We start from the raw sequence: 144,179 nt of genomic DNA, 5'->3' as shown, positions 1-144,179 counted from the left end.
CGCTGACCTGAAAGTTCCCACCATTGGTTACAATGGAGCGCATAGGCGCTACATTGTAACACTGCCGTGTGCCGCCTGTCAGACAGTACAGGAGCACACAGCCGATCAGGAGGGTGCCACAACGTGGCGCTCCCTGATTGGCTGAAGAAACCCACTTAGACATCAGTCAGAGGGGGTTTCTGGCATTCGGGGAAAGGGGTCCCATGTGAAAACATGGGTCCCCTTTCAGTTCGTGGTCGGGTGTCCGTTTTTTTATTTTTTCAAGTACGTGGATTACAAAAGGATTACAAGCAGAGAAGCCTTCAACCATGGATTATGTGAGTATAATTTTTTCTACAGATACACCATGGATTCTACTGGAGAAGAGGACCGACCTGCGTGGGAACATAAGGTAAGTATGTGTATATGGAGGTGTGGATGGATGTATTAAAGTTATACTTTCAAGGTGTGTGTGTGTTGTCTTTATTGGGGTATTTTTTTAGTAGTAGTACTACAGGTACCAGCGGGCCCATTTTCCCGCCGCATGCTGGTACTTGTGGTTCTCCAAGTACCAGCTTGCGGGGGAGGCTTGCTGGGACTTGTAGTACTGCTACTAAAAAACTATATCATTCACTTTGAACAAAGGCTATCAGCCCCCCATCCGCAGCCCATTGGATGGGGGGACAGCCTCGGGCTTCACCCCTGGCCCTTGGGTGGCTGGGGGGGGGACACCCCTTGATTGAAGGGGTCCCCACTCCCCCAGGGTACCCCGGCCAGGGGTGACTAGTTGGATATTTGATGCCACGGCCGCAAGGCACTGTATAAAAGTGACCCCCGGCTGTGGCATTATCTGTCCAGCTAGTGGAGCCCGGTGCTGGTTTCAAAAATACGGGGGACCCCTACGCTTTTTGTCCCCCGTATTTTTGGAACCAGGACCAGGCGCAGAGCCCGATGCTGGTTGTTTAAATATGGGGGAACCCCAGTCCATTTTTCCCCCATATTTCTGCAACCAGGATCGGCTCAAAGAGCCCGAGGCTGGTTTGCCTTAGGAGGGGGGACACCACGCAATTTTTTTTTTACATTTAAACTTTTTTATTTTATTTTACAAGGTGCACAATGAAGCCCAGCATGGATCTCTCAGATCCGGCCGAGATTCATTGTATTAAAGTCGGCAGTGTTTTACAAGTCACTCACGTAAAACACTGCCAAAAAAAAACGAATGACATCGACATCGGAAAACCCGAAAATGCAGAATACGGCAGCTTAGTAAATTAGTCGTAATCAATTCAAAAAGTTGCATATTTACACTTTCGATGTCATTCGTGATTGAACTTTGACCTCAAACGGGAAAATACGAATCTTAGTAAATTTACCCCACTGGGCTCAACAGGTAGTCACAGGATACAAGTAGATGATTGCGTCTTGAAGCAAGACTATTATTATTATTATTATTATTATTATTATTAGCATTTATTTGTATAGTGCCAGCATATTCCGTTGCACTATACAATTGAGAGCACAAGTAATAAAACAAGACTGGACATCAGCGGTGTATCTAGGGGTCCGAGCGCCCCTGGCAAAGTAAGGGGCAGGTGCCCCCACCCCCTACACACATTTGAAATAAGGTGTGAGTACTGGAAATGCGGCATGGTCTTGTGGGGGAAGGGCATGTACACACTAGTACTTCCAATTCAAATTATACCACACAGTAGTGTCCCTTATTCACATTACACCACACAGTAGTGTCTCGTATTCACGTTACGCCATCCCTCCCTCCCCTCTAACCCTAACCCACCTTTCCCACAGCCTGACCCTAACCCCCCAGCCTCTTCAGTAGTGCCTAACCCTAACCCACCAATCCTAATCTCCCTCCCTGAAGCCTAACCCTAACTCTGCCACCCTCGCAGCCTAACCCTAACCCTCCCACACGGCTTGCCAGTGGAGACTTTGGCACCAACTCGATCTGGATTTTGGCTTTCTGCATCGCTATCTATGGGGGTAATTCCAAGTTGATCGCAGCAGGAAATTTTTTAGCAGTTGGGCAAAAACATTTGCAGAGAGAGTTAGATTTGGGTGGGTTATTTTATTTCTGTGCAGGGTAAATACTGGCTGCTTTATTTTTACACTGCAAATTAGATTGCAGATTGAACACACCCCACCCAAATCTAACTCTCTCTGCACATGTTATATCTGCCTCCCCTGCAGTGCGTAGCGTGCCACCGTGCCCGTAGCGTGGCGAGCGCAGCGAGCGCGCAAGGGGCTCATTTGCACTCGCCACACTGTCTGTAAGCCGGCGGTCAGGCTCTCGGCGCCGGTATGCTGGTCGCCGGGAGCCTGTCCGCCGGCATACCATAGTGAACCCATGTGTAATTAGTCAGCAAGTGCTGGCCAGGGCTGGTTCTAGATTCAATATTTGTGCAGTGTCTGATTGGGCATGTGGGGGTGCCCAACATCAGGGTGTGCCTGTGTACACATGCCACCCACCGTGTGCATGCCTATGCCCTCTCCCCCATAGCAGAGCAATTAGCCCCCCTCCTCATGTGTCTCTGCCTCATGCCCTACCCCCTAATAGCAGTGTTATCAGCTGCTCCTACACCCTCATGTCTCCCCCCAATAACAGTTTCCATAGCCCCCACTTTCCATAGTTCTCCCCCTCATAGCAGTGTCATTACCCCCTTCCCCCACTCCCCATAGGTCTCCCACTCCCACATAGAAGTGTCATTACTCCTCTTCCCCCACTCCTTATAGGTTTCCCCCCATAGCAGTGTCATTACCCCCCTTCCCCCACTCCCCATAGGTCTCCCACTCCCACATAGAAGTGTCATTACCCCTCTTCCCCCACTCCTTATAGGTCTCCCCCCCATAGGAGTGTCATTACCCCCCTTCCCCCACCCCTTCCCCCACTCCCCATAGGTCTCCCACTCCCACATAGTGTCATTACCCCCTTTCCCCCACTCCTCATAGGTGACCCCCCCCCATAGCAGTGTTATTAGCCACCTTCCTCTCCCCATAAGTCCCCCGTTACTCTATCCATATCTCACCTTTGTGAGTGCTGGGGCGGGGTCCTGGCTCCGCAGGCTCAGTGCCTGGCTTCCTCTGCAGCTGCCATCTGTGCTCAGCCACAGGACAGGCAGAAAGTGAAAGTAAAGTCCTACCTGTGTGAGCAGAGATCCGGCACTCTGTGTGCTGCTGCTGCTGCTGCGGCCTCCATCCTAAAGGGCCCCATACAGTAGAACGATAATGCCCTATTTCACCCCAATTCGGTGCATTCGGGACGATATATTGGGTTAAATCAGGAATTTTCGTTGTGCTTTACACCTGATCCGATCCGATGCACGTTCCCGTGAGCATCGGATCAGATCACCCTAGATCCGACATATCACGAGTGCTGCACTCGTGATATGTCGGATCCCGCAGGAATGGCTGGGATAGTAAAAGATACATCGTATGTAAAAGGACGGCATACGATGTATCTTTTACTATCATGCTGCCCGGGAAATCCTAGGCGAAATTACGGACCGTCATGTCGTATAAGTGTATGGGGCCCTTAACTCTCCTCTCTCCTCCTGGCTGGCTGCGATAACAGAGCTGGCCCTAGCCTTGGGAACAGATGCCCCTGGGCATTCCATATGCCCTAGACATTTGCCTATAATGCCTATTGGCTAGGACCAGCTCTGAGTGAGAGTGTGTTACTGCCGGTGTCTGTCAGCACGGCACTGCACTAGGGATCAGACTAGCAGCCCTTGCTGTCGGGAGCTCCCAGCAACAAGGGCTGTTGGGAGCTGTAGTTTATTTTGAGTCTGATTACAAGTGCGTTGCTGCCGGACACTAGTCCGATCACTAGTGCAGTGCGGTGCTGACGGACACCGGCTCCGTGCTGGCAGTAACAGACTTTCACCAGGTACAATCTGACAGTACTACTCTTCTACCCTTTGGCCGCGGGTGGCACCTCCAGGCGGCGCCCCCTCCTTGCCTGGCGCCCCTGGCGAGTGCCATCCTGGGCAATCCTGCTGGACATTAACAGACAGAGTTGTAGAGGGCTTTACTCACAAGGTTGCAATCTATAAGTAAATAGGAATTGGATATGTGAGGTTAAGTGCTAGATATTTCATACTGGTTCAGAAAAACTAATTATCTACAGATGGGTTACCATACTGTATTTCTCTGACGTCCTAGTGGATGCTGGGGACTCCGTAAGGACCATGGGGAATAGACGGGCTCCGCAGGAGACTGGGCACTCTAAAAGAAAGATTAGGTACTATCTGGTGTGCACTGGCTCCTCCCTCTATGCCCCTCCTCCAGACCTCAGTTAGAATCTGTTAGAATCTGTGCCCGGCCAGAGCTGGATGCACCTAGTGGGCTCTCCTGAGCCTGCTAGTAAAGAAAGTAATGTTAGGTTTTTTATTTTCAGTGAGATCTGCTGGCAACAGACTCACTGCTACTTGGGACCGAGGGGAGAGAAGCAAACGTACCTGTTCACAGCTAGGTTGCGTTTCTTAGGCTACTGGACACCATTAGCTCCAGAGGGTTCGAACACAGGCAAAGGTCCTCGGTTGTCCGTTCCCGTAGCCGCGCCGCCGTCCCCCTCGCAGAGCCAGAAGATCAGAAGTTGGTGATGAAATCGGCGGCTGAAGACTCCTGTCTTCATTAAGGTAGCGCACAGCACCGCAGCTGTGCGCCATTGCTCCCACTGCACACCACACAATCCGGTCACTGTAGGGTGCAGGGCGCTGGGAGGGGGGGGGGGGGGGGGGGCCTGGGCAGCAATAAGAATACCTTTGGCATAAAAAAGACACATAATACAGTCTGTGACTGTATATGTGTAAAACCCCCGCCATTTTTTAGTCAGAAACAGCGGGACAGAAGCCCGCCGCTGAGGGGGCGGGGCCTTCTTCCTCAGCACACCAGCGCCATTTCTCTTCACAGCTCCGCTGGAAGGACGCTCCCCAGGCTCTCCCCTGCAGTCTCCTGGCACTAAGAGGGTAAAAAGAGAGGGGGGGCACATAAATTTAGGCAAAAGGTGTATTGATACAGCAGCTATTGGGAAAAATTCACTTCTGGTAGTGTGTATCCCTGTGTATATAGCGCTGTGGTGTGTGCTGGCATACTATTTCTCTGTCTCCCCATAGACCTTGTGGGGTCCTGTCCTCAGTCAGAGCATTCCCTGTGTGTGTGCTGTGTGTCGGTACGGCTGTGTCGACATGTTTGATGAGGAGGGTTACGTGGAGGCAGAGCAAGTGCAGATAAATGTGGTGTCGCCCCCGTCGGTGCCGACACCTGATTGGATGGATATGTGGAAGGTCTTAAATGACAATGTAAACTCATTACATAAGAGATTTGATTATGTTGCTGCCGGGGGACAGCCGGGCTCTCAACCCGGGCCTGCCCAGGCGCCTCAGAGGCCGTCAGCATCTCAAAAACGCCCACTATCTCAGTTGGTTGACACAGATGTCGACACGGAGTCTGACTCCAGCGTCGACGAGGATGAGGCACTATTACAGCCCAAAATGACTAAGGCCATCCGATACATGATTATTGCAATGAAAAATGTATTACACATTTCAGAGGCTGACCCTGTCCCTGACAAGAGGGTAAATATGTTTGGGGAGAAAAAGCAGCCAGTGACTTTTCCCCCGTCACATGAATTAAATGAGTTATGTGAAGAAGCGTGGTCTTCCCCTGATAAGAAAGTGGTGATTCCCAAGAGAATACTAATGGCGTACCCTTTCCCGCCAACGGATAGGTTACGCTGGGAATCCTCCCCTAGGGTTGACAAGGCCCTGACGCGCTTATCTAAAAGAGTGGCCCTGCCGTCTCAGGATACGGCCGCCCTAAAGGAACCTGCGGATAGGAAGCAGGAAGGTATCTTGAAGTCTGTGTATACACACTCTGGTACTCTACTGAGACCGGCTATTGCTTCAGCTTGGATGTGCAGTGCTGTTGCAGCATGGACAGATACTCTATCAGAGGGGTTGGATACCCTGGACAGGGATACCGTATTGCTAACACTTAGCCATATTAAAGACGTCGTCTTATATATGCGGGATGCCCAGAGGGACATTTGCCTGCTGGGCTCTCGAATAAATGCAATGTCCATTTCTGCCAGGAGGGTCTTATGGACTCGGCAATGGACAGGGGATGCCGACTCTAAAAAACACATGGAGGTTTTGCCTTATAAGGGTGAGGAATTGTTTGGGGACGGTCTCTCTGACCTCGTATCCACAGCGACAGCTGGAAAGTCGACTTTCTTGCCACAGGTTTCCTCACAGCCTAAGAAAGCACCGTATTACCAAATGCAGTCCTTTCGCTCTCAAAAAAGCAAGAGAGTCAGAGGTGCATCCTTTCTTGCCAGAGGCAGGGGTAGAGGAAAGAAGCTGCACCATGCAGCCAGTTCTCAGGAACAAAAGTCCTCCCCTGCTTCCACTAAGTCCACCGCATGACGCTGGGGCTCCACAGGCGGAGCCAGGAGCGGTGGGGGCGCGTCTCCGAAATTTCTGCAACCAGTGGGTTCGCTCACAAGTGGATCCTTGGGCTATACAAATTGTATCTCAGGGATACAAGCTGGAATTCGAAGTGACGCCCCCTCACCGTTACCTAAAATCCGCCTTGCCAGCTTCTCCCACGGGGAGGGAGATAGTCCTGACGGCTATTCACAAGCTGTACCTCCAGCAAGTGATAATAATGGTACCCCCCCTTCAGCAGAGAAGGGGTTACTATTCCACACTGTTTGTGGTACCGAAACCGGACGGTTCGGTAAGACCCATTCTAAATTTAAAATCCTTGAACATTTACATGAAAAAGTTCAGGTTCAAAAGGGAATCGCTCAGAGAGGTCATTGCCAGCCTGGAAGAGGGGGATTTTATGGTATCTCTGGACATCAAGGATGCGTACTTGCATGTCCCCATTTATCCGCCTCACCAGGAGTACCTCAGGTTTGTGGTACAGGACTGTCATTACCAATTCCAGACGTTGCCGTTTGGTCTATCCACGGCACCAAGAGTCTTTACCAAGGTAATGGCGGAGATGATGGTACTTCTCCGGAAGCAAGGAGTTACAGTTATCCCGTACTTGGACGATCTCCTCATAAAGGCGAGGTCCAGAGAGCAGTTGTTGGTCAGCGTAGCGCACTCTCAGGAAGTGTTGCTACGGCATGGCTGGATTCTGAATATTCCAAAGTCGCAGCTGATTCCTACGACGCGTCTGCCCTTCCTGGGCATGATTCTGGACACAGAACAGAAAAAGGTATTTCTCCCGGAGGAGAAGGCTCAGGAGTTAGTGACCATGGTCAGGGATCTCCTGAAACCAAAGCAGGTGTCGGTGCATCACTGCACGCGAGTCCTGGGAAAGATGGTAGCGTCATACGAAGCCATTCCTTTCGGCAGGTTCCATGCCAGGATCTTTCAGTGGGATCTGTTGGACAAGTGGTCCGGATCGCATCTTCAGATGCATCGGCTGATCGCCCTGTCCCCGAGGGCCATGGTGTCTCTTCTGTGGTGGCTGCAGAGTGCTCATCTTCTCGAGGGCCGCAGGTTCGGCATACAGGACTGAGTCCTGGTGACCACGGATGCAAGCCTCCGCGGATGGGGGGCAGTCACTCTGGGAAGAAACTTCCAGGGGCTGTGGTCAAGTCAGGAGACTCGTCTGCACATAAACATACTGGAATTAAGGGCCATATACAACGACCTGAGTCAAGCGGAGCCCCTGCTTCGAGACCAACCAGTGCTGATTCAGTCAGACAACATCACGGCAGTCGCCCATGTAAACCGACAGGGCGGCACAAGAAGCAGGGTGGCGATGGCGGAAGCCACAAGGATTCTTCGTTGGGCGGAGAATCACGTACAAGCACTGTCAGCAGTGTTCATTCCGGGAGTGGACAACTGGGAAGCAGACTTCCTCAGCAGGCACGACCTCCACCCGGGAGAGTGGGGACTTCATCAAGAAGTCTTCGAGCAGATTGCAAATCGGTGGGAATGGCCACAGGTGGACATGATGGCGTCCCGCCTAAACAAAAAGCTAAAAAAATATTGCGCCAGGTCAAGGGACCCTCAGGCGATAGCTGTGGACGCACTGATAACTCCGTGGGTGTTCCAGTCGGTATATGTACACAAGGTACTGAGAATAGTAAGAAAAAGAGGAGTGAGAACGATACTCATTGTTCCGGATTGGCCAAGAAGGACTTGGTACCCAGAACTTCAAGAGATGGTCACAGAGGACCCATGGCCTCTGCCTCTCAGACAGGACCTGTTGCAGCAGGGGCCCTGTCTGTTCCAAGACTTACCGCGGCTGCGTTTGACGGCATGGCGGTTGAACTCTGGATCCTAGCGGAAAAGGGTATACCGGATGAAGTAATTCCTACGCTGATAAGAGCTAGGAAGGATGTGACAGCAAAGCATTATCACCGCATATGGCGGAAATATGTTGCTTGGTGTGAGGCCAGGAAGGCCCCTACAGAGGACTTCCAGTTGGGTCGTTTTCTGCATTTCCTACAGTCAGGTGTGACTATGGGCCTCAAATTAGGGTCCATAAAGGTTCAGATCTCGGCCCTATCCATTTTCTTTCAAAAAGAACTGGCTTCACTGCCTGAGGTTCAGACGTTTGTAAAGGGAGTGCTGCATATTCAGCCTCCTTTTGTGCCACCAGTGGCACCTTGGGATCTTAACGTTGTGTTGGATTTCCTGAAATCCCACTGGTTTGAGCCACTTAAGACCGTGGAGCTAAAATATCTCACGTGGAAAGTGGTCATGCTATTGGCCTTAGCTTCGGCTAGGCGTGTGTCAGAATTGGCGGTTTTGTCATGTAAAAGCCCCTATCTGATCTTCCATATGGACAGGGCAGAATTGAGGACTCGTACCCAATTTCTCCCTAAGGTGGTATCATCGTTTCATTTGAACCAACCTATCGTGGTGCCTGCGGCTACTAGGGACTTGGAGGATTCCAAGTTGCTGGACGTAGTCCGGGCTTTGAAAATTTATGTTTCCAGAACGGCGGGAGTCAGAAAGTCTGACTCGCTGTTTATTCTGTATGCAGCAAACAAGGTTGGCGCTCCTGCTTCGAAGCAGACTATTGCTCGCTGGATCTGTAGCACGATTCAGCTGGCTCACTCTGCGGCTGGATTGCCGCATCCAAAATCAGTAAAAGCCCATTCCACAAGGAAGGTGGGCTCTTCTTGGGCGGCTGCCCGAGGGGTCTCGGCTTTACAGCTTTGCCGAGCTGCTACTTGGTCGGGTTCAAACACATTTGCTAAGTTCTACAAGTTTGATACCCTGGCTGAGGAGGACCTTGAGTTTGCTCATTCGGTGCTACAGAGTCGTCCGCACTATCGGTGCTGCAGAGTCGTCCGCACTATCCCGCCCGTTTGGGAGCTTTGGTATAATCCCCATGGTCCTTACGGAGTCCCCAGCATCCACTAGGACGTCAGAGAAAATAAGAATTTACTCACCGGTAATTCTATTTCTCGTAGTCCGTAGTGGATGCTGGGCGCCCGTCCCAAGTGCGGACTTCTTCTGCAATACGTGTATGTAGTTATTGCTTACTAAAGGGTTATTGTTATGAGCCATCTGTTGATTGAGGCTCAGTTGTTGTTCATACTGTTAACTGGGTATGGTATAACGAGTTATACGGTGTGATTGGTGTGGCTGGTATGAGTCTTACCCTGGATTCCAAATCCTTTCCTTGTAGTGTCAGCTCTTCCGGGCACAGTTTCCCTAACTGAGGTCTGGAGGAGGGGCATAGAGGGAGGAGCCAGTGCACACCAGCTAGTACCTAATCTTTCTTTTAGAGTGCCCAGTCTCCTGCGGAGCCCGTCTATTCCCCATGGTCCTTACGGAGTCCCCAGCATCCACTACGGACTACGAGAAATAGAATTACCGGTGAGTAAATTCTTATTTATGCCTGCACATTGAACGCTTAGTGGGGAATTCAATTGCAAAAAGTACTCATGACCACGAGCCGCACTCTATAGCAGATTGAACCTGCACAATTTTGTGCATGGACTTCCGCATTGTGATCAATTTGATTGACAGCGACAGGTATCGTGGGAGCAGCAGTGCAGCATTAGGGGGGAGTGGTCCGTCCGTACGACGCAGGTGTGTCAGGACAGTATTAGGGTTAGCTGTGACGTGAAACATGGCAGCGGTCTACACTGCCATGCTGCGTATGCAGGGGATCAACCTTAGGCTTCCATCCTGTGCAATTGAATTTCGATCACATCGCTGGCGGTGATTAGCATGCTGGGAAGCCTTGCCTTGTGCTGGGCGGACCCCAGCATGCGATAGCAAGCAGTAACAGATTCTACTATTTAGCAGAATCTGCATAGGGTCCTAAATGTTGACCTTTTTATTTTTTCTCTATATATACCATTTTTGACCCTGCCGCGCCTCATGGATTTGTTATATTATTATAATATTGTCTGACTTATTTCTTGTTTTGTTATTTCATTTTATATACATTGTTTCACATGTTTTTCTATATTGTTTAGTAGTTTTTGTATTTTCTCTGATGATCATATCTTTTTTTGATTGTTGTTTTATTTGATACGCTACAATAAACATGTGGCTGGAATTACAGTATTTCTTTGTGCTGTTTGTTATTTACAATTGCTTTTAGTGCATGCTCTTAAAATTGTGGTGAAAAAAAGCCTCACTTTTTTTCTCCATTTTGATTACATTTTATTTAACATTTTTGGGGTGATTCAGACCTGATCAATGGGCCTGCGATCAGATAGTCGCCTCCCAAGGGAGTCTATATTCGCCGTGCATGTGTGCGATCACGTGTACAGCGAGCAGCTAAAAAATCCCTCAGTCGGCGGACAGCTGCAAATCTGTCCACATATCACTCACCAGTGACTGTTTTTTTACCAGTGTGTGCAGTCTCTGCAGCCCAGGACTTACTCCTACAGTGCGATCAGAACGGGCTGATCATCACCGGAGCTGACCTCACACACCCTCCCTGTAAACGATTGGGAACGCCTGCGTTTTCCCTGACACTCCCAGAAAACGGTCAGTTACCACCCACAAACGGCCTCCTCCTGTCAATCAGCACGTAAATGGCTGTGCGAATGACATTTTTGCACCATCCTGTTGCTGTTCGGCGATGCCTGTTGTTTGGCGACGTGCGTGCGCATTGCGGTGCATATGCATGCGCAGTTAATTGCTAATCGCCTGCTGTGCGAAAACAGGCAGCAGCGATCTCTAAATCAGGCTCTTTAGCAGGACCAAAAAGACTAATGGGTTGAATTGTTTTCTGAAAGAACAAGGTCAAATTTGTGTGAGCACTCATTAATAACATTAGTGATAAAGATGTTGTACAGTAACGAGTGCAAAAGTAAAAAAATGGGCTCAGCACAGTGCTGAGAAAACCATCAACAGTAAAGTGGTAAAAGATGGTCAAATGTAGGAAAATCATTTATCTGTACCTTAAATGGGACGACATGTATGATATATTGTGTTGTTAGTATCTTATTCCAGTTGTTCTCAGCTTCATTTTCCCAAATATATAATCTAGGTGTTGAAGAAGGGACTATTGAATTAATTGTATTCCACATATAATGGGATCGTACTATACAGGTTGAGTATCCCATATCCAAATATTCCGAAATACGGAATATTCCGAAATACAGACTTTTTTTGAGTGAGAGTGAAATAGTGAAACCTTTGTTTTTTGATGGCTCAATGTACACAAACTTTGTTTAATACACAAAGTTATTAAAAATATTGTATTAAATGACCTTCAGGCTGTGTGTATAAGGTGTATATGAAACATAAATGAATTGTGTGAATGTACACACACTTTGTTTAATGCACAAAGTTATAAAAAATATTGGCTAAAATGACCTTCAGGCTGTGTGTATAAGGTGTATATGACACATAAATGCATTCTGTGCTTAGATTTAGGTCCCATCACCATGATATCTCATTATGGTATGCAATTATTCCAAAATACGGAAAAATCTGATATCCAAAATACCTCTGGTCCCAAGCATTTTGGATAAGGAATACTCAACCTGTAGTTATATGTTTTTGGTCAGTTGTGGGCATGTGTCCTCAAGTATATTAAATAAACCATGTCCAGGATTTCCTCTGACTTACTTCTGAGGCTGGGCTGTCCACCTAAAAAAAATACTGCAAATAAGAAAAAGTGACTTATCAATCATATGGCAGCAGTGAGCACGATGTGTTAAGATCCTCAAATAGAGGTATTCATTACCGCCATTGTCAACCGATCATCTTGAACCACTATTGAATGTTTGGAGAACAGAGAACTTCACTGCTAGTTTAAAACTGCGATGTCAAAATTAAGTACTGTCTGGGGCCACTTTAGGGACCAGGTTTAGGTGGCCACAGCCAACCATTTTTCAGTTGATCTGTACTCTAATACAATACACTAATTAGAAAATGCCATCAATACCCCTTACATGCTGTTAGCCCCTCTACATGCCATCAATACCACTCACATGCCATTAAAGCCCTCCCTACAAGCCACCAGACCACCTGCATGCCCAACAGACCCGCATCCCACACTTTCAGAAACCAGGAGTAGCGAGTCCTTTGCTTGTTTTTGGGCTCCACTGTGCAGAATATAAATTATGCCTTCTATATAAACATACTTGAGTGGGCATCAGATAACGGATTCCCCCCTTCAAGAGCTGTGTGGAACTGGTGATGAGGTGGATAACTCCTTCGGCAGGAGAACCTATTGGAGGGGCCTGGGTTAGCAAATATTCCCCTTTGCAGTGCATAGTGCCGATTTGCTGTAGCACGCATAATAGTGTCACCCGTGCCCCTGCAGATATTTCAACGCCCTTGATGGATATCTGTTCCTGAGGAAAGCTGTGATCCCTTCGTTCACCATGTTCTAGTCATACATAGTGAGGTGGACCACACTCGAGAGTGTACCGTGTTGCATGTTTGCCATTTATGTTGCAGGGTGTATGGATGTGATATGAACTCTAGGACTCATTTTTAAACTGGTGGAATTCTACGTGACTTGTTGAAACTGATGTGTCACATTTTATTTTTCAAAAACTGCCACAAACATTAGATCCAAGGAGTGAATTCAGTTCAATGTAACGACCATGAAATGCTTTCAGAATGGTCGGCCGAAGGTACTCGTACCCTTACAACTTCACTAAAGTTCTCCCGTTGTCTCTGCTGGACTACACACTGGCCCTCATTCCGAGTTGATCGCTCGCTAGCTGCTTTTAGCAGCATGCAAACGCTAGGCCACCGCCCTCTTGGACTGTATCTTAGCTTAGCAGAATTGCGACTGAAAGGTTAGCAGAATAGTGCTGAATTTTTTTCGAGCAGGTTCTGAGTAGCTCCAGACCAACTCCTTCCTTGTGTCACGATCCGGGTATCTGGATGCCATTACTTGCCTTTCAGATGTCTCCGGAGGCTGGCTCAGCGTTCCAAGGCCGGATCTCATCTGTGTCCACATTCTGCATATCCCTCCTGTCACGCTGAGACGCTGTCACAGCGGCGCCATGTTTGAATCCTGCATGGCGTCTCCTGTCCTCTGCGGCCGGCGCCGCCATTACTGTTATGTTCCACATGGTTTCCAAACCAGCTTTCCCTCCAAGTTCTAACATGGGCGCAGCCATGTTGGATCCAATCACATGTCTCAGTTCCACCAATCCACTGCCTCTGGAAATCTGCATAATTGCCCAGCCAATGCCTGCATTGCTGCAGGTATAAGTATCCTGTGCCTGGGCCAGGAAATCGTCAGTGCTTTGTTTGTCATACCTTGTTCCAGTCTCTCTCTCCTGTGGTTGTTTTTCCAGGTTCCAGCTCCTGTCTCCAGCATCCACTAAGAGACCCGCACCTGCCTACCATCCTGTGGTGCAGCCTGACTCTGCAGTCCTCCGTGGCTGATCCAGCTTCCAGCTATTAACCCATCTGCTTCCAGCAGATTCCAGTATCCTTAAAGTGCCGGTGTTGTTCCAGCGGATTCCTACTTATCAGCAGTATCCACTACCACCGGTAACCATCCTTCAACTCCTCTGTTTCCACGCTCCCTAGCATCTTACAGTTTCCACTCCGTGTATCATCACCTGGCTGGTTCCATCCAGCATTTACTCAGTGACTTTATCACCTGGCTGATCCCACTCAGTATCTACTCCGTGTCTTACTACCTGGCTGGTTCTATCCAGCAAACACAACAGCTGATTCAAGTTACCAGCTTCATCTATTCCATCTACTGGCATGTTCCTTAGTTATCTGCACTACTACAGCCAGGCCTGGTAAGGTTTTTCCATCAAGGACTTTAACAGCTGTTCTTAACCTACCAGTGCTCTGTTACACCTTCCATGGTTAAAGTGTTCCAGGAATATTATTTATTGCCACTGTCATCATTTGCTGTCTGTTGTTACATGGAGTTTGTCAATAAACTTTTAATTTACTTTTACCTGGTTGTCATGGTCACACCTTCGGGTTTCCTTTTAACACTTACATGTCCAGGGGTCTGATTAAACCTCCCCGGTTTAAGTTCCTCTCAGCCCCTACAACTGAGGCTTCCTCCTGTCAGCTAAAACCCTCAGTTGTGACAGTAAGAACTGACCATATGAATCCAGCCGGAGACCAGGATCAAGCGGTTGGGCCGATGCAAGAACTGGCAGCCCGACTTGAACATCAGGAGGCTGCACAAGGCCGTATCATCTGCTGTCTCCAGGATCTCTCTACGCGGCTGGATGGGATTCAAACGACCCTCCGTGAACCTGACACGTCCGGTGCGTCCACCACAGTGACACCAGCTGTAACCCCACCCACCTTGCCCATTTCCATTCCACGTCTTCATCTTCCAACGCCAGCAAAATTTGACGGATCTCCAAGGTTCTGCAGGGGATTTCTCAACCAATGTGAAATCCATTTTGAGCTTCAACCTGGCAATTTCCCCAGTGACCGTACTAAAATTGCCTATATCATCTCCCTTCTCAGCGGCTCAGTCCTTGACTGGGCATCACCTTTATGGTAGAAGTCTGATCCCCTGCTGTCCTCCTATACTGACTTTGTGGCAACATTCAGGCGCATCTTCGACGAGCCAGGCCGGGTAACCTCTGCTTCATCTGAGATTCTCCGTTTACGCCAGGGAACACGTACTGTGGGACAGTATCTAATACAGTTCCAAATCCTGGCATCCGAACTGGCATGGAACGACGAGGCCCTGTATGCTGCATTCTGGCATGGCTTATCTGAGCGCATCAAGGATGAGTTAGCTACCAGAGACTTGCCCTCTAAGTTGGATGAGCTAATTTCATTATGCACGAAGGTTGATCTACGGTTCAGCGAAAGAGCAATTGAGCGGGGAAGGTCATCCACTCCAAAATCCTCTGCTCCTCCTCCTCGTCAACCGTCTCCGTCCGAAGATGAGCCCATGCAAATTGGTCGTTCCCGTCTATCCCCTGCTGAGCGCCGAAGAAGTCTTTCCGAGTTCCTCTGTCTCTACTGTGCAGCTCCGTCTCACGCAATCAATGCCTGTCCCAAACGTCCGGGTCTTCAAGTCCTAGCTCGCCAAGGAGAGGGCCGGCTAGGAGTAATGCTCCTCTCCATCTCCTCATGATTGTAATCTCCCAGTCTCGCTTCAAATTGCTCAACGTTACAGGAACGTCATTGCCCTCCTTGATTCCGGAGCAGCTGGGAATTTCATAACCGAAGCTTATGTTAAACGGTGGTCCCTACCCACCGAGAGACTTTCCTCGTCCATCTCCTTGACTGCCGTGAATGGCAGCAAGATATTTGACGCAGTTATTTCTCTAAGGACTCTACCAGTTCGTCTGAGAGTGGGAGTTCTTCATGCAGAATTTATTTTCTTCCTAGTGATTCCAAGAGCCACACATCCAGTGGTTTTGGGCCTTCCATGGCTCCGCCTCCACAATCCATCGATTGACTGGACGACTACGCAGATACTAGCATGGGGTCCCTCCTGTGCTGAGACCTGTTTGTCCAAATTGCTTCCTGTTTGTTCTTCTTTCCCCAGGTCGTCTGATGTTCCACCTCCTCCATATCAAGACTACACGGACGTGTTCAGTAAAGCTTCTGCTGATATCCTTCCTCCTCATAGAGAATGGGACTGCCCAATTGATCTCATTTCAGGGAAGGTTCCACCTCGAGGCCGAACTTATCCGTTGTCTCTGCCTGAGACGCACTCCATGGAGGAGTACATCAAAGAGAACCTGGCGAAAGGTTTTATCCGACCTTCTTCTTCTCCAGCTGGCGCAGGCTTCTTCTTCGTTAAGAAGAAGGACGGTGGTCTGCGACCGTGCAACGATTACAGAGGTCTGAACGACATTACCGTGAAGAACCGGTATCCTTTACCTTTGATTACAGAGCTCTTCGATAGAGTCAGCGGAGCAACCATCTTTACAAAGTTGGATTTGAGGGGTGCCTACAATCTCATCCAGATCCGTGACGGTGACGAGTGGAAGACCGCCTTTAACACCCGTGATGGACATTATGAGTACCTCGTCATGCCCTTCGGATTGAGCAATGCTCCAGCTGTCTTCCAGCATTTCGTCAATGAGATCTTCAGAGACATCTTATACCGCCATGTCGTGGTATATCTAGATGATATCCTCATCTTTGCCAATAATCTAGAGGAACATTGTTTTTGGGTAAAGGAGGTTCTGTCCCGTCTCCGTGTCAATCATCTCTATTGCAAATTGGAGAAAAGTGTTTTTGAAGTTAAATCCATTCCGTTTCTAGGTTACATTGTGTCCGGTTCCGGACTAGAGATGGATCCTGAGAAACTACAAGCAATCCAGAATTGGCCGATACCCTTAACCCTCAAAGGGGTCCAGAGGTTCTTAGGGTTCGCCAATTATTACAGAAAGTTTAATCGAGACATTTCCACCATTGTGGCGCCTATCACTGCATTAACCAAGAAGGGTGCTAACCCGTCCAAGTGGTCTGAAGAAGCTACGCAAGCTTTTCATCTCCTAAAGCAACGTTTCATCTTGCGGTGTTATCCCAGAGGGCTAAAGATGGCCATCTACATCCTTGCAGTTTCTTCTCCCGGAAGTTCTCCCCAGCTGAGCGCAACTATGCCATTGGCGACCAGGAGTTGCTAGCCATCAAGCTCGCTCTAGAGGAGTGGAGATATCTGTTGGAGGGAGCTTCTCATTCAATTACTATACTTACCGACCACAAGAATCTTTTATATCTGAAAAGCGCACAATGTCTTAACCCTCGTCAGGCCAGATGGGCACTTTTCTTTTCCAGGTTCGACTTTAAACTCCAGTTCTGTCCGGGTTCTCAGAATCGCAAGGCCGATGCCCTTTCCCGCTCATGGGAGCAAGAAAATGAGTCGAAGTCTGCGGACAAGCATCCTATTATTAATCCGTTGGCATTCTCCACGGTAGGGATGGACTCTACCCCTCCACCAGGGATAAGTTTTGTGAAGCCGGTGTTAAGGAAGAAGCTCATGCATTGGGCCCATGCTTCCCGTTTTGCCGGACATACAGGCATTCAGAAAACCCTTGAATTTATTTCTAGGTCCTACTGGTGGCCAACTCTGAAGAAGGACGTCATGGAGTTTATTGCTTCTTGCCCGAAGTGTGCCCAACACAAAGTCTCCCGCCAGTCGCCTGCAGGGCAACTGGTTCCATTATCTGTTCCCCGTCGACCGTGGACCCATTTGTCGATGGACTTTGTTACAGACCTGCCTATGTGCAACAAGTTTAATACCATCTGGGTGGTAGTTGACCGGTTCACCAAGATGGCACATTTCATACCCCTCACCGGGCTTCCGTCAGCTTCCAAGTTGGCTCAAGTGTTTATCCAAGAGATCTTCCGACTTCACGGTCTTCCTGAAGAGATCATCTCCGATCGTGGAGTACAATTCGTAGCCAAATTTTGGCGAAGTTTGTGTCAAGCCCTCCAAGTCAAGTTAAAGTTTTCTACAGCTTACCATCCTCAGACCAATGGTCAGACCGAGAGGGTGAATCAGGACTTGGAGGCCTTCCTCCGCATTTATGTGTCTTCCTCCCAAGATGACTGGGTTTAACTACTTCCTTGGGCCGAGTTTAGCCACAACAATCAATACCATTCCTCATCTTCTTCAACACCATTCTTCATCAACTATGGATTCCACCCTAAAGTTCCAGAATTCCAACCGCTTCCAGCAACTTCTGTTCCAGCAGTGGATGTCACCTTGCGTCAGTTTTCAAATAACTGGAAGAATGTCCGCGCGGTCCTGCTTAAAGCCTCATTCAGGTACAAGAAGTTTGCCGATAGGAAGCGTAGAGCGGTTCCTGCTCTCAAGGTGGGTGAGTGTATGGTTGTCCACGAAGAATTTGAGGTTGAGAGTTCCCAGCATGAAATTTGCACCTCGTTTCATCGGTCCTTTTAAAATTGAACAAGTCATCAATCCCATTGCTTACAGACTCCAGTTACCTCCTATTGAAGTGTGGAATCTTATATAATATATATTTATTATATCATATATTGATTTATGCTTTATGTATCTTACATCTGCAAATATATTATAATAGGCTTACAAATTAGGTTGGCTCATAGCTAAAGGGGCAGAGATTAGCACTAGTCCAATCACACAGCAATGTACATTATATGAACATTCCTATACATATGCATGTGATTGGCTCATTTGGGTTTAGGAATTATATATCTACTTGTCCAAGAGATATGTCAAGGTAAAGTGTAATTATACTTTACAGAGATATATAATCCTGGCTCATTGACTATGTGGGTATGAATATAGCTACTGAAAACAATTACTGTCCAAGCAATACATCTGTGCACATGGTAAATATACTTTATGCAGGGATGTATCCTTCTGGCTCATTTGATATATCAATGCTCTATACCTTAGGGGTATAAATATATTGTCCAACTTTGCAGAGCCTTATATAATATATGCAGATTTGTATGATTTAGAGATTCCAAAAAATGAGTTTGAACCATGGAATAATAGCTCTATTTCAATAACACTTTATTCTAGGTATACAAAATACAAGATATGAAAAACACAATGATAATAAATCCTATAATTATTATTAACTGCAGTACATATTAAACAAACACAAACAATATTACAAACTTAAACAATTAACACACATACTGTACACTTGCAAGAATTATTGAGGGTTAAATGCATAGCTACCTTCTTCTGATGTCTTAGGATCCTTCCTTGTCTCTTTCCCTCTGCACTAACTAAAGACTGCTCCAAACCCTGTCTTATATCCCAACTTTAACAATCCCAATTTACATATTCAAAGGTGTTGTAAAACATATCAGATAATTTGTTCAACAGTGACGAGCAGGGGGTGAATTCTGGAGTCATAGCGTCTGATATTTGTTTGTCTATCAAGGTTTTCCTTTGGTTATTTTGGAGTGTAAATACTGCTAGTGTTCATCAACATTTGAGACTTCGTTAATTCAATTGATCCTAGGAGTCATTGTCTCAAAGCAGAAGGCCGAATAACATACATTGCTCAGGATATGCAGATTCCTGATTGTAGTCTTAGGCACTTCCTTGCGCATGCCATTACCTGTGTGCCTTTGAAGTGACTAAATTGTCTAAACATTCAACTGATATATACTAGCCTATTTTATCTATTCCCTTACTACAAAATATATGTACAATCCTAATCATGGTTGAATATCACACTTATTATATTCGTTAGAATTTTGATCCAAATCTAGTACCGATTAAATGATGTTTTTCAGATTTGATTACATATGTGGTAACACTCCCTTCTTGAAAATACCCAGGACATTCCATGTTTCCCTGCTGAAACCGCTGATACTGAATCGGTTTCATTCTGCACTTCCTCCAGCTCCTAAAGTTCAGACTCAACGGGGAGTCGAGTATGAGGTGGCCAAGATTCTGGACTTACGTTTCCGTTACGGTCAGTTGCAGTATCTTATTGACTGGAAGGGCTATGGTCCTGAAGAACGCTCTTGGACCAATGCCTCAGATGTCCATGCTCCTGTCTTGGTCTGGAATTTCCACTCGAAGTTTCCTCTAAAGCCTAAGAAGTGTCCTGGGGCCACTCCTAAAGGGGGGGGCGGGTGCTGTCACGATCCGGGTATCTGGACGCCATTACTTGCCTTTCAGATGTCTCTTGAGGCTGGCTCAGCGTTCCAAGGCCGGATCTCATCTGTGTCCACATTCTGCATATCCCTCCTGTCACGCTGAGACGCTGTCACAGCGGTGCCATGTTTGAATCCTGCATGGCGTCTCCTGTCCTCTGCGGCCGGCGCCGCCATTTCTGTTATGTTCCACATGGTTTCCAAACCAGCTTTCTCTCCAAGTTCTAACATGGGCGCAGCCATGTTGGATCCAATCACATGTCTCAGTTCCACCAATCCACTGCCTCTGGAAATCTGCATAATTGCCCAGCCAATGCCTGCATTGCTGCAGGTATAAGTATCCTGTGCCTGGGCCAGGAAATCGTCAGTGCTTTGTTTGTCATACCTTGTTCCAGTCTCTCTCTCCTGTGGTTGTTTTTCCAGGTTCCAGCTCCTGTCTCCAGCATCCACTAAGAGACCCGCACCTGCCTACCATCCTGCGGTGCAGCCTGACTCTGCAGTCCTCCGTGGCTGATCCAGCTTCCAGCTATTAACCCATCTGCTTCCAGCAGATTCCAGTATCCTTAAAGTGCCGGTGTTGTTCCAGCGGATTCCTACTTATCAGCAGTATCCACTACCACCGGTAACCATCCTTCAACTCCTCTGTTTCCACGCTCCCTAGTATCTTACAGTTTCCACTCCGTGTATCATCACCTGGCTGGTTCCATCCAGCATTTACTCAGTGACTTTATCACCTGGCTGATCCCACTCAGCATCCACTCCGTGTCTTACCACCTGGCTGGTTCTATCCAGCAAACACAACAGCTGATTCAAGTTACCAGCTTCATCTATTCCATCTACTGGCATGTTCCTTGGTTATCTGCACTACTACAGCCAGGCCTGGTAAGGTTTTTCCATCAAGGACTTTAACAGCTGTTCTTAACCTACCAGTGCTCTGTTACACCTTCCATGGTTAAAGTGTTCCAGGAATATTATTTATTGCCACTGTCATCATTTGCTGTCTGTTGTTACACGGAGTTTGTCAATAAACTTTTAATTTACTTTTACCTGGTTGTTATGGTCACACCTTCGGGTTTCCTTTTAACACATGTCCAGGGGTCTGATTAAACCTCCCCGGTTTAAGTTCCTCTCAGCCCCTACAACTGAGGCTTCCTCCTGTCAGCTAAAACCCTCAGTTGTGACACCTTGCAATCACTTCAGAATGTTTGGTTCCTGGTTTGACGTCACAAACACGCCATGCATTCGGCCATCCACTCCCCCGTTTCCACAGGCACGTCTGCGTTTTTACCTGACACGCCTGCGTTTTTTAGCACACTCCCGGAAAACGGGCAGTTACCACCCAGAAACACCCACTTCCTGTCAGTCACTCACCGATCAGCAGAGCGACTGAAAAGCGTTGCTCGCCCTTGTGTAAAACTGCATAGATTTGTGTGAAAGTACTTTGCGCGTGCGTACTGCGGCCCATACGCATGCGCAGAAATGACGATTTTTAGCCTGATCGCTGTGCTGCGAACAACGGCAGCTAGCGACCAACTCGGAATGAGGGCCACTACTCACAATTTCTGCGTGTATGCAAATGTTATATAAACTATGAACATTTTCTACCTGTTTATTATGATACTGTACAACAATCATGTACCCTAGTCTGCAATGTAGACACACCCAACATTAGCATTAACCATGTCTGCTACATTCTCACGCATGATAATAGCGTTCCGTAGACTCACTATGGACCTGATTCAGAGTGAGGAGTAAATAATAATAATAAAAAGAGCAAATGAGAAGCAATTTGCTCCTGGAACAAACCATGTTGCAATACAAGGGGTGCAAATGCTTTTACTTGCATGCAGTGAAAATACAGGCTGCGTTTGAATATAGTGAAAGGATACATACCGGACAGCTTTGTAGTCACACTGAAAATGACAATTAAGCTAGGAGTCGGACACATTTTTTCCCAACTGTAAACCTCTGCACAATCGAAATCTGATCCGCTTGCAGTGCAACGTGGTTTTGCCATTATGCAAACTTCTTGTATGAATCAGGCCCTATGTGTAGCCATCTAACTTTTTTTTTTTTTTAACGTTAGAGTTTTTATTGAGAGTGGTCAGTAATCACAAGGTTAACAAGAACAGACTTGTGCAGGTTAGGGCATAGAACATGAAAACAGCCATTTCACACATCGAGTTAGAAATATAAAAACAATTCTATGAAATCATAGACCAACTGATAATATTGATAATATGCTCCCTGCTAATTTCTAAGCGCGTACTTGACCTGTCTCGTTTTATTTTATAGATATAATATAAATTTTATATTAAAACTGAGAGTAAATCTGTGAAGAGTGAAAGTAAAAGAGAAAAAGAAAGGGCAGGGAGAAAGGACGCTAGAGTATATAGCTTAATTGAGGGAACTCCTTGGGTAAATTACCTATAGGGAGGCCAGAAGGTGGGAACAATTCCCCGTATCAATAGGAGAGGGGGGGATAACATAGGTGATAGAGGTATTAGCGGAGTTAGCAGTATTAGCAGCATCAACACAGTCCGGGCATCAATAAAGACCGAGCGAGGTACCAAGGAGACCAGATGTTGTGGAACTGGGCCACCGTGTTATTTCTTAGGCTTGTAATATATTCCATACTGGCTATATAATTGATCTTGGATATCAGTAATGTCTTGGAGGGAGGTTGATGGTCTTTCCAGCATTTAGCTATCAGAGATTTTGCTGCCATGCAAAGTATCATGGCAAGCTTGTCCTGGGTTTTGGGTAACATTGGTATGGGGGCTTGAAGTAGAGCAGTTTCAGGGGAGAGGTCTAAATTATGTCCGCATGTTTGAGCAACAAGTGCTCCTACCATTTTCCAAAATGGGCGGATCGAGGGGCACGTCCACCATATGTGGTAAAAGGTGCCCTCCTCTCCACAGAGTCTCCAACACATATTTGATGTCGTGGGGTAAATGGAATGTAATCTGGAGGGAACCAAGTACCACCTGGTGTAGACCTTATAGCCCGTTTCCCTGAGTGCCACACTAATAGACGCTTTAGCTATGCGTATTCTGATTTCTTCCCATAAATCATCTTCCAACGGATGGGAGAGATCTGATTCCCAGGCTAGTTCATGGGGTTCGCGGTCAGGGGGGTCTGGGGTCAGGATAGAGTTGTATATTGTTGAGATGTTCCCCTTTTTGCCAATTGAAAGTAAGCACATATGTTCAAAGGAGGTGGGTGGTTTCAAAGGTGTATTTTTAAGCTGTGATTTGAGAAAGCTGAGAATTTGAATGTAATGGTAATGACACGAGGATGGCACACCAAGGCGCTCCTGAAAATCTCCAAACGATGTCGGTGCTGAGTGGCCTTTAACATGGATGAATCTCGTGATGCCCTGAGATTGCCATGGGGCCGCTATTTTTCGCTCGCAGCCAGGGGGGAAGGCAGGGTGTCCCCAGATAGGTGTTAAGGGTGAGGGGTGTGAGGATAGATTGTAGGTACTGCGGAGTTTGTCCCATAGTCCCAGGGTGAATTTAATCGTAGGGATTGAATAGGCCGAGGCTGGTCTGCAGGGCCTGGGGAGCCATAGAAGAGAGTCGAGGGGGACTCCCTGATATATTGAGTTCTCAATATCGACCCATTTTCTGTTCCCTTGTGGGGAATGCCAAGACACCATGTGGTTAAGGTGACAGGCATTAAAATAAGCCTGAAGGTTAGGGTACCCCAATCCGCCTGAAGTAGCACTTTTAGTCAACAGAGTTCGTCTTAATCGAGATTTACGGTGAGCCCAGATAAATTTGTTGCACAATGATTGCAATGAAGCCAGAGTCACTCGGGGCACCATTATCGGAATGGTCTGAAATAGGTAAAGAATGCGGGGAAGGAGATTCATTTTCAGGGCATTGATTCGTCCAATCCATGAAATGAATAATCTGTCCCATTTGTCCAGGTCTTGGGCGAGAGTTTTAATCATAGGGACATAATTAGCCTGGTATAGGTTGGTATAGGATTTAGTGATGAATATGCCGAGGTATTTGATAGCCGAAGGTCTCCAAAGAAAAGGGAAAGATGAGGTTAGAATCAAATGGGTTTGGGATGGGATATTAAATTCGAGGGCCTCGGATTTGGTATGATTTACTTTATAACCAGAGAGGGTTCCATATAGGAGTAATTCTTTTTGTAGATTAGGAAGAGAAATCAAAGGGTTGGACAATGTCAAGAGCACGTCGTCTGCAAATAATGATATTTTGTATGATTTCTGCCCCACTGTAATCCACCCGATGTCTGCATTAAGTCTAATACGGGCCGCGAGAGGTTCGATGCAGAGAGCAAAAAGTAGGGGCGAGAGAGGGCAGCCTTGACGAGTGCCATTCTTCAAACCAAATCGAGGTGAACTCAGTCCATTGGTCAGGACCATAGATGTAGGGTTGGAATAGAGGGCCTCTATTGCAGTGATGAAATGTCCATGGAGGCCAAACCTTGATAAGGTAGAAAACAAAAAAGGCCAGGAAATGCGATCAAATGCTTTTTCGGCGTCTAGCGCCAAGGCAATCGCTGGTGTTTTTGTCGAGTTTATTTGGTGAATCAGATTAATGGTGCGTCTGGTGTTATCTGAGGCCTGACGGCCAGGGATAAATCCCACTTGATCAGGGTCTATTAATGATGGTAACACAACGTTCATACGGGTTGCTAATATTTTGGCAAAAAGTTTGAGGTCGGTGTTTATCAAAGATATGGGTCTGTAATTTGTTCAGTGCAAGGGATCTTTTCCGGGCTTCGGAATTACAATAATGCGGGATGTCGTAGAGTCGGTATGAAAGGGCGCGCCTCGTAATATTTTATTAAATAGGAAGGCCATATGAGGGACGAGTTGAGGGGCGAAGGTCTTGTAATACACCATCGGATAGCCATCCGGGCCAGGTGCTTTGGAGGGTTTCTGGGTTTTCAGTGCCGCTTCTACTTCCTCAACAGAAATATCAGCATTGAGAGTAGAGTTAGTTGCTTCGTCTATACGAGGAAGAGCGCATGAATCTAAATACTGTTGTGTCTGGTCGGCTTATGCTAGGGGGTCGGACGGGGGATCAAGGTTATAGAGTGTCCTGTAATAGTCAAAAAAGATATTATTAATTTTTTTGGGGTCGTAAGTAATGTTGCCTGAAGGTTGTCTGATAGTATGGATGCATTGGTTAGCCTTTTTGGCTCGTATTTGGTTAGCTAATAAAGTATGTGCCTTGTTACTTTTCTCGTAAAACGATTGATTAGCCCACCGAAGCGAGCGCTCAATATTCTCCGCCAAGAGAGATTGTAGGTCATCGCGTGCTTTAGAGAGTTCGGCTAGAGTTTTTTTAGAAAATGTGCGTTTGTGTTCCTGGTCCAACGTTGCAATCTTATCGGTTAATAGGGCGATTTGGTTTTCTCGGTTTCTCTTGCGGTGGGATGCATATTGGATAATGGATCCCCTGATAACCGCCTTATGGGCTTCCCATATAGTGGCTATACTGCAGTCACCCTCTACGTTAATCGTGAAATATTCTTTAAGCTCTGTTTTAATCAAGTCCTGAAATTTAGGGATCTTCAATAGGGTCTCGTTTAGTCTCCATGTCGGTCTGCCGTCAAATGTTGCGGTTAAAGCCGAATGGTCAGTCCAGGTAAGTGGCACTATCGAGGAAAAGCGAGCGGTGCGGGAGAGAGGTGCACAACTCAGGAACAAATCAATACGGGAATACACATCGTGCGGATTGGAGTAGAAAGTATAGTCCCTGGTGGTCGGGTTGAGAAATCGCCAGACGTCGAACAAACCAGCCCCGGCCATGCCCCTGTGTAATGCGGAGGAATTTGGGGTTTGACTACTGCGTATAGGTCCGGACCTGTCCATGCCCGTGAGAGCCATATTGAAATCTCCACCAACAAGTACTTTGCCTCGTCGATATGAGTAGAGGTCATTGAAAAACTTGCGAAAGAATTTGGATTGGGCAGTGTTTGGAGAGTACAGATTAGCCAAGGTAACCTCCTCGTGTCCGATTTTTCCCCTCACCATTACGTATCGACCTTCATTGTCGTGTTTACAGTCTATGAGTTGGAAAGGAATGGACCCCCTTATTAAGATAGCCACCCCATGTTTTTTTGCTGTATGATTAGAATACCAGGCCATAGGAAATTGTTTAGATGTCAGGGAGGGATGGGAACCCGATTTCAAGTGTGTCTCCTGCAAGAAAATCACGTCACCCTTTAATGCTCTGAGAGATCAGTGGAGATGAGAGCGTTTCTGGGGAGTGTTCAGCCCTTTAACGTTAATGGACAGGCATTTTAGCGGCATGTTTGAAACTGAAGAGGGAGTAATTCGCTGGAAATCCCTAGGGACCCGGACTGTGCGTACTGCAATCGGGGTCTAAGAGAGAGGAGGGGGACAGAAGAAAGAGAAACAAAAAAGAATAAAGCAGACGTAGTATCCAGCAGGCAGGATACTCGGCTGCCAAGTTTGAGCTCTCAAAGAAAAGAGAGATGAGAGCCCACTGGTGGGATACAAATGCAATATAACAGACGAGGGTGTTGACCCTCTACGCTTGTAAATAACTTTAATCCCTAAAATTCGGGGGAGGAGGTATCAAGAGAGCACTGACGCCCCCCACCCGAAACCACTAATATACGGAATGGGCGGACCGTCTTGTAGCAAACTAGGTTCTCTCTATACCTCAGGGACAGGATATTCCCTAATATAGAGCACTATAACATGACTAGTCATATAACAAATAGTATCAAATTAGTGATAACAGTAGAACAAGTGGTAAGATCGCCTGCCAGGCCGTCGGCCCGAGACACCCCACACGATATCGGGAAAGGATTCAATCCAATATTCTCTCTATATGGCAATGTCTCCAAGCCGCCGACCCGCCCAGCGAGATAGCAACATAGCTGTACATGAGGTGTAAATGTCCGCCAGCAAGAACCTTTAAAAAAAAAAAAAATGGACATTAGCGCATGGAGCGGGACCTACAACAAAGCTTACTTAGCATTTGAGCAAAAATTAGAATAACATCGAGTATATTAAACGTTACTAAAACATTGAGATTACACTAAAATAACTTCTTGTCTATGAGGTAGCAGCTGGAGACAGCTGTAACTTTCGAAGCAATTTGTCTCCGTCATCAGGAGAGCGGATGGTGTGAATTTTGCCATCAATCTCCACAATGAGGCGGAAAGGGAATCCCCAACGATATTTATATCCATTGTCACGTAATGTGGAGGTAACAGCGCGTAAATCGCGTCGTTTAGCAATGGTCACCGGTGACAGGTCTTGATAGATCTGAAGCCTGGAGTCTTCGAACAAGATTGAGGTTGAATTTCTGCATGCCAGCGTGATATTATTCTTAATCTTGAAGGACAGAAATCGGAGGATAACATCGCGGGGAGGCTCCGAGTCTTTCGGTTTAGGTCTCAGGGCGCGATGAGCTCTTTCTATCGCTATGGCGGAATTTGAAAGCGACGGGACCAGGTGTATAAACAAGCGTTGGAGGTATGGTTCCAGTTCGGAGGCTGTGATAGATTCAGGGACATTGCGGATACGCAAATTATTCCGTCTTTCGCGATTTTCACTGTCCTAAACTTTATCCTTAAGAAGTTCCAATTCGCTGGATAGGTAACTCAGGTCTTCACCTGTTTGTTTATGAAAATTTTGTTGGTGATCCATCCGTGCTTCCAGTGCGGTAGTGCGAGAGTCTAGTGTCGCCATATCAGATTTTAATTCTCCAATCGCTGTCTGGAGAGCCGTCGTAAATGAATTCTTAAGGTCTAGTATCATGTTCTGGAGGGATTGAATGTCCGCCTTAGTTGAGGGTGCGTCCGTCTGGTCCATGGTGGGTGTAGGGATCGGTGAGGGTGGAGATGAAGCTTCTGACGGTTTTTCCCGGCGTGAGAAGTGTTGTGAGATATCTTGTGTAGCTCCTGATTTTTTTGCTCTGGTGTTCGCTCTGCTCATAATATCTGGTGAACGGAGAACGTCCTGTTAAGGAGTGATAACAAGGATGGTCCACCTGGATGTTACGTATTCAACAATTGGTCCGGGTGGGGGGGAAGTCAGGCATTCGTGAGATTACATCAATTATAGGACATTAAGTCCTATCAATCTGTGAAAGCAGTGAGAGGAGTTCACGGGAGAGCGTCCTGATTCACCATACACTTTTCCGTGGTTGTATGGGACGTAGTGTAGGAGATATGAAACAGCAGCAGCGGAGGTGAGGTTTTAATTTAATTCCTTGTTAAAATAGGAAGATCATTTCCACACAGCTCCTGTAGGGGCAGCATAGGGCATATAAGGTAAGATGGGCCTGTTCTGCCACCTCCAAGATGGCCGCCGTCAAAAGTGAGTGGAGTGCCCTTCTATGGACTTTCTTTGCTATGCCCCCAGGTGTTTATTTAATGTTGGGCATCCCCAGGCCCCTCAACGACCTCCGCTCGCCCCCCCCCCCCGTCCACCTCCGCGGTCCGCGGGTGTTGTGCTGTGGTGTAGCGCCTGAGTTCCGTCAGGCGCCACATCCAATATGGCCGCCGCCACCGGAGCTCCTGGAGGCCGTTCGGCTCCGGCCCCGCTCGTTCAGGGACACTTATCTGTGTCTCTGCAGTGTTGTCCAGGCCTCCTAGGTAAGGGGTATGTGGTGTGGAAGCGGGGAAGGCCGGGGAGCAGCGCTTTGACGGCCGGGCGGCGGGTGATACCGGGCGGGGATGGGAGCAAATTTAGGCCCCGGCTTCACCTCTCTGGGAAGGCCACAACCCGCAAGCACTGGGCAAGCCCGTGCTCCGGCTCTGCAGCTCACTCCCTAAGTGCCCTAGTCCACAGGGGCAATTGTGGGGTGGTGTGGGGGAGAGGCAGGTGGGGAAAAGTTATATTTATGGGTTATTTGATTTTAAACCCGCAGGAGCTCTCTGAGTGCACTACCTCCCAGTCAGGCCTCAAGCCACGCCCCCGCCATCTAACTTTTTTAAGGTGTGTTTGTCTAGGCTTATGTACCTTCTCATTATCATTCTTCATCTCCTCCCAGTCCATTCTGTCCCCAGTTTGAAATGGGCAGGACAGACAGGGCCGGAGCTTCCACTAGGCAGCTTTAGGCAGCTGCCTAGGGGCTCCAGGACCTGAGGGGGCGGCCTGCTACAGCTGCCTAAAAAATGTAGCATAGTCCTTCCTTTCACAGCCACTGCAATCCCCCAGAATGCGTATCTTACAGTAGCCGTGACTGCTAAGCTCCCGTATTGCAGCCACCAGCTCCACCTCCACCCGGCACAGGCAGTAACTTTGACAGCTCCTGGAGTCCTGGCTGGGGGAGACATGCAGCACTGCTCTTCATTCCAGGCTCTTTCACAGACTACTCAGTTCCAGCTCTGCACTGCAGCCTGCAGGTAAGGAGGCTGCACAGTGCATTCTCTGCATTGATAAGGAAAGAGGGCGAGAGCAGCAGTGTGGTGAGGGGGTGGGGGGGAGGAGATAAGGAGCAGGCATGCACACAGTCTGGGGGAATGAGCAGCAGCATGCACACAGATTTTTGGGGGGATAGAACAGCAGACATTTAACAGAGTAGGGGGGTGGGGGTGAGAGCAGCATGCCTTTCACCTGAAGGGTGGGTAGGGGGAAGGGGCAGAAGGCAGAAGTTTTGCCTAGGGTGCCGAGAAACCTTGCACCGGCCCTGAGGACAGAACAACCTCTATCCAATCAGATGATCAGAATGTACACAGTGACACAGAGTATTTCTGGCAATGAGTGTTCTGACCTTACAGAAGGCGTGCTATGCATTTGAATAACTGTGGTGACTGGGTGGCAGGTAAGGGGTAGTGTCATAATGTCTGATAGAGACAAGAAGGAAGCCACACGCTTGATTAAATAATGGAATGAGCAGTAATGATGGGAGCCTGAGGTGTGTCTATAAAAAGTAATTATAAGACAGCTGCCTTTGGCAGCAGGTTATGGGCTAAAATAAACGTTCTGCAATAAAAAAAGAAAATATTCTTTCTGCAAAGGTCTAAACATGATTACTTAATAGCAGTGGCTGCCAGACTATGGTGGTAATTCAGAGTTGATTGTAGATGTGTTTAATTTAGCACATCTACGATCACTTTCACAGACATGCGGGGGACGCCCAGCACAGGGCTAGTCTGCCCCGCATGTCTGGCTCTGCCCTGCTGCACAGGTACAAAAGCATCGCACAGCAGCAATGCTTTTGTACCTGACGAGTAGCTCCTTACCAGCGCAGCTCCTGCACGCTGGCAGGGAGCTTCTCGCCACATCCTGGGTCGCAGCGGCCGTGTGTGACATCACACAGCCGGCGCGGCCCACCCCCCCAATGGTCCAGACATGCCTCTGTTGTCTGGACTGCACCCCACCAATTCCGTTGTAACGCCGTTGGCACACCCCCTCCCGGCCTGTGACTGACTTTACCTGTCAATCAGGCAGAGGCGATCGTAGCCCAGAGATGCTGATAGCATCTTACTGGGCTCCCGAATTGTGCACGCGCAGTGCGGCTGCTGTACGTGCGCACTCCACAAAAAGATTCAGACTGCGATCACTGCCGCTGCAGCCTGAATCACCCCTACGGCCAGAGGGCCAAATGCAGCCTGCTACTGCTGAAGTCCGGCCCCCGTCTGCTTCCAGATTCCTCAGGAGATGGTGGCACTTAGGGGGTCATTAAGACCCTGCTGCTAATGAGGTTTGCAACCCAGTTTTTAACCTTAGATTAGATTTCAGAGCATCGGGAGGCAGACTCTCACATGCCGGGCGGCCTTGCCCTGCGCTGGACGGCCCCCAGCATGTTCAGAGATGAATGCAGATCTGGCTGCGTATGCAGCGATCTGTGTTCATCTCTGAATAACCCCCTTAGTGTGGCCCGGTGACTGTACTGCTGGGCCGGCCTTTTCTACTCCTCCACCCCCAGTCTGCCACGCTGGTGTGGCTGGTGTGATAAGGCTGCAAACAGACTCATTGGAGCCAGGCAGAGATATTGACGGCCGATTGGTAGTTGAAGAGGAGTACTTAAATGGTGGGGGTAAGACATGGTCATGAGGGGGGTCCTGGGCTGGCAAATAAAGGTCATGAGGGGGGCTCTGGACTGTCATATAAGGTAATGGGGGGGGCTGAGGTTGGCATTTAAAAGAGGATGACTGAGGAGGCTCTGAGGAAGACTCTACTGAGTAAGAGAAACCATACCATCTCCAATGACCTAATATGTTTATGGCAGCTCCTAATATAGCACTGTTTTTTACAAGTGGAGACCCGGCGCTATTGTTTGTGTACGGTACAATTAATACGAGTCCATAAAATACAATATGACACTGCTACACATATTTCATTTCTTTCCAGCAATAACTTACTGGACTTATTACAGATATATTACACAGAAATGGTAAGAGTTGTGTAAGAATGATTTATTAAGCTATTTGTTTGCTACGTGACATCATTATTTATAAGTAAAGAATAAAGATGAAACCCGGCATGAATGGATGTTCCGCCCATGCAGGCAAGGCACACTTCAATCCTCCCAAGGAGACAGGCAGCAAATATTAGAGGGGGATTGTTCTGTGTACCATGGGTCACTGTATCTGTGAAAACAATGACTTGACAAAACAAAAAAATACTGATCAAGTTGAAGCAACACCCCCCCCCCCCCCCCTGTGCTCGTTCCAAATATGACAGTATTGCTTGGCGCCAATCCTATCTGAAGCATAACACTAACTGTCATAATCTACTTCATGTATTCTCTCATTCTATTCTTAAAATATTTACAACTATTACTGCCAGCAAAGGGTTAAATTCTTAAGACACAGCCCTGTGTGCTTTATGGCTATTAACACATCTGCAATAAAACTATAGACGCAATATTATAATCTTGTTTATCACTAAGCCAGGTTTGGCTTTTATGTGAGGGCTGTCTCATGAAACGGGGGAGTGATTTATTTAAAGACAAGATAAACATCTCATTATATACAGTATTTACATCCCCCAGGCTTCTATATGTCTGGAATAAGTGACAGAATTTTGGATCATTATGTCTGTAATAAATGGTCCCCATTTTCCTTTATTGATTTCTCTTTACTCCCAATGCATATAAGATCCAGCTAGGGAGAACGTGATTTTGGCGCATCCAATCTCCTGGTCTCCGTGGCTCAGGACAACAGTTACGCGGTAATCACCACTGGAAAACCATGATGGTATAGCCATGCTTGGGACTTCAAAGCTGGAAACAGGCAAATAGTAAATTCCCTTCGAGAGAAAATACACATAAAAACATTAGCTATCACAACAGTATTAGGGCACAGATTCTTAGACTGTATGAAGGTCTTGCAACACAATATGGTAAATCAAATAATAAGATTTTACTCACCGGTAAATCTATTTCTCGTAGTCCGTAGTGGATGCTGGGACTCCGTAAGGACCATGGGGATTAGCGGCTCCGCAGGAGACTGGGCACAACTAAAGAAAGCTTTAGGACTACCTGGTGTGCACTGGCTCCTCCCTCTATGACCCTCCTCCAGACCTCAGTTAGGATACTGTGCCCGGAAGAGCTGACACAATAAGGAAGGATTTTGAATCCCGGGTAAGACTCATACCAGCCACACCAATCACACCGTATAACTCGTGATACTATACCCAGTTAACAGTATGAAATATAACTGAGCCTCTCAACAGATGGCTCAACAATAACCCTTTAGTTAGGCAATAACTATATACAAGTATTGCAGACAATCCGCACTTGGGATGGGCGCCCAGCATCCACTACGGACTACGAGAAATAGATTTACCGGTGAGTAAAATCTTATTTTCTCTAACGTCCTAAGTGGATGCTGGGACTCCGTAAGGACCATGGGGATTATACCAAAGCTCCCAAACGGGCGGGAGAGTGCGGATGACTCTGCAGCACCGAATGAGCAAACTCTAGGTCCTCCTCAGCCAGGGTATCAAACTTGTAGACTCTTGCAAGAGTGTTTTAACCCGACCAAGTAACAGCTCGGCAAATTTGTAAAGCCGAGACCCCTCGGGCAGCCGCCCAAGAAGAGCCCACTTTCCTCGTGGAATGGGCTTTCACAGATTTAGGGTGCGGCATTCCAGCCGCAGAATGTGCAAGTTGAATCGTGCTACAGATCCAGCGAGCAATAGTCTGCTTAGAAGCAGGAGCACCCAGCTTGTTGGGTGCATACAGGATAAATAGCGAGTCAGTTTTCCTGACTCCAGCCGACCTGGAAACATATACTTTTCAGGGCCCTGACTACGTCCAGAAAACTTGGAATCCTCCAAGTCCCAAGTAGCCGCAGGCACCACAATAGGTTGGTTCACATGAAAAACTGATACCACCTTAGGAAGGAATTGGGAACGAGTCCTCAATTCCGCCTTATCCATATAGAATACAGATAAGGGCATTTGTATGACAAAGCCGCCAATTCTGATACACGCCTGGCCGACGCCACGGCCCACAGCATGACCACTTTCCACGTGAGGTATTGTAGCTCCACGGATTTAAGTGGCTCAACTCAATGCGACTTCAGGAAATCCAACACTACGTTGAGATCCCACGGTGGCACTGGAGGCACAAACGGGGGCTGACTATGCAGCACTCCCTTAACAAAAGTCTGAACTTCAGGCAGTGAAGCCAGTTCTATTTTGGAAGAAAATCGATAGAGCCGAAATCTGGACCTTAATGGAACCCAATTTTAGGCCCATAGTCACCTCTGACTTGTAGGAAGTGCAGAAAACGACCTAGCTGAAATTCCTCCTTTTGGGCCTTACTGGCCTCACAGCACGCAACATATTACCGCCATATGCGGTGATAATGGTTTGCGTTCACTTCCTTCCTAGCTTTAAATAGCGTAGGGATAACTTCCTCCGGAATGCCCTTTTCCTTCAGGATCCGGCGTTCAACCGCCATGCCGTCAAACGCAGCCGCGGTACGTCTTGGAACAGACAGGCCCCCTGCTGCAGCAGGTCCTGTCTGAGGGGCAGAGGCCATGGGTCCTCTGAGATCATTTCTTGGAGTTCTGGGTACCAAGCTCTTCTTGGCCACCCGGACCAATGAGTATAGTTCTTACTCCTCTCCTTCTTATTATTCTCATTACCCTGGGTATGAGAGGCAGAGAAGGGAACACATACACCGACTGGTACACCCACGGTGTTACCAGAGCGTCTACAGCTATCGCCTGAAGGTCCCTTGACCTGGCGCAATATCTTTGTAGCTTTTTGTTGAGGCGGGACGCCATCCTGTCCACCTGTGGCCTTACCCCACGGTGTACAATCATTTGGAAGACTTCTGGATGAAGTCCCTACTCTCTCGGGTGGAGGTCGTGTCTGCTGAGAAAGTTCTCAGTTGTCCACTCCGGGAATGAACACTGCTGACAGTGCTAACACATGATTTTCCGCCCATCAGAGAATCCTTGTGGCTTCTGCCATCGCCATCCTGCTTCTTGTGCCGCCCTGTCGGTTTACATGAGCGACCGCCGTGATGTTGTCTGACTGGATCAGCACCGGCCGGTGTTGAAGCAGGGGTCTAGCCTGACTTAGGGCATTGCAAATGGCCCAAAGTTCCAGAACATTTATGTGTAGGGAAGTCTCCTGACTTTTCCATAGGCCTTGGAAGTTTCTTCCCTGTGTGACTGCCCCCCAGCCTTGAAGGCTGGCATCCGTGGTCACCAGGACCCAGTCCTGTATGCCGAATCTGCGGCCCCCTAGAAGATGTGCAGTCATTACCACAGCGACACCCTGGCCCTTGGAGACAGGGTTATCCGCCGATGCATCTGAGAATGCGACCCGGACCACTTGTCCAACAGATCCCACTGGAAGATCCTTGCATGGGACTTGGCGAATGGAATTCTTCGTAAGAAGCTACCATGTTTCCCAAGGCTCGCGTGCATAGATGCACCGATACCTGTATTTGTATTAGGAGGTCTCCGTCTAGAGACGCCAACTCCTTGGACTTCTCCTCCGGGAGAAACCCTTTTTATCCTGTTCTGTGTCCAGAACCATACCCAGGAACAGTAGACGCGTCGTAGGAACCAGCAGTGACTTTGGAATATTCAGAATCCAGCCGTGCTGTTGTAGCACTTCCCGAGATAGTGCTACTCCGACGAACAACTGCTCCCTGGACCTCGCCTTTATAAGGAGATCGTCCAGGAACGGGATAAGTACTTCGGCCATTACCTTGGTAAATACCCTCGGTGCCGGGGACAGACCAACGGCAACGTCTGGAATTGGTAATGACAATCCTGTACCACAATTTTGAGGTACACCTGGTGACGAGGGTAAATAGGGACATGCAGGTAAGTATCCTTGATGTCCAGTGATACCCTGAAATTTTCCAGGCTTGCAATAATCGCCCTGAGCGATTCCATTTTGAACTTGAACCTTCGTATATAAGTGTTCAAGGATTTCAATTTTAGAATGGGTCTCACCGAACCGTCTGGTTTCGGTACCACAACATTTTGGAATAGTAACCCCGGCCTTGTTGAAAGAGGGGTACCTTGATTTCACCTGCTGGAAGTACAGCTTGTGAATTGCCGCCAGTACTACCTTTCTCCGAGGGCAGCAGGCAAGGCTGATGTGAGGCAACGGCGAGGGGGAGTCGTCTCGAACTCCAGCCTGTATCCCTGTGATACTACTTGCAGAACCTAGGGATCCCCCTGTGGGCAAGCCCACTGATCCCTGCAGTTCCCGAGACGCGCCAGCACCGCACCTGTCTCCACCTGTGGAGCCCCAGCGTCATGCGGTGGACTCAGAGGAAGCGAGGGAAGATATTTGATCCTGGAACTGGCTGACTGGTGCAGCTTTTTCCTTCTTCCCTTGTCTCTGTGCAGAAAGGAAGCGCCTTTGACCCGCTTGCTTTTCTGAAGCCGAAAGGACTGTACCTGAAAATACGGTGCTTTCTTTAGGCTTTTGTGAGGAAACCTGAGGTAAAAATTTTTCTTCCCAGCTGTTGCTGTGGATACGAGGTCCCAGAGACCATCCCCAAACAATTCCTCACCCTTATAAGGCAGAATCTCCATGTGCCTTTTAAATGCAGCATCACCTGTCCACTGCCGGGTTTCTACTACCCTCCTGGCAGAATGGACATTGCATTAATTCTGGATGCCAGCCGGCAAATATCCCTCTGTGCATCCTTTATATATAAGACAACGTCTTAAATATGCTCAATGTTAGCAAATATTATTATCCCTGTCTTAGCGTATTAATATTATCTGACAGGGTGTCAGACCACGCTGCAGCAGCACTATTTATGCTGAGGCAATTGCAGGTTTCAGTATATAACCTGAGTGTGTAAATACAGACTTCAGGATCGCCTCCTGCTTTTTATCAGCAGGTTCCTTCAAGGTGGCCGTATGCTAAGACGGCAGTGCCACCTTTTGACAAACGTGTGAGCGCCTTATCCACCCTAAGGGATATCTCCCAACGTGACCTATCCTCTGGCGGGAAACTTTTTAGAAATAACCAGTTTCTTATCGGGGGAAACCACGCTTCTTTACACACTTCATTCATTCATCTGATGGGGGAACAAAACAGTGGCTGTTTTTTCTCCCCAAAAATAAAACCCCTTTTATGTGGTACTTGGGTTTATGTCAGAAAATGCGTAACACATTTTTTATTGCCGAGATCATGTAACGGATGTTCCTAGTGGATTGTGTATATGTCTCAACCTCGTCGACACTGGAGTCAGACTCCGTGTCGACATCTGTGTCTGCCATCTGAGGTAACGGGCGTTGTTTTGAGCCCCTGATGGCCTTTGAGACGCCTGGGCAGACGCGGGCTGAGAAGCCGGCTGTCCCACAGCTGTTACGTCATCCAGCCTTTTATGTAAGGAGTTGACACTGTCGGTTAATACCTTCCACCTATCCATCCACTCTGGTGTCGGCCCCACAGGGGGCGACATCCCATTTATCGGCCTCTGCTCCGCCTCCACGTAACCTTCCTCATCCAACATGTCGACACAGCCGTACCGACACACCGCACACACACAGGGAATGCTCTGACTGAGGACAGGACCCCACAAAGTCCTTTGGGGAGACCGAGAGAGAGTATGCCAGCACACACCAGAGCGCTATATAATGCAGGGATTAACACTATAACTGAGTGATTTTTCCCCCAATAGCTGCTTGTATACATATATTGCGCCTAAATTTAGTGCCCCCCCTCTCTTTTTAACCCTTTGAGCCTGAAAACTACAGGGGAGAGCCTGGGGAGCTGTCTTCCAGCTGCACTGTGAAGAGAAAATGGCGCCAGTGTGCTGAGGGAGAATCCCCGCCCCCTTTTCGGCGGACTTTCTCCCGCTTTTTCTGTGATACTGGCAGGGGTAATTTTACATCTATATAGCCTCTGGGACTATATATGATGTATATTTTGCCAGCCAAGGTGTTATTTATTGCCCTCAGGGCGCCCCCCCCCCCAGCGCCCTGCACCCATCAGTGACCGAAGTGTGAGGTGTACATGAGGAGCAATGGCGCACAGCTGCAGTGCTGTGCGCTACCTTGGTGAAGACCAAAGTCTTCTGCCGCCGATTTTCCGGACCTTCTTCGTGCTTCTGGCTCTGTAAGGGGGACGGCGGCGTGGCTCCGGGAACGAACACCAAGGTCGGGTCCTGCGGTCGATCCCTCTGGAGCTAATGGTGTCCAGTAGCCTAAGAAGCCCAAACTACCACCTGTTAGGTAGGTTCGCTTCTTCTCCCCTTAGTCCCTCGCTGCAGTGAGTCTGTTGCCAGTAGATCTCACTGAAAATAAAAAACCTAAATATACTTTCTTTCTAGGTGCTCAGGAGAGCCCCTAGTGTGCATCCAGCTCAGCCGGGCACAGAAATCTAACTGAGGTCTGGAGGAGGGTCTTAGTGGGAGGAGCCAGTGCACACCAGGTAGTCCTAAAGCTTTCTTTAGTTGTGCCCAGTCTCCTGCGGAGCCGCTAATCCCCATGGTCCTTACGGAGTCCCAGCATCCACTTAGGACGTTAGAGAAAATTGTGTTATTACACACTGTGGTCATAACGAAGACTGGGAAGATAAACATGGCAACGATATATGTAGCCTAACTCTGGGGTCTATTCATGCAGCAGTGAAGAGTGGAGAAGTGAGCCAGTAGAGAAGTTGCCCATGGCAACCAATCAGTGTTAAGGTAGCATTTATAAAGTACATTCTATATAATTATAAGTAGCAACTGATTGGTTGCCATGGGCAACTTCTCCACTAGCTCACTTCTCCACACTTTTCACTGCTTCATGAATAGACCCCTCTGGAAGTCAGTGAAAGAGAAGACAGAGATGTGATGGTAGAGGTTGAGTGCAGGGTAGGGAGCTAGGTCCGGGCCGCTGGCTGCCTCAGCATTAGATAGGCAGTGTAGAGGTGCACAGCATCTGTGTGTCCTCAGCCTCTCCTCCACTTGTGCTTCTCTACAAGCCAGTAAGTAGCATGGGCACCATGGGCCTAATTCCGAGTTGATCGCAGCAGCAAGTTTGTTAGCAATTGGGCAAAACCATGTGCACTGCAGGGGAGGCAGTGCACATGTGCAGAGAAAGTTAGATTTGGGTGGGTTATTTTGTTTCTGTGCAGGGTAAATACTGGGTGCTTTATTTTTACACTGCAATTTAGATTTTAGTTTGAATACACCCCACCCAAATCTAACTCTCTCTGCATATGTTATATCTGCCCCCCCCCCCCTCCCTGCAGTGCACATGGTTTTGCCCAACTGCTAACAAATTTGCTGCTGCGATCAACTCAGAATTAGGCCCCATGTGCTAAAGAGTTTTATCGCAGGAAGTAAGGAGATCTCAGACTCCAGGAGAAAAAGACTATGGGCCAAATGTAATAGAGTGAGAGTTTCAGAAAGTGAGCGATTTGGTAAGGTTTTTCAGTATTTTTTTTAAAAGTGGCAATCATTTACACAGCAAAACCAGGCTGATCTTGCTGTGTAACTGATTGCCACTTTAAAAATAAAATAAAAAAAAAAGCAAAACCTTACCAAATCTCTCACTTTTTGAAACTCTATTACATTTGGCCCAAGGGGTCTTCCTGGAGCTGAGAAAAGCCATATTTTGCGATTAGCAAGGCTTTTCCCTGCTTTGTGCTATTCATAGAGCGGGTTACCGCAGAGAAGTTCCTGACTTCTCCAGCAGTACCCCCTCTCCGTGGCTGAATCACATCACCATACTTTAGACAGGGGTCTGATAGATAAGTGGGCGGGCAAAGAAAGAGAAATTACCCTAGGGTAATAGACTCCTGGTGCTAGGTGGGGAGGTTCAGCACAGCAGCTAAACAAATAATGGTTATTCAAACCCAGAAATAGATATGTAAACAATAGAGCATATAGCGCTTAGGTCACAGATGAGATGAGTAGGTCACAACAATACACATATTTAATTGAATAAAATTCAGAGCAAATTTCAATAGCACAATTGTTTTACACTTCCCCAGCGGATGCTATTGTCAGCAGCCACTGGGGAAGGGGGGATCCTGCCGTGCTGACCGATCAGCAATGTGGGGAGGGTGCAGGGAGGCAGAGGGACCTTCCCTTCCCTGCCGCTGCTAGCACTGTTTGTCTGACTGCTCGCATCCTGTGCGACCAGGTCAGATAAAACACTACATTGTGTGGTCGTATCTGATGCAACCATGCCAGGCAAGTGGTGAAACCAAAGTTACATTGTGGGCATCATCTTGAATTGAAGGAGTCATTGCCGCAAGATGTCCGTAGGCCCATAATAGAAAGAAGCCACATTTCTCTAACGTCCTAGTGGATGCTGGGGACTCCGAAAGGACCATGGGGAATAGCGGCTCCGCAGGAGACTGGGCACAAAAGTAAAAAGCTTTAGGACTACCTGGTGTGCACTGGCTCCTCCCCCTATGACCCTCCTCCAAGCCTCAGTTAGATTTTTGTGCCCGAACGAGACGGGTGCAGGCTAAGGGGCTCTCCTGAGCTGCTTAGTGTAAAAGTTTAAAGTAGGTTTTTTATTTTCAGTGAGACCTGCTGGCAACAGGCTCACTGCACCGAGGGACTAAGGGGAGAAGAAGCGAACTCACCTGCGTGCAGAGTGGATTGGGCTTCTTAGGCTACTGGACATTAGCTCCAGAGGGACGATCACAGGCCCAGCCATGGATGGGTCCCAGAGCCGCGCCGCCGTCCCCCTTACAGAGCCAGAAGACGGAAGAGGTCCGGAAAATCGGCGGCAGAAGACGTCCTGTCTTCAATAAGGTAGCGCACAGCACTGCAGCTGTGCGCCATTGCTCTCAGCACACTTCACACTCCGGTCACTGAGGGTGCAGGGCGCTGGGGGGGGGCGCCCTGAGACGCAATAAAATCACCTTTTTTGGCAAAAAATACATCACATATAGCTCCTGGGCTATATGGATGTATTTAACCCTGCCTATTTTTACATAAAAAAGCGGGAGAAAGGCCGCCGAAAAAGGGGCGGAGCCTATCTCCTCAGCACACTGGCGCCATTTTTTCCTCACAGCTCCGTTGGAGGAAGGCTCCCTGACTCTCCCCTGCAGTCCTGCACTACAGAAACAGGGTAAAACAAGAGAGGGGGGGCACTAAATTGGCATATAAATATATACAGCAGCTATATTAGGGAAAAACACTTATATAAGGTTATCCCTATATATATATAGCGCTCTGGTGTGTGCTGGCAAACTCTCCCTCTGTCTCCCCAAAGGGCTAGTGGGGTCCTGTCCTCTATCAGAGCATTCCCTGTGTGTGTGCTGTGTGTCGGTACGTTGTGTCGACATGTATGAGGAGGAAAATGGTGTGGAGGCGGAGCAATTGCCTGTGTTAGTGATGTCACCCCCTAGGGAGTCGACACCTGACTGGATGGTCTTATGGAAAGAATTACGTGATAGTGTCAGCACTTTACAAATGGGGGCCCGTCTCAAGAATTTCAGCGCGCAGTGGGCTCACTCGCAAGTGGACTCCTGGATCCTGCAGGTAGTATCTCAGGGGTACAAATTGGAATTCGAGACGTCTCCCCCTCGCCGGTTCCTGAAGTCTGCTTTACCAACGTCTCCCCCCGACAGGGAGGCGGTATTGGAAGCCATTCACAAGCTGTATTCCCAGCAGGTGATAATCAAGGTACCCCTCCTACAACAGGGAAAGGGGTATTATTCCACGCTGTTTGTGGTACCGAAGCCGGACGGCTCGGTGAGACCCATTTTAAATCTGAAATCCTTGAACACTTACATAAAAAGGTTCAAGTTCAAGATGGAGTCACTCAGAGCAGTGATAGCGAACCTGGAAGAAGGGGACTATATGGTGTCTCTGGACATCAAGGATGCTTACCTCCATGTCCCAATTTGCCCTTCTCACCAAGGGTACCTCAGGTTTGTGGTACAGAACTGTCACTATCAGTTTCAGACGCTGCCGTTTGGATTGTCCACGGCACCCCGGGTCTTTACCAAGGTAATGGCCGAAATGATGATTCTTCTTCAAAGAAAAGGCGTCTTAATTATCCCTTACTTGGACGATCTCCTGATAAGGGCAAGGTCCAGAGAACAGTTAGAGGTCGGAGTAGCACTATCTCAAGTAGTACTACGACAGCACGGATGGATTCTAAATATTCCAAAATCGCAGCTGATTCCGACGACACGTCTGCTGTTCCTAGGGATGATTCTGGACACAGTACAGAAAAAGGTGTTTCTCCCGGAGGAGAAAGCCAAGGAGTTATCCGACCTAGTCAGGAACCTCCTAAGACCAGGCCAAGTGTCAGTACATCAATGCACAAGGGTCCTGGGAAAGATGGTGGCTTCTTACGAAGCGATTCCATTCGGCAGATTCCACGCAAGAACTTTTCAGTGGGATCTGCTGGACAAATGGTCCGGATCGCATCTTCAAATGCATCAGCGGATAACCCTGTCTCCAAGGACAAGGGTGTCTCTCCTGTGGTGGTTACAGAGTGCTCATCTCCTAGAGGGCCGCAGATTCGGCATTCAGGATTGGGTCCTGGTGACCACGGATGCCAGCCTGAGAGGCTGGGGAGCAGTCACACAGGGAAGAAATTTTCAGGGCTTGTGGTCAAGCATGTAAACGTCACTTCACATAAATATCCTGGAACTAAGGGCCATTTACAATGCCCTAAGTCAGGCAAGACCTCTGCTTCAGGGTCAGCCGGTGTTGATCCAGTCGGACAACATCACAGCAGTCGCCCACGTAAACAGACAGGGCGGCACAAGAAGCAGGAGGGCAATGATGGAAGTGGCAAGGATTCTTCGCTGGGCGGAGAATCATGTGATAGCACTGTCAGCAGTGTTCATTCCGGGAGTGGACAACTGGGAAGCAGACTTCCTCAGCAGACACGATCTTCACCCGGGGGAGTGGGGACTTCACCCAGAAGTCTTCCACATGATTGTGAACTGTTGGGAAAAACCAAAGGTGGAAAAAAAAAAATGATGGCGTCCCGCCTCAACAAAAAACTGGACAGATATTGCGCCAGGTCAAGGGACCCTCAGGCAATAGCTGTGGACGCTCTGGTAACACCGTGGGTGTACCAGTCAGTGTATGTGTTCCCTCCTCTTCCTCTCATACCAAAAGTACTGAGAATCATAAGAAGGAGAGGAGTAAAGACTATACTCGTGGCTCCGGATTGGCCAAGAAGGACTTGGTACCCGGAAATTCAAGAGATGCTCACGGAAGACCCGTGGCCTCTACCTCTAAGAAAGGACCTGCTCCAGCAGGGACCATGTCTGTTCCAAGACTTACCGCGGCTGCGTTTGACGGCATGGCGGTTGAACGCCGGATCCTGAAGGAAAAAGGCATTCCGGATGAAGTCATCCCTACCCTGATCAAAGCCAGGAAGGATGTAACCGTACAACATTATCACCGTATTTGGCGTAAATATGTTGCGTGGTGCGAGGCCAGGAAGGCCCCTACAGAGGAATTTCAACTGGGTCGTTTCCTGCATTTCCTGCAAACAGGACTGTCTATGGGCCTCAAATTAGGGTCCATTAAGGTTCAAATTTCGGCCCTGTCAATATTCTTCCAAAAAGAACTGGCTTCTGTTCCTGAAGTTCAGACGTTTGTCAAGGGAGTACTGCATATACAGCCTCCTTTTGTGCCTCCAGTGGCACCTTGGGATCTCAATGTAGTTTTGGGATTCCTAAAATCACATTGGTTTGAACCACTCACCACTGTGGACTTAAAATATCTCACATGGAAAGTGGTAATGCTGTTAGCCCTGGCTTCAGCCAGGCGTGTCTCAGAATTGGCGGCTTTATCCTATAAAAGCCCTTACCTAATTTTTCATACGGACAGGGCAGAATTGAGGACTCGTCCTCAATTTCTCCCTAAGGTGGTTTCAGCTTTTCACTTAAACCAGCCTATTGTGGTGCCTGCGGCTACTAGGGACTTGAAGGATTCCAAGTTGCTGGACGTAGTCAGGGCCCTGAAAATATATGTTTCCAGGACGGCTGGAGTCAGAAAATCTGATTCGCTGTTTATCCTGTATGCACCCAACAAGCTGGGTGCTCCTGCTTCTAACTCGTTGGATTTGTAGTACAATTCAGCTTGCACATTCTGTGGCAGGCCTGCCACAGCCAAAATCTGTAAAAGCCCATTCCACACGGAAAGTGGGCTCATCTTGGGCGGCTGCCCGAGGGGTCTCGGCTTTACAACTTTGCCGAGCAGCTACTTGGTCAGGGGCAAACACGTTTGCTAAATTCTACAAATTTGATACCCTGGCTGAGGAGGACCTGGAGTTCTCTCATTCGGTGCTGCAGAGTCATCCGCACTCTCCCGCCCGTTTGGGAGCTTTGGTATAATCCCCATGGTCCTTTCGGAGTCCCCAGCATCCACTAGGACGTTAGAGAAAATAAGAATTTACTTACCGATAATTCTATTTCTCATAGTCCGTAGTGGATGCTGGGCACCCATCCCAAGTGCGGATTGTCTGCATTACTTGTACATAGTTATTGTTACAAAAATCGGGTTATTGTTGTTGTGAGCCATCTTTTCAGAGGCTCCTTCTGTTATCATGCTGTTAACTGGGTTCAGATCACAAGTTGTACGGTGTGATTGGTGTGGCTGGTATGAGTCTTACCCGGGATTCAAAATCCTTCCTTATTGTGTACGCTCATCCGGGCACAGTATCCTAACTGAGGCTTGGAGGAGGGTCATAGGGGGAGGAGCCAGTGCACACCAGGTAGTCCTAAAGCTTTTTACTTTTGTGCCCAGTCTCCTGCGGAGCCGCTATTCCCCATGGTCCTTTCGGAGTCCCCAGCATCCACTACGGACTATGAGAAATAGAATTATCGGTAAGTAAATTCTTATTATTAGATTCCTCAGTGGCTCATTTACATAAGGGTAGAACTTACTTCTTTAAAGGGGCAGTGGCAGGGTAATTCATAGGAATGCAGAGGTTCTGGACAGTCCTGTCCTGGCTGAATTAACTGATCTAGAATGTCACAAAAATTTTCATAGGTGCAGCTTCCAACGTTATCCAAGCAGGGGATCTTCAGCCATTCGCCCATGATCTTTTTATATGCCGAAACGTTGATCTGGGAAAGGCATGTAAAGAAAAATCAATGTTTTGTTACAGAGAATAGACACCAGCAATAACAGATAATTACGTAAATGTAATCTCCCTTTATTTGATGAAGTCTATGAAACAATTCTTGTGCTGCCATTGGCACCTTAAAGCGATGCGATTGGTTCAGCACAACGTGACAACAAACTGATGGCTCAATGGATGTGTGTTGTAATGTTTGTGCACTTTAAGCTTCCACTTATTTCATCAAGTGTTTAAGCCCTGCGTATGATAAGGCTGACATTCCTGCAAGTGAAATGATCTTAAGTGGCTAAAGAGCAAACAAGGGAAGTTTCAATTATGGTAAATACCATGAAAACCATATTGAATGCCATATTGTTAGGAAAAACACAATATAACACAATAGTATGGTAACCTGTTGCTCTGGCATAAAGTACAGGTAAAATGAGAACTCCTGATTTTCACAATGGTTTGCATACTACGCTGATGGTGGGTGGACAGGACACATTCAGCGCATGTACAGAAAGCGTCCTGTGTGGTTGCTTGCACTGCCCCCAGGCCGCAGCATGATTGACACATGCTGCAGCCACTTGGGGGGTAGAGTAAGGCCAACAAGGGGACCGTTCTACAAAGCTGGGTGAATCAGGTGTATGATTCAGAGTAGTATGCAAAGCTATTTCACAGCAACGAGGAAGCCCTAAATGGGAATTACGCTGTAGCTATGTCAGTAGTACATAACCATTGGCTCTATTCCAGATAGATTTAGCCAGAGGCTGACACTGTAACAAGAATGATGACAACTTTACACCTTTTATTTTTATTCTTATACTGGCCATACATTAGTATGACTCACACTAAGGGGGTAATTCCGATCTGATCGTAGATAAGCGAAATAATGCACATCCACGATCATTTTCTCTGACATGTGGGGGGATGCCCAGCACAGGGCAAGTCCACCCCGCATGCCGGGTCCTGAACCCCCCCCACCACCGCAGACATGTCAAAGCATCGCACAGCGGCGATGCTTTTGCGTGGTTCAAGTAGCCCTCAGCCTATACAGCCTAGCTGCGAAGGCAGATGGCTACCCGCCATGTTTTGGGTCGCAGCGGCTGCGTGTGTTGTCACGCTGCTGCCGTGACCCACCCCAGCAACGGCACGCCCCTTAAACGGAGCGTCGACGCCCACAAAATGCTGCATCAACGCCCCATTCCCACCCCCACTCCAGGTCTTAATTGTGTTCTGAGAACACATTTTAGGACCTTGCACATGTGCAAAAATCGCTTCATAGCAATTTTTTAATACTTGCGACAGGGTCTGAATTAGCCCCTAGGTGCGAGTCGTACTACGATCCCCCCCGCCGGGATTGCAATACATTGTACGGTGCTTTAGCAGCGTATGATCTATCGTACCTCCGCAATTGACAGCGGCTGGGATCGACTGATCATATGTGCAGGACATATGATAAGTTGATGCGATGTACAACTCACGGACTCGCGCATTGCATCATATTCGCACTCAAAACATACACAATGTGCATGCGATGGGTCGAATGATGGATCAATATTGTGTATTTATACACAATATCGACCTAGTGTACAGCCAGCATAAGTCAGACACAACTAGTATCTGTCTTTCCGTGAAATAGGGTGTTTGGATGGAAACTGGGCAGTTGCAAAGCAATGGCATGGAACCACTTTAACTTGTGGGCATGTTGTGGGTGTGTCTTTAAAGTTCTGTGTGGTTCTGAGGTGTGCGTACGGGGGGAAGGGCAGCCTACTTGAACTTATCTCTTGCACCCAGACCTAATGATGAGGATTGCGGTGGCTAGGGTAAGATCAATGGTTGCACATACAAACAGTCCCCCCATTAGTTGAATGGATACTTGCATTTGTATGAAGTATGAAATCAGGCTTCCGCGGTTGCCCGCAGCTGCTTGGCTTGTTACTCAAAATCAGCCCCTTAGTGGTTCTATGTACTAAGCTTGGAGAGAGATAAAGTGGAGAGGGATAAAGTACCAGCCAACCTGCTCGCAAGTTTACTATGGTCGACAGTGACTAGGCTGACACCTGAAATAGGTTGACACCGTCATTATGTTGACATGGAAAAAGGTCGACATGAGTTTGTTTGTTTTTAAATTGTATTGTGTTCTTCGTAAAGTGACCTGGAACCCCAATTAGTGTACTGTGACACCTCGCATGGCTCGATTCACATGCCATGTTTCGGACAAGGTGCCTCACTCTGTTGCCGCTGCACAGGTTACTATTCCCAATCGTAGTCCACGTGGATCGTAAAGTATGAAAAATAAATTTATTTTTTACATTTTCATGTGTCGACCTTTGCCATGTCGGTATAGTGACAATGTCGACCAATAGTGGTCGACCCAATGAGTGTGGACCTAAGTGTTGGAGACCTAAATACCGGATACCCATGTTAGAAGGGGACATTTGATCTAAACTAACATTCTTTCATGAACTGATACTTTGTACTAATTATGCTAACCAGATTCAGCAAAAGAGTGGTGATTATAATCTAGTCATAGCACTGTTAAACAACTGAAACATAGAATTTGTCGGCAGATAAGAACCACTTGGCCCATCTAGTCTGCCCCTTTTTTTTTTTTTTACATTATTTTTATCTCTAACCTTATTTGATCCTTATTTCTTTGTAAGGATATCCTTATGTCTATCCCATGCATGTTTAAATTGCTCTACTGTCTTAGCCTCTACCACCTCTGATGGGAGGCTATTCCACTTGTCCACTAACCTTTCTGTGAAATAATTTTTCCGCAAATTTCCCCTGAACCTCCCCCTCTCCAGCCTCAGTGCATGTCCTCGTGTTCTATTGCTTCTCTTCATTTGGAGAATGTTTCCCTCCTGGACTTTGTTAAAACCCTTGATATATTTGAAAGTTTCTATCATGTCCCCCCTTTCCCTTCTCTGCTCCAAACTATACATATTGAGATTTCTTAGTCTTTCTGGGTAAGTTTTGTGATGTAGGCCATGCACCATTTTAGTTGCCCTCCTTTGTACAGTTTCTAATGTATTAATATCCTTTTGAAGATATGGCCTCCAGAACTGAACACAGTATTCTAGATGAGGCCGTACCAATGACCTATACAGTGGCATTATTACTTCTTTCTTTCTGCTGCTGATTCCTCTCCCAATGCAGCCAAGCATCTGACTAGCCTTCCTCATTGCCTTGTTACATTACTTACCTGCCTTTAAGTCATCTGAAATAGTGACTCCTAGATCCCTTTCCTCCTCAGTAGTTTCCAGTATAGTGCCATACTGGTATGAATAAGGAGAGTTATGGTAGCCTTACCATGGTTAATTCTTTCTGCGAGGTACATTGGGTTCCACAGGGAAACATCGGGCTGTAGAGTGGATCCTGATCCAGAGGCACCAACAGGCTAAAGCAGAGGTTCGCAAACTGTGTGCCGTGGCTCCCTGGGGTGCCTCGGGACACTTGCAGGGGGCCCTGGGTTGGTGGTCCAGGACCAGTTCAAATTATTCATGGTCAATATAATAGGCAAAACCAGTGCTGGTGGCTGCCAGTCATAAAATATGTGGCCAAACAGAAGCAAATCTCGTCCCTCACCACACAACTGACCCTAAGGATGACATATAATTATAAACGCGATCTACTTAATGTAATATTTCTGTCTAAATTTCTCAATAAGAAATTTTTGGCCTAGGGGTGCCGTGAAAAAAATTCTGATATTCTAGGGCGCCGTGATTCAAAAAAGTTTGGAAACCACTGTGCTAAAGCTTTAGGCTGTCCCAGGATGCATTGGGGCCTCCTCTATAAACCCCACCTCCAGGCACTGAAGCTCAGTTTCGTTAACCAGTCAAATGCAGGAGCAGGCAAGAGAGAAGGCAGATGTTTGTCACATAGAACCACATAATGCCATACTAACCCATAGAAGCTAGGTGCGTCAGGGTTGGCGCCCTGTGGAACCCAATGTACCTTGCAGAAAGAGAGGTAAGTCTACCATAACGCTCCTTTTCCGCAGCAGGGTACATTGTGTTCCACAGGGTAACATTGGGGATGTCCTAAAGCAGTTTCTCAAGGGAGGGGACGCGCCTTAGCGGGTATGAGAACCCGGCGTCCAAAGGAAGCATCCTGGGAGGCGGAAGAATCAAAGACATAGAACCTAATGAACGTGTTCACTGAGGACCACGTAGCCGCAGATGCCGGTTTGCAGGCTTTTAACATAGTTTGGATGACCACTTCAGAGAATCTTTTGGCCCTCAGGAATGATGTTTCAAGTGCCACACCTTCAAAGCCAGTCTGGCCAGGTCCGGATAAAGACAAGCGCCCTGTAATAGGATGTCTAGGTGCTGAGGAAGTAGAAGGGGACGCCCTGTCAATAGATAAGTCTGAGAACCTGAGAACCAATGCTGTCTGGGCCATGCTGGAGCAACTAGAAGTAGTATTCCTACTAGTTTGAACTTCCACAGGACCTTGGGCTGGAGTGACACTGGAGGGAAGACGTAGGACAGCCAAAATTTCTATGGAATTGCTAGTGCATCCACGAATACTGCTTGAGGATCCCTGGTCCTTGATTCAAAGACCGGAACCTTGTGATTGTGTCGAGACGCCATCAGGTCTACATCTGGTAGGCTACACTTGACCATTAGGCGTTGAAAGACTTCCAGATGAAGACTCCACTCTCCAGCGTGCATGTCCTGGTGACTGAGGAAGTCCATTTCCCAGTTTAGGATGCACAGAATGAACACTGCCAATATTGCTGGCAGATGGCGTTCCGCCCAACGAAGGATTTTTGACACTTCCATCATAGCCATGCGGCTTCGAGTGCCACCTTGATGGTTTATGTATGCCACCGTGGTAGTATTGTCTGACCGTACTTGAACCGGCCTGTTCTGTGCCAGAGGCAGGGCGAGAGTCAATGCATTGAACACCGCCCGCAACTCCAGAATGTTTATTGGGAGGAGTGATTCCTCCTTGGTCCATCGACCCTGATAAGAGTGTTGCTCCAACACTGCACCCCATCCCCTCAGACTGGCGTCCGTTGTCAGCAGGACTCAGTCGCGGATCCAGAAGGGATGGCCCCTGCTCAACTGCTGGTCCTGTAGCCGCCAGTTCAGCGACAGACGAACCTCCGGAGTCAAAGTGATCATGTGTGATCTGATCCGATGAAGTAGGACATCCCACTTGGAAAGAATTAACCTCTGGAGAGGGCGGGAGTGAAATGCAGCGTACTCTACCATGTCGAATGCTGACACAATCAGGCCAAGTACTTGCATCGCCGAGTGTATCGACACTCTGGGGCGAGAAAGGAAGCATCTTATCCTGTCCTGAAGCTTCGGGACCTTTTCTGGAGACAGAAACACTCGTTGACTGTGTGTGTCCAGGAGTGCCACCAGGTGCACCATGATCTGAGCTGGGACCAGGAAGGATTTCTTCCAATTGATGAGCCACCCGTGGGCTTGTAGGAAGCTTACCGTCAGTTGTAGATGACTGAGGAGGACATCGTGGGAGTTTGCCAGAATCAGCAAGTTGTCCAGATACGGCAGGATCCTGACTCCCTGGCAACGGAGATGGGCCGTCATTACGGCCATGACCTTGGTGAAGATCCAAGAAGTCGTAGCCAGTCCAAATGGCAGAGCCTGGAACGGATAGTGGAGGTCGCCAATAGCAAACCGCAGATACGGCTGATGCGACATGGCAATAGGTATATGCAAGTTTGCATCCTGTATATCCAGGGATACCATATAGTCTCCGGGTTCCATAGCCAGTACAATTGAGAACAGTGTTTCCATATGGAACTTGGACACTCTCACAAACTTGTTCAGTGATTTGAGGTTGAGTATAGTCCGGAAAGACCCATTGGGTTTCCGAACTAGAAACAGGGTCGAGTAGTAACCTCTGCCTCTGTGGGACAGAGATACCGGCACTACCACTCCTGTAGTGTATTCAGGAGGGAACTCACAACCTTTTGCAGAGCTTGCGCCTTTAACGGATCCGAAGGGATAAACGTGGTGCAAAACTGGCGAGTGGGACATCTCTTGAATGAGACTGCGTACCGGTGAGAGACAACTTCCCGCACCCATGCGTCTGAAGTGGTCTTTAAGACCTGGGTGAACTGCAGAAGTTGGCCTCCCACCCTGGGGTCACCCAGGGAGAGGCCCGTCCCGTCATGCGGCAGGCTTGTCTTGTTTAGAAGCAGGTTGGCGGGCCGCCCAGGATTGTTTAGCCTTGGGCTTTGTGGTTTTGGGACACAAGACTGTCTCGGGTATGCCTGTACTTTTGCATTCCCTTGAGTCTGAAAGGAACAAAAAGTGGTACCTTTTGCCTTCTGTGCAGAAGGATTAGTATTTGGGAGAAAAGCAGTCTTAGCAGCTGCTAACTCAGACACAATTTAATTTAGGTCTTCCCCAAACAAAATGTCCCCCTTAAAGGGGAGAACCTCCAAGGGCTTTTTGGAGTCCAGGACCACCTTCCATGACCTCAACATCAGAATATGGTGAGCCAGGACAGACATAGTCGACACCTTGGCGATCAACACATCCGCCTCAGAGGACGCCTCCTGAATGTAATAGGCAGCGGTGGTAATGTGAGACAGGTATTGTCTGGCATTGTCAGATATATCCTCGGGCAGCTCTTCCTCTAATGCCTGAACCCATGCTTCAATACCTTTTGCAGCCCAAGAGGCTGCAATAGTGGGTCTATGTACAGCACCTGTAAGGGAGTAAATAGATTTCAGGCATCCCTCCACACGCTTATCTGTCGGTTCCTTTAGTGAAGTGACAGTGGTGAAAGGCAGAGTGGATGACACCACTAGGCGGGTGACATGAGAATCCACTGGCGGTGGATTTTCCCACTTGTTATTAACTCTGCAGAGAGAGGATAGCGAGCCAAGTCCCGTTTATACAGAGGAAATTTCTTCCCTGGATTAGACCAGGGTTCCTGCCTGATGTCCACCAAATGGTCAGAATGGGGTAATAGATTTTTAACCACCTTCTGCTGTTTAAACATACCAGTTTTCTTAGCCTCTTAGCCACAGTAGTGGAATTCTCATCATCAGTCATTTGTAGGATCTGCTTAATAGCAACCACTAGGGCAGGGGCATCAATTTGCAATGGAGAATCCTCATCAGAAACACCTGATTCAGTGTCTGACAGGACAGTATGCTCCCCCTCCTCTTCAGATGAAACATCTGAGAGATTTGTGGATTGTGAGGAGGAAGCAGCCCTCCTGACTCCCTGGCAACGGAGATGGGCCGTCATTACGGCCATGACCTTGGTGAAGATCCAAGAAGTCGTAGCCAGTCCAAATGGCAGAGCCTGGAACGGATAGTGGAGGTCGCCAATAGCAAACCGCAGATACGGCTGATGCGACATGGCAATAGGTATATGCAAGTTTGCATCCTGTATATCCAGGGATACCATATAGTCTCCGGGTTCCATAGCCAGTACAATTGAGAACAGTGTTTCCATATGGAACTTGGACACTCTCACAAACTTGTTCAGTGATTTGAGGTTGAGTATAGTCCGGAAAGACCCATTGGGTTTCCGAACTAGAAACAGGGTCGAGTAGTAACCTCTGCCTCTGTGGGACAGAGATACCGGCACTACCACTCCTGTAGTGTATTCAGGAGGGAACTCACAACCTTTTGCAGAGCTTGCGCCTTTAACGGATCCGAAGGGATAAACGTGGTGCAAAACTGGCGAGTGGGACATCTCTTGAATGAGACTGCGTACCGGTGAGAGACAACTTCCCGCACCCATGCGTCTGAAGTGGTCTTTAAGACCTGGGTGAACTGCAGAAGTTGGCCTCCCACCCTGGGGTCACCCAGGGAGAGGCCCGTCCCGTCATGCGGCAGGCTTGTCTTGTTTAGAAGCAGGTTGGCGGGCCGCCCAGGATTGTTTAGCCTTGGGCTTTGTGGTTTTGGGACACAAGACTGTCTCGGGTATGCCTGTACTTTTGCATTCCCTTGAGTCTGAAAGGAACAAAAAGTGGTACCTTTTGCCTTCTGTGCAGAAGGATTAGTATTTGGGAGAAAAGCAGTCTTAGCAGCTGCTAACTCAGACACAATTTAATTTAGGTCTTCCCCAAACAAAATGTCCCCCTTAAAGGGGAGAACCTCCAAGGGCTTTTTGGAGTCCAGGACCACCTTCCATGACCTCAACATCAGAATATGGTGAGCCAGGACAGACATAGTCGACACCTTGGCGATCAACACATCCGCCTCAGAGGACGCCTCCTGAATGTAATAGGCAGCGGTGGTAATGTGAGACAGGTATTGTCTGGCATTGTCAGATATATCCTCGGGCAGCTCTTCCTCTAATGCCTGAACCCATGCTTCAATACCTTTTGCAGCCCAAGAGGCTGCAATAGTGGGTCTATGTACAGCACCTGTAAGGGAGTAAATAGATTTCAGGCATCCCTCCACACGCTTATCTGTCGGTTCCTTTAGTGAAGTGACAGTGGTGAAAGGCAGAGTGGATGACACCACTAGGCGGGTGACATGAGAATCCACTGGCGGTGGATTTTCCCACTTGTTATTAACTCTGCAGAGAGAGGATAGCGAGCCAAGTCCCGTTTATACAGAGGAAATTTCTTCCCTGGATTAGACCAGGGTTCCTGCCTGATGTCCACCAAATGGTCAGAATGGGGTAATAGATTTTTAACCACCTTCTGCTGTTTAAACATACCAGTTTTCTTAGCCTCTTAGCCACAGTAGTGGAATTCTCATCATCAGTCATTTGTAGGATCTGCTTAATAGCAACCACTAGGGCAGGGGCATCAATTTGCAATGGAGAATCCTCATCAGAAACACCTGATTCAGTGTCTGACAGGACAGTATGCTCCCCCTCCTCTTCAGATGAAACATCTGAGAGATTTGTGGATTGTGAGGAGGAAGCAGCCCGCCTAGATGACCCAGAGACATGGGAGTGACCTGGAGTACATTTTTGTCTGACCAAGGATTGATTTTATTGCTGCAACTGGTTTTCCGCCCAAGGCGGATTAACCATAGGAACAATTTGGGGCTGTAGTTGCACAGGTGGTCCCATAGGGGGCGTAAGACGTTCCATCAGAGTTCCTAGTAGGTTTGTGAACGCAGCCCTGGGTGGCACCTGATTGGTTACAGGAGCTGCGGACTGACTGGGAGATGTATGACACACAGTACACAGACCATCATACAAAACTTCCTCCTCTAGTAAATCCTTGGCGCATGCTCTGCATGATGCAGGAGCGTCCACAGACTTACTGCCCTTCTTGTTAGACATTGTACACAAATGCAACAACAAAGCGACTTAGTACGATAAAGCCAGACAGAGTACAATACCTGCGAATAAATCCGGTATTATGTGACTGAGTACACAGTAGAATACACGTAATGGGTAAATACTGTGACGCACTATATATATGACCCAGACGCACCTTGTCCCTTAGGGTACAGAATATAGTGATAGATATAGCTAGGAAACACTGAAAGTGAAACCACACAGCAGATACAGGCACACACAGTCACAGGAAAAGCAGATAATTATTATGACAATAAAACTGCACTGGACTAGTATATGTACAGACGTCACAGCGTCTACGTCACTCAGCCACGCCCAACGCGTTTCGTACGTCAGGTACTTCGTCAGGGGGCGTGGCTGAGTGACGTAGACGCTGTGACGTCATCCTCCGGAATCAGAGCCGGTGGTGGGACAAGCCGTGGTTCAGGAGACGTTATCGGCTAAGTCGCGGTGGAAACACCTTGCTGTTGAATTTTAACTTTAATGTATGTAATCAAATGCTACAAGTAAAAGTTGTTACTTTCCATATAATCAAGAGTGCGCTCTCCATTTTTTGACAGTCTTTACCATTACTCCAGTGGCTTGGAGGGGATTTGAAGCTGCACTCAATTTGGAATTAAAACTCTGATTAACAACAGATCCTGTTGCGCTATACTGAACACTCTGGAGGATATATATATATATATATATCTATAGAACACAGCGCGGTCCCGGAGGTATATATCAGAATACTCATACAATATATCCTGTAATAGGTACACTCTTTCTTAACTAATGCTGTCTGTATAAAGACATGTAGAATACTCGTGTTTGTAAAGTCACAGCGCTGTATACAGGTAGGTGGCTTTACAAGGGAGACTTTGCCCTGCAGTACCGGAGACCAGCCGCAGCTATGCTTAGAAGATGGCGCCCAGTGTCTCAGTCAGGGAGTGAGGGAGAGTGTGAGGCAGCTCCAGGGCGGGAAAAACTGCAGTAGATGGCGCCTTGGGCCAGGGGAGGGGCTACAGGTTAAGCCCTGGCTTCCCTATGCTGGTCCTCACCGCTGGTGCTATGGAGTCTTATTAAAATGGGTGTACGGTCTAGTGGGGTCCCTGCTCGGTGATAGTGTCCATGCCAGCGTCGTGGTCCGTCTCCCTAGACAGCGACAGGAATGCGATTTAATGGCGGGTCCCGTCTGGGGGACCCTCTTACCTCCACCCTGTAGCAGCCACCCAAACTAGGAGAGTGTCTGCAACCGTGTGCCTAAAGCTGGAGCGTCTCCACCACAAGTGCCCGGGAACAGGCCGCGGGAATATGCAACGCCGCTTTGATGGAGCCGCAGCACAGAATGTCACACTGACATATCAGCGCTGCGGCCCTTGAAGTCTTCTTAGAAAGCTTTTCAGGGCTGCCCAGTGCAGCCCCCCTGTTAAGTGACCTGCTGCTGCAGGCACCAACTCAAAACTGAGCTCTAGTGCCTGGAGGCTGGGTTTATAGAGGAGGCCCCAATGCATCCTGGGACAGCCTAAAGCTTTAGCCTGTTGGTGCCTCTGGATCAAGATCCACTCTACACCCCGATGTTTCCCTGTGCAGAAATGAACCCTGCTGCAGAAATTTGACTATATCTCAACAGCCTTAGAATAAAGTTTGAAAGGAATTGTAATCAAACAGATATATCAATAGATCAATTTTTGGCGGTGATTGTATGGTAGATTGGATCAGGGCCGGTTCTAGACCTTCTTGTGGCGCCCAGGGCGAAAGTTTCCTGTGGCGCCCCCCCCTCCCCCAGGTAAAATATAGTTGGTGCGCGCACCCCAAAACAGGGGCATGGCTTCTATATAGGGAAGGGGCGTGGCTTCTTCATAGGGAAGGGGCATGCGCACAGTTATCTCCCTGTACTTGTGCCCCCCTGTAGCTGTGCCCCCAGTAGTTGTGCCCCCAGTAGCTGTACCCCCAGTTAATTTCCCCCCAGTAGCTGTTCCCCCTGTAGCAGTGCCCCCTTTGGTAGAGCCCCCTGTAGTTGTGCCACTTGTAGCTGTGTCCCCAGTAGCAGTGCCCCTTGTAGCTGCCCCCAGTTGATTTGCACCCATTAGCAGTGCCCCTGTAGTAGTGCCCCCAGTAGTTGTGCCCCCTGTAGATTTGCCCCCAGTAGTTGTGCCCCCAGTTAATTTTCCCCCAGTAGCTGTCCCCCCTGTAGCAGTGCCCCCTGTAGTTGTGCCACTAGTAGTTGTGCCCTCTGTAGCTGTGCCCCCTGTAGCTGTGCCCCTTGTAGCTGTGCCCCCAGTTGATTTGCCCCCAGTATGTGCCCCTGTAGTTGTGCCCCCTGTAGATTTGCCCCCAGTAGATGTGCCCCCTGTAGTAGTGCCCCCTGTAGTAGTGCCCCCAGTATGTGCCCCCTGTAGCTCTGCCCCCAGTATGTGCCCCCTGTAGCTCTGCCCCCAGAATGTGCCCCCTGTAGCTCTGCCCCCAGTATGTGCCCCCTGTAGCTCTGCCCCCAGTATGTGCCCCTGTAGTAGCTCCTGCATTGGCCGGACCGCTCCCCCTAAACGGCGGCTTAACGCCTCAGAGGTGATCACTAGGCATGCACAGTTCCGGCCGGATCACTGTGCCCCCAAACTACCAGCCAATTGGCTCCTAACTGTCATTTTTCAAACACAGCCTGCGACATGGCAGTTAAGAGCGGATTGGCTGCGACTTTATCTCTGGCGACTTTATCTCCATCCAAGGCTTAGTAAATAGACCCCTTAGTCCGTCAATCAGGTTCCTCTAGAAAGAGAACACACACACATTTTATACATATATATATATATATATATACAGGTTGAGTATCCCATATCCAAATATTCCGAAATACGGAATATTCCGAAATACAGAGTTTTTTGAGTGAGATTGAGATAGTGAAACCTTTGTTTTCTGATGGCTCAATGTACACAAACTTTGTTTAATACACAAAGTTAATAAAAATATTGTATTAAATGACCTTCAGGCTGTGTGTATAAGGTGTATATGAAACATAAATGAATTGTGTGAATGTATACACACTTTGTTTAATGCACAAAGTTATAAAAAATATTGGCTAAAATGTCCTTCAGGCTGTGTGTATAAGGTGTATATGTAACATAAATGCATTCTGTGCTTAGATTTAGGTCCCATCACCATGATATCTCATTATGGTATGCAATTATTCCAAAATACGAAAAAATCCCATATCCAAAATACCTCTGGTCCCAAGCATTTTGGATAAGGGAGACTCAACCTGTATATATATATATATATATATATATATATATATATATATATATATATATATATATATATATAAAATATAGTTCTCTTACGCATTAGAGGATGCTGGGGTCCACATTAGTACCATGGAGTACAGACGGGTCCACTAGGAACCACTGGCACTTTAAGAGTTTGAGAGTGTGGGCTGGCTCCTCCCCCTATGCCCCTCCTACCAGACTCAGTTTAGAAAATGTGCCGGAGGAGCCGGTCACAGCTAAGGGAGCTCCTAGAGCTTCTTTAGTTTTATTATTTTTCTAAGAGTTAAGTTAGGCACAGGGAGGCTGCTGGCAACAGCCTCCCTGATTTGTGGGACTTAGGGGGGGGGGGGGGGAGTAGTTTCCGCCCTGAGGGGTTTTGAGCCACTATCTCCACTGACAGGACATTAGCTCCTGAGGGTGATGATCGTTAGCCGCCCCAGGCGACCGCTCACTCCCGCAGCATGCCGCTACCCCCTAACAGAGCCAGAAGATTCCGGTGGCGAGTGAGTCACCGGCAGGGCCGGCGCTACCACTAGGCAGCTGCCTAGGGCGGCGACCACTGGAGGGCGGCACCGCAAAGTGAAAGAACACACACACTCCTCCCGCTCCTATTCTTTAAGAGGAGCAGCTCGTTGGCGCCTGGCCCACCACGTCTGACTGTCTGCAGTGCAGTGCCACTGCCTTCAAACGTGAGTGTGCCGCCCTAGCTACTTCAGTTTATGAAGGAGAGTCCTGCTGTCACCCGCTGCCCTGGTCGCTGGTCCGCTCCGCTGCTGCATCAGGCGCCGCCTCTCCGGGAGATCGAGAAAATTGTTATCCGCGCCCCCCCCCCATGCAATCCCGGTGCGTCCCACATTATGACCTGACACTCAGTCACAGTCCTGACTACCCGCCGCTCCGGCGCTCCCCGGGCCCCACGCGATGGTCTCCGTCTCCCGCGGCAGGCGTCCCCCCCCCCCCTTCACCCCTGCTTTTCGGCACAGTGACTGACTGTGACAGTGACACAGGTCAGACTCAGGGCAGCACATGAAGGAGTCACCCGCTGCCCTGGTCCGCTCCGCTGCCGCATCGGGCGCCGCCTCTCCGGGAGATCAAGCAAATTGTTATCCGTCCCCCCCTTCCCCCCCCGCAATCCCGCGGCCGCATCTCATCAGTACCTACCTGCAGTACTGGAGGCAGTGCCGGGGTATGGTCCATGGAGGGGGCAAGGATAGATAGAAGTTTGGGCAATACTGGGGGGTAAAGGAGGGGGTTTGGGGCAGGCAATACTAGGTGCAGTGATAGGGGTAGGGAGGGGGGTAAAGGTGAATAGCAGTTGGGATGGTGTTATTGGCACTGTGTGGCCACCACTGAGGTCTGGCCACAAGCAGTAGTAGCGGGTGCACCACAGGTAGCAGCAGTGCCTGCACAATAGCTTCATGTTGTATTCTCATAGATCCTTAGCTTGGTCTAGTTGTGAGTGGCACTGGGAATATCAGGGCAGCGCCACACTCACAACTAGACCAAGCTAAGGCTCTATGAGAATACAACATGAAGCTATAACGGTGTGCTCTACCTGGTGCAATGTGTATAATGGTGTGCTCTACCTGGTGCAATGTGTATAACGGTGTGCTCTACCTGGTGCTATGTGTATAACGGTGTGCTCTACCTGGTGCTATGTGTATAACTGTGTGCTCTACCTGGTGCTATGTGTATAACGGTGTGCTCTACCTGGTGCTATGTGTATAACGGTGTGCTCTACCTGGTGCTATTTGTATAACGGTGTGCTCTACCTGGTGCTATGTGTATAACGGTGTGCTCTACCTGGTGCTATGTGTATAACGGTGTGCTCTACCTGGTGCAATGTGTATAATGACGTGCTCTACCTGGTGCAATGTGTATAATGGTGTGCTCTACCTGGTGCAATGTGTATAATGGTGTGCTCTACCTGGTGCTATGTGTATAACGGTGTGCTCTACCTGGTGCTATGTGTATAACGGTGTGCTCTACCTGGTGCTATGTGTATAACGGTGTGCTCTACCTGGTGCTATGTGTATAACGGTGTGCTCTACCTGGTGCTATGTGTATAACGGTGTGCTCTACCTGGTGCAATGTGTATAATGGTGTGCTCTACCTGGTGCTATGTGTATAACGGTGTGCTCTACCTGGTGCTATGTGTATAACGGTGTGCTCTACCTGGTGCTATGTGTATAACGGTGTGCTCTACCTTGTGCTATGTGTATAATGGTGTGCTCTACCTGGTGCAATGTGTATAATGGTGTGCTCTACCTGGTGCAATGTGTATAATGGTGTGCTCTACCTGGTGAAATGTGTATAATGGTGTGCTCTATCTGGTGCAATGTGTATAACGGTGTGCTCTACCTGGTGCTATGTGTATAACGGTGTGCTCTACCTGGTGCTATGTGTATAACGGTGTGCTCTACCTGGGGCTGGTTCACTATGGTATGCCGGCGGTTGGGCTCCCTGCGACCAGCATACCGGCGCCGGGAGCCCGACGGCCGGCTTACCGACAGTGTGGCAAACGCTAATGAGCCCCTTGCGGGCTCGCTACGCTCGCCGCGCTACGTGCACGGTGGTGCGCTACGCGAGACACGCTATTTTATTCTCCCTCCAGGGGGTTGTGGACCCCCACGAGGGAGAATAAGTGTCGGTATGCTGGCTGTCGGGATCCTGGCGCCGGTATACTGTGCGCCGGGATCCCGTCAGTCGGCATACTGAAACCCACCCCCTGGTGCAATGTGTATAACGGTGTGCTCTACCTGGTGCAATGTGTATAACGGTGTGCTCTACCTGGTGCAATGTGTATAACGGTGTGCTCTACCTGGTGCAATGTGTATAACGGTGTGCTCTACCTGGTGCAATGTGTATAACGGTGTGCTCTACCTGGTGCAATGTGTATAACGGTGTGCTCTACCTGGTGCAATGTGTATAACGGTGTGCTCTACCTGGTGCAATGTGTATAACAGTGTGCTCTACCTGGTGTGTGCTCTACCTGGTTTCAATGTGTATGATGGGCTGGAGAATGGGTACTGGTGTGTGCTTTTGGTCGCTGGGGGGTTTACGAGCAGGCTGAAGTTTTGCCTAGGGTGACGAGAAACCTTGCACCGGCCCTGGTCACCGGCCCTCTCAGCAAGCGGGGAGCCGATGTGAAGATGGCGGCAACAGGGTGGGACCGCAGTATTGACTGCGCTCCGGAGGCTCAGCGATACATAGTGCAGCGCTGTGAGGGGTGCCCTGAGTCAGCGCCGATGCCCTATACTGGTCAGCAAGCCTGTCGGGGACCTCGGTTACACTGCCAGCAGAAATCCTCAGGCCAGTATAAAGAAATGAAGAACGGGATGTAGCGCCATGTTCAGGGGGCGGAGCTTCTCCTCAGAGCAGACCCAGCAGCGTTCAGTGCCATTTTCCTGCCTGCAGATCCTGTACAGAGACGCTGACAGGGAGAGCTGTCCCTCCAAGCATCTCCAGCTATCCTGTGCAGTACCAGGGGGTTGTAGAAGGGGGGGGGGGGCTGTGTAAATACTGTGTAGTCTATTAAGGTACACAGTAAGCACTAGGTAGTTGTATTATATCTTCCTCAGTAAGCGTTGTGTGTGGGTTGGCTCCAATCTCTGTGTCTCTCTGTGGCATACTTGGGGGGGGGGGCTGTGTCTGACATTTCCCTGTGTGTGTGTGTGGGTGTTTGTTGTCTCACATAGCCATATCTAGGGACTCTGTGTCATATGCTGCAGAGGATGTTTCCTCTCAGGAGGAATCCATTCCATGTACACAGGAATGTAATGTCTTGTCTCAGATCCCTATTAATGAGCCTGAGTGGTTGACCTCTATTAAGGGAATGATCTCTCAGATCTCTACCACGGTAGCTCATACTGAGACTGAAACTCAGGTGTTAAAGAACTCTATGGAAGTTTGGTCAGGTTTTGTTCCTATTCCTGCGAAATCCCCTAGTATGATCCCACAGAAACGTGCACTTGCCCAGATTATGCAAGATGACACGGATACCAACTCTGATACAGCAGATGGTGACGGGGACGTGCTGAGGGGGGCGGCATCCCTTGCAAAGGGGGTGCAGCTCATGATTGAGGCCATTAGAGATGTGTTAAACATTAATGGCTCGCCACCTGAGCAGGTTGAGGAGGCTTACTTCACTGACAATAAGAAAGCCTCGCTAACCTTCCCTATGTCTAAAGAATTAAACGCTATATTTGAAAAATCCTGGGAAAACCCGGAGAAAAAATTCCAGATCCCAAAAAGGGTTCTGGTTGCTTTTCCCTTCCCTGAGGAGGATAGGGAAAATGGGAGAACCCACCCATAGTTGATGCATCTGTCTTCAGACTGTCTAAAAAGGTGGTTTTACCTGTCCCTGGATCTACCGCGTTAAAAGAACCAGCTGATCGTAAGATTGACACTACGCTCAAATCCATATACACTACTTCAGGAGTGGTGTTAAGGCCCACTATTGCCTGTGAATGGATTTCTGAAGCCATAGTAAAGTGGTCAGGCACATTACTAGAGGATTTGAATACAATGGATAGAAGTGACATTGAATTGTTTTTACGTAACATACAGGATTCTGCGGGATTCATGGTGGAATCCATGAAGGACCTGGGTACGCTGACTACACGGATATCTTCCATGTTGGTCTCAGCTAGCACGGGACTCTGGCTACGCCAATGGTCTGCAGACGCGGAATCCAGGAGAAGTGTGGAGAACCTACCCTACACAGGTCAGGCTCTATTTGGGGAAGCGTTGGATACGTGGATTTCCACGGCAACCGCGGGTAAGTCACCTTTCCTTCCCTCTGCTACACCTTCTAGGAAGAAACCATTTTCTTCAGCTGTGTCGCAGTCCTTTCGGACCGCTAAGGCAAAAAAGTCCAAGCCTCCTACCACTTTCTTTAGAGGTGGTCGGGCAAAATCCAAAAAGCCCGCAGACTCCCAAGACCAGAAACCTGCGCCTGGTACCTCAAAATCCTCAGCATGACGGTGGACCGCACAGCCTGGAGGACGGGCTGGTGGGAGCGAAACTCAGATTTCAGACACGTCTGGGTGTCGTCCAGCCTGGATTCCTGGGTACAGGATATTGTGTCCCAGGGGTACAGACTGGAGTTTCAAGAACTCCCGCCTCACCAATTCTTCAAATGAGGCTTGCCAGCTTTGCTTATAGACAGGGCTATCCTACAGGAAGCCATCCTAAAATTGGAAAAGTCAGGGGTCATTGTCCCAGTTCCACCTCATATGCAAAACAAGGGTTATTATTCAAACCTTTTCGTGGTACCAAAACCAGATGGTACGGTCAGACCAATTTTGAACTTGAAATCGTTGAACCCTTATCTGAGGGTGTTCAAATTCAAAATGCAGTCTCTCAGAGCAGTGATCTCAGGTCTGGAGGAGGAAGAGTTTCTGGTATCCCTGGATATCAAGGATGCGTACCTCCACATTCCGATCTGGCCACCGCACCAGGCTTATCTCAGATTTGCACTGTTAGACAGTCACTATCAATTTCAGGCACTGCCATTCGGCCTCTCCATAGCACCGAGGGTGTTCACCAAGATGATGGCGGAGATGATGGTTCTCCTCCGCAGACAGGGGGTGAACATAATCCCATACCTGGACGATCTGCTGATAAAGGCATCCATTGTCCCGGGAGATGTTGTTGCAGTCCATTGTTCTCACGATTCATCTGCTCAGGGAACACGGTTGGATCCTGAACCTTCCAAAGTCACATTTGGAACTGACAAGGAGATTGTCTTTGCTGGGGATGATCCTCGACACGGAAGTGCAGAGGGTGTTTCTGCTGGAGGAGAAAGCGTTGGTGATTCAAATAATGGTCCAGGATGTCCTGAAGCCAACCCGGGTATCGGTTCATCAGTGCACTGGCCTTCTGGGGAACATGGTTGCCTCCTACGAGGCTCTACAGTACGGAAGATTTCATGCTCAGTCCTTCCAACTGGATCTCCTAGACAAGTGGTCGGGATCTCACCTGCACATGCACCAGAGGATACGTCTGTCGCCGAAAGCAAGGATTTCACTCCTCTGGTGGCTACAAATGCCTCACCTTCTGGATGGCCGCGGGTTCGGGATTCAGGACTGGGTTCTTCTTACCACGGATGCAAGTCTCCGGTGCTGGGGCGCAGTCACTCAGGGGTAAACCTTTCCAAGGAAGGTGGTCAAGCCTGGAATCCAGTCTTCCAATAAACATTATGGAACTAAGAGCCGTCTACAACGGTCTTCTCCAAGCAGCTCGTCTTCTGCGAGATCGAGCCATTCAAGTGCAGTCGGACAATGTAACGATGGTGGCCTACATAAACCGACAGGGCGGAACAAAGTGCAGAGCTGCAATGTCAGAGGTAACAAGAATCATCCTCTGGGCAGAAAAGCATGCAGTGGCACTGTCAGCAATCTTCATTCTGGGAGTAGAAAACTGGGAAGCGGACTTCCTCAGCAGACACGATCTCCATCCAGGAGAGTGGGGACTCCATCCGGAGGTGTTCACAGAGGTGACATCTTTGTGGTGTACCTCAAATAGACATGATGGCCTCCTGTCTCAACAAGAAGCTTCGGAGGTATTGTTTCAGGTCAAGGGACCCGCAAGCCGTGGCGGTGGAAGCCCTGGTGACTCCGTGGGTGTTCCAGTCGGTGTACGTGTTTCCTCCACTTCCACTCATTCCAAGAGTTCTAAAACTCATAAGGAGAACAAGAGTTCAGGCAATCCTCATTGCTCCGGACTGGCCAAGAAGGGCTTGGTACGCAGATCTTCTGGGTCTTCTGCTGGAAGATCCGAGGTCTCTTCCTCTTCGGGAGGACCTACTGCAACAGGGGCCGTTCGCTTATCAAGACTTACCATGGCTACGTTTGACGGCATGGAAGTTGAATGCCAGATATTAGCTCGGAAGGGCATTCCGAGCAAGGTTATTCCTACACTGTTACAGGCTAGGAAAGGAGTTACGTCTAAACATTACCATCGCATTTGGAAAAAGTATGCTCTTGGTGTGAATCCAAGAAGTTTCTATGGTGGAGTTTCAACTGGGATGGTTTCTCCTCTTCTTGCAAGCAGGTGTGGATATGGGCCTGAGGTTGGGATCCGTGAAGGTCCAGATTTCGGCCCTATCCATTTTCTTCCACAAACAACTGGCTTCCCTGAGGTTCAGACTTTCTTGAAAGGAGTTCTGCGCATCGAGCCTCTACCGGAGGTTGAGGTCAAGTTTCTCACGTGGAAGGCTGTCACTTTGTTGGCCTTAGCTTCTGCTCGGCGTGTGTCAGAGTTGGGGGCTTTGTCTTGTAAGAGCCCCTACTTGATCTTCCATGAAGATAGGGCTGAGCTCTGGACACGTCAGCAGTTCCTTTCGAAGGTTGTGTCGGCATTTCACATCAATCAACCTACTGTGGTGCCAGTGGCTACTGACTCCTCAATTTCATCAAAGTCCTTGGATGATGTAAGGGCTCTGAAAATTAGATTTTACTTACCGGTAAATCTATTTCTCGTAGTCCGTAGAGGATGCTGGGGACTCCGTAAGGACCATGGGGAGAGACTGGCTCCGCAGGAGACATGGGCACTTTAAGAAAGAATTTAGTTCCTGGTGTGCACTGGCTCCTCCCTCTCTGCCCCTCCTCCAGACCTCAGTTAGAGAACTGTGCCCAGAGGAGATGGAATGTACGAGGAAAGGATTTTTGTTAATCCAAGGGCAAGATTCATACCAATCACACCGTATAACTTGTGATAACAATCCAGTAAACAGTATGACAATAACATAGCATCAGTTCACGCCCGATGCAACAATAACGTAACCCTTATTGAAGCAATAACTATATACAAGTATTGCAGAAGAAGTCCGCACTTGGGACGGGCGCCCAGCATCCTCTACGGACTACGAGAAATAGATTTACCGGTAAGTAAAATCTTATTTTCTCTAACGTCCTAGAGGATGCTGGGGACTCCGTAAGGACCATGGGGATTATACCAAAGCTCCCAAACGGGCGGGAGAGTGCGGATGACTCTGCAGCACCGATTGAGCAAACATGAGGTCCCCCTCAGCCAGGGTATCAAACTTATAGAATTTTGCAAAGGTGTTTGTACCCGACCAAGTAGCAGCTCGACACAGCTGTAGTGCCGAGACCCCTCGGGCAGCCGCCCAAGAAGAGACCACTTTCCTAGTGGAATGGGCCTTGATCGGATTAGGTAACGGCAATCCTGCCGTAGAATGCGCCTGCTGAATCGTGATACAGATCCAGCGAGCAAGAGTCTGCTTTGAAGCAGGGCCGCCAAGCTTGTTGGCTGCATACAGAACAAATAGTGCTTCTGTTTTTCGGACTCTAGCCGTCCTGGCTACATAAATTTTCAAAGCCCTGACCACATCAAGGGACTCGGAATCCTCTAAGTCCCGTGTAGCCACAGGCACCACAATAGGTTGGTTCATATGAAAGGATGAAACCACTTTTGGCAGGAACTGAGGACGTGTCCGCAATTCCGCTCTATCCATATGGAAAACCAGATAGGGGCTTTTATGTGATAAAGCCGCTAATTCTGACACTCGCCTAGCCGAAGCCAGGGCTAATAACATGACCACCTTCCAAGTGAGATATTTCAACTCCACCGTTTTCAGTGGTTCAAACCAGTGTGACTTTAGGAAGTCCAAGACCACATTAAGGTCCCAAGGCGCCACCGGAGGCACAAACGGAGGCTGAATATGCAGTACTCCCTTAACAAAAGTCTGAACTTCTGGGAGAGAAGCCAATTCTTTTTGAAAGAAAATGAATAGGGCCGAAATCTGGACCTTAATGGAGCCTAATTTAAGGCCCAAATCCACTCCAGTTTGTAGGAAGTGAAGGAAACGGCCCAGATGGAATTCTTCCGTAGGAGCATACCTGGCCTCACACCAAGAAACATATCTTCGCCATATACAGTGATAATGTTTTGCTGTTACTTCCTTCCTAGCCTTTATCAGCGTAGGGATAACCTCAACCGGAATACCTTTTTCCGCTAGGATCCGGCGTTCAACCGCCATGCCGTCAAACTCAGCCGCGGTAAGTCTTGGAACAGACAGGGTCCCTGTTGCAACAGGTCCTGCCTTAGAGGAAGAGGCCACGGATCTTCCGTGAGCATTTCCTGCAGATCTGGATACCAGGTCCGTCGTGCCCAATCTGGAACAACGAGGATTGTTCTCACTCCCTTTCTTCTTACTATTCTCAACACCTTGGGTATGAGAGGAAGAGGAGGAAATACATAGACGGACCGGAACACCCACGGTGTCACGAGGGCGTCTACCGCTACTGCCTGAGGGTCTCTGGACCTGGTGCAATACCTCTGTAGCTTTTTGTTGAGGCGGGACGCCATCATGTCTATCTGTGGCAGTTCCCATCGACTCACAATCTGTGCGAAGACTTCTGGATGAAGTCCCCACTCTCCCGGGTGTAGGTCGTGTCTGCTGAGGAAGTCTGCTTCCCAGTTGTCCACTCCCGGAATGAACACTGCTGACAGTGCGCTAACATGATTCTCCGCCCAGCGAAGAATCCTGGTAGCTTCCGCCATTGCCGCTCTGCTCCTTGTGCCGCCTTGGCGATTTACATGAGCCACTGTGGTGATGTTGTCTGACTGGATCAGAACTGGTTGGTCGCGAAGTAAGGCCTCCGCTTGACGTAGGGCGTTGTATATGGACCTTAGTTCCAGGATGTTGATGTGCAGACAAGTCTCTTGACTTGACCAAAGACCCTGGAAATTTCTTCCCTGTGTGACTGCTCCCAAACCTCGGAGGCTTGCGTCCGTGGTCACCAGGATCCAATCCTGAATGCTGAATCTGCGGCCCTCGAGAAGGTGAGCACTCTGCAGCCACTACAGGAGCGACGCCCTGGCCCTGGGGGACAGGGTGATCAACCGATGCATCTGTAGATGTGATCCGGACCACTTGTCCAACAGATCCCATTGGAAAGTCCTCGCATGGAACCTGCCAAAGGGAATGGCCTCGTATGAGGCCACCATCTTTCCCAGGACTCGAGTGCAATGATGTACGGACACCTGTCTTGATTTCAAAAGGTTCCTGACCAGAGTCATAAGTTCCTGGGCTTTTTTTATCGGAAGATAAACCCTTTTCTAGGTCGTGTCCAGAATCATGCCCAAGAAAGGCAGACGAGTCGTAGTAACCAACTGCGACTTTGGGATATTGAGAATCCAGCCGTGTTGTTGTAACACTTTCAGTGAAAGAGATACGCTGTTCAGCAACTGCTCTCTTGATCTCGCTTTTATGAGGAGATCGTCCAAGTACGGGATAATTGTGACACCCTGCTTGCGCAGGAGCACCATCATTTCCGCCATTACCTTGGTGAAAATCCTCGGAGCCGTTGAGAGACCAAACGGCAATATCTGAAATTGGTAATGACAGTCCTGCACCGCAAATCTTAGGTACGCCTGATGAGGTGGATAAATGGGGACACGAAGGTACGCATCCTTTATGTCCAGTGACACCATAAAATCCCCCCCTTTCAGGCTGGCGATGACCGCTCTTAGAGATTCCATCTTGAACTTGAACCTCTTCAAGTATAGGTTCAGAGATTTTAAATTCAATATGGGTCTGACCGAACCGTCCGGTTTCGGAACCACAAACATGGTTGAATAATAACCCATTCCCTGTTGAAGGAGGGGACCTCGACCACCACCTGCTGAAGATACAATTTTTGTATTGCATTTAACACTATCTCCCTCTCTAGGGGGGAAGACGTAAGGGCCGATTTGAAAAACCGGCGAGGAGGCACCTCTTCGAATTCCAGCTTGTAACCCTGAGACACAATTTCTATTGCCCAGGGATCCACCTGGGAGTGAACCCACATGTGGCTGAAATTCCGAAGACGCGCCCCCACTGGCCCCGACTCCGCCAGTGGAGCCCCAGCGTCATGCGGTGGATTTTGCAGAGGCCGGGGAGGACTTCTGTTCCTGGGAACTAGCTGTACTGTGCAGCTTCTTTCCTCTGCCCCTCCCTCTGGCAAGAAAGGACGCACCTCGGACTTTCTTGTTTCTTTGTGAACGAAAGGACTGCATTTGATAATGCGGTGCTCTCTAAGGCTGTGAGGGAACATAAGGCAAAAAATTTGACTTTCCAGCCGTAGCTGTGGAGACCAGGTCCGAGAGACCTTCACCGAACAATTCCTCACCCCTGTAAGGTAAAACCTCCATATGCCGTTTTGAGTCGGCATCACCTGTCCATTGCCGAGTCCACAGGACCCTTCTGGCAGAAATCGACATAGCGTTTATTCTAGAACCCAGCAGACTAATGTCTCTTTGAGCATCTCTCATATAAAGGACAGTGTCTTTAATATGCCCCAGGGTCAATAAAACAGTATCTCTATCTAGGATATCAAACTCTTCTGATAAGGTATCAGTCCATGCCGCTACTGCACTACAGACCCAGGCCGACGCGATAGCCGGTCTGAGCAAGGTACCTGAATGTGTATAAATGGACTTCAGGGTACCCTCCTGTTTGCGATCAGCAGCATCCTTGAGGGTAGCCGTATCCTGGGACGGCAGGGCTACCTTTCTGGATAAGCGTGTTAAAGCTTTGTCCACCCTAGAGGAGGATTCCCATCGTAACCTGTCCGTTGGCGGGAAAGGATACGCCATAAGAATCCGTTTGGAAATCTGCAGTTTTTTATCTGGAGATTCCCAAGCTTTATCACATAACTCATTCAGTTCGTGTGAGGGGGGAAAAGTTACCTCAGGTTTCTTTCCCTTATACATATAAACCCTTGTGTCAGGGACAGGGGTTTCCTCTGTGATGTGCAAAACATCCTTAATTGCTATAATCATATATCGGAGTGATTTAGCCAACTTTGGCTGTAACTTTGCATCATCGTAATCGATACTGGAGTCAGAATCCATGTCGGTATCTGTGTCAACAATTTGGGATAGTGGGCGCTTATGAGACCCCGACGGTCCCTGCGACATAGGATCAGGCACGGGTTGAGACCCTGACTGTCCCAATGCATCAACCTTGTCTAATCTTTTATGCAAGGAATTTACATTATCATTTAAAACCTTCCACATATCCATCCAAACAGGTGTCGGCGCCGTCGGCGGAGACACCACATTCATTTGCTCCCGCTCCTCTCCCACATAGCCTTCCACATCAGACATGTCGACACAAGCGTACCGACACACCACGCACACAGGGAATGTCCTTTCTGAAGACAGTTCCCCCACGAGGCCCTTTGGAGAGACAGAGAGAGAGTATGCCAGCACACACCCCAGCGCTATATAACCCAGGAATAACACAGTAACTTAATGTTAACCCAGTAGCTGCTGTTTATATACTTTTTTGCGCTTAATTATGTGCCCCCCCTCTCTTTTCAACCCTCTTCTACCGTTTATCAGCAGGGGAGAGCCTGGGGAGCTTCCTCTCAGCGTGCTGTGGAGAAAAAATGGCGCTGGTGAGTGCTGAGGGAGAAGCCCCGCCCCCTCGGCAGCGGGCTTCTGTCCCGCTTAAATTTTATTTCTTTGGTGGGGGCTCCTACATATATACAGTGCCCTGCTGTATATATATGTTCATTTGCCAGAATGAGGTCCCAAATGCTGCCCAGGGTGCCCCCCCCTGCGCCCTGCACCCTAACAGTGACCGGAGTATGTGTAGGCGTGTGGAGCAATGGCGCACAGCTGCAGTGCTGTGCGTTACCTCCAGTGAAGATCACAAAGTCTTCTGCCGCCTGTGAAGTCTTCTTGCTTCTCATACTCACCCGACTTCAGTCTTCCGGCTCTGCGATGGGGACGGCGGCGCGGCTCTGGGACGGACGGCGAGGGTGAGATCCTGCGTACCGATCCCTCTGGAGCTAATGGTGTCCAGTAGCCTAAGAAGCAGGACCTAGCTTCAGAGAGTAGGGCTGCTTCTCTCCCCTCAGTCCCACGATGCAGGGAGTCTGTTGCCAGCAGAGCTCCCTGAAAATAAAAAACCTAACAAAAAACTTTCTATCAGCAAACTCAGGAGAGCTCACTGAAAAGCACCTAGCTCCTCTGGGCACAGAATCAAACTGAGGTCTGGAGGAGGGGCAGAGAGGGAGGAGCCAGTGCACACCAGGAACTAAATTCTTTCTTAAAGTGCCCATGTCTCCTGCGGAGCCCGTCTCTCCCCATGGTCCTTACGGAGTCCCCAGCATCCTCTAGGACGTTAGAGAAAATATATGTGAAGAGGACTGCTCGTCACAGAAAATCGGACTTTCTGTTTGTCCTGTATGATCCCAAGAAAATTGGGTGTCCTGCTTCTAAGCAGACTATATCTCGCTGGATCAGGTTCACTATCCAGCATGCGTATTCTACGTCTGTTAAGGCCCACCCTACTTGTAAGGTGGGTTCTTCCTGGGCGGTTGCCCGGGGTGTCTCGGCTTTACAGCTTTGCCGAGCGGCTACTTGGTCTGGGTCGAACACGTTTGCTAAGTTTTACAAGTTCGATACTTTGAACAAGTGGATGTACTTGACACCCAAATCCCAGGCGCAAAATTCTATAATTAATTATTTCACTTGTATTAGGTAGACACTAGCTGCACAAACTATGGCTTTGCAAGAGCTGAGAACGCAAGGAGTGGCCAGAGACACAGTCACACATGCAGCGGTTGAAAACGGGTGATGACTGTCTTGAGGAGGTCCCGAGAATAAACGGGACGAAACGCGTTGACGTCATCACCCGTTTTCAACCGCTGCATGTGTGACTGTGTCTCTGGCCACTCCTTGCGTTCTCAGCTGTGCCGGTCTTTTGCCGCTAATCTCTGCCGCATCCATCTGTGCCATTCGGCTGCCGCTCACGGTGTGTGCTATACACCGAGGACATTTACATCTACGGCTCATTACTACTGTGGCTCTTTGGACGCTGCTCGCTGCAGCACCGACGGCCTGCTAAAGTCTCCAATGCCTCTGATTGTGTGCTTACAAACGCTGCCCGTCAGCCTGGAACTCCCTAAGGTATTTACCTGAAAAATTAATCCCTGCACTTGTGCTATAGTGCTGTAGTGGAGGACATTTCCAGGAAAGGGTAATTATTAACCCCGTTTGATCGGGCAAAACACATTATGAAGGACTAATCCTGCACTGGGACGCCAGTGACAGGTTAAGCGGAGACATTTATTCAATCATTTATATATTTACAAACTGGCATTTAGTAATGAGAATTATGTGGCATTAACGGCAAATGAAATAATTGATTAATGTTTCTTATTAATTGGATATCTCTAAGAAATATTGGTTTAATTAATTATAAGTCAAAGTGGCTTTTTATTATAACATTTCACTAAACAAGGAATGCATTCTGGTTGAAATATAATAGCAATTGAGCTGATACATTTTATTGTGTATTTTAATAAGTGTATTTATTTAAAGTGTACCATTATTTGTTTCTAGTAAAAGAATATATTATAACAAGTCTCTTGGTTTTTTAGTAAAGGCAAACATTCACTTTATTACCACTGTATTTGGAGTCACTGAAGCGCACAGACACCTCCGATTGTATTCTAGTTCGATACTTTGGCCTCTGAGGACCTGAAGTTTGGTCAATCAGTTCTGCAGGAGCCTCCACGCTCTCCCTCCCATGGTACTAATGTGGACCCCAGCATCCTCTAGGACGTAAGAGAAAATCGGATCTTAATTACCTACAGTAAATCCTTTTCTCGTAGTCCGTAGAGGATGCTGAGCGCCAGCCCAGTGCTTTGTGATCCTGCAGTGGTTGTTTAACTCAGTACTGCTTCGTTCTTGGTTAAGTACTGTTGTGTTACTTGGTTAAGTAATATTGTTCAGTCGTTGCTGATTTTTCAAGCTGGTTAGCTTGGTTTGCCTTGTGTGTGAGCTGGTGTGAATCTGGCCACTATCTGTGTAAAATCCTTCTCTCGAAGTTGTCCGTCTCCTCGGGCACAGTTTTTAGACTGAGTGTGGTAGGAGGGGCATAGAGGGTGGAGCCAGACCACACTCTCAAAGTCCTAAAATACCAGTGGCTCCTAGTGGACCCGTCTATGCCCCATGGTACTAATGTGGACCCCAGCATCCTCTACGGACTACGAGAAAATGATTTACTGTAGGTAATTAAAATCCTATTATATGCAACGGTACTGCATACACACCTATACAATCATCGCCCCGTTCACCCGATATCAGGTGATCGGGCCATAGGTTGTATAGGTGTGCACCCAGCGTAAGGCATACATACCTACTTTTCTTCTGTCACCTCCAAGAGAGTTCCCTGTGGGGAGATGCAGGTGGCCATTGTGGGAATCAGGGCAAATGGAGTCAGTATGGCGTACCCCTACAATGCAATGCTGCAAATCATTGCATCACACAGTGAGGGCAATGCCATGATGATTTGCTGAGAATCGCAGCCCCATCCTGTCCATTTCACTAGGTAGTGGGTGGGAAGCGGGAAACATGCTCTTCTGGGAGTTCAGGGAGAATAGGTGAGTAAGGAGACTTGCTAGTGGTAAGATTGCTGTCTGGATAAGGAAAATTAATAGTAAACATCACAATTTACAAGCTTCCTAATCTGTCCAGTCTTTCCTTTACCTTCCAGCGATTTCATCCTTGTGTAGAATGGTGCTCATGTTCCCCTATGAGAATGTGCACAACCTAGACAAGCACAACCTGACCTTAAGGTGTATATTCAATTAAAGTCGGATCCATTCCGACATGTATTTGTCGGAATGGATCCGACAACCCCTATTCAATCCCATCTTAATTCGACTTTTTCAAGTCGAATTGAGATGGGACGCAGAGGAGGAGAAGGGGGACGAGCCGTGGGGAAACCAGCGGGGGGACAGTCGGCGGACATACAGGGAAGATCAGCGCTAGAGTAGCGCTGCAGCTGGATGTCACTCAGCCGCCCGACCTCACGGCAGCTTCCACCCGGCTCCAGCACGCTGCTGGAGCCGGGTGGAAGCTGCCGTGAGGTCGGGCGGTTGAGTGACATCCTGCTGCAGCGCTACTGTAGCGTTGATCTTCCCTGTATGCCCGCCGGCTGTCCCCCCATCTCCCTGCGGCTCCCCCCCCCCTCTCCTCCTCTGGGTCCGCATCTCAGTTCGACATCTTTTTGATGTCTGACTGAGATGGTCGAAAAGGGGGCCAAAACCTGTCGGATTTGGCCCCGTTTTCGACACAAGCACGTGGATCGGCAGCTATTCCGCCGATCCACGTGCTTTTCGACAAGTTGAATTTATCGACTTGTCGAATAATTTAGGGATATATTGAATAGGTCGAATCAGGATTCGACCTTAAAAAGTCGAAAACTGCCGTCTTTTCGACAGCGGCAGTTTTTAACTTCACTTGAATATACCACCAAGACTGCAGAGGATGAGTCAAACTTGTCACCCAGAGCGACAGGGGGTGGGGGATGACACACTCTTGCTTGAAGGAGTCTAGGTGTCCTTTCACGCCCCATAGTTCCCCCTCAAAATGATGTGGCCCCCTTTTTGCTATTGTATTGTGATCACCTGTGACCACTAAGCAATATTACCTTGTGCTACAGAAAAAACATGTTTCCGTATCTGGGCGGGAGAGCACTATGTGCCCTATTACACTTGTAATTTATGCCTGTAAATAGGGGAGGGGGCGGAGTAGATATGATAGAGGAGATTCCTCTCTTTCAATTTATGTATCCTGTTAGTCGCTATTGTCTGGTGAACACCTATGTAGTGTTATGTGTCTGAGATATTTTACACTTTTTCTTTCAATTTACATAAAATGCTTAGGGCCGGATACTTTTCTCCGCTCCAGGAGTAGCCCAGGGGGCATGCAGGGCCAACGGAACACAACGCTAGCGAGGACCATGCTGGCGAATGCAAACACACCAGCACAAAAACACGCTGCCGTTAGGGTCCAATGCCTGATCCCAACCGGGTGGGATCCGGCATTGGCGATGTGAAATGGGTATACTTGTACTATGTTATAGTGTAACTGGTGACCACTGCCTGTACTGACTTGTGTGGTTATGTTCTCTCCGGAATACATATTAATTACCTGCCGGTAGGAAGCCGGCTGTCAAGATCCCAACAGCGGAATCCCGCCCGCCAGGATGCCGGCAGCAGGGCGAGCGCTAAGAGTCCCCTTGCAGGCTCGCTACGCTCGCCACAGGTTCTATCCTACTAGTACTGCCTTAGTCGACAGGACTGCAAAGTAGAAAGATTTTCATTTCATTTTCAGAGAGCTGAGCCCTGTGCGCTTCCTTCTCTCATCCGTGCATTGCACTATGCCATATTTACTTCAAAAGCCCCATGTCTCATCTGTGTAAAACAACATCAGCAATTAGAATTATAGTTGAGCATGGCTTCATGTGTTTCTCAACACTACGCTCCCCAGCCCCCAGGGGATGTATGTAACAGAAGTAAGAAAGAACATTTTACATAAGCTGCTGAGTGGCTAATAACACAGTGGGAAGTTAAGAAAAGAAGATGTAAGTAGATGAAACAAGGTGCACGCTGCAGAACTCTGCAATTCTGAGGACACAGACAGTTTTCCATGCCACTCGGTAAACACATTATTAGTCAGAGGTTGTCGCATAGACAGGGCTTGTGCAATGTGCAGTTCTATAGTCTCTCTCTCAACACAAGGGTCATGCTCTAAGTGTATCTATAATGGATGCAGGGCACATAGGTCCTAGGGTCACAGGGGATCCACACTGCACCCATTGATACATACCTTTCCAACACCACTGCAATCTGGCACCATTTTCCAAAGATATGCCAAGTACATTAAAGAAATCACCATGAAAATGGCTCTGAGGCCCTTAGGCAGAACAGTGCTGATTTGTGTGGGCTGTCCCAACACCCTGACAATGAGGACTTTTGTCCTGACTGACAGTAATGTTGGGAGGTATGTCCCCCTCACCACTACAAGATGGTGCTGTGCACAACTGCCACAGGAATGTGGGGTGTTTTCAGAGGAGAGAGGTTGCGGTAAGCACTCTCTTAGGAGATCTGTCACACAGTCACACATGACTCATCTGTGCCCTCTTTTCAGGTCTGAATTTCCAGACAATGTTGAAAGGAATGTGCCAGTATGTTTTTGAAATGTTTATAAACCAGAGGAAAGCGATATAAACTCTACACAGCTGGTCATATTATGAACTAACAACATCACTGAGACATGTATCTTGTATCACATATTGGGCCAGATGTAATGACGCCCGAGTTTGGGGGCCGTGCAGGATGCCGTACTCGGACGTTTTTTTAAAGGGGTAATCATTTACAATGCAACACCATGCCTTGAAAGTGACGGCCGCCAAACTCGGGCGTCATTACATCTGGCCCATTGTATACAATACATTCTGTCTCTTATGGCATGCATGGCGGTGTTTATCGGACAACTTTTCCGAGCATTTTCAGGACTTCAAAGGGTTAATGACCTAAGAAACAAATTGTGCATGCATGGCCATTGGCCTGCATATGTTCAAGCCATGGGGGACACAGAGAGAGAGAGATCTTTTGGATTGCTCTCTGTGTATTTGTTCGTAAAGAAGTTCATAGTCTTCTACAGTCAATGCCATCTATTTCTTAATTTGCAAAACTTATTGGACCCACTTCAGTCAGGCTTTCATTCCCTACACTCCACAGAGACAGCACTAAGGTAGTGAATGATCTGGTCACTGCTAAGTCTAAAGGCCATTACTCACTACTTATTCTTCTACATCTCTCTGCTGCTTTTGACACTGTTGACCACTCTCTTTTCATACAAACCTAGGTCTTCAGGCCACAGTCCTTTATTGGTTCACATACATAATCTAATCGCTCTTTCAGTGTCCACTTCTCTGAATCCACCTCCTCGTCACTACCTCTATCAGTTGGAGTACCGCTAGGCTCAGTATTAGATCCTCTGCTTTTCTCAATCCATACCACATCTCTTGGTCAACTAATCAGCTCTTTCAGATTTCAGTAGCACCAGTCCACAGATGATACTCAAATCTACCTATCCTCCCCAGATTTGTCACCATCTGCACTGGTCCGCATCACTAAATGCCTTTCTGTGGTATCATCTTGGATATCATCTCGCTACCGCAAACTTAATATTTCCAAAACAGAATTAATTATATTTACACCAGTCAATAGTAGTTACCTACCTAATATCGCTATCACTGCTGATAACTGGACAATCAACCCCACCCCATAAGCTCGCTGCCTTGGTGTCATCCTTGACTGAACTGTCCTTTGGTGGTCATTCCGAGTTGTTCGCTCGTTGCCGATTTTCTCTTTATTGCGATTAGTCGCTTACTGCGCATGCGCAAGGTTCGCAGAGCGCATGCGCTTAGTTATATTACACAAAAGTAAGGTATTTTACTCACGGCATAACGAGGATTTTTCATCGTTCTGGTGATCGGAGTGTGATTGACAGGAAGTGGGTGTTTCTGGGCGGAAACTGGCCGTTTTCTGGGCGTGTGCGAAAAAACGCTGGCGTTTCAGGGAAAAACGCGGGAGTGTCTGAAGAAACGGGGGAGTGTCTGGGCGAACGCTGGGTGTGTTTGTGACGTCAAACCAGGAACGAAACTGACTGAACTGATCGCAGTGGCAGAGTAAGTCCCGAGCTACTCAGAAACTGCAAAGAAATTTCTATTCGCAATTATGCGAATATTTCGTTCGCAATTCTGCAAAGCTAAGATTCACTCCCAGTAGGCGGCGGCTTAGCGTGTGCAATGCTGCTAAAAGCAGCTAGCGAGCGAACAACTCGGAATGAGGGCCATTGTTCACCTTTAAAATACAGTAAAGTTGTGAGATATACAAACACAAGTGCACATCTATAGCCACACTAAAGGGTCAATCCAGTTAGGTGCACCTTGTAAGTTTATTTCATGAAACTCACAGACTTCGTACAAATGTGTGCCCCCAAGAATTCTCCAATCCAATCAAAAATGCCTATTCGCAGTACTCGTAGCAACCTTTTTCATGTACTTTCATGCAAAAAAAAAAAGTAGTGAAAAAATATGCTTTTGGAGTACTTTGAGGTGACTTTAAAAACTATAAAAAAAAATTATAACAAATCAAGTATTTAAAAACACAAATACAGGTTGAGTATTCCTTATCCAAAATGCTTGGGACCAGAAGTATTTTGGATATTGGATTTTTCCGTATTTTGGAATAATTGCATACCATAATGAGATATCATGGCGATGGGACCTAAGTCTAGGCACAGAATGCATTCATGTTTCATATACACCTTATACACACAGCCTGAAGGTCATTTAAAAAAATATTTTTAAAAACGTTGTGCATTAAACAAAGTGTGTGTACAGTCACACAATTCATTTATGTTTAATATACACCTTGGGGGTAATTCCAAATTGATCGCAGCAGGAATTTTTTTAGCAGTTGGGCAAAACCATGTGCACTGCAGGGGAGGCAGATATAACATGTACAGAGAGAATTAGATTTGGGTGTGGTGTGTTCAATCTGCAATCTAAATTGCAGTGTAAAAATAAAGCAGCCAGTATTTACCCTGCACAGAAACAAAATAACCCACCCAAATCTAACTCTTTCTGCACATATTATATCTGCTTCCCCTGCAGTGCACATGGTTTTGCCCAATTGCTAAAAAAATTCCTGCTGCGATCAACTTGGAATTACCCCCCTTATACGCACAGCCTGAAGGTCATTTAATACAATACAAAGGTTTCACTATCTCACTCTAACTCAAAACATTCCGTATTTCGGAATATTTGGATATGGGATACTCAACCCGTACTCTAATTAAATTTGGGGGATATAAAGCAACAAAAAAGTTGATTTTAGGGTTATTTCAGGCCATTTTTTTTAACCCTCAAAAATGACATGTAATTATTGGTCTAATTAAGCTAACTGGAATCTTCCAATTGGCTAATTAGTCATTAGTTTTTTTTTCAAGGGGTTCTGCACAATGGGGGTAATTCCAAGTTGATCGCAGCAGGACATTTTTTAGCAGTTGGGCAAAACCATGTGCACTGCAGGGGGGGCAGATATAACATGTGCAGAGAGAGATAGATTTGGGTGTGGTGAGTTCAATCTGCAATCTAAATTGCAGTGTAAAAATAAAGCTGCCAGTATTTACCCTGCACAGAAACAGTTTAACCCACCCAAATCTAACTCTCTCTGCACATGTTATATCTGCCCCCCCTGTAGTGCACATGGTTTTGCCCAACTGCTAAAAAATTTCCTGCTGCGATCAACTTGGAATTACCCCCAATGTACCGACATTTTAACCTTCAAAATGCGAACGGAAAAATGCAAGTTTACTCTCTTTGGTTTAATGCGAGTTTCTAACTCGATTGCACATTAATTCACAATACGAATTCACAGAGAAAATCACAACTGGCACCTAATTGGATTGCCCCTAAGAATTACTGCAAACTCCCATTAAAATTATTTATCAATGCATCTGGTGTTCATAGTGTTATATGTAATGCAACCTTTTGTAAACATTTTGTTTTATGTTTACTGGTATTCAGCTACAAGTAATATGTTTAAATAATATAACTGATACCTGTTTTTAGGCTATTTTGAGAAGGCTCTTTAACAAAAACCTGGACTGTTTTCAGGTAAACAAAGCAAACTATACTCAGCCAGTTCTTCCAGTATCCAGCATATGGTATTCAGATGGGCAGGGGTAAAACAAAACGCCCACCTTTCATAACCACAGAACAGTGGTCAAATTGCATATTTAACTCAATCTCTACATGAAAAAGGTTACAGCACCTGCCATGTACAAAGTTAAATGTTACTTTTTTTTTTTAAATGAACAATTACTGTTTTGGTGGGGGAGGGTTTCTGAAATGATAAATAAAAAGGAATGTAGCATGGGAAAATGTTTGGGCACCATTCAAGTTAATTCATACTTGGGGCTCATGTCGAGGGTCCAGCCTGTGGTGTGAACGGGGTCTGACCTGGCATTTTGGTTGGAAAGGGGTATTGCTGATCAGGGCCGCCATCAGGAGGGTGCTGGGGGCACAGCTGCCCCGGGCCTGGCCTCTCTGACAGAGATGGGAGCAGTGGCAAACGCAGGATTTATGGAAGGGAGTTTCAAAATCCAGTCCACAATCTCCTACTCTACAGAACATTGTAGCAAGTGCGGGAGTCTGGGGGAACGGTAGAAGAACCCAGTAACAACCCTGGACATTAATGTAAACAATGTTTTTTTAATATGCTGGATACTGTATGGAATACAGTATTAATATTTAACAGTATAGTTTATCTATAATATAGGCTGTATCAAATATATTTAAATAATATAAATAAGTGGTCGGGAAAAGGTTAAACATACCATAATAAATAAATACACAAACATTATTGAACCAGTACTGAACTTTCTAAGCACACATTCTCCCACCTCATGGTAAGGCTCCTGTCTCCTCTTCTTGGTAGCTACTCTCTGGTCCAGTGCACTGATTGAGACCTCATATCCACACATACAGCAAATGTGGCAGAAGAAGCTGCTATCACTGGACATGTGCAGCAGCTCTGCTCTGTCTCTTAAACTACATGATGTGGCTGCAGTTCTAGTAATCATATTATATAGACCCCCCCCTGCATTTGCCTATGGGGAGGGCCCAGGATGTTCATACAGCCGCCTGCCCGCTGCCATCCCGCTGTCCTCCCCGCTGTTCTGCCGCTGTCCTCCGACCCTCCAGCAGCTCTGTATTGAAAATGTCCCTCCAAAAATGGCCACTGCCACAGAGGAGACAGTTATTCAAGATACTAGAGGAGCCCTCTAGTATCTTTAATAACTTTTTTTCTGGGGAAGGGGGGGGGGGGGGGGGGGGGGGGGTAGAGCCTGCCTATTTTGTCAGTCCCAGGCACCACAATTTTTGATGGCAGCCCTGCTGCTGATAATGAATAAAGTCACAGGAAACATGTACAACAAAATCAGAAAAGAAACACCACAAATACAAAATGACAGACCAGGCGGGGGCAGACTGATGACACGGCATATGCCAAGTCCCGTTGCTAGTTACTATACCAGCAACATAAATGGGAGGTAATTAGATGCATTCAGCCAATCAGATGTGGATGCTGGTTGTCATGATAAATGTCAGTTTGTATTTTGCACCAGGGGTTATGCTCCCACAAGTGATCTGCCTCCAAACAGGTGCACATGCGTATGTATAGTGGTGAGCATGGGATGTATTCTGCGTGCCCAGACCTTTACTGTCCTTTTGCCGCAACTACACTGACCTTCTGGACCACTGCGCACAGGAAGATGTGAGCGTGAAATGCATTTCCTTTGGCTATAGAAGAGTATACATTTTTTGTGCGCAGTAGAAAGAGGTGCAAGTCGTAGCTAAAAAATGCAGAAAATGTGTTTGCTATCAACTGTACATGAGGTACAGACTGTAAGCTTGTGAGCAGGGCCTTCCTAACTCTATGGCTGTCTGTTATTACCCAGTTTTGTTTTATCATTGTTATTTCCAACTGTAAGGGGCAACGGAATTTGCTAAGCTACATAAAACTGGGTACATATTAGACAATTTGTGTTAACGATGTGGCCGATTCCGTTAAAATCGTCCAGTGTGTATACACTATGTCGCTGACGATGCATGCTCCCGCACGTCTTCAGCGACACTGCCCGTCAGCCCTGCATGCAGCTCAATTTGGCAACGTCATCCCCCGCCGCCGCTCCTTCACTGCCAGCATCGGCAAGTGTATATGAGTCCCGTCATTGCCGATGTCGTGCTGAGTACACAATAAACTATAAATAACTGTCTACTCTCAACAAATATCATGTCTCCAAATCAGCTGATTTAGACTCACAAACAATTTCCACAAAGGAGAATCTTTAAGAAATGGAAGGTAAGGGTAAGTTATGTAGTCACGGCACGATCTGGGAAATCCCCCAAACAATCTCTCCTAGAGCCGCTTGTAAACTGATATTGGGCTTTATTCAGGTTTGTTAGCAAACCAAAAAAAGCACACTAAAGGGAAAAACCATGTGCACTGCAGGTGGGGCAGATGTAACATGTGCAGAGAGAGTTAGATTTGGGTGGGGTGTGTTCAACCTGAAATCTAAGCAGACAGGTTTAGCTGACACAGGATTAGTAGCCCACAGTACATTAAACACAGAACTGATTAGCAGGGAAGAATTGTTAAAAGGAACCTTCTCCTGCAATCTCATCACAAAGTAGAGGCGTAACTGTGGGAGGCAACGGAGTCGGCTGTCGCCGGGCCCCTACTCTGTAGAGGGGGCACCTCTCCTCCTGTTCTGTGTGTTCAATTACACCATCCTGTTCCGTGTGTTCAGTGACAACATTCAATTAAGTTAATTGATAGCCCCCACTATCTCTTTCTCCCTGCACCTTACAAGTCACACATTTTACAAGTATCACACCCAGGATTAGAACCCACAACCTATTACACTGGAAGCATGCACCTTACTGATGAAGCTGTTTGCTCCTGTATAGGAAGCATGATAATTCTAACTATATGAAGTTATTTATCTGACAATTACAGGTAACTTTATGTAGTTAGAATAGCTCCATCAGTAAGGTGCCTGTTTCCAGTGTAATAGGTTGTGGGTTTGAATCCTGTGTATGACACTTGTAAAATAATTGACAGAGAGATAATCAGCATTGTAAAGGCAGATCTAATGAGAGATGTGTGCTGAGCGAACCGCTCAGCACACATCTCCCCCCCCCCACTTAGCACAGCACGAATCCAGCACTAGCGATAGCGATGTGCGGGGCTATCGCTGCTCCGTGAGTACCCCCCTTTAGTGACTGAGCAGATCTATGTAGTGTGTGGCTGCACACTAAATAGATCTGCCCAGTTGCAATGGTTTTGAACTGACAATTAGCTGTATAGTTAGAATCTGCAGGCTTGCTATGCAGGAGCATATGGCTCTATCAGTAAAGTGTCTGCCTTCAGTGTAACATAATCCTGGGTATGACTGTGAATTAAAATAAATGCAAATGAAATGTGTGTGTGTGTGTGTGTATATATATATATATATATATATATATTTATTTTCTCTAAGAACAAAAGAAGAATGCGCTCATAGTGCAGATAAGTTTGATTTTTTATTTTCACATAGGTAGGTCAAAGCTGCTCACAATAATTAAAAAGACTCGTACCCTGTATTCCCACTCTGTGGGCTGATTACCACATGGTATAGTAAAGAACCCAGGCAACAACCTGCACACCGCCGTCCAAGGACCAGGACCTGAAACCCGCGCCGCTGGCTGAAGATCTCGGCCGTGACTCGTCCGGACACCACGTCAATGGAACAGTCGGAGATGCAGTGCACACTGGTGAGTCGAGCGTCTGGTAGGCCACGCCCCAACGCGTTTCGTAAGGTACTTCGTAAGGTAAGGGGGGTGTCACCGATATTTATCTTGATCCTGGGCAACTGGGACGAACTTACGCCACTGTTACAAAGGTTACCATCTGAAGTATGCAAAATGATGCTTAGAGAAGTTTGAAATGATAAGGAAAAAGCACTGAGGACTGCTAAAACAAAAAGTTAACTCTGGCCACAACCCCACCAAACAAAAAGCATTTACTTAAAAATGCCTACTCTCCTGCAATATCCGGGTGACTCCCTAATTTCAGGAAACTGTCCTGAACCCCTGGGAGAGCAGGTCACCCATCCAGAACCTTCTTGTGATGTGGGCAGAGCCGTGATGACGCGAATTGTATCACCGCCGCCTCTGCATTTGCTGCATGGAGAGCCGGGCTGTAACTATTAATAGCCAGTGATCACTCCTTGATGTCCATTAGGAATGAATGGAGCGACTGCCAGCTGCAAAGTCACAGCCCAGCTCTCTATGCACATCGCAGCAAAGATGAGCATGGCTACATCTGGGACCAAAAAGTAGGCACTATGGAGAATCATTTGAAGATAAGCACACCTTGGAGCAGTGAGATACATGGGAAAAACTGTGTAGGGCATATAATGTGACCGAGCAGCATAAACTCAATGCATCACCTTGGCTTGGAAGGGGTTAATGTTTTGTGGTGGGAGGAACGTAGGGAAAAGTTCAGGATCTTGATTGGCTGGATCGTGGATAGGGGCTGGTCTGTCATACATATAGGCTGCTGACCTAGGACTTCCTGCCTCTTTCCAGTTTTCTCGTGAGGACTGCTAAGTACTACAGATTTATCATACCTGTTTCATTTCCATACTCCTTTCATTTCCTAGCTCTTTATCTCTCTTGTTCTTTCCCTATTCTTCCTTCTAGCTCTCCCCCTGTTGTCCCTTCTTTCTGCTACCTTTTTCTGATCCTTTACACTGTCCCTGTATTATTATGGCCGCCAGACCCAGGCGCAGCGCGGGCCTCCCCACCCGGCTCATGGACTCCGTTGAGGTCCGGCCAGCCTGGGGTAGACCTGCTGCAGCTGCAGTGCGGGAGACACAGGGAATGGGCGGCCGGGCTCGGCCGCCCGCCTATGCTCCCCTACGTCCGCGTTCTCCGCCTCCGTCCCCGCCGCTGACTGCGGCTGTGGACAGCGCCGGGGGTCCGGGCACGGCTGAGGCGGCCTGCCAGGGACGGTGTCCTGCCGTCCCTGAACCCGTCGCTCGGGGCGTCTGGCGGCCGCGCAAGTCACGTGGGTCCGGGACAGCGCTCCCGCCCTGCGGCTCAGCTCTCTCCAGGGGTGCCCATCGCCAGGGGGGGCAGCCCCCTTTATACACCGGGTCCCACACGCTCCAGTGGGCGGGGGGTCGCGCGGCTGCCGGACGCGAGGGGTCCGGGCGGCGCGCGCGTGCCGGCATTCATACAGTCACAAGGGGGGCCCATATGAGGCCTACTCCCGCTTGTGCTGATCCCTATGTGTTTCAGGTCCAGGTAGCGCCCTCCCGCGACAGGACGCACCCGCACTGCAGCTGCGGATGGGCTGTTGCCGCCAGTGGACCTCCCGTGGGGCGCGCGACTTGCGGGTCGGGTCTGATCTTAGAGCGCCTTCCACGGCGGCTGCACCCTTGGTGGACGCCACCGTCTTGTCCGCCATTTGTGCCGCTGTCATGTCGGTGGTGGCTACCTTGTTATCCTCCGTACCCGAGAGACTGGCGCGGCCCACTGCTTCTTTGGCGGATAGCATTGCACAAACTCTTATGCCGCTCCTGTCCTCTGGTGCAACGGTCGCTCCGCCAGCCCCGCTCCCGGCGGCTGCGGGACCGGTGGGGGAGCAGGGGAACAATGTCTCTTTTGTCTCCCCAGCCGTGGACGTCGGGTCAGGAATGGAGTCGGTTGGTGCATCCACAAGTCGTCTGGAGGCTGCTGGGACGGACGGAGTTCCCTCTCCTGACTGGTCCAAGGGGAGCGCGGTTACCCCCGTAGCGGCTTGGGATCAAGTACTCAGTCCTGCTCCTCTAGCGGGGGCAGCAGTACGCGTAGGGTTTCCAGCAAGCGCAGTAGACACAGGCGCAGGCGTCGGGGCACGGACTCTTCCCTTGCCTCCACGTCCTCGGAGGGTGTGTCCTCCTCCTCCGGCGGTTTGCACAGGGTCAAGCGTCGCAAACAGCACGAGCGCCGGTATTCAACCTCTTCCACCTCGCAAGTGTCGGTGGAGTCGGACACCGTTTACTGCGCCAACACGGCAGTGCAACGTGGTCTTAGGCCCCGGGTCCGGGACCGGATCCGTAAGGGCCAATACGTCAATATTTTTGCTCTTACTAGCGATGATCGTAAAGCCTTTCTTTCAGCTAAGAAAAAGGGACAGGGTAGCGAGGACGCATTGCGCTCCTACCCGAACTGGGTTAGATGCATGTTGATCTTCGCGGCGTGTTACTTAGAGACGCGCCCGGACGAACACATGAACATTGTGCGCTATCAGTTCCTTATACACGTGCTGTACCATAAGTACAAAGGGTCGGCTTGGCGACGTTACGATGAGGACTTCCGGCGCAAACAGCACGGGCGGCAGATCTATAGCTTTGGTAAAAAGGATGTGGAACTGTGCACGGAGCTGACGCAGGGTTCAGCCGGCACTGAGGAGGGTGGTACAGCGAGACGATGGGCAAAACGACCTGCCTCTCGTTCTGCCGGCTTTCGAGGGGGTTCATTGTGCGTGGGGCATGGAAAATGCTTCGCTTTCAATAATGCCCAATGTGACTTGGGGGGGGGGGGGGGTGATGTCGTTTTCGTCACTCCTGCATCAGATGTGGAGGAGGCCACGAGATCAAGGACTGCCCCAGACCAGGGTCCGGGAGTAATTCCGGCCCGCAGACCAGCGCTCCCGTGGCCTTCGGCGCTGGCCACAGCCCCCGCCCTAATGAGACTTTGGACGCTCATTCCCTGGCTGCGACGGTACCCGCGGCCGGTGGACGCCCAATTCTTACACTCTGGTTTCGCGTCTGGCTTCCCCTTGCCGATACATGGACTGGTGGGTCCCAGGGCTGGTACGAACCTGCGTTCGGCTCGGGAGTTTCCGGATGTGCTTCGTCAGAAGGTTGAGGCTGAGGTGTCATTGGGCAGAATGATAGGCCCTTTTCGGGACCCCCCCCCCCCCCTTACCAGATTTGGTCTTGTCCCCCGTAGGCATAGTGCACAAAAAGACCGCGGGCAAATTTCGGCTCATCCAACATCTTTCCTGTCCTCTCGGGTCATCGGTTAATGATGCTATCCCTTATGACCAGTGTAGGGTTGTTTACCTATCTTTTGATTCGGCCATAGACACCATCCGGTCTTTTGGTCCGGGGGCAGTGATGTGTAAATTGGACATCCAGTCAGCGTTTCGTCTCCTCCCGCTGCACCCTTCCGCCTTTCGATTTATGGGTTTTAAACTGGACGATGGCTATTACATCGATCGATGCCTCCCTATGGGTTGTTCTATCTCTTGCGCATACTTCGAAAGATTCAGTTCCTTCCTCCACTGGTGCCTGGAGCAGGAGACGGGCGAGCGGGGAATTTCGCACTACTTGGACGATTTTCTTTTGATCGGCCCACCGGACTCAGATTGCTGTGTCAACTTGCTGCAGAGGGCATTGGCCCTCTTCGCACACTTCGGGGTTCCGGTTGCACCAGAAAAGACGGAGGGTCCCTCCGCCTCCTTGGTTTACCTCGGGATTCAGATTGATACGGTCGGTGGTCTCTGTAGGCTCCCTGTGGACAAGGTGTTGCGTCTTCACAATGGTATCCTCTATGGGCTCGCGGCGGGCAAGCTTACTCTAAAGCAGGCTCAATCCTTATTGGGCCTGTTTAACTTTGCTTGCAAGGTTATCCCCATGGGTAGGGTTTTCTGTAGAAAATTGGAACGAGCGACAGTTGGGATTAGACGCCCGCATCATTTTCTTAGATTATCACTCGAAATCCGGAGGGATTTACGTATTTGGGACGAATTTCTAGTTCGTTTCAACGGCGTCTGTATTTGGCAAGAGGCGGTCGTGTCTAGCTCATCCCTGGAGCTTTTCACGGACGTCTCTGGTGCTTTCGGGTTCGGAGCTTATTTCGCTGGCCGATGGTGCGCGTCTCCTTGGCTGCGTGCCTGGCTTCGCGAGCGCCTCACGACAAACATGCTGTTGCTGGAAATTTTTCCCATTCTGGTCGCATTGGAATTGTGGTGCGATGCCCTGCGTAACAAACAGGTTATCTTCTGGCGCGACAATTTGGGCGTGGTTTTTGCCATAAACCGGCAGAAATCCACGTCTTTGCCTGTCCTGCGGGTCCTTGCGCAGATAGTCTTGCTATGCTTGGTGAATAACATTACGTTGCAAGCCAAGCATGTCCTGGACGTGCGTAACGAAATTGCTGATGCCCTTTGTCGTGGCGACTGGCAGCGGTTTAGGCGCTTGGCTCCTGCAGCTCTAATCCAAGGGGAACCATGTCCTGCTTATGTGTGGCAGGTTATCCACCCGGATTGGAGGATTTAGCCCACAGGTCGTTAGCCCCTGCAACTTTTGCGGCTTATCTGGCCACCTGGGAGCGGTGGAGTCGCTACATTCTGGAGAGAGGCCATAGTGGTAAGACCTCTCACGAATTACTTTTAGATTACATCTGGGTTTTGTACACCGACGGGATTTCGCGGGCGTATGTCAGTAGGGTTCTGGCGGGTATATCTTACTTTGTACAGCTTCGGGGGGAGGGGGCCTTTACTAAGTCCTTTTTCCTTCAGAGGGTGTTGAAAGGATGGGCTCGGGCAATCCCGCCCCGGCTGGACAATCGCCAGCCGATCACTGGGTCTTTGCTGAGACAAATTTTTGGGATCCCTACGGAATATTTGCTCTTCGGGGTATGAGGTTCACCTCTTCATGGCGGCCTTTACAATGGCCTTCCACGGTGCGTTCAGGGTGGGTGAGCTGGTGTCCGTTTCTCGGACTTCTGCCTCGCCCATGCTGGCCCACGTCGCCATACGCCCCGGCGGTTTGTGGTGTAGGATTCAGCGCTCCAAGATTGACGTAGTCGGCAGGGGGCAGTGGGTTCGAATGGGTCGGGCTCGTGTGCGGGGCATTTGTCCAGTTATCGCGGCCCGGTCTTATTCGCCCATACGGCCTCCAACGCCTACCGGGTGGCTCGTCCATAGTGACGGTTCCCCGTTGACCAGATATCAATTCCGGTCGGTTTTGGGGCGTTGTATTTTATACCTGGGTCTATCTCCGGCTGACTATGGGACTCACTCTTTCCGCATTGGCGCTGCTTCAGCAGCCGCTGCGGCGGGTTGGTCCGAAGTCGAAGTCCGGGCACTGGGTAGGTGGAGGTCTGGTGCAGTCAGGCGCTATATCAGGCCTTTTCTCTCCTAGTTCGCCCATTTGAGGATTAGCTGCTCGTCGAAGTTGCACTTTGCAATTGCGGGGGCCTTGAGGAATTTTTGTTTTATCGTTGGTTTTAATTACGGCTTTTGCCGGCTGACGAAGTTTTGCGTTTTTGCCTCAAGTCAAATTGGGCGACCCTTCCCCCCGTTAGGGACGCAGATTAGGCTACCCATTTTCTCATACTACCTATATTTCGTTTATTAACTTCGTCACACCCTTCTTTTGAAGGACCGTGGTTAGATCCGCACTTTATATGGTTTGTCGGCCATTCCTACGTATACTGGCTGTCAGTGTCGACTCTGGCTTGTGACACGATCCGGTTTCCGGAGCTGCAGGCTGTGCGCTGGTTGGGGCTTAGAGGCCTCCGCTGGGACGGCCTGCGGGATTGGCTGAGGTCGGCAGTCGGCCGAATCGGGTATCCGCTTTTTCTGGTCTTGCATCTGGGTGGCAATGATCTGGTATGCCGCACTGGGCTCAACATTCGCCTCGAGATCAGACGTCAACTATTGGAGCTTATGGCAGACTGGCCATTTTGCCTGATCCTCTGGTCAGACATCGTCCCTCGGAGGTCTTGGTGCGGAGCCTTTAACCCCGGAGCGATTGACCTGGTTCGGAGGCGGGTCAATTCGGTGGTCAGTCGTGCTGTCCTCCAGCATAGCGGGCTGGTCGTGACGCACGGTAGAATTTCCTTCCGTGATCCGACGCAGTACTGGTCTGACGGGGTGCATTTGTCGCCGGCGGGTATGCTGATCTTCTTGGAGGACATTATTCGGGTCCTTCGTTCTCTTTAAATAGGTTTCTGCTTTGTTTAGTCGAGTTGGGTTAGGTCTCTTTAGATAGTGTTCTGCTTTGTTTAGTTGAGTTGGGTTTAGGTCTCTTTAGATAGAATTCTGCTTTGTTTAGTTGAGTTGGGTTTTTGAGTTCGGTGGCGGTGGCAGGTTGGTAACCTGGCAGTTGGCCGGTTTCTGAATGGTTATTTTAGTTTAAATTAGGAGTTCAATGTTAGTAAGTTCGGGTGTACTTTTAGGAAAATTTTATAGTTTTATAATTAATTTACGGGCATCACTGTACCAGGTGGGTCCATATGATAGATATAAACATATGTGGATGTCGGGGCCGGTGGCCCAATTTTTACCCCGTAGGGGCGGAGTGTACCTCCGTCCCTACAACTGTTGGTGGGCAGGGGTAGTGGCAGAAGGTCGACCCCTGTCCTTGGAGATTTGATTTCCGATGTCTGGGATGGAGGCAGGAGGCCGATCCCGGAACATCTGGGGCAGAAGGCTCCCTCACACATATGTTTTTTATTGCTTGTTTTTCTGTATTATAATGTTGATCACCCATGTTACGTTTTTATCATGTTTAACCGTTCTTCTCCCCGCCACCTTAGTTACAGAGGGAAGTCTGCATTTTAGTTTTAGTATTAATAGGCCTTCCTCTTAGTCAGAAAATAAAAGCTGACCCCTTTCACGCCAATTACAGTTGTTGTGTCTTTAATTAATAATATAAGTGTGCTTGAGTGGCGCGCGGATGCATCTGACGTGTGAAGTTTATGCCGGCCAGGAGGAAGCAGGAAATAATTCAATGAAATAGCAAATCTTATAATGTACTATCCCAGAAATGACTGTGAGCCCAGACTTTTTAAATATTGAGTAGTTGTAATTGCTTGATTTATTACTTTAAGAAAAATATAATTAAGCCCCCTGCTATATGAATTACAAGTCACAGGGCTATAGCATGTTCTATTTAGCATTTTTTGTAGGGCAACAAAAATATTGCAGCACTATAAAGGTGGTAAAAGGCACTAGGTCCCCAGGTTGGGCAAGTCACAGAATAATAAGGAGACCCAAAGCATGGGCTCCCCCTATCATACCCAGCACAAAGAGGGAGTACCTAGACCATTCTCCCTCAGACCATTTCATCCTCACCAGACAGACTCGCCAAGTGCTCTTCTTGGCACTGCAGGGCAGTAGGGTGCCAGGGTACGATTTACAATACAAAAAAAGATATTATTCGCGAACTACAAATAACAGCAGAACTTACAAGTATCTGAGTGCCTGGGCATTCAGACAGTTGTGGAACTACAAGCACCAGCAAGCCATGGATACCAAGGCACGTGGGAACATGTAGAACCACCTCAGTGGCATAACTACAATGGTAGCAGCATGTGTGTAGTACATGGGCCCCTATACCAATGACAGACTCTGCACTATTTCCATGCCACACCACCCTTTTTACTTGATGCCGGTGGCGCCAACATGAGTTTGTAAAAATGGCGCTGGCACAGAAGATAGCAAAGACTCTGGCCTGGGCATGTGCTAACACTGCTATCACTGTAAATAAGGCGACATGGGCAACAAGTATGGAGGGGGGGTATCTACGGGGGGGGGGGAGCTGTACGCAAAACAAAAAAAACACATTAACACCGGTATTCAGTTAGCCCCAATATTTTTTCTCCCCCCCCCCCCCAAAAAAAAAATGGTCTGACCGATGGTCATTATCCAGCTATTCAATTAAAGCACATTTTTGGGGGGAGCAAAATGTCCGTTTTCGTGCGATAACACATGGGATTCGGGATAAGTGGCTAGACCCATGTGTTATCACCAGCTCTGAGGCCTGCTTATCGGGGATTATGCTTCGCATGCCTGAGACAACTGATGCATAATCCCCTATAGGCGCCGGGCATCGTGGCTAAATTAATAATTATTAATTAGATGCAGTAAATTACCACAGTTAATTGAATACCCCACTAATTCATAATAAAAACAAATCTTTTAAATATAAGTACATCTTTACGTCCTTTTACTTCACGTAGTAGTCCACATGCAAACAAAAAAACAAACCATAATAAATATATGCAACTTGTCCCTAACAAGCTGCAATGAGAATGTATGAACTCTGTTGACTTGGAAGGGTCTATGGTCCTGATTCTTGGGGGTAATTCCAAGTTGATCGCAGCAGGATTTTTGATAGCAATTGGGCAAAACCATGTGCACTGCAGGGGAGGCAGATATAACATGTGCAGAGAGAGTTAGATTTGGGTGGGGTGTGTTCAATCTGCAATCTAATTTGCAGTGTAAAAATAAAGCAGCCAATATTTACCCTGCACAGAAATAAAATAACCCACCCAAATCTAAAAAAAAACTATTTCTGCACATGTTATATCTGCCTCCCCTGCAGTGCACATGGTTTTGCCCAATTGCTATCAAAAATCCTGCTGCGATCAACTTGGAATTACCCCCCTTGTTGGTAAGTAAAGCAATAAAAGCAAGTAACTTTGCGTCTGGAATAAATCATGTTGCCATAGAAGAGAAGCAAATACATTTATATTGTTTCTGTGCAGGGTAAATACTGGCTGCTTTTGCATGTAGCCCACAAATGTTAGACAGCTTTATTTTTACAATGCAATTTAGATTTTAGTTTGAACACATCCCACCCATAAGGTGGCTCATTTATCATTGGATATTTGCGGCTTAACTGCAAATATTAAGTCTCCCTTGCATGTACTATGACATAGTGACTGCAGCAGGTATCTGCGCATTCCCGCCGGCAGCTGCATCCCCTGTAGTTTTCTATGGGGGATGTGATGCTGCCAGATTTACCAAGGAATGCCAAGCTTTCCCATACTTAGCCCCTGCAACGGGTGGTATTCATGTGACCGGCGGTCTGCTGACCACGACACCCATAGAGTGGGACACGACACCCATAGAGTGGGAATAGAACCCGTGGCGACCGCAGGTCGCCACCGAGCCCGCAGCGTGGCGAGCGCAGCGAGCCCGCAAGGGGCTTGCTGCACTCGCCCCTCCCCGCCGGGATCCCGGCGTCGGTGTGCTGCCGGGATCCCGGCGTCGGTAAGCTGACCGGCGGTCAGGAGACTGCCGGTCAGCCATACTACACCCCCTGCAACTACTGCCATCGCCGCTGTAGTTCCAGAGGGTTCCCTGTGAAACCCTTGGCCACATATGGGCTCTCTGCATGTGCATTTAGCAGGATTGCATTCTGCAATGTGATCCTAGGCGCTATTATTGCAAATGCAATCTTTGAGAAATGGGCCCCTAAATCTCTCTGCACATTACATCTGCAGTGCAACATGGTTTTGCCTAGTTTCTTGCTTTTTTGCTTAACTTACAAACATGAATCAGGCTCAATATATGCTTAGCCAATGAGATTGGACTGCTCTTGCATCAGCCAATCAGAAGTTAGGCACGTAGATTGGCTGAGTGTGCAGTGTGAAAAATAGGATTTTAATAACCTACCGGTAAATCCTTTTCTCGTAGTCCGTAGAGGATGCTGGGGTCCATTTTGGTACCATGGGGTATAGACGGTTCCGCAGGAGCCTTCGGCACTTTAAGACTTTTCAGTGTGAACTGGCTCCTCCCTCTATGCCACTCCTCCAGACCTCAGTATAGGAACTGTGCCCGAGGAGACGGACAACTTCGAGAGAAGGAATTAAGATTAAGCTAGTGGCGAAATTCACACCAGCTCACACCATACAAACCATGCCGCACAACATGGCATTCAACATAAACCGTGTCAACGAGCATGAATAACGTAACAGCAACTGCTGTATAACCTCATAACACATGAGAACTTGTGTAAAAAGACAAAAACATAATGCAGGAAAACGAAGCGCTGGGCGGGCGCCCAGCATCCTCTGCGGACTACGAGAAAACTATTTACCGGTAGGTAATTAAGATCCTATTTTCTCTTACGTCCTAGAGGATGCTGGGGTCCATTTTAGTACCATGGGGATGTACCAAAGCTCCCAGTACGGGCGGGAAAGTGCTAATGTTCCTGCAGAACTGAATGATCAAATTGAAGGTCGTCAGCAGCCAAGGTGTCAAACTTGTAAAACTTAGCAAACGTGTTTGCACCTGACCAAGTAGCAGCTCGGCAAATCTGCAAAGCCGAGACACCCCGGGTAGCCGCCCAGGAAGAACCCACTTTCCTTGTAGAGTGGGCCATTACCGAAGTCGGTATCGGCAATCCTGCCGTGGAATGAGCGTGCTGAATCGTACCCCTGATCCAGCTTTCAATAGTCTGCTTAGAAGCAGGACATCCAATCTTGTTGGGGTCATAGAGGACAAACAACGCTTCTGTTTTCCTTATCCGAGCCGTTCTTGTAAGATAAGTCCTCAAAGCTCTGACTACATCCAAGGACTTTGAAACGGCTGAGGTGTCAGAAGCTACTGGCATCACCACAGGTTGGTTGATATGGAAAGAAGACATAACCTTTGGAAGAAATTGTTGACGTGTTCTAAGTTCAGCCCTATCTTCATGAATAATCAAGTAAGGACTCTTGTGAGACAGAGCTCCTAACTCAGACACTCGTCTTCCTGATGCCAAAGCCAACAGCATGACCACTTTCCAAGTGAGAAACTTCAACTCCACCTCTTGCAGAGCCTCAAACCAGTCCGATTTAAGGAACTGCAACACCACATTAAGATCCCATGGAGCCGCAGGGGGCACAAAGGGAGGTTGGATGAGCAGAACTCCCTTCACGAACGTCTGAACCTCAGGAAGAGAAGCCAACTGTTTCTGAAAGAAAATGGATAAGGCCGAAATTTGGACTCTGATAGACCCTAATCGTAAGCCTGCCTCCACACCAGCCTGTAGAAATAGGAGAAGACGCCCTAATTGAAACTCCACCGCAGGAGACTTCTTGGATTCACACCAAGACACATACTTTCTCCAAATACGATGGTAATATTTGGACGTTACTCCCTTCCTGGCCTGAATAAGTGTGGGAATGACTTCATCGGGAATACCCTTCCTGGCTAGGATCTGGCGCTCAACAGCCATGCCATCAAATGTAGCCGGGGTAAGTCTTGATAAACCAACGGCCCCTGCTGAAGCAGGTCCTCGCGAGGAGGAAGAGGCAGAGGATCTTCTATCAGTAACTCCTGAAGATCTGGATACCAAGCCCTCCTTGGCCAGTCTGGGGCGATGAGAATTGCCCGAACCCTTGTTCTTCGTATGATCTTGAGAATTTTTGGAATTAGTGGAAGTGGAGGGAACACATACACTGACTGGAAAACCCATGGTGTTACCAGTGCATCCACTGCTATTGCTTGTGGGTCTCTCGACCTGGAACAATATGTCTGAAGCTTTTTGTTGAGACACGATGCCATTATGTCTACTTGAGGAACGCCCCAACAACTTGCTACCTCCGCAAAAAGTCTTGGTGGAGGCCCCATTCTCCTGGATGGAGATCGTGTCTGCTCAGGAAGTCTGCTTCCCAGTTGTCCACTCCCGGAATGAAGATTGCTGACAGAGATCTTGCATGCCTTTCTGCCAAGAGGAGTATTTTTGTCATCTCTGCCATCGCCGCTCTGCTTTTCGTTCCTCCCTGACGGTTGTCTGACTGGATCTGTATGGGACGATCTTGAAGAAAATGCGCCGCTTGTTGAAGGCCGTTGTAAACGGCTCTCAACTCCAGAATGTTTATGTGAAGAAGTGTTTCTTGACTTCACCATCTTCCTTGGAAGCTTTCCCCTTGCGCGACTGCTCCCCAACCTCGGAGACTTGCATTTGTGGTCACCAGGATCCAGGCATGAATCCCGAACCTGCGTCCCTCCAGGAGGTAAGAACTTTGTAGCCACCACAGGAGCGAAATTCTGGCTTTCGTTGACAGGATTATTCTTTGATGCATGTGCAGATGCAATCCGGGCCACTTGTCCAGTAGGTCCCACTGGAACACCCTGGCATGGAATTGGCCTTATTGTAGAGCCTCGTAAGCTGCTACCATTTTCCCCAGCAGGCGAATGCACTGATGAATCGACACTCGTGCTGGTTTCAAAAGGTGTTTGACCATGCTCTGGATCTCCAGAGCCTTTTCCACCGGTAGAAATACTTTCTGTACCTCGGTGTCCAGTATCATTCCCAGAAATGACAACCTCATCGTCGGTTCCAATTGTGATTTTGGAAGGTTTATGATCCAACCGTGCTGTTGCAGCACCATCAGGGAAAGTGCGATGTCCTGCACTAACTTCTCCCTGGATCTCGCTTTTATCAGGAAATCGTCCAGGTACGGAATTATGTTGACTCCTTTCTTGCGAAGGAGAACCATCATCTCCGCCATTACCTTGGTGAAAATTCTCGGAGCCGTGGAGAGTCCGAAAGGCAACGTTTGGAACTGGTAGTGGCAGTCCTGAACCGCAAACCTCAGGTATACTTGATGCAGAGGGTAAATGGGAATATGCAAATAAGCATCCTTGATGTCCACTGACACCAGAAATTATTTTTCTTCCAAGCTGGAGATCACCGCTCTCAGGGAATCCCTTTTTTTATTTGAATCTTTTTAAATAAAGGTTCAGCGATTTTAGGTTTAAAAATCGGTCTGACCGAGCCATCCGGCTTCGGAACCACAAACAGGCTTGAATAAAAACCTTTCTCCCGTTGTGCTGCAGGAACTAAGGAAATTACCTTGTCCAGACATAATTTTTGTATCGCGTCCAGCACCTTTTTTCTGTCTTCAACAGAAACTGGTAAGGCTGATCTGAAAAATCGTCATGGGGGAGATCTTGAAACGCTAACTTGTAACCCTATTTTTAGTATCCAAGGATCCAGATCTGAGTGGAACCAGACCTGACTGAAGAACTGTAGACATGCCCCCACCCGATCATACTCCCATAGGGGAGCCCTAGCATCATGCTGTGGTTTTAGCAGAAGCAGTAGCTAACGGTGTTGCAGGTCGCCTACCTTGTCCCCGCCCTCTTCCTGCGAAGAAAGGGGTACTCTTTGCTTTCTTGTGCTTGTTGGGCCAAAAGGACTGCATAGTATGAGAATGATACCCTTTCCTAGCCAGTACAGCTGCCGACGGCAGAAATGCTGATTTGCCAGATGTAGTAGTTGATATCATGGCATCCAGCCTGTCTCCAAAGAGGGCCTCACCATTGTAGGGGAGCACCCTCAATATTTCTCTTGGATTCTGCATCAGCATTCCATTGGCGGATCCAGAGTGCACTGCGGGCTGAAATTGCCATAGCGGAGGATCTTGAACCCAGTAAACCAACATCCTTCATAGCCTCAACTAAGTAACCTGAAGAATCTTTGATATGACCTATAATTAGAAGCATATCATCTTTATCGACAGTGTCTATATTAACAATCAAGTTGTCTGCCCATTTTTCAACTGCGTTACCCACCCACGCAGAAGCAATTGTGGGCCTGAGTAACGTAACAGTAGCTATATAGATGGACTTTAAAGTCGTCTCCAACTTACGGTCAGCAGGTTCTTTTAATGAAGCTGACCCTGGGGCAGGCAAAATGATTTTCTTCGACAGCCTAGAGACTGAGGTGTCTACCATTGGGGGTGACTCCCACTTGCGCCTGTCTTCCTCAGGGAAAGGGTACACTACATGTATCCTTCTAGGAATAGTAAACTTCTTTTCTGGGTTAGACCAGGATTCTTCAAAGAATGCATTCAAGTCCTTAGAGTGACGGAGGAAAGGTCACCACCTTTACAATAATCTTTTTTCTCGGGTGCAGGTGTTGTGTCGGTAAACTCTAACACCTCTTTTATAGCGTGTCAGTGGCCCTTTGCATAATCTGCACCACAGACCTTTTCTGGGAACTGGAAGGGTCCCGAGTGGATGACATGGAGGGATCAGCAAACAGTGCATCCTCCACAGACTGTCTCCAATACTTTGTCTGTTGTTCAGACTCAGAGAATTTCTTTGCAAGCTTAGACATATTACTCTGCAACCTTCTTACCCACACAGGCTCATTACTCTCTTGTGCATCTAAAATGGGTTCCTCTGGGGAAGAGCTTTCTCCTGACATGGGGGGTAATTCTGAGTTGATCGCAGCAGCAAGTTTGTTAGCAATTGGGCAAAACCATGTGCACTGCAGGGGGGGCAGATATAACATTTGCAGAGAGAGTTAGATTTGGGTGGGTTATTTTGTTTCTGTGCAGGGTAAATACTGGCTGCTTTATTTTTACACTGCAATTTAGATTTCAGTTTGAATACACCACACCCAAATTTAACTCTCTCTGCACATGTTATATCTGCCCCTCCTGCAGTGCACATGATTTTGCCCAATTGCTAACAAAATGCTGCTGCGATCAACTCAGAATTAGGCCCATGGTACACACTTGTACACACACACCACTCTCACACAGGGGAGCTATTGGGGACAGACTCACACTAATGTCTGTCAGAGGGACACAGAGGGATTTGCCAGTCCACACCCCGCGCCCTATATGTAATTGTATAAAATATACACAACAACAGCACTTTTTCCAATATTAAGTCCGCAGACCTAATGTAATATGCACTCCCCTCCCCCTCTATAACACCCTTGTACTTGTATCAACAATGTAGGAGGAGAAGCAGTGTTCAGGATCAGCACTGCGATTCTGCAGGAGAAAATGGCGCCCAGTGAGTGTTTTGGCAAGTCTGAGGAGAATCCCCGCCCCCCTGTAATGGCGCGATTCTACCTCAGTGAGTGAATTATTTATACTGGCAGGGGTATGTACATCAGCGGCTACCATGTATGTACTGCTATGCCAGTGAGAGTAAGGATTTTATCATGTCCCACAGAGCGCGCCCCCCCCCCCCCATAACCCCCGTGCGCTCTGCACCCTTGTGCTTATAGACATGCTGCGCTGGTACCTCTATGCCGCCACGAAGACCGGAGGACCCCTCTCTGCAGGCCTCCGGTAAATACTCACCAGCCTTCTGGCCTTCTGGCTCTGTTAGGGGGTGGCGGCAGTGCTGTGGGAATGAGCTGCAGCCAGGCAAGGAAAGGGGCGTGGCATAACAAAAAGTGGGCGTGGTATAACAAAAAGTGGGCGTGGTATAACAAAAAAAAGGGACGTAGCCTTGCTGCACAGAGTGTAATGACTGCCTCACACGAAATAACACATTGGCCCCCACAGGTAAAAACCTCAAACACATATGCTCCCACAGTGCCAGATACACACATGCCCCCACAGTGCCATGTGCCCACAGAGCCAGATATGCCCCCAGTGACAGATTATAGATATGCCCCCACAGTGCCATGTGCCCACAGTGCCAGATATGCCCCCACAGTGCCAGATATGACCCCACAGTGCCAGATACAGATATGCCCCCACAGTGCCATGTGCCCACAGTGCTAGATATGCCCCCACAGTGCCAGATTACAGATATGCCCCCACAGTGCCGTGTGCCCACAGTGCCAGATATGCCCCCACAGTGCCAGATTACAGATATGCCCCCACAGTGCCATGTGCCCACAGTGCCAGATATGACCCCACAGTGCCAGATACAGATATGCCCCCACAGTGCCATGTGCCCACAGTGCTAGATATGCCCCCACAGTGCCAGATTACAGATATGCCCCACAGTGCCATGTGCCCACAGTGCCAGATATGCCCCCACAGTGCCAGATTACAGATATGCCCCCACAGTGCCATGTGCCCATAATGCCAGATATGACCCCACAGTGCCAGATACAGATATGCCCCCACAGTACCAGATATGACCCCACAGTGCCAGATACAGATATGCCCCCACAGTGCCATGTGCCCACAGTGCTAGATATGCCCCCACAGTGCCAGATTATAGATATGCCCCCACAGTGCCATGTGCCCACAGTGCCAGATATGACCCCACAGTGCCAGATATGACCCCACAGTGCCAGATTATAGATATGCCCCCACAGTGCCATGTTCCCACAGTGCCAGATATGCCCCCACAGTGCCATGTGCCCGCAGAGCCAGATATGCCCCCACAGTGCCACATATGACCCACATTGACAGATATGCCCCCACTGAGCCATGTGCCCACAATGCCAGATATGCCCCCATAGTAGAGCTCACCGTTACTGTGTGGTGAGCGCAGCGCGCGCTTCTCCTGCCTGACGCCCTGCTTTTCAGTCTGATCTCCGGCGGTGACGGCAGCCAGCGTGTATGTCTCAAATCAGGCGCCGGTCCGCGAGCTCTCATTGGCTAACGAACCGGCACCTGATTTGAGCCATACACTCCGCCGTCACTGCCGGAGACCAGACAGAGGGGCAGGGCGGCAGGCAGGAGAGGCGCGGCTTTGGGTGGCTGGGCGGAGGATCGCGATCGACTGGTTGCATGTCCGCGATCGACCAGTCGATCGCGATCGACTGTTTGGCCACCCCTGCTCTAGGACGTAAGAGAAACATAATTTTTATGCCATGCAAATATCATTTGTACTGTGTGTAAAAACTCACAGGAATAAAGCCAAAATGAATACCAAACTAAACTTGTCATCTGAGGTACACAACCATCTGGCAACAAAATGGTTATGATCATGAGACAGCTGTCTAACAATTCACTAGGAAGCAACCCCATTGGTTCCTAGTGACGGACAGGCTGCATTTACAAACAGACTACCTCAAACACGTGCATCATAAATGTAAGACCTTTTACAGGTTGAGTATCCCTTTGGATAAGGGATACTCAACCCTGTATTTGTTTCTGAAGATTGAAAAGTAATGCTGAAAGTTTTCGTGAAGCCTGTGGAATTGTGAAATTTATCTTGTGAGCAATAACACTTCTGAGCCCACTGAGATGACCATGGCCCTCATTCAGATGTGGTTGGAGTTGCAATCGCTGCTGGTTACATGGAAGCAGCAGCGGTAGCACTTATATGGTAAAGCAGCAGGAGGTGTCACACTGGTACTTTGTGGCATCGGTACTCCATCCACATCTGAATGACCCCCTGTGTGCAGTGTTCCGTGACTGGCCGGCTTACCGTGACTGGGGAAATCAGTGGTACGCTAGTATTCAGGACTGTAGACACGGTCATTTCTCCTGGGATCAGTAGCGGGTCTGGAAGAATGGTGAGAGTCTTTATTTTTCCAGGCAGAGTTTCAGCATCGCAGTTAGCCCAGGAGAAGCCATTAACCTGTAAGGGAAAAAAGCAGACAGACTGAGGCAGCGACGGACTGGGGCTCAAAAACGGCCCAGGCATTTGTGAGCGTGCGCTCGGCACAGGGGCGCACCTCCACGATGTACGAGGCGTGCCGCGAGTCATGAAGGCGTGGACTCATGGCACCCCCCCATTACCATGGCGACGCTTGCTGGGGGAGGGGGCGTGCTGTGAGTCCTGGGGCATGGACTCTCAGCATGCCCCTATTTCCATGGAGACCAGTGGGGGCGGCTGAACCAGAGATCCGGAGGCTGCGCTGCGTGCGGCTTTCTCAGCTATCTGAGGGACCGGATCGGCCCACCTGCCCATCGACCCTCATGTGCCAGAAGTGCCAGATGGCCAGTCCGGCCCTGGACTGAGGGTAGCGATATTGTACACTTTCTGTTTCAGCAGGAAACCAATTGGATGTATTTTATAATACGGGATGCGGTCAGGATTCTGACAGTCAAAATACCAACTGTGGATTCCCGACCGAGGTTGGAAATTCCAGCATCCCGACTGGAATCACTATCCCAGCGCTGCCATCCCGACACCCGGGATCGAGAACGAGACACTGCTGGGCCGCAAGAGAGGAAAGCCGCGGGGAAGATGGGGGTTATGCTTAGGCTGCAGGGGTGGGGGGTGTGGAGAGTTAGGTTTAGGCTGCGGGGAGGGAGGGTTAGGGTGCCATTGGGAGAAGGTACTGTCAGGATGCAGCGTTAGGTATTCTGACTGCCGGAATTCCGAACCTGACCCTGTAATACAGAGGTCATATCACTACGCAGTGCTGTTTGGGCACTCTCGTTCTTCCGTTATCTAACACCCAGTCCCAGGCTTTCCACATGCGCTCATTCCCCTATTCACATAATGATACTGCCCCTATCACATCAAGCCCTAGCCTCTCTAACACATACCTCCCATCTGTCCCACTTTCTCTAGACAATCCTGATTTATGAGAACTATCCCTAGATCAGGACGTCCTTCCCGATTTGAGGGATGTTTGAGGTTTTCTGGCTTTTGGGAGCAAATGGTTGATTGTCATTTGCTTCCATATATTAACAGATTTTTGCTCCAACCAGAAAGATTGTAAAGATAATCTTATAGTGTGCATCCAGCTTAAGGCTGACTGACAGGAAGACTCAGAGACTGACAGGGCGAGAAAAGATAAATATTACCCAGGGAGCTACATGGTTCATATGAGAACATTTCAGTTGGCAGTTACTGGCCCTTCACACATGCAGGCGTACACACACACACACACACACACACACACACACACACACACACACACACACACGCACGCACGCACGCACGCACGCACGCACGCGCGCGCGCACACACACACACGCAGGCGCACACGCGCACACACACATATTAAAATCTTTAGCAGATTCTATACTACTGCAACAGTTATGGAATCTATTAGTGCTTCAGGTAATCAGCACATTAATTAGGCTAATACATTATGCTCTTGTGACAAAGGGTTACATTAAAGTTTCACTGAGCACAACATAAAGTTTTAGTAAAAGTGTGTATTATCATCTTACCGCTGTCATCCTCCATGGTATTCGGTTCACCAGGAATCCTGTGGTTGTCACCAGTTTAAATTGCCCTAAGGCGATACAGGCAACAAAAAAATAAAAATATATCTTTCCCATTATGGTTAGAGGCTTCAGCTATGCACTGCAACTGCAGGGAGGCTGCAGATTAATCTATCAGCAGTCTTGGTGCTTCCTGTTCTTCCTGGAAGTATATTCACAGACATACATACAGGAAACAGCGCAGGATTATTATACGCAGATACAGTACTGGCAGGAAGACACAGCACTGTAAAGAGGAAATAAAACACTGGTGCACTCACTTCTACAGTAATGAATGTTTCCCTTCCCAGATGCTGACAGTCACATGACATTCCTCTTGCTCAATAGGCTGTGTTGTAATGTAATGTACTGGATGACAAGGAGGATTATGGGACTGGCCCAATATGCATTACAGACAATCTGCTGCCCTCTGCTGTTAGAAATACAAGATAGAAATAACATGTTTGTAAAATTAGCACAATAGAAAGCAAATATGTAAAGAGCGTATAGTCTCTCTATGCTGGGTTATTAATAAATGTACACTAGTTATAGCCAATCAGTGGTTCCGTATCTATCTTTTGGATCGCCGCACAATCGCCATGTCTGCATTTAATACAGATGATAGGGCAAATAGTATTGAGACGACTGATATTATTTTGCTGCATGCCCCGTTAGTTGTTTGATAAACACAAAAGATGACAGCTGACACATGAACAGTGTAGCGGGCGATACCGGGAATACCAGGGTATGTATATCACTGCTGCAGCATCAGGATGTTTGGATATTGGAGGTCATTCCGAGTCGTTCGCTCGGAAAATTTCTTCGCATCGCAGCGTTTTTCCGCTTAGCGCGCATGCGCAATGTCCGCACTGCGACTGCGCCAAGTAAATTTGCTATGAAGTTTGGATTTTTACTCACGGCTTTTTCTTCGCTCAGGCGATCGTAGTGTGATTGACAGGAAATGGGTGTTACTGGGCGGAAACAGGCCGTTTTATGGGCGTGTGGGAAAAAACGCTACCGTTTCCGTAAAAAACGCGGGAGTGGCTGGAGAAACGGAGGAGTGTCTGGGCGAACGCTGGGTGTGTTTGTGATGTCAAACCAGGAACGACAAGCATTGAACTGATCCTAGATGCCGAGTAAGTCTGAAGCTACTCTGAAACTGCTAAGAAGTTTGTAATCGCAATATTGCGAATACGTCGTTCGCAATTTTAAGAAGCTAAGATTCACTCCCAGTAGGCGGCGGCTTAGCGTGAGCAACTCTGCTAAAATCGCCTTGCGAGCGAACAACTCGGAATGACCTCCATTGTTACAGAGTAGTTTGCAGTAAGGCAAGTACTAGTATCCTTGAGAATGAACATCAGACAAGGGAGGTCATTCCGAGTCGTTCGCTCGGAAAATTTCTTCGCATCGCAGCGTTTTTCCGCTTAGTGCGCATGCGCAATGTCCGCACTGCGACTGCGCCAAGTAAATTTGCTATGAAGTTTGGATTTTTACTCACGGCTTTTTCTTCGCTCAGGCGATCGTAGTGTGATTGACAGGAAATGGGTGTTACTGGGCGGAAACAGGCCGTTTTATGGGCGTGTGGGGAAAAACGCTACCGTTTCCGGAAAAAACGCGGGAGTGGCTGGAGAAACGGAGGAGTGTCTGGGCGAACGCTGGGTGTGTTTGTGACGTCAAATCAGGAACGATAAGCACTGAACTGATCGCAGATGCCGAGTAAGTCTGAAGCTACTCTGAAACTGCTACGAGATGTGTAATCGCAATATTGCGAATCTTTCGTTCGCAATTTTAAGAAGCTAAGATTCACTCCCAGTAGGCGGCGGCTTAGCGTGTGCAATACTGCTAAAATCGCCTTGCGAGCGAACAACTCGGAATGAGGGCCAATGTCAAAAGATTTGATAAGGTAGCACAATTTGTTGCAGTGCTCCTCTGCACTCTTGGCAGGCGAGAAAATAAGATGGGTGTATATGAGAGAGGCATTGGTTAACCAAATGTCAATATCAGACATGCGAGTTACTTTGTTGGCGATATTTTGAGATAATAGACGGTTATAGGTATTGGTTTTGTTACTTTGGCAGAAAGTATACGATAAGGAATTAGTGTTAGACTTGGTCTGAGCGTTGTACAATGGTTGGCAAGTAGTTTTAAACTTGCACCTACAGTATATGTCTGATTGGTTGATTTTTTTTTTATAGGATGTATAGTGACCTTTTGATCAATATTTTAGTAATTTTATCCCAAGTTGTTATTTACATCCTTCAGGGTTTATTTGGGAGATTTATCAAACAATCTAAAGAAGACGTGGAGAAGTTGCCCACAGTGCCAGATTAGGGTCCACATGGGCCTGGAGCTGAAATTTTTGAAGGGCCTATTGTGTGCCGCCAGAGGGGGTAGGGGAGAGTACATATAGACTCTTTTTCTACTTTGCATTGGATGTTGCTGGCTGCTTATTTCTATCTGAAATCAACATTGTATGAGCCTGGCACTCCGCTCATTGGAATATTAAATGTGTGTGGCTTGCCTCATGCAGGATATAATAAGAATTTACTTACCGATAATTCTATTTCTCGGAGTCCGTAGTGGATGCTGGGGTTCCTGAAAGGACCATGGGGAATAGCGGCTCCGCAGGAGACAGGGCACAAAAAGTAAAGCTTTAGGATCAGGTGGTGTGCACTGGCTCCTCCCCCTATGACCCTCCTCCAAGCCTCAGTTAGGATACTGTGCCCGGACGAGCGTACACAATAAGGAAGGATTTTGAATCCCGGGTAAGACTCATACCAGCCACACCAATCACACTGTACAACCTGTGATCTGAACCCAGTTAACAGTATGATAACAGCGGAGCCTCTGAAAAGATGGCTCACAACAATAATAACCCGATTTTTGTAACTATGTACAAGTATTGCAGATAATCCGCACTTGGGATGGGCGCCCAGCATCCACTACGGACTCCGAGAAATAGAATTATCGGTAAGTAAATTCTTATTTTCTCTATCGTCCTAGTGGATGCTGGGGTTCCTGAAAGGACCATGGGGATTATACCAAAGCTCCCAAACGGGCGGGAGAGTGCGGATGACTCTGCAGCACCGAATGAGAGAACTCCAGGTCCTCCTTAGCCAGGGTATCAAATTTGTAGGATTTTACAAACGTGTTTGCCCCTGACTAAGTAGCCGCTCGGCAAAGTTGTAAAGCCGAGACCCCTCGGGCAGCCGCCCAAGATGAGCCCACCTTCCTTGTGGAATGGGCATTTACATATTTTGGCTGTGGCAGGCCTGCCACAGAATGTGCAAGCTGAATTGTATTACACATCCAACTAGCAATAGTCTGCTTAGAAGCAAGAGCACCCAGTTTGTTGGGTGCATACAGGATAACAGCAAGTCAGTTTTCCTGACTCCAGCCGTCCTGGAACCTATATTTTCAGGGCCCTGACAACATCTAGCAACTTGGAGTCCTCCAAGTCCTTAGTAGGCGCAAGGCACCACAATAAGCTGGTTCAGGTGAAACACTGACACCACCTTAGGGAGAGAACTGGGGACGAGTCCGCAGCTCTGCCCTGTCCGAATGGACAAACAGATATGGGCTTTTTTGAGAAAAAAACCACCAATTTGACACTCGCCTGGCCCAGGCCAGGGCCAAGAGCATGGTCACTTTTCATGTGAGATGCTTCAAATCCACAGATTTGACTGGTTTTAAACCAATGTGATTTGAGGAATCCCAGAACTACGTTGAGATCCCACAGTGCCACTGGAGGCACAAAAGGGGGTTGTATATGCAATACTCCCTTGACAAACTTCTGGACTTCAGGAACTGAAGCCAATTCTTTTTGGAAGAAAATCGACAGGGCCGAAATTTGAACCTTAATGGACCCCAATTTGAGGCCCATAGACACTCCTGTTTGCAGGAAATGCAGGAATCGACCGAGTTGAAATTTCTTCGTGGGGCCTTCCTGGCCTCAAAACCACGCAACATATTTTCGCCCCATGTGGTGATAATGTTGTGCGGTCACCTCCTTCCTGGCTTTGACCAGGGTAGGAATGACCTCTTCCGGAATGCCTTTTTCCCTTAGGATCCGGCGTTCCACCGCCATGCCGTCAAACGCAGCTGCGGTAAGTCTTGGAACAGACATGGTACTTGCTGAAGCAAGTCCCTTCTTAGCGGCAGAGGCCATAAGTCCTCTGTGAGCATCTCTTGAAGTTCCGGGTACCAAGTCCTTCTTGGCCAATCCGGAGCCATGAGTATAGTTCTTACTCCTCTACGTCTTATAATTCTCAGTACCTTAGGTATGAGAAGCAGAGGAGGGAACACATACACCGACTGGTACACCCACGGTGTTACCAGAACGTCCACAGCTATTGCCTGAGGGTCTTTTGACCTGGCGCAATACCTGTCCCGTTTTTTTGTTCAGACGGGACGCCATCATGTCCACCTTTGGTATTTCCCAACGGTTCACAATCATGTTGTCAAAGTCAGAAAAATATCCCTATACACGCTGCCATATTTGCACCTCACGCTGGTCCGCGCTGCGCATGCGTGCGCTTTCCCGTGATAGCGCATACCCGCTGATGCGTGCACCCGCTCGCATCGGTATGCGTATTTACGGTAAAGAGTATGTAGTCGTAGCGTGCGACCCAATCGTTACATATTTCCACAATTAATGTAGTTTGTAGATCATGGTCCCTTTGATAGATTCTGAAAGTTTGGTTAATATAGAATGTCCCTGAATGGAGGAATCCCTCTTTGTATTGTGCGAAGGGTCTAACAGGAATCATACAGCAGTGTTTGGTACCCATCGGAAGAGTATTTAATTAGCAATATTCCGGTGTTGGTTTGGAGCGTATTAATCGCTCGTGCGAATAGTTATGGACATAAGAAGTTTATGTCCATTACTATTATTTACTCATACTCAGGTATGCGGCGGGAAACCTAGTTTCCCACCCACCTGAGCTGTTTGAAATCGTCACAGCCCACCTGTATGAATCACCCTATGACCTTTTGTTATAGTGCGAAGCCGAATTCCTGCGTCCAATGGACAATGAGGTTGTAGGGACCATTAGATTGCATTGTGTGAGTAGCATAAAAGACAGGCCTGTGGCATCCAGCTTTCACTTCTCATCAAACGGTTCTCATTGCTGATAATCGGGAAGCTGGCTGTCCAGAAGCGCTTGCGATCGTTACCCTTGTGCGTAAGTTTCTCTCCGTAATCATTGTCTTTCTGTGAGCCATTTCTCTCATATATCTCTCTCTCTCTCTCTCTCTCTCTCTCTCCCTTCTCTTTTCTCTCGTATTTTCCCTTGATTAGTATTGTATTGTATTGTATTTCTTGTATAGTTATTTGGTTAGGAAGTCTCTGTTATATTGTAGTGTATCATTTGTACTGTGATTCTTTTTGCAAGTATAATAGTCATAATACAGATAATAGGCTTTGGACCCTAAACAAGTATCTGTGTATTTTCTCATAGTGTTAAGTGTTCACTTGAGCGTCGGTGACGCTCAAGCAGCTTTGTAGTTAGTCAGGTTACACAAGGTTGCACTTACACCCTGTATTCACATTAAGGTATTCTGTGTATTTCATTGATAATAGGTTTAGACATAAAGGTATAGCGTTGTGAGCGTCTGCGCCGCTGGTGATCTCCTCGTGGTCTCGAGCGTCCGCTACGCCATAGCGAATCATTACTCTAGTCATCACCAATAACGTGCTGTCCTGTGATCACTGGGCCGTGAGCGAACGTGACGCTTGAGCGTCTCGCCTACGGCTAAGCGATCGTTACGCAACTAGTGTACCCTTACGGTACTTCTTAAGTAAACAGCGTACAGTGTTCTTAGACTTCATTAAGGGTTGTTTATACGACAAAGGAATTTAACATTGTCAATTGGGGGACTCGTCCTGTCCTTCTCATATCTGCACTAGGTAGATCAGCAGACATTATCCCCCAGCAAAGGGTGGGAGGTTGTCTCGCAGTGCTGACGGGATAAGCGTCTGCTTCACTTAGATAAAGAGTGCTGAAGGAATCCGGGAACCGGAAGTAAGAACAAAACGCTTGTGTTTTTTTAAAAACTGTTTATTTTTCTTCTGTCTTGCGTATATACGCACGCATACATATATATATCTGCATTTCTTTTCCATCTGTGTATTTCATTTTTCGTATATCACTATCCTGTTTGCCAGTTTTATAGTTGAAAGAAAAGTGCTAAAAGAGACTTGCTGTTATTTCATAGTTTAAGAATAGAGGTAATAGTTAAAAGTGTAAGACAAACACACAGGTTTGCCTGGGAGATAAGGCAAAGCCAGTGGGGTACGCGGTAGATGATCAGGGATCGTTTACATTGATAAAAGTATATTGTGTTACGGTGGATCTTTGTTTTGCGTACACGTGTCTCTAACAAAGACTAGCGTACGCAATCCAAAGGCCGACGCACGCAGCGTTCATTACGCAACGTAGCGTCCGGTTACGCCCACGTAGCTCAAGTCACGATAAGCGATAATTAGCGCAAAGCGGTAGATAACGCGACGCGGTAAATAACGCAAGTCTATTTTTGGAAATCTGAAATTTAGTTTAACAGATCCTGCTCCTAATTGGTAACACAGCTGGGCTAAAGAAAATTTCTGCGCAGAAATAGATATAGAAACGAAAGTGTACATGTGTTGAGTGAGTGTGTTTTTATTACATAAGTTTATATAACTTAGAGGTTGAACCAAAAAGAAATCGGGTAGGACATACGTGTAAGTGACATATACGGTGGCTAAGGAGGCATCCTTGGTTAAATAAAATATGAGCATTAGAGTATAGCGGACCAGTATACAAGACCAGGAGGTCAGACCAGGAGGTCGTACAGAACAAGACCAGGAGGTCATAAGGAGACAAAGAAGGTCCGCTATAAAGATACAAGAAGCACAACCCCGGGGGTTGGTGCTAAAACCCATATAGGCCATTGGAAGCTCTGGCTGAAGGAATTCGCAGCCGCAATTTTCGATTCCACTGATCTCTCAGTACATAACAGGTAGTGCTTATGTACTGAACGATTGTACCGCACGTAATTGTGTGCAGTAGTTAGTAATCTGACCTAATACCATTAGAGTAAAGTGGTCACAAACGCTATTTGTACATTCTGACGTGATTTGTGTAATTTTTTATTTTTAAAGGGAAGTTCGCTGGTCACTCAGGAACTATCTAACAACCCCACCTTTACTGGAAAGAGTAAGTGTCCTGCGGGTAACCCTCATATGTTCCAGTAAACAGAAGGTTTTTTGGTAGGGCCCTGTATCGAGTACGCCAGCACCATATCGGTGTGATCAGGTCGTATTGGTCGAGGTGGGCGAGTGAGTGGGGTACTCGGTAAACCGCCACCGCCGGCCTATTTTGAATAATTTGGTTTGCTGTAAGGGTTCGCTGAAGACCGTGATATAAAGATCAAAGGAGTAGTAAGCAACACCTGCAGATTATGGGGGCCAGTTGTTCAGGTAGGGGGCGATCAACCTCGGTTCGGGTTGATTCAGAAGACCGTCCAGTAGGAGCGGCCAGGTACATAATGTGTGAGAAACATGGAAGTCACACAGAAGTTTTATGTGATGAATGGGAAAGAATGACTGTACATGATGGGGAGAAGTTCCCAAATATAGACAGCTTTAGCCCAAAAGTGTTACAAAATTTAAGGAGGAGGATATGTCTCATTGAACCAACAAAGAGACGAAGTAAACATTATGATTATTTGCAGTTATGGCAACAGGAAGGTGAATTACAAAGAGAGTCAATTGACTTTTCTGACTCTTATCTTGAGAAGAGAGACATGGCATCAGGGAGGATTGTGGTTGCGGAGAAAAGCACAAGGTTGAACAATAAAAACGCTCTTAGCAACTGTAGTATAGATCATAAGAATAAGTGTAATAAATGTAACAATGATTATTGTAATGTTGTTGAATGTACAACTATTAACCTATGCAAGTTGCACCCCATGTCAAACTTTCCCCAGGAATACAAGCAAGAAAGTGAGCCCAGAACAATGTCGGCACCTCTTCCAGAAGCCATCCTACAAGACATCCAGGTGGACACGATCAAATCGGTAAAGGCAATAATCAAACCCCCTAACGGAGGGTCAGGTGAGGTCGTGTCCACAGGTACGTACAATGTTTTATATCACGCACAAACAAATGTACCCCATATTGTAAGACCAAAACAAGGTGATGTAGCTGAGTTCGATCCGGTCAGGGTGATTGCAGTCCCCAATGGGAAGACTGGCGATCAGGGAACCATTCCCGTCAAGGACAGTGCAATGCGCCATCCCTGGTCCCGGACAGAATTGAGATCAATCATATCTGATTACCCAGATCCTAGGAAAGATCTAACTGTATGATCAAAGATTCACAGAAGGTATATCAACTCCCTAGACAACGACATAATCATGGTATCCAAGGAATCAGGTAGGTACAGGGAAAGCGGTTGATGGTGATGAGCATCCAAGCGTTTGAGGAGGCATCAAATCAGCCAAGACCCCAGTTCACTGACACTTGGAGAAAGCCAAGGATCTGTTACCATTGTAGAAGAGAAGGGCATTATGCCAACAACTGTAATAACCCACATAAAGTTAGACCCCCTAGACCAAGAAATGAGCAAAATTACAACACACACCATTATAATCAGAGATCAGATAGGAGGAATTTTGAGCCACACCCATGATAGGTAGTCAAGAAAGATGAGCATACGACGGATGGTAAGCCTGAGGTAACGGTTAACAAAGTGGGAGGTCATTCACTGAAGACACAGGAATGACCAGGTGAAAAGTTGTAAATGTATTTGTGAAAAATGTTTTTTTTTCTCTCTCTCTCTATCCCCATCTCTGACGAGTAGTGGTAAGAATTCACACATTGCATATCCACTTGGTCCTTGCAGAAGTCTACCAAACCCCAGCATGACCTCCGCCACAATGTATTTCTGGCCAGATACAGACAGTGGAGTAATGCAGGTGCTGGTGGGGAGGGACTGCTCAAGGAGACCATTAGACACATAGATATGACAGCCTAATAAGTCTGACAATGTTTTTCTAATGCTAACAATGTTTTCTTAATGTTGACAATGTTTAAAAAAATGTTTTGTTTCTCTTTTCTTATTGATGGTTATTGTCGAGTTATGTAATGTATATATGCACATGAATTGTTCTCTATCTCTTTTGTTTTTTTTTGTGTTTTCTCTCTCTTCTCACTCATGTTTCCATGGTTTAAAGATGCTATGTCACCCCTCAGTTGGACCAATGGTAATGCCAGATTTTTGCTCCTTACAGAAAGATCGTCGGTTAGGAAGGGAATATTGCATCACCAGAATGTTCGTTTGGAAGACTGAGAGACAGCACCTTTGAGAGGACAGCAGAACAAGAAGAACAACAAGACGAGAGAACTTATTATCGTAACAAGTTCTCTCCCCCTCAAACTGTTTTCTTATACCCCCTTTACAAATTTCTCCTTTTCTCCTCCTGTAAGATGGACTTGCCCCAAGAGACTGTGATATGGATTTTCCCGTTAACCATGATGTTGACCAGAGCAGTCTGTTTCGGTGAGAGTACCAGTGAGGTCGAGAAAGGATCCAGAAAGGTCCTGATGACTGAGACGGAGGTGTAAATTTCCAATAGCAACCCAATCACCAAGCAAAGGCGAGTACCGGGCACGATCTAACAACCATGTTATCTGTAAACATTTTCTTTGAACGATTGTTAGTTAAAAAGAAAACTGTATCTGTAGGCTCTGTAACTATAATGCCAATCCAGTTTTAATATCCATATGGACCGGCATCCATTGAGTGACTATCACTCCTTAGTGGGTAACGTATTAAACCAAACAGATTGTTGGGTATGCTCTCAAGTACCTCAGGGTCATAGCAAATCAGGGCTAGTACCATTTCCTTTAACGTTAGGGGAGGTACTTGAGCTAAGTGGTGGGAGACCGGTGGACCGGAGGTTTAACATCTCCAGCCCTCCTAGTTTGAAGCTCCACCAATACCATGTGGATAGGTCCCTCTTATGTTTTAATATCTCCAATCCCCGTAAGCCGGGAAATTGGGAAGTGTCATGGAGCAACCTTACCATGACCTTTTCACACAGAGCAGATAGAATGCCTACAGATACAGAGCTTGTACGCCACATAGCCAGTAGAGGAAAATCTTTCCGGTATAGATACACCCTAGGAAATAGAATTACTAGAGTTGGAGAAGTATCACCAGGATACTGTGCACATATCGTACAGTCTGATACGTGCATTAAGCAGATGGAAGAATTAGGGTCAGGAGAATTCACCTGGAAGGTGTGTAATATGGTAATGTCCTTCTCTGTCCCATATGTTCTCCCCGATGATGCATATTTCATATGCGGGAGAAAGGCGTACAAGTGGCTTGCCCCAAACTCTGAAGGATTGTGTTATATTGGAAAAGTATTGCCTGAAGTGATGACTGTAACACATGACAAAATGAAAGACATACACCGTGGTGCCCAAGCTCCTTATACTCACACTCATTACGAGCACCGAGTTAAAAGACACCTGTCAGAAAGGTTAGAGCATCCGGCCTCTGATCTTATCCATGAATCCACCGGGATTCAGGTTCTGGTAGCGTTAGATTTCACTCGCACCGCTCGAGGAGTGATGAATTATAGATACATTTCCGCACTCGCCAATTTGTTAGATAATATCACTGAAATGTATGATGACACGTTCAGGTACACTGGAAGAGAACTTCAAGCTTATAAAACAGAACTAGTTCAGCATAGGATGGTTCTTAATTATCTTACAGCAGTAACAGGCGGATATTGTGTTACATTGGCAACACAGTACGGTATAAAGTGTTGCACGTATATCACAAATAGCACCGAGGATCCGGTAGAGGTCATAGACCAAAAGATGGACGATATTCTCCAATTGAAGTGGGAATTTCGTCGAAAACACAATCTCACCCTTGCTGCTGTAGGTAATGAGCTGACTGGTTGGGTGTCATGGTTGAACCCGCGAAATTGGTTCTCCGGTTTAGGAGACTGGGCTCAAGGAGTCATAATGGATGTTGGAAAGTTCCTCCTATGTATCTTAGGTGTTGTTATATCTATTGGATTGATATTTAGATGCGGGCAGGCTTTAATGAGGTGCAAACAAAGTACAAAAGTGATGAGCTTGAGGAGTGAGGAAACTGTAATTAACCTGGATTTGATTTATGACCCAATGATAGAAACCAGGATGTGATGAAAAATGCGATTATACGGTCCGTTTCTTTCACCTGTTTTTCTGCTTTTCTCCAAGATACAAAGACCCCCTTGGACGAGGAAGTTGACGAGACGCTATACAGACAACAGACAAGCACCAAAGATGAAGTTTTGACCACTTGAGAAATGGACATTTGATGAACTTTGCCATGGATCCCCAGTTTCCCTAGTATTCTTAAACTCACGCTAGCCCAACATTTTTGTAAATCTGATGGCACTGACAAAGCTATTTGCTCATGCCCAAGGAGCAATACAGCGCAAAGAAGACGACTCTCAACAGATACCGAACAAAACTTCAACGACAGATGTACATTTACCTGACATAGAATATCATTGCATTCTCCATAAGTGTTCTTTATCTTCATCTCTACAACCCTCAGGTAATAACACACATAGTAAAGGGAATACAGGCACAGATATCAGCAATCACATATTCCCCCATTCATGTATCATCAACTAAAATGTGCTCCCCATTTTGTTCAAAATCCGAAAAGAGCTCGGTAAAGTTTGACAGCCCATCCACAGACCCGTACCACGGGATAAGAAGGAATTCAAATGTATACTTCGCAATACCTCGAAGCTTGATTTACAACACGTACGGCACGATGATATATGACCCCCCAAACATGGACTCATACACACATGCTTCTGCTATCACACTAGGTCATACCCTCTTCACACCTACTCCTCTCTCCTCCCTCACCCAACCATGGAAATGAATTAACCCCTGACATATATTTTTCTCCTTTTGAAATGTTTTAGAAGGTGGCAGTTATTATTGACTGCCAAAGGGTGGACTGTCAAAGTCAGAAAAATATCCCTATACACGCTGCCATATTTGCACCTCACGCTGGTCCGCGCTGCGCATGCGTGCGCTTTCCCGTGATAGCGCATACCCGCTGATGCGTGCACCCGCTCGCATCGGTATGCGTATTTACGGTAAAGAGTATGTAGTCGTAGCGTGCGACCCAATCGTTACATATTTCCACAATTAATGTAGTTTGTAGATCATGGTCCCTTTGATAGATTCTGAAAGTTTGGTTAATATAGAATGTCCCTGAATGGAGGAATCCCTCTTTGTATTGTGCGAAGGGTCTAACAGGAATCATACAGCAGTGTTTGGTACCCATCGGAAGAGTATTTAATTAGCAATATTCCGGTGTTGGTTTGGAGCGTATTAATCGCTCGTGCGAATAGTTATGGACATAAGAAGTTTATGTCCATTACTATTATTTACTCATACTCAGGTATGCGGCGGGAAACCTAGTTTCCCACCCACCTGAGCTGTTTGAAATCGTCACAGCCCACCTGTATGAATCACCCTATGACCTTTTGTTATAGTGCGAAGCCGAATTCCTGCGTCCAATGGACAATGAGGTTGTAGGGACCATTAGATTGCATTGTGTGAGTAGCATAAAAGACAGGCCTGTGGCATCCAGCTTTCACTTCTCATCAAACGGTTCTCATTGCTGATAATCGGGAAGCTGGCTGTCCAGAAGCGCTTGCGATCGTTACCCTTGTGCGTAAGTTTCTCTCCGTAATCATTGTCTTTCTGTGAGCCATTTCTCTCATATATCTCTCTCTCTCTCTCTCTCTCTCTCTCTCTCCCTTCTCTTTTCTCTCGTATTTTCCCTTGATTAGTATTGTATTGTATTGTATTTCTTGTATAGTTATTTGGTTAGGAAGTCTCTGTTATATTGTAGTGTATCATTTGTACTGTGATTCTTTTTGCAAGTATAATAGTCATAATACAGATAATAGGCTTTGGACCCTAAACAAGTATCTGTGTATTTTCTCATAGTGTTAAGTGTTCACTTGAGCGTCGGTGACGCTCAAGCAGCTTTGTAGTTAGTCAGGTTACACAAGGTTGCACTTACACCCTGTATTCACATTAAGGTATTCTGTGTATTTCATTGATAATAGGTTTAGACATAAAGGTATAGCGTTGTGAGCGTCTGCGCCGCTGGTGATCTCCTCGTGGTCTCGAGCGTCCGCTACGCCATAGCGAATCATTACTCTAGTCATCACCAATAACGTGCTGTCCTGTGATCACTGGGCCGTGAGCGAACGTGACGCTTGAGCGTCTCGCCTACGGCTAAGCGATCGTTACGCAACTAGTGTACCCTTACGGTACTTCTTAAGTAAACAGCGTACAGTGTTCTTAGACTTCATTAAGGGTTGTTTATACGACAAAGGAATTTAACATTGTCAATGTGGAAAAACTTCCCGATGAAGTTTCCACTCTCCCGGGTGGAGGTCGTGCCTGCTGAGGAAGTCTGCTTCCCAGTTTCCATTCCCGGAATGAAACACTGCTGACAGTGCTATCACATGATTTTCCGCCCAGCGAAAAGTCCTTGCAGTTTTTGCCATTGCCCTCCTGCTTCTTGTGCCGCCCTGTCTGTTTACGTGGGCGACTGCCGTGATGTTTTTCCCACTGGATCAATACCGGCTGACCTTGAAGCAGAGGTCTTGCTAAGCTTAGAGCATTATAAAATTACCCTTAGCTCCAGTATATTTATGTGGAGAAAAATCTCCAGACTTGATCACACTCCCTGGAAATTTTTTCCTTGTGTGACTGCTCCCCAGCCTCTCGGGCTGGCCTCCGTGGTCACCAGCATCCAATCCTGAATGCCGAATCTGCGGCCCTCTAAAAGATGAGCACTCTGTAACCACCACAGGAGAGACACCCTTGTCCTTGGATATAGGGTTATCCGCTGATGCATCTGAAGATGCGATCCGGACCATTTGTCCAGCAGATCCCACTGAAAAGTTCTTGCGTGAAATCTGCCGAATGGAATTGCTTCGTAGGAAGCCTCTTTTCCTGGTTTTAGGAGGTTCCTGACTAGCTCGGATAACTCCCTGGCTTTCTCTTCCGTGAGAAACACCTTTTTCTGGACTGTGTCCAGAATCATCTCTAGGCACAGCAGACGTGTCGTCGGGAACAGCTGCGATTTTGGAATATTTAGAATCCACCCGTGCTGTTGTAGCAGTATCCGAGATAGTGCTACTCCGACCTCCAACTGTTCCCTGGACTTTGCCCTTATCAGGAGATCGTCCAAGTAAGGGATAATTAAGACGCCTTTTCTTTGAAGAAGAATCATCATTTCGGCCATTACCTTGGTAAAGACCCGGGGTGCCGTGGACAATCCAAACGGCAGCGTCTGAAACTGATAGTGACAGTTCTGTACCACGAACCTGAAGTACCCTTAGTGAGAAGGGCAAATTTGGGACATGGAGGTAAGCATCCCTGATGTCCCGGGACACTATATAGTCCCCTTCTTCCTGGTTCGTTATCACTGCTCTGAGTGACTCCATCTTGATTTGAACCTTTGTAAGTGTTCAAATTTTTTTAGATTTAGAATAGGTCTCACCTAGCCTTCTGGCTTCAGTACCACAATATAGTGTGGAATAATACCCCTTTCCTTGTTGTAGGAGGGGTAATTTGATTATCACCTGCTGGGAATACAGCTTGTGAATTGTTTCCCATACTGCCTCCTTGTCGGAGGGAGACCTTGGTAAAGCAGACTTCAGGAGCCTGCGAGGGGGAAACGTCTCGACATTCCAATCTGTACCCCTGGGATACTACTTGTAGGATCCAGGGGTCCTGTACGGTCCCAGCGTCATGCTGAGAGCTTGGCAGAAGCGGTGGAAGGCTTCTGTTCCTGGGAATGGGCTGCCTGCTGCAGTCTTCTTCCCTTTCCTCTATCCCTGGGCAGATATGACTCTTATAGGGACGAAAGGACTGAGGCTGAAAAGACGGTGTCTTTTTCTGCAGAGATGTGACTTAGGGTAAAAACGGTGGATTTTCCAGCAGTTGCCGTGGCCACCAGGTCCGATGGACCGACCCCAAATAACTCCTCTTCCTTTATACGGCAATACACCTTTGTGCCGTTTGGAATCTGCATCACCTGACCACTGTCGTGTCCATAAACATCTTGTGGCAGATATGGACATCGCACTTACTCTTGATGCCAGAGTGCAAATATCCCTCTGTGCATCTCGTATATATAGAAATGCATCCTTTAAATGCTCTATAGTCAATAAAATACTGTCCCTGTCAAGGGTATCAATATTTTTAGTCAGGGAATCCGACCAAGCCACCCCAGCTCTGCACATCCAGGCTGAGGCGATCGCTGGTCGCAGTATAACACCAGTATGTGTGTATATACTTTTTATGATATTTTCCAGCCTCCTGTCAGCTGGCTCCTTGAGGACGGCCCTATCTATAGACGGTACCGCCACTTGTTTTGATAAGCGTGTGAGCGCCTTATCCACCCTAAGGGGTGTTTCCCAACGCGCCCTAACTTCTGGCGGGAAAGGGTATACCGCCAATAATTTTCTATCGGGGGGAACCCACGCATCATCACACACTTCCTTTAATTTATCTGATTCAGGAAAAACTACAGGTAGTTTTTTCACATCCCACATAATACCCTCTTTTGTGGTACTTGTAGTATCAGAAATATGTAACACCTCCTTCATTGCCCTTAACATGTAACGTGTGGCCCTAAAGGGAAATACGTTTGTTTCTTCACCGTCGACACTGAAATCAGTGTCCGTGTCTGTCGACCGACTGAGGTAAAAGGACGTTTTAACGCCCCTGACGGTGTTTGAGACGCCTGGACAGGTACTAATTTGTTTGCCAGCCGTCTCATGTCGCCAACCGACCTTGCAGCGTGTTGACATTATCACGTAATTCCATAAATAAGCCATCCATTCCGGTGTCGACTCCCTAGAGAGTGACATCACCATTACAGGCAATTTGCTCCGCCTCCTCACCAACATCGTCCTCATACATGTCGACACACACGTACCGACATATAGCACACACACACAGGGAATGCTCTGATAGAGGACAGGACCCCACTAGCCCCTTGGGGAGACAGAGGGAGAGTTTGCCAGCACACACCAAAGCGCTATATTTTACAGGGATAGCCTTATAATAAGTGCTCCCTTATAGCTGCTTTTATAAAATCACAATTTCGCCAAATTTTGCCCCCCCTCTCTTGATTTAACCCTGTTTCTGTAGTGCAGTGCAGGGGAGAGCCTGGGAGCCTTCCTGACCAGCGGAACTGTGTGAGGAAATGGCGCTGTGTGCTGAGGAGATAGGCCCCGCCCCCTTTTCGGCGGGCTCGTCTCCCGCTTAAAAATGGATTCTGGCATGGGTTAAATATCTCCATATAGCCCCGGAGGCTATATGTGAGGTATTTTTTGCCAAAAAAAGGATTTTCATTGCTGCCCAGGGCGCCCCCCCCCCAGCGCCCTGCACCCTCAGTGACTGCCGTGTGAAGTGTGCTGAGAGCAATGGCGCACAGCTGCAGTGCTGTGCGCTACCTTAAGAAGACTGAGGAGTCTTCTGCCGCCGATTCTGGACCTTCTTCTCTTTTCAGCATCTGCAAGGGGGCCGGCGGCGAGGCTCCGGTGACCATCCAGGCTGTACCTGTGATCGTCCCTCTGGAGCTAATGTCCAGTAGCCAAAGAAGCCAATCCATCCTGCACGCAGGTGAGTTCACTTCTTCTCCCCTAAGTCCCTCGATGCAGTGATCCTGTTGCCAGCAGGACTCACTGTAAAATAAAAAACCTAAGCTAAACTTTTCTAAGCAGCTCTTTAGGAGAGCCACCTAGATTGCACCCTTCTCGGCCGGGCACAAAAACCTAACTGAGGCTTGGAGGAGGGTCATAGGGGGAGGAGCCAGTGCACACCACCTGATCCTAAAGCTTTTACTTTTGTGCCCTGTCTCCTGCGGAGCCGCTATTCCCCATGGTCCTTTCAGGAACCCCAGCATCCACTAGGACGATAGAGAAATATATATATATATACACACACACACACACACACACACACACACACACACACACACACACACACACACACACACACACACACACGCCATGCTGGGTGGTGCAGAGGTTGATCTGGGGCAATATCAATGTTGACTCCTAGCAGTGGGCTCATTTCCAGCATTAATTACAGCAGCAGGGAAGGTTCAGTGTTAGCAAATCCAGGGACTACTGGCAGGGTGGTAACTAGAACATTGTGGGCCCCCTGCCATTGTCACTACAATGTCCCTTAGATGGGCAGGAGGGAGTGAAAGACAAAGATAGCGTCAATGGAAGAAAAGAGAGATGAGGGAGAAAGAAAGGGTTTCATGAAAAATAAGGGAATGAGAGGAGAGAGAGGAGTGAGAGAGAGGGTGTCAGAAAGTGAGTAGAAAGAGAAAAGGATGAGAGGGGAGAGAGAGAGGGCATCAGGGAGATAGAGAGAGGGAGTCAGAGAGAGAAAGGGGGAAGGAACAAGAGAGAGAGGGAGGATGCGAGCCGGGAGTGAGTGAGTGACAGAGTGTCAGGGAGGGAGAAAGAGAGAGAGAGAGACAGACAGGGCCAGGCACAGAGAGAGGGGGAGAGAGAAGGCAACAGTGTCAGAGAGAGAGAGTGTCAGTGAGAAAGACAGTGTCAGGGAGAGAGAGAGGAGGAGAGAGAAAGAGACAGTGTCTGGGAGACAGAAAGACAGTGTCAGGGAGAGAGAGAGGAGGAGAGAGAAAGAGACAGTGTCACGGAGAGTGAGACAGCGCCAGAGAGGGAGGAAGGGGGGGGGGGGGGGGGAGAAGTAGAGAGAGGCAGTGCCAGGGAAGAGAGAAAGAGACTCAGGGAGAGAGAGACTGTCAGAGAGAGAGAGAGGAGCAATAGAGAGAGTGTGTTAGGGAAAGGGAGTAAAAGGGGGAGGAGGCGCAAGCAGGAGACACTACTTGACTACAGCACAGGACGAAGGGATGGGGGGGGTTAGTCGGACAGTTGGATGGGGGGCATGGACAGACAGAGCAACATATGAGGGCATAGACTGACGGATGGACGGGGGCGCATAGATGGACAGAGCACCATATGGGGGCATAGACTGACGGATGGACGGGGGCGCATAGACGGACAGAGCACCATATGGGGGTATAGATGGTAGACTGACAAGGTGCCAGTATGGACCAGGGAGCATAGATGGACAGACAGACCACCATATGGGGCATAGATGGACAGGCGGGTATACGTGGGGGCATAGATGGACAGACAGAGCACCATATGGGGCATAGACGGACAGGCAGGTATACGTGGGGGCATAGATGGACAGACAGAGCAGCACATAGGAGCATAGATGGATAGACAAACAGGGCGAATGCATAGATTGACAGACTGGGCATAGACACACAGAACACCATACGGGGGCATAAAAGGAAAAAAGGGCAGACAGATGTGGGGGGCATAGACAGACAGAGCACAATATGGGGGCATAGAAGGACCGGGCATAGAGGGATGTGGGGTGGGCATAGACAGATGGGGGACATAGATGGACAGAGCACCATATGGGGCATACTGCAGATGGATAGATGGACTGGGGCAGGGTATAGATTAACGGACATCGGGTGGGGGGGCATAGACAGATGGGCAGATTGCAGGGGAGGGTGGGGCTCACCGTCAGTGGGACTGTGTTGCTCTGTCCAAGCACGACTCGTCCGTCAGACACGCAGCACACAGAGCGCTGATGGTCGAGGGAAACAGCAGTCACTGAGCAGTGATGGGCACTTGGAAGTTGCGGGCACTCAACAGCAGTGGGGGAAACAGGCCCTCGGCAGCGGCAGGTGAGGAGGACACTTGTAAGCTTGTGAGAGTTGCGGGACCAATGCAGTGGCGGGCACAGTAGCGGCGGTGGAGGGGTGCAGTTGGCAGTGGCTGCGGGCACTTGACAGCGGCAGCAGGACCTCCGCAGTGGCGAGTGAGGCGGGCACTAGTAAGCTTGCGGGACCAATGCAGTGGCAGGAGTTGCAGGATTTCAACAATGGCAGTAACGGTGGGCACTCGGCAGTGGTGGGGGAGGCAGATAGTCAACAGCAGTGTGGGGGAGGTGGGTACAGATGGTTAAGTGTCTATGTATTTTTATGTATTTAGACATATTTATAGAGAGAGTAAGAACTGCGGCTTGTTTAATTAAATACAGACTCTGAAAAGCCTGGAAACCCCCCTTTAGAGATTCTGCGCTTGCCCCTGCGGGCGGTGTCAGGTATTACTGGTCGTGGCTGTGTGTAACCTCCGGTGGGCATGGGGAGGAGAGTTGGCAATGACTGCTCAGTAGTGTAGCCTCAGGTGAGCAGGGGAAAAGCTCCGGTGGCGGGAGAGGGGATCGGGCTTTAATGCCTATGTCTCACACTATAACCTCTGGTGGGAGTGAAGGGGTCTGGGCTGCATTGTAAGCTCCAAGGTTGGGGGGGGGGGGGGGGATCGGGTATTAATGGCCGCGGCTGCCTGTAATCTCCGGAGGGGGTAAGGGAGTCCGGGCCGCACTGTAAACTCTGAGATTGGAGGAGGGGGGAATCGGCCATTATTGCCCGCGGCTACCTGTAACCTCCGGTGGAGTAATGGGATCCAGGCTCACTGTAACATCCGGACGGGGGTGGCCAGGCTGCACTTTAAGCTCCGAGTGTTGGGGCGGCCTCTGGGTGCCCGTGGCTGCACTGTAAGCTCTGGCGGGAGGAGGGGAGGTGGAGCTGACATGCAGCCACCTGCATTGTAATATGTGGATGGTAGGGAGGGGAGGTGACAGCCAGCAGTGTTTGCATGGGGCCTGGGAGTACGGCCGCTGACAGTTTGTGATAGGAACAATTTTTTTCCTGTCAATTCTGCCTGTCTCTAATGGGCCTATTTTCATGGGGAGGCCTGGAGCTGCAGCTCCATCCGCCCCATTGTTAATCCGGCCCTGGTTACCCATAGAAAGTTGCCGTCATATTCTAGCTATTACTACATTCTATAAAATGTTTGTTATAATCTGAGTGGTTGGTTGCTATAGGCAATTTCTCCACTTCTCTTTAGATAAAAGTTTGATGAATCCCCAATTTGGTCATTATTTCCTAGTCCCATGCCACTTACAGGTGGATTCAATAAGCGCCTTTGGAGATATGCTAATGTCTCATATTGCCCAGCTTACCACAGAACAAGACAGTTAAAGGGGTGGTCGGAGAGGAATGACCCATAGCAAAGCAAATGAGAGGAAAGTGCACAGGTTACCATCCTTGCCCACAAATACATGTGTAAAACCCTACTGGTACTAGGTATGCATAACTGCAGTCACTGTGTATGGTGCATCACACTTACTCTCCTCCAGCTGGTCATGGGTAATGCACAGGTACCAGAGGGTCCCCTGAATAAGCAGGTGTTTAATTACAGTTGCATTGTGGGAGTAAACTACAGGTGCCAGTGCAGCACAGAAAGAATTGGGTGCCAGGCCATCTCATAAAACAGCATAAACAGTTTATTCAACATAAAAGCAGGGGCATAGCAGGGATAACTTCTGAACACTCTCCTCCAGCACAAAGCATAATGGTTACATCAGGTCGCATATCACACCAACTCCTCCGGCACATTAGTCGTATTGGTTACATCAGACTACATCAGGGCACCTCCTCCAGCACATCACTTAATTGCAGCAGCATAAATACGGCGAACAGCAGTACATACAAGGACATTCTGGGATCAGTAGTGCTATACATCATAGTCTCTCTCAATAAATAACGAGGACTCTTGTCAATGGGGGGCTCCTAAACAGGCAGCATGGCATCCAACCACTCACCCAGATAAGTCCTCTCCTGAGACTCACACCTGGCACACTCTTCTAGGGAACTCCTAAAAATGGGCATCACCCTCTCACTGTACTCTGGGTACTGCTGCTCTCACACTGCAGTCTCTCCTTCTGTCAGGCAGGCACGGATACAGAGGGGGCGGTCGTCGTCCCCAGCACACTCCTGCCTACGACAAACTGTCTGTGAAGTCCTGCTCCTTAACCCCTTCCTATCTCAGCTGGCTGTGAGCATTAGTCAGTGGTGTGAGTCGCAGAAGCTCACAGCAGGTGCCCCTTCCTCCCCACTCACCCTTTTGGCCTGCACGGCAGTTAAGCAATCAACATAGTTTGTTGATTGAGACTGCTTTCATCTCCCCAGCGTCTCTGTGCTGATAACAGATCCAGGAAGTGGCTGTGTGTTGGGGGCATGGCTTCACTTACATGACAGGCTAGTGGGCTAATAGAAACAGTATAGTGTGTTGACTTTTCTGCACACTGAGAGCATGCTGGATTTCTGCACCCAGAAACCAGCCAGAGGGACTTTCCTGCCAACCTGCAGGGCCGTAACTACGTGTGTGCCAAGTGGGCTTGGCACACAGCGCAGTTGCCCAGAAGGCGCACGGCCAGCGGCATGTAATGAGTAAAATTGACTCATACATGCCGCCTCTAAGTCTGCGCCGTGCGCCGCAGCCGCGCTGTGCAGGGAGGAGAGCTACAGGCTAGCGCCGGGAAGGTGAGAAGGAGGAGGGAGGGGGAGCAGGGAGCCGCAGCAGCGCTATGTCATTGGTAGTAAGCGCCGCTGCAGCAGCCCCCTCTCCTTCCGTATAGGCTGCCCGGCGCTGCTGTGGATGCTGGGATGCGGTTCCTCCATCCCAGCATCCACAGCAGCGCCGGGCAGCCAATACGGAAGGAGAGGGGACAGCTGCAGCGGCGCTTACTACCAATGACATAGCGCTGCTGCGGCTCCAGTCCCCCTCCCTTCTCCTCCTTCTCACCTGCCTGCACACTGCACAGAGGGAGATGCTAGCACGAGGAGCCTGCCAGCGGGGAGATGGTAAGTATGTATCTCTCTCTCTCTCTCTCTCTCTCTCTCTCTCTCTCTTTCTCTTTCTCTTTCTCTCTCTCTCTCTCTCTGGGGGACACCGTCTGCCATAATTTGTAAAAAGGGGGCCTGGCTGCCGCAATGTGTAAAAAGGGGGCATGGCTGCTGCAATGTGTAAAAAGGGGGACTGGCTGCCGTAATGTGTAAAAAGGGGAACTGTCTGCTGTAATGTGTAAAAAGGGGTCCTGGCTGCCGTAATGTGTAAAAAGGGGGCCTGGCTGCCGCAATGTGTAAAAAGGGGGCCTGGCTGCTGCAATGTGTAAAAAGGGGTCCTGGCTGCCGCAATGTGTAAAAAGGGGTCCTGGCTGTTGGAATGTGTAAAAAGGGGTCCTGGCTGCTGCAATGTGTAAAAAGGGGGCCTGGCTGCCGCAATGTGTAAAAAGGGGGCCTGGCTGCCGCAATGTGTAAAAAGGGGGACTGTCTGCTGTAATGTGTAAAAAGGGGACGCTGTCTGCTGTAATGTATAAAAGGGGCTCTACCTGGTGAAGTGGCGCTACTGTGCAGCGTAATTTGAATAATGGAGACTACTGTGCACCGTAGTATGAATTGCTATTATTTTGTGACCACGCCCCTTCCCCATGAAGCCACGCCCCTATATATTTTCCGCGCGCCGTAGGCGCGCACTACCCCTGTCTTGCATGGGGGGGGCCGCCAATGTAATTTCTTGCACACAGCGCTAAAATGCCTAGTTACGGCACTGCCAACCTGTACCATTGACCAGCCTGTGGAAAAGGGACCATCTTACCAGCCTGTTGCAGAGGAACCAGCCAGTAAGAGATCTTCTTGCTATATTCCCTAGGCAGGGTATTAGAGGTTGAGTCTCCCATATGTGCAACACAATAGAACAGATGATGTCTGTAGTAGTGTATAGGTTTTAAAACATTCCTTGTATTTCATAATATTAAACATTACATATCACGTCTTGTCAGTGAAATACTAAAATTATAGAGAGATGCGTGTAAAACTACAGAAGGAAATGGGGAAAAAAATGCTATACAAAACATATGGTGTATGCTAATTTGTCTTCTGGTGGTCATTCCGAGTTGTTCGCTCGCTAGCTGCTTTTAGCAGCATTGCACACGCTAGGCCGCGGCCCTCTGGGAGTGTATCTTAGCATAGCAGAATAGCGAACGAAAGATTAGCAGAATTGCTACTAAATAATTATGTGTAGTTTCTGAGTAGCTCCAGACCTACTCCTAGATTGCGATCAGCTCAGTCCGTTTAGTTCCTGGTTTGACGTCACAAACACGCTCTGCGTTCGGCCAGCCACTCCCCCGTTTCTCCAGACACTCCCGCGTTTTTCCCTGACACGTCTCCGTTTTTTAGCACACTCCCGGAAAACGCTCAGTTACCACCCAGAAACGCCCCTTTCCTGTCAATCACTCACCGATCAGCAGTGCGACTGAAAAGCGTCGCACGAACACCAGCAAATCTACTAAGTTTTGTGTTAAATAGCTCTGCGTACCATGCACATTTAGCAACAAATCGCAGCATAGCGAAAATCGGCAACGAGCGAACAACTCGGAATGACCACCCATATTTGGTTAATTTCTCATAAATAACACCATACTCCTTCTATGAGGTATCAACTTGGAATTGTCCTCACCGTATAATTCACCTACAAGGTGGCCTCACAATAGCCTTACAAATGAGTATTAGTTACAACTGTCTTCAAGTTCCTGTATAGCATTGGTCCTATAATGTGCATCAGTTTATATATCAGTGGGAGAGATCCCTTGATTATAAATGGCACCCTAATAGCTGGTAGGGATATATTGCAAGATAAACAGATGAAGGATTTGTTAGTGGGTGTTTGGTATAATAATCACTTCTACAACACATTAAATCAACGTCCCCCAATATGACATCTATCCAAATACCTAAAAATATTTCAACTGCTTGATATGGTGTGTCCTCGGGAGCCTCACTCTCTTATAACTGATGTCATTACAGACAAGGGGCCTAATTCAGACCTGATCACGGCTATGCATTTTCACACAGCAGCTGATCAGGTCTGAACTGCGCATGCGCTGGCACATGCCAGACAGCCGACGGCCATCTCAGCCCTGCGATCGCCTCTGCCTGATTGACAGGCAGAGGCAGTCACTGGGCAGGAGGGTGCGGGCCGGTGGCGTTTGGCCGCCTTTTTAGGGGTGCGGTCCAGGCAACGCAGGTGTGCCCGGACAGTGCGGGGGCAGGCTGCTGCGTGATGTCACACGCAGCCGCTGTGACCCGGTCAGTGACTAGTAGCTCCCTGCCCGTGTGCAGGAGCTGCGCTGGTATGGAGCTACTCATCAAGTACAAAAGCATTGCCGCTGTGCGATGCTTTTGAACTTGTACGGTGGGGCAAAGCCAGACATGCGGGGCGGACTAGCCCTGTGCTGGGTTCCCCCCACGCATGTCTGAGTAACTGATAGTAGCCGTGCAAAATTTTGCACGGCTACGATCAAGTTTGAATTATGCCCAATGTCTTGTCACTGTTGTTGCCACAAATGCCATATTTTGATGGCCCTCTATTATACCATCCATATGTTCATCATAATTTATGACACGTCATGTACAGTTGTGATACCTACAGTATACAAAGTTGTAATTCCCTTAATATTGGGGTATTGCAAAAAAAATATTAATTTAAAGTAGAATGCCTGGATTAATGATGATTGACTTATTCTATATCAGCACCTCATATTAACACGAGAAACAGTAACAATCTGATAATAGATATATAAAATAGACAATCCTAGCAGTGCGCACAAGCAGAAAAAAAGCAGCTCGGTGAACTCAATATTTTACTTAAAGTAACCAAATATGTGCCAAAAAAGGTTGAATAGAACTTATCCAGCGCTACTGCATACAGTATGTAGGTCATTCATAAATATACCAATTCAGATACAGCAGATGTCATATCTCACAGTATACTTCTTATTAGGCTCATTCAGATATACCCAAAATGTAAGAGATAAGCAATTATTGTGAAATACTGTTTAATAATTGTAAGATTTAATATGAGAAAAACAAAAACATATAAACTCCACACAGATTACAGGTATTTTGAAATGGCCAAATTTTGACAATTGCCAGCTAGACATGAACTGTTTTTAAGCAGTTCAGAATGCACCTGAAACAGTGCAAGTCCTGGGTTCTCCCACTGGTGCAGACTCCGGTTTGGCTGAAATTTACAATTATTAAACAGTACTTCACTATATTTGCTTATCCCTTTCATTTTGGGGATAGCTGAATGAGCCTAATAAGAAGTATGACATCTGCTGTATCTGAAGTGGTATATTTATGAACAACATACATATGCAGTAGCACTGGCTAAATTCTATTCAACAATGTGATAATACCTATAATTCCTTAAATTAATTGTATCAATCAGAGATCTTTGGTATACTAGAAACATTTTTCTGGGGAAAAAAAGGGTGGTGGGGGGATTTCCCAAACCTATGTGGCACATAGATGCAAAAGGGATTTTAATCGACGGGTGAACTCCTGCGAGTATTACGTACTCTCACTTAATCCTGGTTAGTCTCAAACTCCATTATTGGACAATTATAAATGTGGAATTCATCTGTTAGGGTTGGCAAGTGTTGAGTACTGTGTGGGATTATCAAATAATTGGCCTAACACCCCAAGACTCTGTGCCTAATATCCCCTTGGTACTATTCAGCAGTTCCCCTTATTATAATAATATAACAGGGTATTATAATGTGTCTTCCCTTCCTGGTTCAGTAACATAGTATGCCAGTTGTTACCATTTGTATCCATAGAAGTTGCTAGTATCCCAAAGAAAGGAATTATGGGGGTCATTCCGAGTTGTTCGCTCGTTATTTTTTCCCCGCAACGGAGCGATTAGTCGCTAATGCGCATGCGCAATGTCCGCAGTGCGACTGCACCAAGTAAATTTGCTATGCAGTTAGGAATTTTACTCACGGCATTACGAGGTTTTTTCTTCGTTCTGGTGATCGTAATGTGATTGACAGGAAGTGGGTGTTTCTGGGCGGAAACAGGCCGTTTTATGGGTGTGTGTGAAAAAACTGGGAAAAACGCGGGAGTGGCTGGAGAAACGGGGGAGTGTCTGGGCGAACGCTGGGTGTGTTTGTGACGTCAAACCAGGAACGACAAGCACTGAACTGATCGCACTGGAAGAGTAAGTCTCGAGCTACTCAGAAACTGCACAGAGAAGTCTTTTCGCAATATTGCGAATCTTTCGTTCGCAATTTTGATAAGCTTAGATTCACTCCCAGTAGGCGGCGGCTTAGCGTGTGCAAAGCTGCTAAAAGCAGCTTGCGAGCGAACAACTCGGAATGAGGGCCTATAGGTATTATCACATTGTTACTGTTTCTCATTTTAATATAATGCGCTTATATAGAGTCAGTCAATCATCAAGGTTTATGATAATGCTGTATTTCATAACAACGTTGACATATAAACCTTGATGATTGACTGTCTATATCAGTACCTCATATTAAGATGAGAAATAGATGCAAATTATGCAAATAATTACTCCAGACATTTTGTTTTTATTTAATTATTTTATTTCATTTTCTTTTGCTATACCCCAATATTAGGGGATTATAACTTTTTATACTGTAGGTATCAACTGTACGTGACGTGTCATACATTATGATGAAAATAAGGAGGGATTTGGATAGATGTCATATTGGGGAACTTTGCTTTGATGTGTTGTAGAAGTGATTATTATACCTAACATCCACTAACAAATCCTTTACCTGCAATTATACCTATTTGTGTGATGGAGGAATTTGGACTGGAGAGGGGAGGAGTCAAGATGAGAGAGGGGAGGAGTCAAGATGAGAGAGGGGAGGAGTTGGGACTGGAGAGGGCAGGGGTCAAGATTAAACCGTAAACCGCCCCCCCTAAAAGAAAAGTCTAGATCCGACCCTGCTGTCAGGTGCCCTGCTGTGACTGCCAGCACTCCCCACATGTTCTGTGCAGGGCTGTCACTGAGGCTGTATTCTCCTCATATTACCCTGCAGGAATGGGCTCCATTCACAGCAACCCACAGGTGCTGCTGCTCTCTCCATGTAAAGGATGCAGCTCATAGCAGCTGTTCACAAAGCCAAGGACCACGGGAACGGCGCTTGTCCGTCCCATGGCCCCATCAATCCTACTGCTTCTCCTAGCTTACACTCCACTCTTCTGCTCTTTTCTAGCTTTCACTTCCTGTCCCCCCTCCTGCATGAGGCTTGCTGGCTGAGCTCCAAACCTCCCCCAATCAGTGCACAGGACATAGCCCTTGCTATGCATGATAAAGCTAAATAACTATTAACTCTTGCAGTACCTATTAACCCTTGCAGTTCCAGGGTATTACATGTGCATCAATGTAAAGCATGTGGGATCACATGAACATACGCTCTGTGCACTTCTGGAAATAAGCCCCTCTACTTAATTAAATACTGCACACAAATAGTCTAAATCAGTGGTCTAAGTGGTAATTTAGATATGGGGTATGGAAAATGTAATAGAATAGTCGGAGATCTGGGTACATCTAGAACTCCAGACACGATAGGGCTTTTACTACATACTTGCCAACTTTATGCTTTATGGCTGCTCTCCCTGGAGAGAGCAGCCAGGTCGGCTCAGCAGGGGGCGGGGCAGTGATGTGATGAGCAGAGGGGGCGGGCCAAAGTCGGAATGGGGGCATGGCTGATGTCCCTCGTCATTTAAGCCATGCCCTCCGCTGTGTAATGCCACTATTACCGGCATTATACTGTAGGGGGGCATGGCTATGATGACGCGATTCAACAAGAATTGCGTCATCGACTGCCTGGACTGCCCACTTTATTCGCTAAGTGGGCAGCTGGGCAGGGAGACTTGCCTGCTCTTCCGGGGGTCCGGGAGGGTCAACCAATTTTCAGGAGCCTCCCGGCTATTCCGAGAGAGTAAGAAGTAAGTTTTACAAATGTATGTAACATCAGTTTTAGGTACTTTTTATATATTCAGTTATATGCAAAATGTCCTGTCAACTGGTCGGGAGGCCTACTTTCTGCTACAATTAGTTACTCCTAGTGAGAGGGGGCCGGTTCCTGGCTTATTCCTTTGCATTGGTGTAAGTGGAATAACACTTCCCTGTTACTAAAAGGCAGATTCATTGTGGACTAAATTGTGCCCATATCGGTGCCTCATATGCATTCCCCCGTAGCAGCCACATACCAGCCTGGAAGCACTAGAGGAGTTGTAAAACCTTGTATTTAAAATTACTAATTAGATTTTATTTTTATTTTTTTAATTGGATTTATGTGCTACATATATACCAGTGCTCATATCTGTATATATCTGTCAACTGGCATTCTGTTCACTAGGGAGGTGATGCCAATTGCCTCCGGTGCAGTACAGCCTATGTACTCATTGTCATACGGCCCAAACAGAGAGGCTCCAAGACCCCAAGCAGCAGCCAGTGGGAGGCGGTGACAGCAGAGGCGGTGAAGCAGGAGATAGGCTTTTGAAGTCCCCGATTTTCTCAATCCCAGGCTGGCTGCAGGGGCCACGCTGGCTGCAGGGGCCAAGGCTGCAGTGGCGGTGGACACCAGCAGAGAAGCTGGGCTCAGCAACAGCAGATTGTTGACAGGTCTGTGGGGTGGCACTTGCAGCCTTTTAGCCGGCCTTCCCTCTCTCCCTCTATCCACCAATGGTAAGGAAGAAAGGGAGTGGTCTCTGTATGCAGTAGAAATAAATGCACTGACCGAAGCTGCGAATAATCTGCACAGCTGTGAGTCAGATTCACAGCTGTGTGGGAAAAGAGCTATGTCCAGTGCTCGAAGTGGTGGTATGCCATACCGCTGTATACCGCCTCACTTCCAGCATTGGATTAAATTAAGCTATTGATGCACATTCATTAATTTATTGAAGTTAGTAAGAATAGTTAGAAATGTGGGACTTAGGCCCAAATGTATTAAGCCTTAAAAAGTGATAAAATGGAGATGAATAAAAAGTGATAAATTACCAGCCAATCAGCTCGTGTCATTTTCCAAACACAGCCTATTAGGAAGCTGATTGGCTGGTCATTTATCACTCTTTATCTATCTCCATTTTATCACTTTTTAAAGCTTAATACATTTGGGCCTTAGTTCCGGCTGCATGGAGTGAGCTGCCTTGCTACATAGCTCTGCTCTGTTACCTGCTAAGCTGAACCTTTTCAAAGCTCTATTTCAGCCTCCCTACCTTATCTTCCAGGAGCGCATGGAAAAGTTTCTGGCCCCAGCAACACCAAATCTGCCTTCAGCCGCCACGCTAGGAGAAACGCCAGGCAGATCCTGAATTGGTGCCGGATGCCACAGCCTCCCTAGCATGTAAGAATGCAGCAGCAGTGCTAGAGGACACTGACCTCCCTCATGTATGGCAGTCCCCTGACTCACCAGTGATTTATGGTGACATTGTGGAGGCTATTAAATCAACAATGGGGCTGTTAATTTCTCAGGCTGTGTCTGATATCACACAGAAGCTGTCTCACAGAGTGTCAGTCACAGAGACTAGGTTTGGACTAAATGCCATGATTTAGAAGACAAGCAATGTGCTATAAAAAAGCTGGAACGAAAGCATCATCAGTTTTGGCATAAACTTGACGACATTTAAGATCATTCCCGCAGGAATAATGTAAGGCTAGTGCAGAGGTTCCTAAATGCGATCCTCAAGGCACCCGAACGGTCCAAGGCCCTCATTCCGAGTTGATCTCTAGCTGCTTTCGGTCGCAGCGCGGCGATCAGGCAAAAAATCGGCAATTCTGCACATGCGTATGGTACGCAGTGTGCATGCGCGACGTTCTTTCACATAAAATTATGCAGTTTTACACAAGGTCGAGCAACGCTTTTCAGTCGCACTGCTGATCGGTGAGATCGTTTCTGGGTGGTAACTGAGCATTTTCCGGGAGTGTGCTAAAAAACGCAGGCTGTCAGGTAAAAACGCAGGCGTGCCTGGGGAAACGGGGGAGTGGCTGGCTGAACGCAGGGCGTGTTTGTGACGTCAAAGCAGGAACTAAACTGTCTGCAGTGATCGCAAGGTAGGAGTAGGTTTGGTGCTACTCTGAAACGGCATGAAAATTTTTACGAGCAGTTCTGCTAACCTTTCGATCGCACTTCTGCTAAACTAAGATACACTCCCAGAGGGCGGCGGCTTAGCGTTTGCACTGCTGCTAAAAGCAGCTAGCGAGTGATCAACTCGGAATGAGGGCCCAGGTTTTAAATGTATCCATGCTTGGCCACAGGTGACTTAATTAGCACCTAAGTCAATTTGATTTAACCATCTGTGCTGAGACATGGATATACCTAAATCCTGGACTGTTTGAATGCCTTGAGGACCTTGTTTGGGAACCTCTGGGCTAGTGGGTCTCCCTGAGTCAATTAAGGGTACAGATTTAGCCACCTTTGTGAGTGCCACACTTCCCAAGCTGTTGGGGACAGAGGAGGACTGCAAGGATTAATAGTGGAACAAGTACACAGGGTCAGTCCACCACCTAAACCAACTGACACACGCCCTAGGGTGACTTTGTTCCGTTGTTTCAACTATTTACACAAGGTGGCATTCTGAAAGCATCTAGAAAGCATCAGACGATTGCCTTGGAGGGGAAAAGACTTAGTATATTTCAGGACTTTTCGGGTGAGCTCACTAGGGTGTGTAAGGCATTCTCCACTATATACTCATGCTTAGTCTCTGAGAAAAGGAAATTTGCGCTGATTTACCCGGCCAGGCTGCGTTTTTTTTCACCACTCCAGATGATGCCCATGCCTACCTACGGGAAGAAGCCCAGGCAAACACCTGTGATATCTCTGATCCTCCACAGTCTCCCCTTTGAACGCATACACGGCTATGCCCTAAAGGTGGGTACACACCTATACAATCGGTGGCTGGTTCTCCTGATATCATCTGAATGCCCATTGATTGGATAGGTGTGTATGTAGTGCCGATGCAGGAGCTTTAGCCAATAAGCGACTTATAATACTCCTGCAACGGTAGGGACCGGGAGGTCGCATCTTATGTACTGCACAGCCAAACTGCCAATCACCATAGAGGAGCTGCCGCCTCAGAAGGGCATAGGGGGTCACAGGGGGTCACGGCTGTGTACATACTGTTTGGCTGATTGGGAGCGTTTATCCTGATCAGCCAGGGATCGAATAGGTGTGTACCCAGCTTTACTAATATCCTTCACGTGTTAATGTTGGTTTCTCTCACCTCCATGAAAAACCTTCTTTGTTTGTCCTGTTACGCTCTGGACTGTCTGCAATGACTAGGTCTTTTTTTCTCAGCCTTTATATACGTTACATGCCTCACTGATTCACACCGTTGCTGCTTCTTCTTTCTCTTAACTAGGTATTGTTACCTCACTGCTCATTAGTGCTCCATATACCGTTTCTAGTTTATTCATGCTGCACAATTTTATTGTTATCCTCTTTTCATGTTCTACCCTGGGATATTGCCTTTTCTAGGTAATGTTACAGAGTCATGCCCCGGTGATTGACTCTTATACTTTCACTCATTTAATTGTTTCTATATGCTATTCCAGAAGTCCGTATTTGCTATACAAGTTCTTAGTATGCTGAGCATATATCTGTTTTTGTTAATATGTACCTTCACGTCCTTGTCTTATCTTGTCATTTACCCGTTTGTGTTTTGGGACAGTAGCTTTTTAGTCATGGTTTGTGGCGTCACTTGTGACTTTCTTGATGTTTATTGTATTTTTATTGCTGAATGTCTGATGTGAGATAAAATCCCTCAGTATTGATAGGTCTAACAAACCCGCTAGGCAGAAAGTTTTGCTTTACTTAGCTAGACAAGATATAGACATAATTTTTTGCAGGAAACACAGTTCCCTCAGAGGTCATAAAGTTACAAATTTCAAACTGGGCATTGGTGGCTTCTGCATCTTTTACATCTAAAGCCAGAGGAGTGGTTATATTAGCCAAGCGATCTTTGCCTGTAATAGGTCACGCAAAGTGACCTGGAAGCAGGGTCAGACTGGCCTACAGAGGTACTGCACAGTGGAAATCTTCGGTGGGCCCCACAGTCTGAGGGCCCCACCTCTTCCTCTAATGTCAGGTTCCAAACAGTGCACTGAAATTATACATTGTTACTCTATTAGCAGGTCAATTAATTGGTCTATAATAGCTGTCCAAGCCTCTTTTTGGGCTGGCCTCAATCCATGGTAAGTGGGCACACCCCTTAAGCATGGGCCTCTACCACTGCATTCCCAAGGTGCGCCTTGCCGGAAGGGCAATTTGTTATTGCCTCAGTATTACTTCACAATCACCCATATATATATAGTATATATATATATATATATATATATATATATATATAATGTATATGCACCAAATGTATATCAAAAGTCCTTCTTTAAAAAATTGTTGGCAGTCTTGACCCCACACTCAAGTTCTTTAGTGGTATATGGAGATTTTTAACTTAATTTCTCACCCACCAGCGCCGTAACTAGGTGTGTGCAGAAGGGGCATTACCCACAGCGCACACCTAGTTAGAGCGCATTTTCCCCCTGCGCTCCCGCGCCCTCTCTTGGCCCCTGTGTAGGCGATGGAGAGACCATGGGGAAGTGACCCGCTCTGAAGCCGCTGCCTCCGGGCCGGAGAAGAGCCGCTTCCGTCAGGGGGGAGAGCCGCTGCTTCCGCCAGGGGGGGGGGGGGGGGAGAGTCACTGCCACCTGGAGAGAGCCGCTGCCTCTGTTATCCACTGCTGCCGGGGAAGAGCCGCTGCCTCCAGGTAAGCCGCTTCCGCTGGGGGGAGAGCCGCTGCCACCAGGAGAGAAGCGCTGCTGCGGGGGAAGAGCTGCTGCCGCCGGGAGGGAGCCGCTGCTGTGGGGGGGAGAGCCACTTGCACTAGGTGAGAGAGCTCAGCCACTCAGCTACAGATGTGGTTGAAAATAAAATGTGGTCGCTGTCTGCCATAATGTGTAATAAGGGACGCTGTCTGCTGTAATGTGTAAGAAGGGGACGCTATCTGCCGTAATGTGTAATAAGGGGACGCTGTCTGCCGTAATGTGTAAGAAGGGGACGCTGTCTGCCGTAATGTGTAAGAAGGGGACGCTGTCTGCCGTAATGTGTAAGAAGGGGACGCTGTCTGCCGTAATGTGTAAGAAGGGGACTCTGTCTGCCGTAATGTGTAATAAGGGGACGCTGTCTGCCGTAATGTGTAAAAAGGGGACGCTGTCTGCCGTAATGTGTAAAAAAGGGGAATCTGTCCGCCATAATGTGTAAAAGGGTCTCTACCTGGTGTAGTGGCGCTACTGTGCGGCGTAATTTGAATAATGGAGACTACTGTGCACCGTTATATGAATTGGTATTATTTTGTGGCCACACCCCTTCCCCATGAAGCCACGCCTCTATATTTTTTGCGCACGCCTACGGCGCGCACTGCCCCTGTTTTGCATGGGGGGGCGCCGATGCCGTTTCTTGCACACAGCGCTAAAATGTCTAGTTACGGCACTGTCACCCACAATATTAGATTAGTCTAACACCCTCCAAACACCTTTTTCCCTTCCAAGGCTAGGGATTCCTACCTTTACAAATCAGCTGCAATGAATTGATGTATGGAGTCCTGTAACCTACTCTCCAGGAGTATTCGTGCATGTTTGCATCTCACCACACGTTTTCATGGATTGATTATCTCTTGGTGTCTTCTGCTCTCTTCCCAAAAGTCACAGAAGCAAGTATTGAACAAATCACAATTTCCTGACCATGATCTTCTCTGGGTTTTCTTGAGAGTTCTATCTGAAAATGCTCCTCACAGAGGTGGTAATTTAGACCTGATCGCAAGGGTGCGGTTTTTTTGCAGCCCTGCGATTAGATAGTCGCCCGTCTACAGTGGGAGGGGTAAAACCTGTGCAAGTGTGTGTTCGCTTCTTTAGCAGAGCTGCACAAACATCAGATTGTGCAGTCTCTGCGCAGCCCAGGACTTACTCAGCTGCTGTGATGGATTCCTGGTGATTGGGGCCGGAGCTGACGTCAGACACCCTCCCTCCAAGCGCCTGATCCCACCTGCGTTTTTCTGGACACCTGCAAAACGGTCAGTTGACACCCACAAACGGCCATTTCCTGTAAACCTTGCAATCATTTTTTTTTTTTTTTGCACCATCCCGTCAATAGGTGCAGATGCCCGGTGCTGTTGTTTGACGCACCGGTGCATTGTGGTGTATACGCATGCGCAGTTCAGATCTGATCGCCCGCTGCACGAAAACGCACAGCGGTGATCAGGGCTGAATTACCCCCAGTGTGTGGAGATTTTCCTCGTATCTAACCCATTTTCTCAAATGTAAACAGAGATTGGTGGAGGTTTGGGAAGACTATAAGATAAATAATCTCACGCTGATTCTGAGCCGCCATTATTTTGGCAGATAGCCAAATCAGTTTTCAGAGGGGCGGTTATATCCTATGTTTCTTGCTTGAATAAAAACGATTCCAGCTCCTATCTCACTCTCCAATCCTCCTTATCTAATGCTTATTCCTCATCCTCACACATGGCAGACCTCTCTCCAAAAAAATAAAATATAGTATCAAAAGGATAAAGTTAATTTTGAATAATTTTTACAAACCATGGGAGATAAATATTTATTTACGGCCCATTATCATCTCCATAAATATGGTAATAAGACTGGGAAGCTTTTAACGAATATATTAAATAGCCAGTGGTGGTTTTAGGCACGGGCAAGCTGGGCGGTCACCTGGGGTGCTGCGGTCTGTGGCCGCAGCCGCAGCCATCCTGTCGGGTACCCCCTCGCCGCCATATTTATTGCATTTTGCATGCTGCTATCTACACTACCTCCAGCATTCTTGAGAACCCTCCCACCTTTCCTTAATTCTGGAGCAGGCGCGGCGACATCATACCATCCAATGTCTTTTTATGGGTAGCGGGCGTGGCCCAGGACAGAAGATGGAGGAGCAGCAGGGCCAGCCCGCCTGCAAACACTCGTGAGCACTAAAGAGAATGAGACCTGGCCGTCTCCCAGGCAGTCCTGGTTCCTGTGTCACAACTGAGGGCTGAGGCTGACCTGGGGAAGCCTCAGGTATAGGGGCTGGCGTGTAGGTGGACCGTGGAGGTAGAATTGGGTTGCTAGACATACAGGAGATCTAGTACCATCTGCCCAAAGGCGTGACCACGACAACAGAGTTGTAAAAGCAAAAGTCAGTTTATTGAACACACAGTGTAGACACTTGGATTGCGCAGTAACTTCAATAGTAGATGTGCAGAGAATATCACAGTACAGTTCCTAGAAGCACAGAGGTAATAAGTGCTGTGGCTTTGCAGAACAGAATGTTATGGTCCTTGCCAAATCCGGAGCTAGGAAGTCCGTATGCCACAGCTAACTGCTGATATAAGGAACAAGCTGGTACTGCCAAGCAGATGGTACACAGAGGCTGGGTAAATACAGGTCCACAGTAGTAGAGATGATACTTGATAGAACTGAAGAGATTACCGGATGGAACCGGGTTTTACAAGAGGTATACTGAGCTCACCAATGAAGCTGGAGTCCGATGGTGAGCATCGATGGAGACTGTGGTTTGATGTTGTGTGATCACTGATGCAAGCGATATCGGAGTACCGCTGGTGACGTTGAATAACGCTGGAGATGATGCAGGCACCGCTGGAAGGTTCCTAGTGACACAGGAATGCTGTAGAAAGCTGGAAACCCGTGATGAACACACCATGAAGCATAGAGAGCGATGCTGCTGAGAATGTAAGCAAGAAGCGATACCAGGACACCGCTGGAGGCGAAGCAGGACCAACGCTGTGAGCAGGAAGCCAGTGTTAGATCGCAGGAGGTAACCAGAAGCAATGCTGGGACACTGCAGGAGTCAGGCTGCACCGCTGGATGGAAGCTGGTGCAAGTCTCTTAGTGGAGATGGATCACAGGAGCTGGAATACCTGGAGAAACAAGCTGTAGAATCCACAAACAGGAGAGCCATGTGTACAGGGTTAGACAACCAAAGAACTGACAATTATCCAGCCCTGGAGAAGGATATTTATACCAGCTGGTGAGCAGGCATTGGCTGGATAATTAGGCAGAGTCCAGAGTGCAGCGGATAGGCTGTAGAATAATATGTGATGTGAACAAACATGGTTGCGCCCATGTTTGCATTTGGAGGGAAAGACTGTTTGTAACTTGCATGTGGTAATCAGCAGTAATGGCGGCGGAGGCCACGGAGGGCAGGAGACGCCATACTTTAGAACAAGTGGGTTTTAACAGTGATGCTGCCATGACAGCGCTGCCGGGATCACTGGGAAGAGACTTGAGGCAATGGAATGCAGCGCGCTGCACGCAGACAGTGCAGATGGAATCCAGGCTTGGAACGCTGAGGAGGCATTTGGCAGGTAAATACTGATGAGAAATTACCCGGATCCTGACATCCTGCCCCCAGCAGCAGCACAGCACCACATGTTAAAACAGTGTGCAGACAGTGCAGTCTCTTTAGCTTGACTGCAGTCTGCCTGACTCAGCCCTCAGTCTTGAAGAGAAGGAGAGCCATCACCCATCCCAGGCAGTCCCAGATCCCAGCCCCAGAAGCTGTAAGGTATAAGCTGTCCAGTGACGTGCGGGGCCTTTCCTGTCATATTAAGGTTTGTGCCAGAGTTTTAACTGTATAAAGTATATGAAAAATACAAACATTTGTTTGAAATATCTTCTTTGTAATATTCTAATAATTTTTATAGACACATCTCTGGAGTAAAATGTCTATGACAGGTGAGGCAGTGTCACCCCACCCCCCTTCCAGTCCCCCCTTCCCCTAGCCTATCTTTTCCACACATCTCTGATCAAAACTCACCAAATTTCCAGGAATTTATACTGCTGCACCTGTCTATAATGACCAGATGTACCCTTTGGCTCATATATTGCGTGTAAATCTGGCTCTGGTGCTAACCAGTGACTCCTGAGCCATTTACCTCACCACATGTCCCTGATGCAGTCTGTAAGTTATATGCAGTAAGTTGCATGTGTGTCATCACTCACTACCTACTCCGGAGCTGGTGGGGAGTGACGACACACACACTCACGCTCTCTCTCTCTTGGGCTGTTCCTAGTGTACTGTGTATATAAGGGACTCCACCTGGTGTTACGTGTGTAAGGGGCTTTACCTGGCGTAATGTATATAAGGGGCTCTACCTGCGTAACGTGTGTAAGGGGCTCTACCAGGCATAATGTGTGTAAGGGGCTCTACCTGGGTTATCTTGTATATGGCGCTCTACTAGGTACTGTGCAGTGTAACGTGAATTGGTATTATTCTGTGGCCATGCCACTACATTTTAACTGCGCGCACTGTCCCTATTTTGAATTAGGGGGGCGCCAAAGGAAACTTTCATCCTGGGTGCCACAAGGTCTAGAACCGGACCCGTGAATAGCAATAGCTCCTATGTTGATCCACCCTCTAATAACACCTGAGGGGAATCTTATTTCATACTATGCAAAAAGAAAAAAGACAACTCTTTTTCATGGGGCACTCTTATTGATAATCTAAAACTTAACTTTTATTTGTAGAAATTGGACTCATTAATTACTATGCTATTTACTGCTATATAAAATAACATCAAGTAAAAAGTACAAATGATAATAATTTCTACTTATCTGCTGCAAATTCTCTTCGGTCAAATAGTATGTATATCCTCAGATATAATTGACACGGTACTCCCCGATTGTATTGTAGGTATATTTTCTCAGTTTAACCTACTTCTGCGGAATATTGGAGACTATTTGTCACACGAGATGTCAGGTATGGTAGTCCAATATTTCACCCACTGATCCAATCACATCTATGAGGGCCGTTGCAGTGACCTGAATAGCCCTCACTGCCAGACATTTAAAAGGCAGATATTATGGCAGTAAAGCTCTGCTCATAGCCAGTCATAAGGGTATGTAAGTCCGCTGCTAGTAGTATGCGGCTCACCGCTGCCTACCGAATTTGTGTAGAGAGGCAAACACCCGTCACTTCAGAATATTTCAGAACGGGTCTAATAGTAGTAATAAGTCTCCTCTTACTATCAGTCAGAGCTGTGTGTGAAGCCACTGCCAGCAGCATGCGGTTTACCGATGCTCATCGGATCTGTGTGGAGAGGTAGCAGCCGTCACTTCAAATTATTTCAAGATAGGTCTGATAAGAATAATAAGTCTCCTCTCACTGCCAATCAAAGCAGTATATGAAGCCGCTGCCAGCAGCGTGCGGCTCACCGCTTATCGCCGAATCTATATAGAGAGGCAGCAGCCGTCGCTTAGGAATATTTTAGCGGATCTGTGTAGAGAGGTAGCTGCCGTCACTTCAAATTATTTCAGGACGGGTCTGGTAATAGTAATCAGTCTCCTCTCGCTTGAAATGTTTCAGCGGATCGTTAGTCGTCGGGTCCGTATAGAGAAGCAGCAGGAGCAATGAAGGTGACGTGCATGTGCGCCGTACATCCGACATGCATGTTTCACCTGGGCGGCTTCGTCAGGGATTGTGGTGCTCTACCTACTGGCCGTGATATTTACCTGAACAGGTATATCTCCTTTGGCCAATCATAACATATCTCTGGTTTGTACCAATAGAAACAGATCAGATTGAATCATGGGATATGTAGTTTCCATTAGTAAACCAATTCAATGAATTAGTATAAGCTGTAACTCAAAACAGCCAAAGAGATCGTGATTATAAGTAAATTAACACATAGTAATGAAGGACAAAATAATTACAATGAAATATACCCACAACAACCAAATACACTGATAAATCATGATGTGAATAGATAAATAAAAGAAAAGAAAATAATAAATTAAAAAATAATAATATAAAAATAAATATAAATAAAACTGTGTATTTATTAAGTGAAACTTTTAATTAGTTGATTAATTGACAAATAATTGACAAAATCTGTAAATATAAACCAGATATAGGCTAAATAAATCAACTAATATAATAAACCTTTAGTTTGTAATAATAATATTATTTAATTATATATCTTCTACTTATAAAAATTATTTTATTGTGAAAATTATAAAATGGGGGAATGAAAGGGAAGAGGGAAGGGGAAAGAAAGAGAGAAAAAAGGACCTAACAAGTGTCAATTACTGGTAAAGTGATGATATTAAATTGGGAACATTGGTGCTAAACAAGAGGAATGACCTAAATAATATTATGACTAGTAAATGGTGTACAAAAGCAACAAGTGCAAGAGTGGATTATAGTAATAATAATAATATAAATATAAAAATAAAAGAAATTTTTATTTAAATAATATAAAATGTGATAGATAAGATCCTTTGACATATAAGGTTGTAGTGTAAAAAAATTAAGAAAAAAAGAAAAAATGAAGAATTGAAGATTTAAAGAAATGCTCCAAAATTTTGATTTTCATTCAGCCCATCCGTACTCAAAGTTCCTAATCTGAATATCCATTTGCTCTCTTGTTGTAGGAGAGTCCTGTTAAGATTACCTCCCCTAATTCCCAAATGGATTTTCTCAAGTCCAAACACCGTCAAATTCTTACAATTATCTCCATGTTTATTGTGCATATGTCTTGCTACAGGAGAAAGTTTTTTCATCTTATTCAAGTCTGAAATGATGTTTCTTATATTGCCGACATGTTCCAAAACTCTCTGTTTGAGTGCTCTTGAAGTCATTCCTACATACTTCATTCCACATTCGCATTGTAGACAGTATATTACTCCTATGGCGTTACAATTGATAAAAGATCTAATCTCTACCTTATTTCCTTGCCGGTCAAAAGTATATTTTGTCTTGACCATATACTGGCACGCCTTACAATTTCCACACGGGAAGGACCCAGTTGTTGTAGGTGTCCTTCTAATCGATCTTTCAAAATGGCTACCCACAAGAATATCTCTCAAGTTTTGAGACCTCCTCCAGCTCATGGCTGGTTTGATATCCAATTTTTTACTCAAGTCTCTGTCGGTATGTAGGACTGGCCAGTGGTGTTGCGTGATATTCACTATCTCTTGCCACTCATGGCAAAAGTCACCTACAAATCTGATCTGATTCATTGTATTGGACTTGACTTTATTCTTAGAAAAGATCAAATCCTCTCTTGGAACTCTAGATGTTAAATAGATTGCCTTTTTTATGCTTCTATTACTATACCCTCTTTCTCTAAGGCGTATACCCAACTCCTTGCTCCTAGTTCTGAAAGTTTCCATATTGGAGCAATTCCTGCGTAACCTCAGGAATTCGCCTTTGGGTAGATTCTTAATCGTTGGTGGGAAGTGACTACTGTTTCTATGTAGAACACTATTTGTTGCTGTAGCCTTCCTAAATAGGTCCGTAGCTAGCTCTCCTTCCTCATTTTTGTTGATTTTCAAATCCAAAAATGTAATCGAGTCTTTACTGACCTCTGATGTCAGCCTCAAATTAAGTTGGTTATTATTGAGATGTCCAATGAATTCACTGAGTAACTCCTCAGTATTGTTCCAGATCATCAGGACATCATCAATATACCTAAGCCATATTAGGACAAACTGAGTGTATTTTTCATTTTCCTCTGTGAAGACTAACTCGCGTTCCCACCATCCTAGGTAGATATTTGCATATGTAGGCGCACAAGCCACGCCCATCGCCGTCCCCCGGGTTTGTAAATAGAAAGCATCCGCAAAAGTAAAGTAATTTTTTGTAAGAACAAATTTTAATAGATCGATCAGAAAAGCATTAAAATCCTCAGTATCCTTCATTTGTAAGAAATACTGTACTGCTGCCAATCCTACTTGATGATTAATGCTCGTATATAACGATTCTACATCCAGGGAGACTAGCAGGGCATTACCAGCTGACTGTGCAATTAATCCTAAGGAGGAGGAAATCTCTATATATACCAAGTCCGGGATCATTAAGTAATGGTTGGGTCCATATCAGCAGATTGAAAAAAACACTATCTCAGAGCCAGTATTTATTTTAATTAAAAAAATGTGTTTTTATCATCTATTAAGATTTCTTAATGTGTGTGATTTATCAGTGTTTATTAAATATTAAACCTCTTTTTTAACTGATCCATTGATATTTGATTATTTGGAGATACAACTCTTAGCGCTGGTATTTTCTTGTATAATGTCTACTGTGGGGTGCTGGGTCATACAATGTGGGGGGGCTAATGTGTTTTATTTTTTCCCTGTCGGGGTATAATGTGTTTTATTTTATTTTCTGTCGGGTGTTAATTTTCCTTTGTGGGTCATGCGATTAGCATTGTGAAGGACAGCTCTTCCAATAAGAGCTGTCCCTCGCGATCTCCGGCAGCTACTTGACTTCCAGGTGTCGACCCTGGGAGTCAGTCTGCACATGCGTAGAGTGATGGGGGCGGCCACAGGGCATGCTGGGAGGGATCTGATCAGATCCCTCACACCAGCGCTGCTGAGAGAAGCCCATAGGCTTCTATGGGGTATCGCCAGCAAAAACTGGTGATTCACTCCACTGTGCTGTCCTGGCAGCCGGGGGTTAGTACATTCGGAAAGTGCGGTAAACTGGGATTTACCTAATTTTCCGTTTACTATATACCGCACTGTGTCTCTAATCGCTCTAAATATCAAGGGTGACAGCTGAAAGTTTTTACAGGTGTGGTAATTGTATGGGATGAAAAATACTCTTGGAAACAAATATGAAGTCGATATTATTGGTAAGAAAACATGTTATTAAGGATTTTATCACCAGCAATGCTATCTATGGGATAGAATGATCAGTCAACAAGTTTTATATTGTCAGGACGGAATGTTGTTAGCATCCCGGGAGTTAGGATGCCGGTGGCCATGTGATCGATTGCCGTTATCGGTGACGGAACACTGATCACGGATATCCCAATAGTAAGTATCAGGGTGACTGTTAAGGTTAGTGCCGGGGGGGTTAGGATTAGGCACTGGAGGGGGGATGTTAGCACTAGCCTCCCCCCCCCCTCCCCCCGAGTCTTATCCCTAACCGCAACCCCAGGTGTCTTAGCCCCGGCCGCCACTCCAGGTGGGTTAGGGGTTAGGGTAGAGGACAGGTGAGGGGTAAAACAATTACCCCATCCCCTGTTGGCATTCGCATTGTCGGGATGCCGGTCATGTGACCGCCGGCATCCTGACCACTGGTAAATTATATCACGCCTGGCAGGACAAGAGGGCAATTGAAAGTAAGAATAGGTGAGCACCTAAGAAATTTCAAGAAAGCGCTTGAATCATATGCATTATCAATGCATTTTAAAGAAACACTTAAGTGTGATGTAAAATATATTAAGAATTTCTATGGCCTGAAAAAAATGACAGCAAATATAAGATCTAAGGATATTTCTCAAAAATTAGCAGAGTGAAATGAGTTTTATTTATAATTTTAAAACCCTTGTTCCATTAGGGCTCAATAAATAATTAAAACTAAGTGGTTCTTATAAAGATAGATAATATTATTCATATCCTCATTGTACTTTAACTACTTTTTGCGCTTGGTAATTGTTATCTTCTATATTTCCATTTTCATCGTTCTAATGTTTTCTTTTATGGGTTATTTACTATGCTATTTATTCTATTTTATTTTAGTTATGGGCAGGGTTGGAAAAAAAACTGTTTAAAAAAATGCTTTTTTTGGTTTATAGCTTTTTTTTTTAAACCATTTTTTAAATGTTTTAATGGGAAAAAAATGAATCATGTATTAGAAACCTTGATCAACCATGGTTTAATGCGTTCTAACATTAAGAATGTTATTAGGCTTTGATTTGATTTATTTTATATCTTTCAATAAAACCAATTTTTTTTTAAGCTTATTATTGCTATTACATCTGAATATATGTAGATAAAATAAGATTTTACTTACCGGTAAATTTATTTCTCGTAGTCCGTAGAGGATGCTGGGGACTCCGTAAGGACCATGGGGATAGAAGGGCTCCGCAGGAGACATGGGCACTTTCAGAAATAATTTAGTTCCTGGTGTGCACTGGCTCCTCCCTCTATGCCCCTCCTCCAGACCTCAGTTAGAGAAACTGTGCCCAGAGGAGATGGACAGTACAAGGAAAGGATTTTGTTAATCCAAGGGCAAGATTCATACCAGCCACACCAATCACACCTTATAACTTGTGATAACTACCCAGTTAACAGTATGAAAACAACATATCATCAGTGCAAGACCGATGCACTATAACGTAAACCTTATTGAAGCAATAACTATATACAAGTATTGCAGAAGAAGTCTGCACTTGGGACGGGCACCCAGCATCCTCTA

General features: G+C 47.6%; 1 protein-coding gene across 2 annotated transcripts; it reads right to left on the bottom strand.

The window, feature by feature from the left end:
• Positions 1 to 31,397: 31,397 nt before the first annotated feature.
• GM2A (ganglioside GM2 activator) lies at positions 31,398 to 101,438 on the bottom strand. 2 transcript variants are annotated; one of them, XM_063928328.1, is made up of 5 exons: positions 101,359 to 101,438; positions 101,045 to 101,109; positions 99,342 to 99,494; positions 44,302 to 44,484; positions 31,398 to 32,247 (listed from the first exon to the last, which is right to left on the bottom strand). In XM_063928328.1, the coding sequence occupies exons 2-5, from the start codon at positions 101,051 to 101,053 to the stop codon at positions 32,077 to 32,079; spliced, it is 516 nt and encodes a 171-aa protein (XP_063784398.1). In that variant the 5' UTR covers positions 101,054 to 101,109; positions 101,359 to 101,438; the 3' UTR covers positions 31,398 to 32,076. The 2 variants fall into 2 exon arrangements, with proteins under 2 accessions (XP_063784398.1, XP_063784397.1); XM_063928327.1 differs by lacking the exon at positions 101,359 to 101,438 and having other exon boundaries at positions 101,045 to 101,352.
• Between the last annotated feature and the right edge of the window lie 42,741 nt (positions 101,439 to 144,179).

The sequence above is a fragment of the Pseudophryne corroboree genome, chromosome 6, assembly GCF_028390025.1.
Source record: "Pseudophryne corroboree isolate aPseCor3 chromosome 6, aPseCor3.hap2, whole genome shotgun sequence".
NCBI classification, from domain to species: Eukaryota; Metazoa; Chordata; class Amphibia; order Anura; family Myobatrachidae; genus Pseudophryne; species Pseudophryne corroboree.
The sequence above is the reverse complement of the archived record's forward strand: the minus strand, read 5'-3'. Positions and strand labels throughout refer to the sequence as shown.

Coding starts and splice junctions, on each gene's coding strand:
- GM2A (XM_063928327.1), bottom strand. CDS start 101,155: ATGGGAAAGATATATTTTTATTTTTTTGTTGCCTGTATCGCCTTAGGG. Junction 99,495..101,044: donor TACCATGGAGGATGACAGCG/GTAAGATGATAA, acceptor TTTCCCTTACAG/GTTAATGGCTTCTCCTGGGC. Junction 44,485..99,341: donor CACTGATTTCCCCAGTCACG/GTAAGCCGGCCA, acceptor TGCCTTTCCCAG/ATCAACGTTTCGGCATATAA.